The sequence below is a fragment of the Pinus tabuliformis genome, chromosome 3_1, assembly GCF_031772625.1.
Source record: "Pinus tabuliformis cultivar Carrire ecotype Pingquan chromosome 3_1, CPIR1, whole genome shotgun sequence".
Classification (NCBI taxonomy): domain Eukaryota; kingdom Viridiplantae; phylum Streptophyta; class Pinopsida; order Pinales; family Pinaceae; genus Pinus; species Pinus tabuliformis.
This window is the reverse complement of record NC_142301.1, coordinates 595,609,514-595,753,692: the sequence shown is the minus strand read 5'-3', so window position 1 is coordinate 595,753,692 and position 144,179 is coordinate 595,609,514.

The window sequence follows — 144,179 nt, the reverse complement described above, 5'->3', positions numbered from 1 at the left end:
GATTTCATTCGTTTTCTTCGAAGGAACAACTATTTCTTCTCTCGGGCTTGGGCTTTGTTCTTCATGGATTGTACCCTCACCCTGGCTTATCTCCATGTTTTCTGCTTGGAACACTTCTTCATTGTTCACATCCTACTGATCTGGTTTCTCAGGGGTGGAAACCTTGGTTTGATATGCTATTTCTCGGGTGGTTTCTGCTTCTACTTCTTCTTCATCATTCATTTCTTCGAATGCACTCTCACTGTGAGCAGAGTGTTCTTGTGATGGTCCTACTTCAATATCGAGGTTGAGTGGGCTGTGGGGCTGGATGTACTCACCCATGTTGGCCAAAATTTGGGCCAATTCGTCTTCTTGTAGAGGGTTTTGTAATGGGTTTTCACTGGGTTTCTCTACTTCCTCCCTTTCTTCTTCGCTGGAGTGTTTAGTTTCCTCTTCCGGTTCCTCTTCTGTATTTTCTTCTAATTCTTCTTCTTCTTCTTCATTGTCCCCTCCTTCAAGTCGTGGGGGTTGTTCATCCTCTGAGTCATATATCTCTAATGGCTGGCTACTATTTTCTTGGGGATTTCCAACATTCTTATGCTTCTCCCCAGTCTGGCAGACTGTCTGTGTTTCTGCGGTCTCATTGGTGTGCTATCGGTTCTTTTTCGTTTTGCGGCTAGTAAGGCCAATCCCCCATCTATTGAGAAAACCAATTCTTCCCAATTACTCTGCTGTTGAGCAAGACTGTAACTAACTATTAGCCAAATTAAGCCACGATGACTTACTACCATTTCTATATGTTGAGATTTTCTCATACTTCCAGCAGCATCATGCAATAAAGAATTTAAGTATGCGGGAAAATTCACAACACATTTTTGTTTTAATACAACTAACAGTTTGAGATGGCGTGGTCTTACCACGTCTTTTTTGCCATCGCAGGTGATGTAGCTTTGCACAATCTTGGCCAATTCTTCCCATGGTTCTCCCAGGGTTGCAGGTAGGACTCCTTTTCCTTTGATAGTAAGGCTCTATCCTTCTTCCCAGAAGATGGTTACAGTGTCTTGAAGTCTCACTTTTTTCTGGGTCCATACTGGTCCAATAGCTAGCAGTCTCGATACTTCAGCAATTATCGCATCTGTTACTGTTATTTGCCTCCCCCTCACCATGGAACGATCTTCCTGCAAATTCTGTAGAAATTCAATGGCTACCATCTCATTAGATTGCTGTAGTCAGTTAAGGTAGGCAATCCATCCTGCTCTCATTAAAATTTTGCGTGTAGCGTCAGAGATCATTAACGCCTTCGGTTCACTGCGTATTGATCTGCCTCCCATTTTGTTCAAGCTTAAAACACTGTTACTTTTTTACAGAGCAAAAACACAGAGATGATGATGGAACAACAAGCCATTCAAGCTTTAGCACACTGTTAATTAGAGAAAAAACATTGAAATGAATATGGAACAACGAGCTGTTCAAGCTTTAGCACACTGTTAAATTTTTACAGAGCAAAAACATAGAAACAATGATGGAATAGAAAGCTGTACATATTGGGAAATATCAATAATGTTAAACTTTCTATTCTCGAGTTTTGATGGAGTCATAGTACCTCCAAATAAGGAATTGACACGTATGCCAGTGTATTATGGAGGTCACCCACGCCCCCCTGAAATGTGATAGGCCGTCCTCGGCCGGCAAATAAAGGAGTAGCACGCTGGACTATAGTCGTACAATAAAATAAAGGAATGGTGTATATATCCATGACATGATTACAAAAATCAGTGGATTACTGAAATTGAGGATTAAGATGGAAATCGCAAATAGATATGGAAGTGTCGTGAAATGATGCAAAAAATAGAGGATAGGACAGCTGATGTAAGTAAAAGTTCTTATGCGGTCACTATCTACTTTAACTATTATGATTGATTTATAAATTATTTTCATGTATAAAAGGTTTGAAAGGGTTATATAACATAATCTCATTTGAAATCAATATAAAGATATAAGAAGAAGGGTTTATAATGACTATTGGTGTATGAAAAATATGACTTCAATACCATCAGCAGAGCTCTGTTGCCCATAGGTGTCCATAACCTTGACAGAGTTGCTTATTGCACCCTTGGAACCATAATCCTTTGTGTATGCCTAGGAAAGTGTTGTGCGATGTCAGAATGGAGGCCATTGTGCTGGCTTGGTAACCAGATGAATCACAATGCCATTCACCAGGAAGGAGTGAAAGGTGGGTAGGCCGGCTCGTGATGAGACCTCCTGTTCCAAGGACTTTTTTATTTTTCTGATATGCCTCTTGGATCATATCCCTGGTGTGGTGGCCATAGTGGGAATGCCACTTCACTTGCTTCCTTATGATCATGGTAGGCTAGCTCTTTATGAGACCCCCTATCTTTCATCTGACAAATCATGTTAGTAATCATATATATATATATATATATATATATATATATATATATATATATATATATATTTCTCTTCTTTTATATAGCACTTTCCTATTTATATATAGAGGGTGGCTCAACAATCCTTAAGAGTAAGGATGGTGGAAGAAGTCTGAACATCTCAATAGAAGAAAATATGCACTTATTCTTATTCAATAATAATGATCAAAGAGAATTATGAAGTTTTAAGAAAGAACCAACATGATAAAAATAATCAATCAAATTGGTTTTAGTGAAAATAAAGATAGAAAAGTGATATAAATAGTTGTGTCATTTTCTATTTTTTCTTTATCGATTCAAAGCAATTTCTCTAAAGATAAAGATTTTTCTTTGGTTTGCTGATTTCATTATCCTCTAGTTTTTGTATTCTTGCATAAATGTATATCTGTGCCTTAAATGAACCATAATTTACAAAAATCCTCTAAATTATGAAACACACACACACACACACAAAAACAAAAAAAATGCACTCAAAAAGTGTTATTCCTTAGATGGAACAACTACTGTTTCTTAAGAGGGACAACAAAAGAACATCTGCACGCAAAAACCATGGTTCCTTTAAGAGGAACAACAAGCAATAGAAAAATATACACTCGAAGCTGCTGTTCCTTAAGAGGAACAACAACTGTTCCTTAAGAGGAACAACAACTGTTCCTTAAGAGGAACAACAACTATTCCTTAAGAGGAACAACAGTTGTTCCTTAAACGAAACATCAAATAAAGTAAGCGTGAAATAAAATATTGCTCCTTTGTTGGAACAACCTAAGATCATCCAAAATCAAAACTGTTGTTCCCTCGGAAAGAACGACAGAAAAGGAAAAAATGCGAAGGAGGGCTGTTCCTTTAAAAGGAACGACAAAACAATATGGCGGAAGTGTTGTTTCTTCAGAAAGGAATGACAAAAATGCGGAAGTGTTGTTCCTTCGGAAAGGAACAACAAAAAAACAAAAGTGTTGTTCCTTCGGAAAGGAATAACAAAAAATGAAAGTGTTGTTCCTTCAGAAAGGAACAACAAAAATGCGAAAATGCCGTTCCTTCGGAAAGGAACAGCAGAAAAACGAAAGTGTTGTTCCTTCAGAAAGGAACAGCAAAAATGAAGAAATGTTGTTCCTTCGGAAAGGAATAGCAAAATGCGAAAGTGTTGTTCCTTCAGAAAGGAACAACAAAAAAACGAAAGTGCTGTTCTTTCGGAAAGGAACAACAAAAATGCGAAAATGTTGTTCTTTTGGAAAGGAACAACAGAAAAATGAAAGTGCTATTCCTTTGGAAAGGAACAACAAAAATGCAGAAGTGCTGTTCCTTTCCGAAGGAATAGCAAAAAAAATGAAAAAGTGTTGTTCCTTCGGAAAGGAACAGCAAAAATGTGGAAATGTTGTTCCTTTGGAACAACAAAATGTGAAAGCGCTGTTCCTTCAGAAAGAAACAACAAAAAGGTGGCAATGCTATTCCTTCGGAAAGGAACAACAAAATGAAAAAGTGTTGTTCCTTTGGAAAGGAACAGTAAAAAGACAGAAATGCTGTTCCTTCAGAAAGGAACAACAAAATGAAAAAGTGTTGTTCCTTCGGAAAGGAATAGAAAAAAGGAGGAAACGCTGTTCCTTCGGAAAGGAATAGCAAAATGCAAAAGTGTTGTTCCTTCGGAAAGGAATAGAAAAAAAGGCAGAAATGTTGATCCTTCGGAAAGGAACAACAAAATGCAAAAGTGTTGTTCCTTCGGAAAGGAACAACAAAAAGGCAGAAATGTTATTCCTTCAGAAAGGAACAGCAAAATGCAAAAAAAAAATGCAGAAATGGAAAAATCTGTACAAAAAGTAGTTTATACAAGCAGAAAAGAAAAACTTATGTATAAAATTTAAGAACAATGAAATTATTTAGTGAATCAATGCTGAGGAAGGATTATTTTCCTCAGCAAGAATCTGCATATCAGAATCTTTCCAGAGCTGTTGGTAAAAGGATTCCCAAGTAAGCGGTTTATGGTACAGTCGCACTCGATGGCCATTTACTTTAGAGGTATGTCCAGATCCGTCAATAGTAGTCCAAGTAATGGTGCCATTGTCATGCACTTTCTGGATTTCATACGGTCCAAGCCATCGAATCTGAAGTTTTCCCGGAAAATCTTGAAACCTGGAATCATATAGGAGTGCCTAATCTCCTTCGTGGAAGATTTTCTCTTTGATCAAGGCGTCGTGCCATTTTGCTCTCTGCTGTTGGATTAATGCAGTGTGTTGAAGAGCCGAGAGCATAATTTCATCTAGCTCGTTAATTTTCTATAATCTGTTAGTCTGGGCCTCATTTAAATCCACACTGATCTCCTGTGCTTTTCTTAATGTTTGTATTTCGAACTCTATTGGAAATATGGGTTCCTTTCCAAATACTAGCTGATATGGTGAATAACCGGTGGTGTTTCTCCACATTGTTCGGTATGCCCACAAGGCCTCCGGCAATCTTGAAGCCCAATCATGCCTGTGTGATGCAATGGTTTTTTTCAATATTGCCTCTATCACTTTATTCGTGCTCTCTACTTGGCCATTTTCCTATGGGTGATACGAAGTGGTAATTTTGTGCTGAATGTGATAATTTTTTAATGTTGCAGCGATTTTATTACCTACAAACTGTGGTCCTCCGTCCGTGATTATGTCCCTTCGGAGGCCATATCGTACAAATATTTGGAATAGGAAATGAATCACAGAGTCCTCTGTAGCTCTTGGATGTGCCTCTACTTCAACCCATTTGGTAACATACTCTGTTGCTACTAGAATATATGTTTTCTGATTTGATGATGGGTTGATCGGACCAACAAAATCAAGCACCCAACACTCAAATGGTTCGATTACTAACAGTGGGTTTAAAGGCATTTCATCAGACTATCCAGGGCATCCTGCTCTTTGGCAACTGTCACAGGCTTGAACACATTTCTTAGCATCTTTAAAGATTGTGGGCCAGTAATAACCTGTTTGCAAAACCTTGTGACCAATCCTTCGATCTGCAAAATGTCCTCCACATGGTCTGTCATGACAGGCTTTTAGAATGTCAAATATTTCATCTTCACGAACGCATATTTTGATGTGCATATCTGCCCCTTTATGAAATAGGTAGCCCCCAATCCAAGAAAATCGAGTACTACATTGCACAATCTGTTTTCATTAATTGGGGGTTAGATGCTTTGGTAATTTGCATACTGCTAAATAATTTGCAACATCAGCATACTAGGGTATTTTAACAGTAACAACAAACAAATGTTCATCTGGGAATTGATCTTCGATTACTGCTGCGTCTGCTGGCTTCGGCATTCGTGAGAGAAAGTCAGCTATGGGATTCTCTTTCCCAGGTCCATCTTTTATTGTGATGTCAAATTCCTGCAATAACAACAACCATCTTGTTACTCTAATGTTTGTAATAGGTTTATTTGCTAAGTATTTTATGGCAGAGTGATTTGTATATAAAACAATAGGATATCTAGTGATGTAATGCCTAAATTTATTTACAGCATGTATTATAGCTAAAAACTCTTTTTCAATATCAGTATAGTTTAGCTTAGCAGGAGACAAATTCTTGCTAATATGATAGATTGCATATGGTTTTTTGTCTTCTTCCTACCCAAGGACTGCTCCAATTGCTGTGTCTGAAGCATTTGATGAAATTTGAAATGGTAGGTCCCAATTTGGGCCTCTGAGCACTGGGGCTGTTGACACAAGCTTTTTCAGATCCTCAAAAGCACGGTCGCATTTATCTGTCCAAACAAAATCAACATTCTCTATCAGTGTGTATAGATGTGCATCTATTTGAGAAAAATGTTCTATGAATCTCCCATAATAACCAGAAAATCCTAGAAAACTGCGTACCTCTGTCTGTGTGGTAGGAGTAGGTATTAACAAAATTATTTGAATTTTGGCTGGATCTACTTGTATTCCAGTTTCTGAGATATAATGACCTAGGATGAGCTCTTTGGTCATCATCATATAGCACTTTTCATGGCTCAAGCAAAGCCTGGTGGTGATACATCGTTGCAACACCTTTTCCAATGTGTCTAATGCTGGCTCAAAATCATCTCCATATGGTGTGAAATCATCCATGTATACATCGAGCCCTTCATTTATTAAATCTGAAAAGATGTTGAGGATGGCCCTCCGAAATGTGGTAGGGGCATTGCATAGGCCAAAGGGTAGGACTCTATAAGCGAATGTTCCCTAAGGATAGGTAAAAGTAGTTTTGTCCTGGTCTTCAGGGGCAATCTAAATTTGATTGTATCCACTGAAGCCATCCAAGAAATAAAAGAATTTCTTTCCTGCTAATGTGTCTAATACCTGGTCAATGAATGGAAGGGGAAAGTGGTCTTTCTGTGTTGATTTGTTTAATTCTCTATAATCTCCACAAACCCTCCACTTTCCATTCTTCTTTGGCACCACTACTAGTGGAGAGACCCACTTACTATTAGAGATTGGATAAATAAAGTTTACATCCAAAAGTTTTTGTAATTCAGCTTTTACAATATCTTTCAAGTGAGGGTTGAGTCTCCATTGGGGTTGGCGAATGGGTCTAACATCTTTTTCTGTATAAATGTGGTGCGTACACAGTTGGGGATCAATTCCCTTCATGTCCGGATAATCCCATGCAAAAGCTTCCTTATATTTTCTTAGTAGTTGGATTAGCTTTTCTTCTTGTTCAGGAGTGAGGTTATTGTTAATGTTCAAGGTTTTTCCTGGCTCAATCTCTATAGTTTTGCTGTTTGAAATAGAGGTAGTGGGTATTGTTTGATCATGAGTGTCTTTGAGGGGATATTTTTCTAGTTCATTGTCAAATGCTGCCTCTATCATGTGACATTGTACATGGGATCTAGATTCAGCTTGGTTAATGAAGTTGTTAATAACATCATCCTTTGTTTGATCTTTAAAATCGAGGGCATCTTCTATGGGTAATAGGGACCTAATGTTTTCTGTGAGGTATGATACAGGTTGTTTGTTAGTTTTTATTATTGTTACACTTGGCTGGGCTAGATGGTATAGAGCTAGATTCTTGATATTAGCCCCTCTAGTTATAGTCATACTGCCTTGTCAGCAGCCAATGTAAGCATTAGCAGTCACAAGCCAAGGTCTACCTAAGATTAACGGGTGTCCATTGAGTCAGTTTTTGGGGTTGATTATCAGAAAGTCGGCAGGGTATTCCCAGGAATCAATGGATACCATTACATCGTGTAGTGTACCTTCTGGCCTAACTACTGATCGGTCAGCCAGTTCTAATAAGGTGGAGGTTGGTTCCACTAATGTAATGCCTAGTTTCTGGCAAGTGGTGGTTGTTAAAATATTAATTGCAGCCCCTAAATCAACTAGGGCATTTGAAAAGGTTTGTCCATTGATTTTCATCGTCACTATAGGATTCCCTGGGTCTTCATATTTGACAGGTGCTTCTCTTCCTGATAATAGATCAGATAGGGTGCCAACTACTTGGACTGTTGGCTTAGTTGTTATTCTCCTCTTTGGCTTCCTTATACATAGCTCTTTGATGGTTTTTGCATATATTGGGATATCTTGGATAGCTTGGAGGAGTGGGATTTTTATACACAAATTTCTTAATTCTCCCAGAATATAAAAGTCAAGATGTTCTATAGGGTTTGGTATGATTAATCGTTCTAGGAATGGGGGAGAAGATGTGGTTGCTTGGTCATGAGTTTTTTGTCAGACCACATCCTCTTCTTGTAATGGTTGTTCTACGGGTAACTGATTTTCAACTCAAGCATTTTTATCTCCCTCAGTTTCTATAATGTGCCCAGACCTTAATTGAAGGTTGTTGCACTCAGATTGGTTTCTAGTTTTGGTGTTTCGATTATTTGAACAGATTGAACTGGTCTATTATTTGGGTTCGGGTTGGGTTGGGTTGGGAGTTGCGGTTTTAAGTTGGATTGGGGGTTTTGTTGTAATGTATATGGCGCTGGCAGTGTAGGTTGAGGGAGTGGAATGGTTCCTGCTGGCTGATTCATCGGTCTTTGCCAGTTTGTCTGCCAGGCTTGACTCTGTGAAGTGGGAGGGGACCATTGCATTGGATATGCACTGTTTTCCCAATATGGTGAAGAGTAGGGAAAATTTGGCCAATTAGGTTGGCTTGTTTGATTTGGCCATGGTGGTGAAGGAAATGGTTGTTGTGACAAGTTTGAAAAGGGAGGCTGATTTTGCCACATTATATTATATTGCTGAGTATGATATTGCGGAGGTTGGAAAGAAGAAGATGGATCAGAGGGCATACCTGGTTGTCGTGGCTGCCATTGACGACGCTGATTAAGTAGGTACACCGGTTCTGATTCTTCTTCCGCTTCTTTGTATATTGCTTTCAAACCTGGGAGTGAGAGGCAATTCTCTGTGGAGTGATCTTTTGTACAGATAGCACAGACTTGAACTACATCTAGTGGGTACTCTTTGTGGCTATGTTTCTTTCTGCATCTAGGGCAGAATATTGCTAGATTTTGCTTTGCTTTTGCTTGTTTTTGTTTAGCTTGCATAATATTGAGCTACGTTGTCAGAGTCCCAATATATTAGTTTTGAAATTCTCCAGTAAATTCCCGATTTTTGTGTGGGTTACTCCTCCAACGGAGATCTTGCAGTCCCTTGTGAGCATGTCACGTTCTATTGGTTTTAGCCTTGTACTGCCTTGTGAACTCCTGATATATAAATCAATAATGTCAGTAAAATTTTCTTGATAAATGTCACCTTTTCCCATAATATTTAGTGTTTCAACCCATTGTTCCTTCATGCCTTTAATTAATGTCATTTTTAATACATTTTCAAGGGTAACGACGCATAAGGAGATCTCTGAAGATTATACTCAAAACATTCTACATATTCTTCTAGAGTCTCATTAGGTCTGGCTACCATCTGAATTAATTCATCCTTTAATTCTCTAGACCTACAATAATCCTGATATTTTTTCAGGAAAGCATCTTTCATCTAATCCCAGTTGTTTATGACACCTCCACCTAACCCCATAAACCATCGTAAAGCAGTCCCTTTTAGTGTGGAGGGAAATAATTTCAGTTTTTGGGGATCAGTGGTATAGTCGTATTGTTGGGTCCCTATAATACTAGTGATTACCCCATTACTATTGTAGTTGTACCCCTTATTAATATTGTTGTGCCCCTATTGTCCCCATATTGTTATTACTGTGCCCCATAGAATCCCTCTATTGTTATTTTTGTGGCTTTATATGATTATTGTTAGGTTGGATGGGTTATATTGTGACTCCTTAAACTCTTATATATAGAAAGGAGGTTTTGTCATTTGAATCATTGAAGAACTGTTCATTTATGTAATGTAAAGGAGGTTGCCCCCTCAAAGAGGCTGAATTTTAAGGCGTTGATCTATCTTTTCTATCTTTTTCTTGAACTGGTTTCATAACATTTGGTATCAGAGCTTTGGATTCTAGGGTTTCGCTGCTCCAAATAGGTCATTGTGGCATTTTTGCTATAACATTTTTTTTGGGACATTTCAAAAGCTAAAAGAAAAACCCACTTGAGAAGACATTGTGCTGAATCTTGGGTCCGAATTTCAGAGCTTTTAGCGCTATATTTGCGGAGATATGATCTAAGGAAATTGGCCTTTTTGCAGACTCTTGAATTACATTCCAAACAGGTGTCCTGGGGAAAATCGTCATAACTTTCTCTCTGAGCATAAGATTGAAATTTCGTAAGAAGGTACAGAAAGAGGACGGATTTTAGTTTCCAAGATCTTGGACAATCATTCCAGATCTCCAAAAAGTATTGGACAATCATTCCAAGGTATTTGAGACTCCGAAAGGTCTCCCACCTATTCGTGATCATGATCATGCTATTCATCTGATTCCAGGAAGTGTTCCTCCAAACATCAGGCTGTACAGATATCCCTATGCCCAAAACAGTGAAATTGAACATATGGTTGCAGAAATGCTAGATGCTGGTATAATTTAACCGAGTCAAATTTCTTTCTCTTCTCCATTAGTATTGGTGCACAAGAAGGATGGATCATGGTGCATATGTCCAGATTATAGGGAGCTCAACAAGCTCACTATTAAAGATAAGTTTCCCATTCCTATCATTGATGAATTACCGGATGAATTACATGGATCAATTTACTTCACCAAGTTGGATCTTCGTTCAGGATATCATCAAATCAGAATGAAGACTGAAGACATTCCGAAAACAACATTTAGAACTCATGAGGATCATTATGAATTTCTGGTCATGCCTTTTGGCCTTACCAATGCACCTTCAACATTTCAAGGTTTGATGAATTCAATTTTCAAACCATTCCTTAGAAAATTTGTGTAAGTATTTTTTGATGATATACTAATCTACAAAATGTCTTGGAAGGATCATGTTGAACATGTTGACAGGCTGCTACAACTATTGGAGGAGAAACAATTATATGCAAAAAGATCCAAATGTTTCTTTGGAGTACAAGAGGTGGAATATCTGGGTCACATTGTATCTCATGAAGGAGTTAAGGTAGACCCTAGCAAAATTAAAGCCATTAAGGAATGGAAAATACCCACATCCATAAAGCATCTGCAAGGATTTCTTGGGTTGACAGGGTATTATCGCAAGTTTGTTAAGAATTATGGGAGAATAGCAGCACCTCTAACAACATTATTGAAGAAAGATGCATTTTCATGGACTCTAGAAGCAACAAAGGCCTTCAAACATCTTAAAGAAGCAATGTGCCAAGCACTGGTTTTAGCTACACCGGACTTCACAAAAACCTTTATTGTGGAATGTGATGCTTCAGGAAATGGAATTGGTGTTGTTTTAATGCAAGATGAAAGACCCATTGCTTTTGAAAGTCGTCCAATCAAGGGAAAGTTTTTACACAAAGCTATTTATGAGAAGGAAATGTTGGCAATACTCCATGCACTTAAGAAATGGCGACCCTACCTAATGGGAAGACACTTCAAGGTAAAAATGGATCATGATAGCCTTAAATACTTTTTAGAACAAAGATTATCCTTTGAAGAGCACCAAAAATGGGTCACAAAGATGTTGGGTTATGACTTTGAAATCATCTACAAAAAAGGGAAGCAAAATGTGGTGGCAGATGCACTCTCAAGAAAGGATGAGGATGTCGAAGCATTGTGGTGCGCCATTTCCATTATCCAACTAGATTTGATAAAAGAAGCAAGGGAGGAATGGAAGAATGACGAAGAAGTGTGGGCACTTATTCGAAAGTTACAACAAGATTCCAATACGTTTTATACATTTAGCTGGCAAAATGATTCATTATGGTACAAAGATCGCTTATACCTCTGTAAGAATTCCTAGCTAAAACAAAAGATTCTTATGGAATTGCACACCTCCCCCTTAGGAGGGCACTCAGGATTTTTAAAAACTTACCACAGGGTTAAGAAGGAATTTTTTTGGGATGGCCTTAAATCAGATATTCAAAATTTTTTGGCGGAATGTTTGGTTTGCCAACAAAATAAAGTGGAAACAATTAAGACACCGGGTCTATTACAACCTTTATCCATTCCAAGCCAACGTTGGGAGGAGGTTTCAATGGATTTTATCACAAGTTTACCCAAGTCTGAGGGAAAGAGTGTCATCATGGTGGTAGTTGACAGACTTACCGAGTATGCACACTTTTGTGCATTATCACATCCATTTAAAGCCAGTACAATTTCTACTGAATTTATGGAAACAATTCAAAAGCTACATGGAAACCCAAAGATTATTGTAAGTGACAGAGATCCCATTTTCACTGGAAATTTTTGGACAAAATTATTTTCTTGTCTTGGTACTCAGTTAGCTCATAGCTCATCTTATCATCCTCAATCTCATGGGCAAATTGAGATAGTAAACAAATGTTTGGAAGGATATCTTCGTTGCTTTGTATCTGATAAACAGACACAATGGGTCAAATGGTTGCCTCTGGCTGAATGGTGGTATAACACTTCCTTCCATACAACAACAAAAATGACCCCATTTATGGCACTTTATGGGTATCAACCACCATCCATCACATCATATTTAAGAGAAAATTCTAAGGTTCAAGCAGTGGAACATCACATCGAACATCAACAACAAGTCCTCCAACTCTTAAAGGATAAACTCATGTTGGCACAGAATAGAATGAAACAACGGGAAAATCAGCATCGCAATGAAATAAGTTTTGATGTAGGTGATTGGGTATTCCTACGGCTACAACCATATAAGAAAACGTCCCTCAAGCAAGCTAAGAAGGATAATAAATTATCTCCAAAGTATTATGGTCTGTACAAGGTGTTGCAAAATATTGGTACTATGGCATACAAATTGGAGCTTCCTACAACTTCTCGATTGCACCCAGTTTTCCATGTTTCATGTTTAAAGAAGGTTATAGGTGACAAGCTCCCAGTTCAAACAATATTGCAAGAACTTGACGAGGAAGGAAAAATTATATTGGAACCGGAAGCAGTCACAAAAACAAGAACTCGACAGCTACGAAATTGATCAATTTCAGAGTATATTATCAAGTGGAAGAACTTATCTGCTGAAGATTTCACATGGGAGGATGAGAATTTTATACAGAAGCATCCAGAACTACTCAAGCGTTGAGGACAACAATTTTTTGAAGGAGATGGGCATGTTGGGTCCCTATAATACTAGTGATTACCCCATTACTATTGTAGTTGTACCCCTTATTAATATTGTTGTGCCCCTATTGTCCCCATATTGTTATTACTGTGCCCCATAGAATCCCTCTATTTTTATTTTTGTGGCTTTATATGATTATTATTAGGTTGGTCGGGTCATATTGTGACTCCTTAGACTCTTATATATAGAAAGGAAGTTTTGTCATTTGAATCATCGAAGAATTGTTCATTTATGTAATGTAAAGGAGGTTGCCCCCTCGAAGAGGCTGAATTTTAAGGCGTTGATCTATATTTTCTATCTTTTTCTTGAGCTGGTTTCATAACACGTACCCCCTAAATAATACATCGAATTCAAATAAAAATGCGTCTGGATCTTCCGATGTTAGGCCATCGAATGTAGGAATATGTTGGAGAGGAATGGCCTTCATAGGTGCATTAGCTGCAGTATCTACAATGGGATATTGCAGTGTGGAGGTTTGGTGTGTTTGCTGGTTCTAGGCCATTTGGTCAAATATGTGCCAATATCCTTTTGGTATTTCTAGGAGGGTATTCCTAGGTTGGATAAAAGGAGCGGGAATGGCCTTAACAAGAATGGCCTTAACAACACTTCCTTTGCTTGGGATGATGAGAGTTCCTTGCTGAACTAATGTCTGGGGGGATCTTAGCTCTTCAGGTTCTTTAGCTTTGTTCTGGATGATTTTGACAACACTTCCCTTATCTGGGCTGCTTAATGGTTGAACTATTCCAAGAGGAGATCTTGGTTCTTTAGTTTCCCCTGTTTCTCCTCTTCCTTCACAGAGATTACTAAGGTTCCCTTCTTGTAACGATTTTGGGCTAGAATTCTCAATTTCTTGAAAATCTTGCTCCTCTGTTTGGTTGTGCACCTCAGCAAAGGCTACAGATGGTGATTCTGTGGCCCGAACGGAACTAGTAGGTTGTCTAGAAGCAGCTTTTCTAGGTCCTACTGACAGCTGAGATTCTGCTTTTTTAAGGATTTCATCTATAAAGTTCGATTGGCCAAGGGTCACTGGTCCCTTAGCTTTATCAAGTTTGGGTAGTGGTTTAGGATTCTTTTCAGGCTTTTTCTGCTTAGTCATGCACACAAATCAAATACTTATTTCTACACAAAATAACAACAAATCTGCAGGAAAGTAGGTAGGGGAGCAGGGCTGTTACATGCTCTGTACACAGGTTCTTACCTTCCGTTTTTAAGACCCAACTCTCTCCTGGCAGGTACTTACACTACTCTCTTTTCAAAAGAAACAAATGGCTACACTCTCCTCGGCAACGGCGCCAAAATGTTGGTCGATAAAAAGTGTCTTTTAACCCGTATTTACCCTACATTAATTATCAATCCAAGTACGATTTTTTATCTCAAGAGTGTACTCAGTCTGAGGTGGTCACTTGTTCAAGAGTAATGTTTGTAGTATAGTGCTTACAAAAGTAAATAAATGCTGGAAACAAACTCTAATTGTAATGGCAAGGAACTTAAATGCTTTGTAACTAAATCATTCACTCAAGAAACTACAACAATCATCAGTTAAGGATGCAGTAATGATAACTCTTTCCCCTGTAAACTGATTAAAATAAAAATCAATCATAGACAATATCTTCAATCTGAGAACTTAGATAGCAGTAGTCAATGTTTGCTATAGTTGTAGATCTTTCTATCCACACCAAAGCAAATGCTGGAAATAACAATTCGATTAACAAAAAAGGAACAACAACTAATCTATTGAAAAGATCGGACAACAAAGCTTAATCTACAGGAATGAATTAAGTAGCAATCTTAACCGAAAGGAATTGAACAACAATCTTTAACTAATAAAGGAATTTAACAACAATCTGAGAAAGGAACAGTAAAACGAATTAAATCTATAGAAATGGGACAGTAAACTTAATTAAGTGTAAACACACAGTGACGATAGAATCAGTAATCTTATTCTAGCATAATGGACATTAATCACAGTTATAAAGGAACAACAATTGCAGTTATAATGGAACAATAATCAAATGAACAACAATCACAATTGTAAGTGAACCGTAGCTAAATGAACAACAATATCAATCCGTAAATGAACAACAATATCAATTCGTAAATGAACAGCAATAGCAAATGTAAATAAACAGCAGAATCTGAATTAGACAATGCAATATTGTTTTAGAAGGAACAACATAATATTTTTGGTTGTAAATAATAATCTTGCTATCTAATTACGATTTTGATATAACAGAGCAATTCAATGAAATGTTCAGAACAGAAGATTTCTGAGTGAAGCAAGTTAAGGAAATGCAAAGAAAATCAAACCACACATGATTGTAATTGTAAAATAATGATACAAGAAGCAAGTGATCCACTAGGGCCGGGCCCTTAGCTACCAGGGAAGCACTGCTGTGGTTACTTCAGGATCAGATAATGGAACAACAACTGAGTTATATATTAATCATAAATGGCAAAGTTTATAGCTATCACTCTTCAAAGAGAGTCAATGATCAAAGTTAAGAGTACAACAATAAGTTCTTCAAATTAACAATAATATGCCCCCTGGGCTACCAGCGCTGTCCCTTTTTATAATGGCCAGGCGAAAGTATAAAAAATACAGATAAGTCTTGAAGCAGCAATCCCTCAGGATTAAAGGATCCTGAGGGATTTTCCATATCTTTGATCTTCAGTTATCATTTTGTCTTCTTCTGCTGATACCGCGTTTCCTCTTCCTTTTCCTGGGTCATGTGCTCCAATATTGATCTCCTCGTCTGGATACGGATTCTTGTCAAAGGGACAAGAGTTGGTTATTCTTTGCCTCTTCCTCCTGAATAGTGATTTTCCATTTTCTTCACTTTCTGCATAGAAAAAGACAATAATTAGTCATTTTGCATCAATCACAAATCTCATTAGTTCTATCATAATTCTTTAACATATTACCATCTTAGAATGTAAAGAAGTTATGATTTAAAGGAAAAGATAAAGACATAAATGGTAAATACATACCTTTTCCAATCCTCAACAATTGTGAGCAAAGTAAAATTCACAAGAATGGGAGCCTAGTAGCCAATTCCTAGGGTAGGCTAAGGAGGTATGTTACAAATTGTATCAGAGCATAGGTTCAAACAATGAGGCCTGTGGACTCATCCACCTCCGTATACTTTCATTTATGGGCTTTGATTATAAAATTCCTATAGGAAAAATAACCCAAAATTTTTAAAGAGTGAAGCTTGAAATGTGGAACATGACTTCTTTTCATTAAGAGAAATTAGGATTCTTTGAGAATGAATCCAAATCTTAACATGGTTACTGAAGGGTCAATAATGTATATGTATATATATAGATATATATATATATATATAATTCACTTTATATATAACATGTTATTATTTCAATGAATACAGTCCTTATAAAATAAGGGTCTTAATTGTTAATTTATGGCATAATTGTGCATAGTGAATTATGCATGTTGGGAAATGAGGTTTGTTAAGGATGAATTGAAATATTAAAATGTTTTGATTAAGGAAATGAGGAAGTGCTGACATTCGTATCCACTCCATATAAAATATTATGATCGCATAAAGCTGCTTGAATTATTCCCCTTTCGAAACTAATATTTAAAAAAAAAAAAAATGAGGTTGTATTGACAGTAACAATGGGTAGAAAACCACTGCCTCTGACTCATGTAGAAAGTGAGGCTTGGAATCAATTGCTACCTAATCCGAGTTGTTGGCTGTTGGTTTTCTCCTCGTACATTTTGTAGAGGGAAAATTTCGGGCTCTACTACATCACACAATTTGGAATTCCCAAAGTCACGCCACTACCGATAAGGGGTACGTAGATCTGGGCAGATGGTTAATGAGGCAAAGGAAGGTTGTAAAAGAAACCATGAAAGTTCTTGGAAGTGTGAAGAAAAATTTGGAGGTATATAATATAATCGGTTCATGTTGGAATTGAGTTTACCTGATAAAAACAATACAAAACATGGCTTATCTCGACATGAGAGATGTAATTTCAGCAATCTAAGGACACTCTGCATCAATCTTCAGATCAATAAAAACTAGAAGTGACAACAAAGGGATTAGACTTAGAAATGTGGTTTCATTAATGCATTGATTAGATGAATTTGATAGTTGAATCATAATCCAATCACCTCAGTAACCTACGCATGGTCCAATAGGTTATGCAAAACCATAGATATGGCATTAAATTCAAAATGAAAAAAATCAGGAATCACCGTAAGATTGCTATTTCCTTTTGGGTAAGCTGCCTCTCTGTCTGCTGAACTATCAGTTGATGGTTGTTCTTATCACTCACTTGCATTCCATTGATGATGGTTATGCGCTAGCTCCCTAAAAGACAATAATGCCAGATGTTCATTACCCATATGGATTCGGGATAGGTTCGACCATATCCGCGGCTTGGGAAACATCTAGGAGAGCTCGACCTCATCCAATGATCCGAAGAGGTTCGATCCAAAAAGCCAACTTTCTATGCTACGGATATAGGGATGCTATTCAATGACACACTAGTAAAAGTAGTAACATGTCACTATGTGGAAGATATGGATATGACGAGGAGTTAGATTAATAGGATAAGCCTTACCAATGTGGAGGTGGTGGCTTCTATTCTAATTATTTTAGGAGGATGTGATGGAAAAATCTACAGGCTTTCGAGTAATGCCAACAATCGAATTAAGAAAAGACATATGATTCTTCATATCGAGCTCCTCCCTTGTGACCTAGCACCTGAGGTGTTGGTAATTGTCCCAGGAATGCTGCTTTTTATCCTCATGCATTGTAGAGAAAGCAACAAATTATTTTTCAATTAGAAGTTTTCACAAATAGAATGCACGTCGGTTTGGGTGTTTCTAGGCCCATGTTTTATGGGTAAAGAAACAATGCATGCCCAATTAAAGGAGTAAGGAAATCACGACTACTGTTTCCCTTCTAAATGATGCCCTTCGTGTTTTCATTATCAGAAATTGGAAGTGTGTGAGTTGGAAACAAGCCAAACAATACTGTTTCCCTGAGGGATCGAAGAAAAGCCATAGATCGTTATTTCCTTTATCAACTGTAAGTGCCTACCCATAAATCGCCATCAAGCGATAAACATAATCATGAGTAGGTGAAAGAGGATAATGTTTATCCCCACCTTCCACCGAGTGCTCTATCCTCCAAGGCATGAAGGCTACTCATAAATAAGTGAGAAAGCTCTGTCTCTGTAGATCTCATTGTTCTCTGCAGATAGCATGGGTGATGAACCTAATAGTGTTGATGGTGAATCATCATCAGTGTATGGATGCTGTGGGAGTAGATGTGCCACTGTTTCGCACTCCATAACTCTGCCCTCCCGAGTTCCTCTATATAGTTGTGTCTTGTCGTTGAAAGAGTCAACCGTGGTGAATGCAATTATTGCAGGACTTGGTCGATATGGATTCCAACGAGCATATAAGAAATTATTGGAATTGTGCTAACCGTAATGGGTAAATAAATAATGTTATGGAATTAATGATGTGGATTTCGATTTTCTTGTTTAACCATTGAATTATGCTGACATTTGTTGGTTGGTGTTTTCACAATCGAAAGGTCGAGGTAAGCTAGGATGGTAGGTGGGCTTTGTGGTGAAGCACCTCCATGCAAGCCTTCGCCCAAGGAAGGGATGGAAGGGTTCTGAGTGGCATCACTTATGAGAAACAGAAATAGTGCTTGCAGCAACACGATATCTAAAAATTCTATTTTAAGCTATAAATCAGACGTGGTCAATAAATTGGTTGACCTGGTTTTTGTTTTGATTGACCCGCGTATGGGTAGGACAACATTGCAACGCAAAAAAGGTGAGTTGAGATTTTAACTTCCGGTAACTGGGTTTCATATTTTTCCCCACTCAACATTTTTTTTGCTAGTATAAATTTGGATCCCTGCATTCTCAAGGGTAGTATGTCAGCTCTCCTTGACTGGTAGGAGTCCATATTAAAAATTTAATTAAAATGGTAAAAAATTTCCCTCTGAGAACAATTGAATTGTTGAAGAAATTGGAAGCATCACATTTTAACAAATCTATTAATGCTCTAGAGATTGTCATTGCACTATTGAAAAACATGTTACATCACAACAATTGGGTAAATGTGCTGTAGTCCTGGAAGATAATAAATACAAACCTTTATAGTCATATATTTGGTAAAAAAAAATCATAATTGTTGATATAGAGGACCAAGCTAAAAATGATTTGTTTTGTAAATTTCCAGGTGTATTTAAGTTCATTACTAATTACAGGGTCATAGAATTCATAATCGCCCACATACTTACAAGAGGGTACGATCGTCGTGTCTTGACCATAAGATGAAGCTGCATGCATCCTGCAGTGATGGCAAAAATTTTAATGCATAGGATGCATGTAGTTATGGAGTGTGATTAGAAGGAAGGTGTTATCGGGAAATCTTGTGTCTATGCAGAGCTACTAGCCCCACTAAGGCTGGTAGCTACCTTAGAAACAAACAAACTAAAACCACTTTCGTTTTCCTTTATGAAAAATAGATAAGAGGGGAATAAAGCAGACCAACCTCTGTCTTGCGCTTGGTTCCTTGCTTGATTCCTCTCCCTTCTGATAGATCTTTGCCACTCGCTTCCTCATCTACCCAGCTTCAAAGAGCACCTTTAGAACCAAAGCAGCATAACACTATCCAAGAACATAGATATATTATCATAAACAATATAGGACTAGATATATATTGACCACACAAATGCCTATATCATCAATCATACAAGAATGTGGAGGAAAAATTGAATAGCTTTATTAATAATCAAGAATAGCAAAGAGGATTACAACCAATTGTTCTGACCCAGCATCATCCTCTCAGCAAGAAAGCCCTTCTTCACCTCATGAAAAGCTTAGATCACCCAACACTATGATGTTGCACCAAGAAACCAGCAACACTTCCTTACAAGATACAAAATTCCCGCCTCTGGATCTCTGGGATGAGGGATCCATATATTGATGTTTGCAAGGGGGGTGAGTCAGCTTTTGAGATTTGATTAGTGTCCTCTCTCTGATAGTTCTTGATTCCACTTGGAGATTGATGATTTCTTACTCATCCTTGGGCGAATGCAGAGAGGCAAGTGTCAGAGGAGAAGTTTCTGGAAGATTCCATGATCCTCCACCTTGCAGATTGACCCTGCCATTTGTCCACTCTCGCCCATCGCACCCCATAGAAGGGATTTTCAAGATGCATTGCACCTCCCGTGTGTATTTAGGTGGGATGCAGTGCACTTTGACCATGGAGCAGGTTAGATGGTCCAAATTTGACCAGTTATGAGTAGTTTTTCATGGAGAACTTCTGGGAGAAGATGTAATCAGTTGACCTTGTTCTTTTAGAGGTCGAAACAACACTTTTAGGGACTTAAGAGCCCTTGGTTTATGGACATTTATGATCGGGGTTGCAGTGCCCAAAAATGTCTATAACAGTTGCCCCCTAAAGCATGAGGTCGTTAATCTGTTGATGTCGGGTGAAATACTTTATCATGAGGATCTGAAGTTTTTTCAAGCTGGAAGGTGACCTGTAATAAGATACAATACAATACATTATCTTCATAATATTTTCATGATCTAGCTGAGGCGGGCATTCCCACGCTCAGCTTTATAAATTCATTTTCATGTACATAAGACAGACAATCGTCTGAGTGTAGACTAATGATTCTGGTAGAGCCATCATCCATTAGGTTGGATGATTATCTGTGCAGTAATGATGTACATTTGATGTCTTTATTTTCCTGAATATATATCGCAGCCCGGATGGATGAAACTAGATCCGGGGTCTTCAATCTCGTTCAATCTTTATTCAAAGTACAAGTCGATCCATGTGAGAGATGTTCTGGAGTCGAACATGGAAAGACATCGCCTGATTACTAGCCAATGATGTAAGTTGTTAACAGGCGCGAGAGGAATCACCGATAATGATGATGACCCTCAAGGTACTACAGTACAATTTACATGGTGTGAATAAGGGACTTGGCATCGAACACCACGCAAAATCTTTCGGTCGAAGGCCATTGATGTAAACCTATCGCCGGAAGTGAGAAACTTGCCATTGAGGCATGCAAGTTTCAAAGTACTGAAAGGGTTGTTCCTAGATCGACTTCTTGGATAATGAGCTGATGTCGACAAGAAGTGATCCATCATAGGAGGGCCTTAGTGAATCCCACATCAATGACACAGAATGGAGCAAATGATTTTAATGGTGGTGAAAACAATCTGGTGATATAAGGTTCAGGGTGGCGGTCATGAAAGAATGGAGCGTAAATGTATTGCAGTGGATGAGACACAGGTGAATTCTCTGAGCGACTTCTCTTGAACATATCAGCGACACTGACATGATGGATTGGTAGCGTTAACCCCAAATATGGATGGTGTGATGGACCCATGGTGATATGACCAGTGAACGGAACAACCCAACTCGACTCGGATGCAGAGTGAAAGTGTCATGTTCAAGAGCGACTTGCTACCAATAGAGTTTCTTCAAGTTTTCTTCCCAATTTTTCCTCAGTCATTGCTGACCAGTACCTCTTTATTTTTGTCAAGCTTGAGGAGGATAATATATGCTTGTTCTATAATTTTCCCTTCGGGCAAACCCATCGCTATGTTTTAACAAGCCTAGCGATAGTGAAACTCGTTCTTGTCTGTATGGACAAGTTTGTCGCTATTCGGTTTTAACGAGTTTAACGACAAGGATAACTCGGTCCTTTTCAATTTTAGAGAGTCTGAAAAAGGGACGTAAAGAAAACTCCAATAATCCTTTTTCGTCATATAATCCCTTGAGTCCGAAAAAGTATAAAACAATACAAAAGGGATGAATTTTCGGTACTTTTAATGAGTCGAACAAAACAAGCGCTCGATCTTTTTGTGTAATGATCCCTCAAGTCCAAAAAGATTAAAATCTAAAGGAGGGATAGCACTTCCGGTCCCTTTAACGAGCTGGAGAGGCCAATTGCTCGGCAATCTTTTCATATTTTACGAGTCAGTTGAAAAGAGCTTAAAGGAGACTCGTTTTTTGAGGAATGAGTGATAAATTCGGGTAGCAGCTGATTCCAGGTAAGGTTTGGAATTTTCCAATCATGGCAGTGTCACAAGGATGGATAACAGGATCACTCTTCGCAGCTGTTCCTCAAAAGGGTAAACAATCAAATGGAGGTGAATGATCGGCCAATACAGAGTGGAGGTGATGATGAGAACATGACCAAGGCTTCAAAGGCTGATGATAATACATTCATGAAGGTTATTTACTGGAAAATGTTTCATTTTTTAATGAGCTTAAACTCTAGGGGAACATTTTCTCATTGCTTATGTTTATTTTTTAATGAGCTTGAATTCCGCGTTAAAACTGCTCGATGCGGGTTTATTTTTTAACGAGCTTTAACCCTGTGGTAACACTGCTCGTGACAAGTTTGCATTCCCCTAGCATAATGACGCAAATCGAGGTGCATGCCCCCCAAGCTTCATTGCATTCAAAACGATGGTTGGAATGAAGGTTTACCTCTGAGATCTTTGAAAGTCTCAACTTGGATTTTATGAGATCATAATCAAAGACTCGATTTGGAAAGGGAGTTGTTTCATTTTTTTAATGAGGTTGGCACAGTAAAAGAACTATCCTCATGACTCCTTGTTTCATTTTTTAACGAGGTCGACACGAGATAAGAACCATCCTCGGAATCCACCTTATTTACAGTATTTGATAGAAAATCAAAAACTGAAGGATGATTAAGGTTGCTGGAATAATCTTCGTGGTAATCCAGAAGATGGGAGCGATGGTGGTAATCTTCCCATGGTGCCTCTCCTATCATCATTGATTGAATGATTCTTTCGTATGTAGAATGTACATGCGACCAAGGATCTGAAGAGGTGCCATATTCCTTAGACCTATCTATCCAAACACTTGATGAGCGTTGATTTGGGTTTGCCCCCCAGGCCAAGAAAATTGATTGCTACAATATTTCTAAAATGGAGATGATCCATGCTGAAAAAATGTTTAGGAATCTTCCGAATCCATTAGATATAGAATATTTCATATTGCAGGTTTCCACTGTGGCCACTTCCTGCCAAATTACTCGGAGGCGGTGGGGCAAAAGTACCCATTAAGGCAGGGTCTTTTAGGATGCCTACTCCAATATTTTGAATCAAATGATTGCTTCCATGGATCATTGGAATGCTTCCCGTAACTTATGAACTGTTGGGGAGAAATGTTTGTTGGTCGACGATTGTAATTCCTCCTTGGAAGGGAAATGAAATCTTCCTGAAGTAGGTCGACACAACTGCGGCCATGGCATATATCCAGGGCCTTCCCAGTAGGATGTTGTAATCGAGGTTTCCGTCGATTACTTCAACATCAATTTCTATTGTTTTTCCCCCTAGTTCAACTTGCAAGTTACTTAAAATCCCGTATGGAGTATATGATCATCCATCAAATGATTTTAACATCGTTGACGATCGTGACAAGAGTGGTGAACCTAAATTTTTCCAGCAACTCATCGACATAATACATGTAGATGCCCCCTCATCAATAATTGTTCGATGAACAGTTTTGTTGAGGGCTTTCACTTGAATAAGGAAAACTAGTTGAGCTGGTAATTGAGGGTCATATCCTTTGTGATTAAAGGATACAAGATTGGAATCTGTTGGATCAATCCCACCTATTACTGATAATAGAGTCTGCTTTTGGGAGGGGCAATTTTGCGGTACCTCAAGTGTCGATATAGCGGACGGCGATTGGGCCAGGTCCTCTAATATATTTTAATTCTGTGCTACTTTGGCATGAGGATTAAATGTCGATTTGTGTACTACTCCCTTTGGCGGCTTTATCGTTAGCTCAGGAATGATCGGTGGCACAACTTCGATCGAAGTTGTTGTCAAACTACTAGGTTGATCTTTATCCTTGTTGTTTGACAGCTATGGATTCTGTGAAGCTGTAACAAGGGTCTTTTTCACCTCTAGTTATCTCACATTACAAGTCAATCCGGGAGCGTTTTGTTATTGTAAAGGACATCTTAATTTGAGGCTATTTGTCAGGATAATGCTTCGTAGTATAGATCTAAAGAATACAAGAGTAAACGGATGCTAATGCTAAATTACTTTTGCATAAAGAAATCACACACGCAGCAACTCCGTCGGTCGAGGGTATGGAATTAGTAACCTATCCCCCTAGAAACTGATGAAGGAGTATGGATCATGATCTGGGAGCATTATAGCGTCTGCTGTATCTCACAACAGTCTTGAACCTCCTCTCATGCCACTTCAATAAACGCAAGCGAAAGGAACAGCAATAAAACAGAATGAAACAGCAACTTCAGAAATGGAACAACAATAAAAGGAACGGCAGTAAATGGAACTAAGTCTCGCGAGGTCAACACTTCCAATCCTTGGCACACACTTACATACAAAAAGGAAAGCAATCATTTATACAGGTTTGCAGCTTAATCAAATGGAACAGCAAATTATTAAAGACAGGAAACGTCAATCATATGTACACGATCTGCAATAGTCACCAACAATCCATTAACCCCAATCACCTGTAGCTGAAATATTCTACTTATGAATTCTGTAATTGATGCAAACAATTCGGATCAACAGTATGCAAAGAATCCTGAAAGTATGATATGAACTTGTTACAGAGATTTATAACAGGAAAGCTACAGATGAATAAATATGAAACAACATGCAACCATAACAGATTATGAGAAACAAACCACACAAAGCAGAATTGTAATGGTACAATCAGCCAGTGTCCGTTGGAGCCGGGCCCAAAGCTTCCAATGGCGCACTGCCGTAAACTACTTCAGACGCACAGAGAAATTAACGCCAAGATATTATATTAACGCATCAATGAGAGTACAAAACTAGGTCTCAGAAAGACTCAATAGTCTGAGTTCAACTGACAATAAAATTCATGACAGAAAGTTAAAGATACCAAAAATAATCCCTAGTTTCCAATGCTACCCTCCTTTTATACAATTAACGGCGGAGTTCACCGGTCGACAAAACGATTGATCATAGCGATCCCTCAGGATCGAAGATCCTGAGGGATCCGCTAAACTGTTAACGCTTTCCTTTACTCGGCCTGTATTTCCGAACTGGCAGTCCTTCATCTCATTCCGGACTGATCTTCCTTGATTTACTCGACCTGGTCTGAACCTTATTTAGAATTGGAGGGACAGCCGTTATCTTCTCATCAAATCCTCGTTTTGCATTGCGCCTTCCTGCTTTTACCTTTTCCTGCGTAGAGAAGACAACTGTTAGTGATTGGATCATTTTAGACTCGTTCTCGTTGCATTTTCCCTACTTTATAATAAAGAAAAGATTACAACTATTGCTTAAAACATCACTAAATTATTTATTAAAACATACCTTCCCAATGCTCTACACACCCCCCGACTTACTCTGTTTCATGGCCTCATGAAAACGTTATAATTAACATGGAGAGCAGTAAGAGAATAGGCTGGAGAGGGTACTTCATGAGGGGGTCTGCAACCATGATAGGCAACCAGATTATCAAAGAAATAATGCAACTGATCTGCAGGCATATCATACAAGGCCTGGTACCCCGGTGCAGGGTGCCAGATAATTGGGCTACGGAACCGATATCCTAACCATGATGGTCCAGCTTGCAGAATGCACTGGCCATAAAAAGGCAATCGTTCAGCAGCTAGCTCAAAGTTCTCATATCTGAAGGGCTCCCTGAGCTGGATGCTTGGGGTCGAAATCCGATAACGTAATTTGGCAGCCTCTAAGGCGGAATTTTTAATAACCAGGAAGTATTCTAAGCTATTTCGGATCAACTCCTCATGCATGGGTCCTAGTAGTTTTATAACGCCAGGGTTTCTCATAAGGCTTTTATGTGATTGCCATAGGCGAACTGGATCTTGAGGCTCAGCCCTGACCCATAGATCTAGGCTGTGCTCCTGCCTCTGAAAGGCATTATAAGCCCTGAGCCATTTTAACTGGTTGACCCCGAATGAAACAAAGGCTTGCAGCTGTATATCCCCCACAAAGGGGCCAGGGTTTAGATCAGTTTCCTGCTCAAGCACCATATTGTGCAAATAAAATTCGCATAATAATCGTTGGACCTTAACCCCATAATGTTTGCAACAATCAATAAAATCATTAACAGTGTTAATCTGAATGGGGGCACCTGCCCTGACAACTTTTATTTTCAATCTTAAGTATCTTTCAAGGAGGAATAAATCATAATTCTTCGCGGGGGCCCTGCAAGTCAAAACATCATCATACAACGAACATACAGTGTCCAATTGTTTAATAACAGCATCTAGTCGACGTGTTACCTTAGCAACCTTTTCCTGTTCCTTCTGCCATCCTTCAAAAGCCTGACTCTCCGATTCACTCATGTTTCGCAGCTGCTGTTGCAGTTCTTCATGTTTTTCCAGAGGGATCCTTTGTTCCTCTAACTGCTCAGCCCTCTGCTGCAATTCTTCGTATTTTTCTCGAGGAATCCTCTGCTCAACTTCCTGCTGCAGCTCTTCATTTTTTTCTCGAGGAATCCTCTGCTCAACCTCCTGTTGCAGCTCCTCATATTTCTCTCGAGGGATCATTTGTTCCCGTAGCTGTTCAGCCTCTTGTTGGGCCTGTCTTATCTCGCGGCGCAAGGCCTTGGTTTTTGGATCCCTTTCCCATAATTCCCTGGAGGCAGGAAGTTTTGCCTGGACCTTTACATTTCGTCGCTTAATTTTCCCTGAAGGTGGTGTCTCAGTGTGAACTGCTCTATTTTCCCCTTCCTTCTTGACATGTATAAAGGGGTACGGTGGTCCCTCTGTAACTGGGATGTCGCCTTGTGGCTCAGTTTTAATTGGAACGGCAGTTGGTTCTAATGGGCTGTTTGGAATATCAGCCTGCTCCTCTATGTCAATAGGAACGACATTCTGGTGCTCTGTTCCAGATGGAACAACATTTTGTTCCTCAGTATTAATTGGAACAGCTGCAGTTTTGCTAGCAGAGTATCGACCTACTAGATGTCTATAGGTGCTCTGTCTTCCTCTCTGAGATGACCCAGCTGTATTTGTCCTTCTTTTTCTTCTCACAGTCCTCTTTATTCTCAAACTGGCTTTCAGACTCCGAATTTTCTGCCGAAGCTGGGCTATAATATTCAGCAATTTCTGCTGTTTTCTTCTCAATTTCTTAATTTCTTTTGCCTCGGCTGTGGGCACATGGGCGGCCCTCAGTTCTGCTCCTCTTTCATCGAGGGTTTCTTCTATCATTCGGGGAACGTCCTGTTCCCGACAAATATTTTCATCCCCCCCGCCATCAGTGGGTGGATTTCCTTCTGGTGTTTTGGGAACGGTTTGTTCCTGATTGGTATTCAGATTTTCTTTGTCAATGACAGGGGGGTTTTCTTCCCTTGCCATCCCATCATGCAATTCGTCACGCGTCTCTTCCTCAGAAGGTCCTTCGGGAGGCTCTGCCAGACTAGAGGGTGAAGGATAACCTCTAAGGCTGGCCAAGATGGTGGCCAGCTCTTCTTCCTCCACAGGGTTTTGTGGATGGCTACCCCCCAATTGTTCCATCTCCTTCTCCCGAATTGGCTGCTCAGTAGCTGCCTCTGGATAGCTGGTCTCGGCCGCAGAGTCGTCATCCCTATCTCCTTCTTCAGCTCCTACTTCATTCTCTGTTTGTTCTAGGTTTTCCCCAGGTATTTGTTCTGGCGCTGGAGGGTCCTCTATTATTTCAATCGACTGGCCTATGTTTGGCTGGATTTTTTCCAGCCTACCTCTTATCTTTGCCAACCGAACTGACTTTCTAGGCCTCCCGGGCTGTTCGGGTGTGCTGACCATCTGTTCCTCCACCTCCACCTTTCTGCGTTTTTCAACCTGTTCTTCTGTGCCAGAGGAATACCTTCGCTTTAAGGTAGCACGTCTTTTTGCGGCCAATTCCTTACGTTTTTCTGCATGTCTAGTTGCTTCAGGGGTGCATTTTTGTTTCCCTAGCTTTATGCGTTTCTTCGCTTGCTCGGTTGTGCCCGAGGGTTGCTTAGGTTTTGGCGATTCTCTGGGTTTTTTAGGTGTTTCGGAGGTGCTAGCGGGGTGCTTCGTCTTTGGGGATGGTGATGCTACTTCCCCTCCAATTGCTGTAATAAGTTCCCGCCAGCTAGTCTGCTGCCGAGCGAGACTGTATGTCACTATCAGGCGGATCAGCCCGTGGTGGCTAACCACTGCGTCTTCATGGTGTGCCTTTTTCAGGCTCCGAGAGGTATCATGCAACAATGAATTTAACAATGCAGGGAGATTCACAGCACATTTTCCTTTTAACACAGCTAAGAGCTTAAGGTGACGCGGCCTTACCACATCTTTTCGTCCTTCGCAGGTGATGTAGCTCTGTACTACCTTTGCCAGTTCGCTCCAAGGTTCTCCCAGTGTTGCCGGCAGCACTCCTTTTCCCTTCACTGTCAGCTCCTGCCCTTCATCTTGGAAGAGTTCTACGATCTTTTGCAGTCTTTCTTTCTTTGTCGTCCATATTGGACCTAAGTCTGGTAATCCGGTTACTTCCGCGATTATTTCCTTCGTGACTGCTATCTGCTTCCCACCTACCACTGAGTGTTCTTCCTGCAAATTCTGCAGGAATTCCATGGCCACTATTTCGTTTGATTTGCGCAGGCGGCCAAAATAAGTTAACCACCCTGCTTTTTCTAAGATCTTCCGAGCGGCTTCGGAGACTATGAGCTCGCTCGGCTCGCTTCTGATAGACTTTCCCCCCATGGTTCTGTTTCAGGGTCTAGATGGAACAGCAATGCAAAGAACGTAATTGCGGCAAAAAGAAAAGACACAGAGCATGCATGAATAATTGATCATAAATAACAACTTTTTCAAAAAAATAGCACTGTCATGCCGTTAACGCATATCGTACCTCCGTATCATATCATTTCCGAATGATGTGTTAACACGTGGCCGGCGGAGTAATGAAGTCACCTCCCCCCCGCGCGAAATGATAGGCTGCCTCAGCCGTCAAATAGAAGAAGGCGGTCATCCCATCACCGAGTCATAATGGAACAGCTTATAAAGTTTTGCCATGTTTCAGATTAGACAAAGAAATACCGAGATCGATGCGACAGATAGATCGCGTTGAACATAAGCCTTCGTGATGTGATGCAGAACATAAGGATAGGACGTCTAGCACTCATGGAAAGTCTGAGATTGTCATAGTCAATACCTTTGCCATAATTGGTAATGATAAATGTTCATGTGACGTATCCATTAAGGTGTAAGATATAATTATTATGAGGATAGAAAGAAATATTTAATAAGATCCAAATTGGTGTATATGTTTTGACTCCGATACCATTAACAGAGCTCTGCTGCCGACCGGTGTTTATAACCGTGGCAGAGTTGTTTATTTCACCCCGGAACCATAGTCCTTTGTGTAGTTTTGAAGAGCAATTCTTGTCAACATGCAGGCCATCATGCTGGCTTGGTAACCAGATAACCATGACGCCATTCACCAGAGAGGCGCGAAACGTGGGCAGGCTGGCTCGTGATGAGACCCCCTGTTCCAAGGTTTGTTTATATAATGAACCTGTTGGACCATATCCCTGGTGTGGTGGCCATGATGGGAATGCCACTTCGCTTCCAATCTTATGATCATAGTAGGCTGGTTCTTTAATGAAACCCCCTATCCTGCATTTGACAAATAATTTCTTTTTTCTGCTGTTGCTTTTTTTTTTTTGAGATGGACTTTTGCTCTTGTATAGTTACACATAAGGGTGGTTCAGCCCTCCTTAAGAGTGGGAATGGCGGAAGAAGTCTTGTTATCCCAATAGGAAAATATAAATTTTCTATTCTTATTTCCAAGTAATAATAAAGAAAATTGTAGGAACGTAACATGATGAAGTTTTCCAACAGGGCAGAGGAGGTGAGACTTATGGCTGAAAGAATGATGAGTGTATGGTTCCCTCCGTTGTTGCATCAATACTAGGGCTGTTATAGATAGCGATCTATGATGTACTGATCTTGATATATCATGCCTTTTATATTTGTTGCATAAATATATAGCTGCTACTTATGGCCTCGGGACAATGTTTTCTTCTTATAGAAAGGACGAGGGCATATTATTTCTTTCTTACAGGGGAGGGTGGGAGGGTTCTTTTGATGTAATGTCCTAAGATAACAAAAACACTTAAATGCTGCTTGCTAAAAAAAGAATTGAAAAAAACACACAAATGTTGCTCCTTCTAAAAAGGGATAAAAAAATTCAACAGTGTTGTTCCTTTTGAAAAGGAACAGCAAAAATTCAAAAGTGCTGTTCATTTTGGAAAGGAACAGCAAAAATTCAAAAAGTGTTGTTCCTTTTGGAAAGGAACAACAAAACTCAAGGGTGCCGTTCCTTTTGAAAAGGAACAACAAAACACACAAGTGTTGTTCCTTTTGAAAAGGAACAGCAAAACACGCAAGTGCTGTTCCTTTTGAAAAGGAACAGCAAAACACGCAAGTGCTGTTCCTTTTGAAAAGGAACAGCAAAACACACAAGCGCTGTTCCTTTTGAAAAGGAACAGCAAAACACACAAGCGCTGTTCCTTTTGAAAAGGAACAGCAAAACTCACAAGTGCTGTTCCTTTTGAAAAGGAACAGCAAAACTCACAAGTGCTGTTCCTTTTGAAAAGGAACAGCAAAACACACAAGTGCTGTTCCTTTTGAAAAGGAACAGCAAAACACACAAGTGCTGTTCCTTTTGAAAAGGAACAGCAAAACTCACAAGTGCTGTTCCTTTTGAAAAGGAACAGCAAAACACACACTCGCAACATATATACAAAATTTACAATCTTATATACAAAATGTGGTAATAAAGAATGAACTTCTTACCAATCTATAGGGGAGGAAGTTTTTGCTTCCTCTCCCATAATCTTGATGTTAGTATCTTGGCGTAACTGCTGGCAAAATGATTCCCGAGTGAGCGGTTTGCGATACAGACGAACTCGGTGGCCGTTTACCTTAAATGTATATCCAGATCCATCAATTGTAATCAAAGTAAGGGTCCCATTGTCATGGACTTTTTGAATCTCGTATGGTCCCAACCATCGAGTCTGAAGCTTCCCCGGGAAATCCTGAAATCTAGAATCATATAACAGAGCCCAGTCTCCTTCGTGAAATATCTTGTTTTTGATGAGCGCATCATGCCATTTGGCTCGCTGCTGCTGGATGAGTGCTGTATTCTGTAATGTAGCGAGCCTTGTTTCGTCCAACTCATTAATTTGCTGTAATCGATTTTTCTGTGCTTCACTTAAATCCAATCCGACTTCTTGGGCAGTTCGCAGGGTTTGGATCTCAAATTCTATAGGAAAAATGGGTTGCTTTCCAAACACTAAATGATATGGTGAATAGCCAGTGGTACTTCTCCATGTGGTTCGATAAGCCCACAGTGCCTCCGGTAGTCGGGCGGCCCAATCGCGGCAGTGTGAGGCAACAGTTTTTGTCAAAATTGACTCTATTATCTTATTACTGTTTTCGACTTGCCCATTTGCCTGCGGATGGTATGGGGTAGTAATTTTGTGATGGATGTGATGGTTATTGAGTGTTGCAGCTAATTTATGTCCCACAAATTGTGGTCCTCCATCTGTAACCACTTCCCTTGGGAGACCATAACGTACAAACAAATGGAACAAGAACTGAATTACCGACTCCTCTGTAGCTCTGGGTAATGCCTCCGCCTCAACCCATTTGGTAACATATTCAGTTGCCACCAAAATGTAGGTTTTTTGGTTTGATGGGGGGTTGATGGGTCCGACAAAGTCCAGAGCCCAGCGTTCGAAAGGTTCGATCACCAATTGAGGCCGCAAAGGCATTTCGTCTGCTGGGCCAGGTCGTCCTACACATTGACAACTATCACAGGCCTGGACAAATTTTTTTGCATCTTTGAAGATTGTAGGCCAGTAATATCCCGTTTGTAATACTTTGTGTGCTGTCCTTCGTTCAGCGAAATGTCCTCCACATGGCCCGTCATGGCAGGCTTTCAAGATATCAAAGATTTCGTCTTCTCGAATACATCTTCTGATTTCCATATCTGCGCCTGTGTGAAACAGATAGCCCCCAACCCACGAAAATCGATTTCTTTTCGCAACGATTTGTTTCCGTTCATTGGGAGTTAAATGTTTTGGAAGCTTACCTACTGCAAGATAATTAGCCACATCAGCGTACCAGGGAGTCTGAACAGCGACTGCAAATAAGTGTTCATCTGGGAATTGGTCCTCAACGTCTGCTGTTTCAACTGATTTTGGTATTCGTGAAAGAAAATCAGCTACAGGGTTCTCCTTCCCTGGTCGGTCTCTGATTGTAATGTCGAATTCCTGCAACAAGATCAACCACTTGGTTATTCTTCCATTTGTAACAGGCTTATTTGCTAAATACCTAATAGCAGAATGGTCTGTGTACAAAATAACGGGATAGCCTGTAATATAGTGTCTAAATTTATTAATAGCATGTATCACAGCTAAAAATTCTTTTTCGGTGACAGTGTAATTTAATTCAGCCGGAGCCAAATTTTTGCTGATGTAATAGATAGCGTATGGTCTTTTCTCTTCTTCTTGGCCCAACACTGCAACGATTGCTGTGTCTGAGGCGTCGGTTGAAATTTGGAATGGTAAGTTCCAATTAGGTCCTCTGAGAACTGGAGCTGTAGATAGCAACTTCTTTAATTCTGTGAAGGCTCGATCGCATTTTTCTATCCACACAAAATCAACATTTCCAGTTAATGCATGTAGAGGTGCGGCAATACGTGAGTAATGTTGTATAAATCGTCTATAATACCCAGAAAAACCAAGAAAACTGCGTACCTCTGTTTGATTAGTGGGGGTTGGGATAAGCATGAGTATTTGAATTTTAGCCGGGTCTACCTGAATGCCAGCTGCTGAGATGTAATGTCCCAGAATGAGTCCTTCTGTCATCATCATGTAACATTTTTCGTGACTCAAGCAAAGCCTGGTAGCGATGCAACGTTCTAGAACTTTTTCGAGAGTGTCCAAGGCTGGATCAAAGTCGTCTCCATATGGTGTAAAATCATCCATATAGACTTCCAATCCATCATTAATTAAATCTGCGAAGATGCTAAGAACAGCCCGTTGGAATGTGGCCGGAGCATTACATAATCCAAAGGGTAAGACTCGGTAGGCGAACGTTCCCCAGGGGCAAGTAAAGGTAGTCTTGTCCTGGTCTTCAGGGGCAATCTGAATCTGGTTATATCCGCTGAAGCCATCCAAGAAAGAAAAAAATTTCTTGCCTGCTAAGGTGTCCAATACCTGGTCTATGAAAGGGAGAGGGAAGTGATCTTTTTGTGTAGCTTTGTTTAATTCTCTGTAATCGACACAGATCCTCCATTTCCCGTTCTTTTTAGGTACGACCACAAGTGGGGAGACCCATTTGCTGTCAGAAATAGGATAAATAAAATTAACGTCTAATAATTTCTGCAGCTCATCTTTTACAACATCTTTTAAATGGGGATTGAGTCTTCTCTGTGGTTGGCGAACCGGTCTTGCATCTTTTTCGATATAGATACGGTGTGTACATAGCTGGGGATCAATCCCCTTCATATCGGGATAGTCCCAAGCAAATGCCTCCTGATACTTTCGTAGGAGCTGGATGAGTTTGGTCTCTTGCTCAGGTGTCAGATTAGCGTTAATGTTTAAAGTTTTGCCCGGTTCAATTTGTATTACTTTGCTGTTAGCAACAGAGGTTACAGGTATATTTGGGTCATTGTCATCTTTTAGAGGATCTTCCTCTAATTCGTTATCAAATGCCGCTTTTATCATAAAGCATTGTGTATACGATGTGGATTCTGTTTGATTAATGAATTTATTGATGGCATCATCTTCCGTTTGATCTTTAAAATCTAGCGCTTCCTGAACTGTTAATGGTGGTCTAATATTATCAGTAATATATGAGGCAGGGCGCAGATTGGTCAGCGATATATGAGGTGTGATGCTTGGCTGGGCTGGCAGGTACAAGATTAAATTTTTGATATCCGGTCCTCTGGTTATGGTCATGTTTCCCTGCCGGCATCCAATGTAGGCGTCAACAGTAGCGAGCCATGGTCTACCTAGAATTAGCGGATGTCCATCTAGTCGGGTTTTTGGATTAATCACCAGAAAATCGGTCGGGTATTCCCAAGAGTCCACTGAAACCATGACATCATACAAGGTGCCTTCTGGCCTTATTACTGATCGGTCAGCTAGTTCTAGTAAAGTGGAAGTAGGCTCTACCGATGTGATTCCAAGCTTCTGGCAGGTTGATGTTGTCAGGATGTTAATCGCAGCCCCTAGATCTACTAAAACGTTGGTCAGGGTCTGCCCACAGACTTGAACAGTGACAATTGGGTTTCCAGGATCCTCATATTTAATTGGTGTTTCTTTCCCTGATAAGAGGTCGGATAAGGTGCCGACTACCTGGACTCTAGGGTTAGGGGTTATATTTCTTTTTGTTTTTCTGCTACACAGGTCTTTTATGGTTTTTGCATATATGGGGATATCCTGTATAGCCTGAAGGAATGGAATTCTTATATACAAGTTTTGAAGTTCTCCCAGAATATCAAAATCCGGATATTGCATTTGTCTCGGAATGGCCAGTCGTTCTGGGAAAGGTGGAGAAGATGTAATTACTTGCTGATGAACCTGGTCTTTACTTACTTCTTCTTGTTGTGACGGCTGTTCTATCGGTAACTGGTTTTCAATATGAGCGGTTCTATGTCCCTCAGTTTCTATTATTCGCCCAGATCTCAACTGAAGATCATTGCACTCCTGCAGAGCAGATTCAATCTCGGAAGATTCTATAATTTGAAGAGATTGAACTGGTCGATTATTTGGGTTCGGGTTGGGTTGGGCTGGGAGCTGCGGTCTTAGGTTGGGCTGGGGATTTTGTTGCAAGGCTGGCAGAGTTGGTTGAGGGAGCGGAATTGATCCTGGTGTTTGATATGTCGATCTTGGCCAGTTGCTCTGCCAGGGTGAACTTTGCGAAGTGGAAGGGGTCCACTGCGGAGGATATGAATTATTTGGCCAATATTGCGGAGGATAAGGAAAGTTTGGCCAACCACCTTGGTTCATCCAAGGGTTCGGAGTAGGAAACATTTGAGGCGGCCAATTTGAAAACGGGTGCTGAGACTGATTTTGCCACATATTCTGTTGCTGAGCATTAAATTGCGGAGATTGAAAAGAAGAGGAGGGATCTTGAAACATACCAGGTTGCCTAGGTTGCCATTGACGACGCTGGTTAATAAAGTATGCTGATTCTGGTTCCTCTTCTACTTCTTTGTACACCGCCTTCAAACCAGGGAGCGAGGGACAGCTTTCAGTCAGATGGTCCTTGGTACAAATAGCACATATTTGAACTGTATCGAGCGGGCATTCTTTCTGGCTATGTTTCTTCCTGCACCGCGGGCAAAAAATTGCCAGATTCTGTTCCGCCTCTGCTTGCTTCTGTTTAGCCAGCACAATATCAAGCTGTGTAGTTAATGTCCCCATGATATCAGTTTTAAAATTCTCTAACAGATTTCCAAGTTCCACTCGTGATACTCCTTCTGTTGATGTTCGATTGTCTCTAGTGAAGCGATCATATTCTGCTGGTTTTATCCTTGTGCTGCCTCTTGAGCTCCTGATACACAGATCAATGATGTCAGCAAAATTTTCCTGATAAATGTCTCCTTTTCCCATAATATTCAGTGTTTCAATCCATTTCTCCTTCATACCTCTAATCAATGCAGTTTTCAACACGTTATCAGGCAGAGGTAACGATGCATATGGAGATCTCTGCAAGTTATATTGGAAACGTTCTACATATTCTTCTAAAGTTTCATTTGGTCTGGCTGACATTTGAAAGATTTCATCCTTTAGTTCTCTTGATCTACAGTAATCCTGATATTTTTCTAAGAAGGCCGCTTTCATTTCTTCCCAATTGTTTATGACTCCACCACCTAAACCCATGAACCATCTTAGAGCTGCTCCCTTCAAAGTAGAGGGAAACAGTTTTAGCTTCTGGGGATCAGTGGTGTAATCGTATCCCCTGCATAACACATCAAATTCGAATAGAAACGCATCAGGGTCTTCTGATGTGAGTCCATGAAACGTCGGGATATGTTGAAGCGGAATTGCCTTCATTGGTGCATTCGCAGCGGAATCTACTATGGGATATTGCAAAGTAGAGGTTTGGGTATTTGGCTGATTCTGTGCCATGGAATCAAATATATGCCAGTAATCTTCAGGAATTTCCAAGAGAGTATTCCTTGGTTGAGGAGGGGTAATCTTAGCAGGAACTGTTTTTACAGCACTCCCTTTATCAGGGATAATGATGGCCCCTACGGTCTGAGGTGAATGAATTCCCTCAACGAGGATTTTTGCAGCGCTTCCTTTATCTGGACTATTTAAAGGCTGGTTTGGTTCAATAGGAGATCTAGGTTCCTCGATTTCCCCTGTTTCTCCTTCTCCTTCGCAAAGGTTGCTAAAATTTCCTTCGTGCACTGGTCCAGGAGTTGAATTGTCAAATTCTTGAAAGTCCTGCTCCTCTGTCTGACTGTGCACCTCCGCAAAGGCTTCAGATGGTGATTCTGAGGCCTGAAGGGAACTAGCAGGTTGTTTAGAGTTTACTTTCCTATAACCTACTGATGGCGGAGATCCGGCTTTCTTGTAAATTTCGTCTATAAAGGTTTTTCGTCCAAGGGTCGCCGACCCCTTGGCTTTTTCGGTTTTGGATGGAGGCTTTTGATTCTTTTCTGGCTTTTTCTGCTTAGTCATGCACTCCAATTAAATTACTAAATCAATTCTGCTAGGAAAGCGGACGGTGGAGCAGGGCTTTTACATGCTCCGCACGCAGGTTCTTACCTTCCGTTTTTAAAATCCAGTTCTCCCCTAACAGATTCACACACTACCCTGTTAAAAAAACAAATGGCTATGCCCCTTCCCCGGCAACGGCGCCAAAATGTGAAGCTGTAACAAGGGTCTTTTTCACCTCTAGTTATCTCACATTACAAGTCAATCCGGGAGCATTTTGTTATTGTAAAGGACATCTTAATTTGAGGCTATTTGTCAGGATAATGCTTCGTAGTATAGATCTAAAGAATACAAGAGTAAACGGATGCTAATGCTAAATTACTTTTGCATAAAGAAATCACACACGCAGCAACTCCGTCGGTCGAGGGTATGGAATTAGTAACCTATCCCCCTAGAAACTGATGAAGGAGTATGGATCATGATCTGGGAGCATTATAGCGTCTGCTGTATCTCACAACAGTCTTGAACCTCCTCTCATGCCACTTCAATAAACGCAAGCGAAAGGAACAGCAATAAAACAGAACGAAACAACAACTTCAGAAATGGAACAGCAATAAAAGGAACGGCAGTAAATGGAACTAAGTCTCGCGAGGTCAACACTTCCAATCCTTGGCACACACTTACATACAAAAAGGAAAGCAATCATTTATACAGGTTTGCAGCTTAATCAAATGGAACAGCAAATTATTAAAGACAGGAAACGTCAATCATATGTACACGATCTGCAATAGTCACCAACAATCCATTAACCCCAATCACCTGTAGCTGAAATATTCTACTTATGAATTCTGTAATTGATGCAAACAATTCGGATCAACAGTATGCGAAGAATCCTGAAAGTATGATATGAACTTGTTACAGAGATTTATAACAGGAAAGCTACAGATGAATAAATATGAAACAACATGGAACCATAACAGATTATGAGAAACAAACCACACAAAGCAGAATTGTAATGGTACAATCAGCCAGTGTCCGTTGGAGCCGGGCCCAAAGCTTCCAATGGCGCACTGCCGTAAACTACTTCAGATGCACGGAGAAATTAACGCCAAGATATTATATTAACGCATCAATGAGAGTACAAAACTAGGTCTCAGAAAGACTCAATAGTCTGAGTTCAACTGACAATAAAATTCATGACAGAAAGTTAAAGATACCAAAAATAATCCCTAGTTTCCAATGCTACCCTCCTTTTATACAATTAACGGCGGAGTTCACCGGTCGACAAAACGATTGATCGTAGCGATCCCTCAGGATCGAAGATCCTGAGGGATCCGCTAAACTGTTAACGCTTTCCTTTACTCGGCCTGTATTTCCGAACTGGCAGTCCTTCATCTCATTCCGGACTGATCTTCCTTGATTTACTCGACCTAGTCTAAACCTTATTTAGAATTGGAGGGACAGCCGTTATCTTCTCATCAAATCCTCGTTTTGCATTGCGCCTTCCTGCTTTTACATTTTCCTGCGTAGAGAAGACAACTGTTAGTGATTGGATCATTTTAGACTCGTTCTCGTTGCATTTTCCCTACTTTATAATAAAGAAAAGATTACAACTATTGCTTAAAACATCACTAAATTATTTATTAAAACATACCTTCCCAATGCTCTACAGATTCCCATAATCTTTACTCCTTGCCGTTATCAAAGCATCATTTTGCTGTTTCGAAACCGACAACATAAGCAATTAGGATTGGGAAGCATTTTGATTAGCAACCAGTTTGGTTCCCGGGTTTGGAAATGGATTAGTTAATACCACTGAGGTTTTTGAACTCTTAAAGAGTTTCTTAACTTCAGCTTTATGTGGACAATCTCTCGTCCGATGATCCTCATCGCATATCTGACACCCCACAGGGGGTTTCCTTTGCCCATAAGGGTTTGCAGAAGGTTTTTCAGGAGATGACTCATCCTGCTTCTTTTTTCTCCCTTTCTTTTTCTTCTTGCCCCCTGGTTGCTTCAGTTGTTTGCCCTTGTCGGTTGACACGGCATTTACTTCCGAGGTAAGAAGTTCCTCATTTGCATTTTGACTAGAAATATTATGTCTTTTAGATGTAGCCTTTGTTGATTTCGTGTTTGTAGTACCAATCACGCCATCGCCAGCATGAGAGTCATTGTTTGATTTAGGAGCAGGAGGAACAGAAAATTCCGGTCTGGGAGCATCAGGGATTTTATTGTAGAGCGTGCCAGACTGAGTATAAATCAAGTCTAAATATTGCGCACGAGACATAACTTGCTCTTCAGTGACGACTCCTCCCTTTGCCACATTTTTTGTAATGGAAGGTAATAATGACTTAATAAACCATTCAGCTAAAAGCTGATTAGGAACATATGTTTTTACCATTCTACGACAACGTCGCCACTCATGAATATGATCAGATATGTGAGTGGCCGTCGTTTGCTTGAAATTGGTAAGAAGTTCTGTTCCTGTTTCGTACCTTATGGGTAACTGAAAATGGGTTAAAAAGGTTGTGGCTAGGGCACTGAAGTTTTCAAACGAAGCTCTAGGTAATTCGATATACCATTTTGCTGCCGGACCAGTTAACGTCCTCTGAAAAAGGTGAAGCCTAATCGAATCATCGTTTAGGGTGTTTGATGAACACCACAGATGAAAGGTCATCACATGATTTGACGGGTCTTCACCCGGATTTCCATTAAATTTAGGAATATCTGACGGAAGTTTATGCGGAATCACTAGCCACCAAGGGGCATAAGCAATTGGATCGTTCGTTAGCTGATTTAGATCTGGTAACTCTAAAGTTGCCACGAGGGATAACTGTTGATTCAGGTTTGGCGAAGCATACCCAGGATAAGATGGGATTGCCTGAGCAGTTGGTCTTTTCATACCAGCATAATGCATTTGATGCTCGTAACTTTGGTAAGGTTGATGGACATAACCATTGTATAATGGTTGATTTTGACCGTTTTGAATATACGGCTGCCAATTATTCACAAAGATTTGTTGCTCAGATCCTTGGTATACTTGTTGGAATTGCGGTTGTTGGTATTGCACTAGCCATGGTTGTGAAGCCATGTGCTGTTGTCCAATACTGGCCGTTTGACCAAGATGAGGGGTAATTGTACCTGTTTGGGCCTGTGTCATTCCACTTGTTGGCGATTGTGGTTGAGTTGCAAGGACAAGAGGTTGTTGCATTACAACCTGAGAAACCTGATGTTGGCATACAACAAGCAACGCTTGTACTTGCGACACCGTCACAATAGCGGCGTAGTTGGTATATTTGACATAGGTAAACATTGTTGCATTGAATATACAACTCTTGGTTGTTGAGGCAGTATTGGCACCCAACCGCTAGATGTAATTCCAGCATAACTTGAATTTTGTTGTGAACTCTCGTATGGTTGTCCTCCCGAAGGAGACAATGAAAGGGTATATTGCCCCCCATACGGCGGTAATCCGGTACTCAAAGGAATTGTTTGTCCTTGGGGACCGGACTGCCCAAATTGACATTGTGAAGGATCAATTTGTTGAGACTCAACATAAGAGTTCCAGATATTATTCCGGATGAACAAACAGGAACAGACCATACTGTCGAAATAGCCCCTGAGTGGGCCCCATCTAGCGATTGAGAGCTAGTTGGGATAGATGGTATGCCGGCGAACATTGTTGGAGTGATAGCAGGAAGTTCTGTCATGGCTGTGACGGATGACACAGTCCTAGATGTCGACGGTTGTTCAGACATTTCTAGTCTATCCAAAAGATTTCCTAGCGATTCTAGAGGAGCTTTCGATAATGGTAGATTAATTTCTGATGAAGAAGGATATAGGGTGATCCCAACTCCAAATTGCGATGGAGTACTAGATGGAGGATCCTCCACAATCTCTTCTATAGCAATCAGACCAGGTGGAAGAGGTAGACCGCCAGGTCCGTAAAATATTTCTGGTGCCGAAGAAGGTATAGAATCTGCAGCGACAGATGTTTGGGGAATAACACCTTCCAAATGAACTGTAGATGGAGCTGGTTCAGTAATACAAGTGTTTACCTTCACACTAGGATCAGTTCTATTGTCCTTTGGTGGCTGTTGAACTTCTTCTGTAAAGGCAGGGATACCAGAAACGTTTGGAGTAACCGGAGTCTCCGATGGTGTTGGAAAACTTTTTCTAACTTTACCAGGGGATTTGGAACTGGTTAAACAAGTTCGCTTTGTCCGTAACAGTTTTGATTCTGGAGACAAAGACGGTTGACTCGTAAGCCTCCGCGAACAACGGGGTTTCAATTGACTTTCTTCCACGATTGCGGATTACTCGATCAACTCAAAATAAAGGGGAAATATGTTTTCGAATTAAATGAATTTTAGACACTTTGACACAACTTGTTTTTTCAATTTTTAAGAGTCGAGAAAAAACAAAAGATGACTCTAGTCACATTCGATTTTTAATGAGCCTGAAGTGACAAGTGCTTAGATGGACCTTTTCCTTTAAGGAGTCTGAAAAGTAACGAAAGAGACTACTCTCGAAATCTAGACAGAGGGATTACCAAACCAATCACAAAACTGCAGAATACTTTTTATGGTACGGCAGTCAATCTTCCCAAATGTTGTGTTCAGTGCATTGTGATCGATAGGGCGGAAGACACGGCTTCCTATGGATAAAGGATAAAGCCTATTGTGGTCTCCCAATATATACTTGACGGTACGCGGGAGCACAAGTTTGTACTGGCACTTATCATCTCAAAGTGGAGGAATCACCCAACCAACAATGAAAACAACAGTTACCAGGCTTTACGACGCCTGAATACGTCTCTATCCTAGACTTCTAAATGTTGTGCGTTAGGTTCCAAAGCGTTTTTAGATTCATTAAATTTATTTTACAGTTGATATTGCTTAAGAAATTTGCCTTTCAGGTTCACCGCGTGATGTAGATGTACAATTCCTAAAATGCAATCTAAGATGATAAACAATCGTTTAATCTTCTTTTTGCAATGGAAATCCTAGCTACTAAGGAAGGAGAGATGATATTCTTTCAACATAGAGCAGAGAACACACACTATATGCATTGTCCTAAATCAAACCAACAAACAGTCTAAATGCAAATGCACATGCATGTATTTGTTTTCAACCTTCTTAATGTGTGAATGATAAAAAGAAAGCTAAGTGCAAATCTGAATTATTTTTCAAAGCAACATTACTAGCAAGTTTCTTTTCAAGACAAAATGAGGACAATGACGACACTTTGCGATTTGGAATTGAAAACTTTCTTTTGACACTTGAAAAACTACTAATTCAAATCAAATACAAGAGTAACAGTGTAATCGACTATCAAGAACAATCGGATTCTCTTCTATGACTGAAAACGACACTTGCGACACTTTCAAATCAAGAAACAATAGTTCAATTACGCTACTTCTTTGTAAAGAGAACTGAAAATGGATCACAATACATAAAAACATTTATAGTTCATTACACAATGGAGGTGGAATAATGGCAAGGAAGGGGGTTTCAACAGAGGCATACTGACTACAGATAGCAAAACTCCTGAATAGAGCTGAAAATAGTGAACACAGAAACCAAAATCTAGGAGCAGGAGAGGTCTAATCTGATCAGTGCACCTGTAACACAGGGAAAGTGGGATGTAGTGCACCTACTACACTCGGTAAGTGCGATGCATCCAGATTCCAAAGAAGAGATAGTGTGATGGTCCATGGACGAGACTTCAACTGGGTTCCGGGTCACAATTTGCAGCTCAGTTTAGGGATTTAGGCCGAGCAAGTGGTAATCAGTAAATCAATCATAGGGGTAGATCTAAGGAGGTTACTAGAGCCACCACAAGGGAAATTAGAGAGTTTATAAATCAATTATTCAGTTCATAAACAAAACGTAGAGATAGACTGAAGCAACGTTGATCTACTTTGCATTTGCATAGCAAATGCAGTTCAAAGGCTAGCTGGCTTGACTTCAGGCTCCGTCTGTAAGTTTATAAAGCAAAAAGATATAGACAAACAAACAATCTATTCACTCCCCAATGGAGTCGCCATTTTGTTATTGGGAAATCTAGTGTCTATGCAGAGCTGCTAGTCCCACTAAGGCTGGTAGCTACCTTAGAAACAAACAAACTAAAACCACTTTCGTTTTCCTTTATGAAAAATAGATAAGAGGGGAATAAAGGAGACCAACCTCTGTCTTGTGCTTGGTTCCTTGCTTGATTCCTCTCCCTTCTGATAGATCTTTGCCACTCGCTTCCTCGTCTACCCAGCTTCAAAGAGCACCTATAGAATCAAAGCAGCATAACACTATCCAAGAACATAGATCTATTATCATAAACAATATAGGACTAGATATATATTGACCACACAAATGCATATATCATCAATCATACAAGAATGTGGAGGAAAACTTGAATAGATTTATTAATAATCAAGAATAGCAAAGAGGATTACAACCAATTGTTCTAACCCAGCATCATCCTCTCAGCAAGAAAGCCCTTCTTCACCTCATGAAAAGCTTAGATCACCCAACACTATGATGTTGCACCAAGAAACCAACAGCACTTCCTTACAAGATACAAAATTCCCACCTCTGGATCTCTGGGATGAGGGATCCATATATATATGTTTGCAAGGGGGGTGAGTCAGCTTTTGAGATTTGATTAGTGTCCTCTGATAGTTCTTGATTCCACTTGGAGATTGATGATCTCTTACTCATCCATGGGTGAATGCAGAGAGGCAAGTGTCACAGGAGAAGTTTCTGGAAGATTCCATGATCCTCCACCTTGCAGATTGACCCTGCCATTTGTCCACTCTCGCCCATCGTACCCCATAGAAGGGCTTTTCAAGATGCATCGCACCTCCCGTGTGTATTTAGGTGGGATGCAGCGCACTTTGACCATGGAGCAGGTGAGATGGTCCAGTTCTGAGTAGTTTTTCATGGAGAACTTCTGGGAGAAGATGTAATCAGTTGACCTTGTTCTTTTAGAGATCAGAACAACACTTTTAGGGACTTAAGAGCCCTTGGTTTATGGACATTTATGATCTGGGTTGCAGTGCCCAAAAATGTCTATAACAGAATGCAAAAAACTTTGTATTAAAAGGAACCACTTGAAAATTTGTTTGGGTTCTTTTATGTTATCATTTATACTCTCAACCTTAAGAGATGTATTGTTTAGATGCCTCTATTTAATTATAGGTTGGTTGAATTGAGTGGTACGATCAGGGATAAACTAATGTCTGTTCAACCTGATGTGATTTTAATGGTTAACAATTCTCTTACCATGCTTGAATTTTTGCTGCTAAACATTCTTATGTTAAGAATTGGGACTTGTGCTAATGACCCTTCCTTTCACAAATTGCTATGAATTATTTAGCCGAGACTTGTACTCCATGAGATGGGTGTGTGCACTGCCATGTGGTGGCAGTAGAGGAATGTGAAGAATAACACAAAAAATTAACATATTTATTAATGTTAATAAGTTATTTTTTTATTGTGTCTCCTCATAGATGAGGAGTTTAATTTTTTTATCTATTATTATATAAGTTGTCAAAAATTAAGCTTTGAAAAGTGATGCTTACAAATATGCATAGCAAGATAGTTAAATAATTAATAATCATGGGAAATCATGATAAACATATTAATGCAGTATTAAGCTTGATAACGAGTAATGCATATAGGAGAAGAATATGATTACTTGAGGGTATATTAAATGTATGACATGCATGTAGGATTCATAGTGGGGGATGAAATGAGTTGCAGAACATGCCTTCATGCATGAAGGAATCACAATTCTCATAAACTATACTATGATAAAACCAGAAAGTAAATTTACCATGTATATTAGAGAATATGTGGCGTAATTGATTTCGGTCAAAGATTAAACTATGGTTATCTTAAAAATCATTAAATGAAAATTTAAGTGAGTATCCATAAGTGAGTATCCATATCTATATATATATATATATATATATATATATATATATATATATATATATATATTTACATATATATTTACATATATATTTACATATATATGTAAATATATATGTATATATATATGTATATATATATATATATATATATATATATATATATATATATATATATATATATATATATATATATATATATATATATATATATATATATATATATATATATGAGCAAAGTGGAATTAATCAAGTTTTTGGATAACTAACTTGCAAGGGGGAAGAGAGAATCCCTAGAAAAACTATATTGGAATGAAACAAAATTGATTATTCCAATAAGTAATTTTTAAAATAGTGATTGGTGGAGTTAATGATATGGTCATCATGTTATTTTAATAAAAACAAATTATGAATGGTACAATTGCTATGAAAGGACATGGCTAAATAAAATCCCACCTAATACCTGAAAGGATGATTATATAAAAGAGGAAATGTTAAACTCTAGTAAGGTAACTCACAAATAAAAAGAGGAAAAATATCAACTGGTTCATAAGTAAAAATCCAAAGGGAAATTATATACCTCATCAGAGGTTGGGGGTTAAATAAGTGGGTTCCACCCTAGAATAAGTTCCAAGGTATTATGCAATGGTAAAGGTTCCCATGAAATAGTGTTAAGATTGTAAAGGACATGTTATAGTATAAGACTATGTAATTGTGCAAATTGTCTTTCAATTTAATCCTTTGATTAATGCATCTATATACAATGCATTTTGGAATGTGATTTGTTCTTCGGTTGGAGGAAAGTGTTATTAAGGGGAACCTAACTTTAACAGGTTATTATATACCGTGACATATGCATCTTTCGTTGGATATGCATAGTTGGACCTATAAGTGTCCTTGAGTACAACAATATATAAACTATGGTAATTAATAAGAAGCACAAAATGTATGTTATGGACTGAACTAAGGCCAAAGTATGAAGAGAAAGCACACACATAATACAAACTATTGTATGCTGGAAGACTTCATACATTATAAATTGTATGACCTTTGATGAAATTATGTATCTTGGAAATGTCTTTTAAGTTAATATTGTTGTGCATATACCATCAAGGATGTAATTCACCTTGGTCATGGTCTTCCAAGGGGTGAAGAATTGTAATAAGACATTTTTCGAAGTACACATTATGTGATGAAACGAAACCTTAACCAGACATTATGCATAGTTAACTAAACATGCAATCTAAGTGGTTCAAGTTAAGTAAAGCAGTAACGTAACTTAGATATGAAAGAGGAATAAAGTACATATCAATTTATGAGATGAGATTGTGAAGTGTGTAGCTTGATGCATTTAGACCAATTACGAGCAGTCTGTTTTACACACTAGATTTAGAATATGACTTCGAATTCGTAGGAAAAGAAATTGGGTAAAGAAAAAAGGTTTTGTATAATTACCACTCATAATGATCTAAACACCTAATGTTAGCATTAAAATAACACATACATCAAGTAAGATAAGAGAGGATTACTGATCTCTTAGTCTTAAGGGTGATTTAATGTTAAAAGAAGATGTTAACATGTAAATACCCTAGGGTCACACCCTTGGATACAGAGTTGAAGGGTGTGAAGTTGTGAATATTATAACTTTCACTTATAACTCCTACATGGGAGTTGTATGCAGGTGCATACTGTTTAACCATAATGTTTAGACCTACATGAAACTTATCATAACCAACAAGGTGTTGGAAGAAAGAAATCATATGACATGATTATTTAAGTATGGAATAATTATTAAGAACTAACCAAATTTGTTCTGATGGGCATGAGACTTCAAATATCTATGATAGACTGAGTATCATAGTTAATAGTCTGCTTTATGATGTATTTCATTGTTGTTAAAACTTGGTACAGGTGATAGATTTAATCCCAAAACTAAAAGTTATGGGTATGATTGAGTTATAGTGTGCATGATGACTGTTATGATATTATTATAGTGTGCATGATGACTGTTATAGAAATGGAACAGGTCCATAAAAGTCCTTAGCAAGAAACTGAACACAGTTTGTTCTACTTACCAGAAATAGATGAAGGAATGTTTGGCATAATGCTAACATGGTTGAAAACATGTGGATAAGTGTATGTCATGCAGGTGATGCTATGGACATTGGTAGGATATGCAGTGGTACAGATTGTACTATGTACAAGCAGTACATATGGTACCAGTATGGATATATGTATGGCATGATTAAAACATGATATGTATAGATATGTGTGTAATACACCTTATGTGCAGGTATGCATGAAGACACTAGGTGGGTCTCTAGCAAGGCAACTTCCCTGGAGGTTGCACCGAAGAAGGAAGGATAAATAACAATGATTTAGTTGCAACTTGGCATACATGTGATTATGATTTTCATGAGTATATATGGTTATGATGGTTATGTGTGAGCTAACTTGATATGATATTTTTTGCATATGCTAGCTGCCTTGTTGTATGCAGAGAAACTGCAGGAAGCAAGTGTTCGATAAGAACACCAAGGCTTTGAAGAATGCAGGGGAGGAGACATGCATTCCTTCAAACATAATAAATTATGAGCAATATAATTCATTTCTAATTTAGCAGTGGATTCAGAGACAAACTACCTATGAACGAGGATGCAGTAATACACTAAGGATTGTGTAAAATTTAAGGGGGGGAGTATGTAATACCCCTCCCTTGTGTGTTAGACTATTGTGAACCTAAGATGAGGAAAGCTAGGTGTGATGTGTAAAATGAAAAGCAAATACATTATTAAATAATTAATAAATTGATCACTTGGAAAAGCGAGACACCAAGAGATCAGATTCTTGCCAAATCCCATTGAGGAATGAGATAGGAATAAATATTTCATGATAAAGCTTCTAGATGTGATTCTAGATAATTTGGATGGATTGGAGATAAATATCCATCAAGGAAAGCATAAAAGCTTTGCGGGAGATAAAGGCAAGCTTTTATGAGGAAAAGCCTTGCAGGAGATAAAGGCGAGCCTTTTCGAGAAAGGCCTAGGCAAATGGATAAAAATCCATAAAAGCAGGATGTCGCTAATGGAAACAATATCATGAAAGAGGGTATTAAATACCCATTACATAAATAAATTGTAGTCATTTGATTCATGACAAGAACCTCGGCTCAGGGAGAATCAAAGGTGATTCATGGCTAGGTGGTGGTGCTCCGCTCTCCAAGTGATGTTCACTCTTTCTTTTTGTTAGCACCTAAATCTGCCTTAGGTTGAAGGAAGGCAAAAATTAGGGTAACCACAAACCACGCTCAGTCTGGTAGCTAGCCCTACTAGAGCATGAGAGGGCTCTCTTCGAGTCACGCTCAGTGGATGGATAAGAAAAATGGTCTGAGATGACTTACAATGCAATATTTACCTTAGGCTAGTAATTGAAAAGGGATTTTGAAAACAATTTTATGAATGACCAAGCTTCTGGGATGTATATGGGACTGGCGCTCAGCAAAGAACAGAGAATTGAATATGAAGGCACAGATTATTCCCTGAGGCAAGGTAGGCGGAAAGCGCAGCAATTTCGGCTTAAGGTAACGCGGAATGGAAAGATTGCTGAAGAGAGTGAAAAGGGCATGGTTGCATGAATCCTTTTCAACAGAAGAGTAACACTGCACATGAAATTTTCCCACAGGCAGAGCAATATAAATTGAATTCTACCTAATCTCACTTAGAAAATTTCACTGAAATGAAACATGAAATGAATTATGAAACATAACAAGATACATATGGAACATAAGAACACATTTTATATACTCACAACCACAAGAATCTCATGAAACAGAGCCGCTGCCTTTCATTAATTCTCTGTCAAAAATATACAATGCAGAAACATAGTTTCTTTCCCACAGTCTCCCAGAAGTTACAAGCCAGCCAACCCTTTGCAAATAACTTGCATACAATATATAGAATGTGTGAGGAAGAGATAGAACGCCTAGGGGTTGGTAAGTTACTCAAATCATTACGAAAAGGAGATGGACAGTCAACCATCAGCTACAGGTGCAGCGCTCTCAAGCATGACATTTGGCTGGGGTGACCCTTTGCATTCTTTTGCCACTTGGATAGATGCCCATCTGGAGAGAAAACTTTTTGAATGCCGCCTTTGGTGCCAAAAAACCAAAGTGTAGATGACCGGGCCCACTTGGAGAAGTCGCGACCCGAAATTTCGTGAAACGGGAGAAAATTGGCAGTTTTTTCCCCTGTGCGCCGCGCCAAATTCTCTGTGCATCACGCCACTTTGAAGCCTATTTTGGGGCACTTTCAGGTCTCCAAAATGTGCCCAAGTAGGCTTGTTGGAAAGCCTGTCCTGTCTAATTTCTAACCCCACTAGAATTTCTCAATTTGGTGCTCATTTTCCCCTCCAAATATTCATTCTCCCAAGACTGATTTCTATGTGTCAAAAAAGTGGCAGAGAGGCCATTTTTGGGTGTTTTTTGACCTTTAAGAGACCCAGATCTTATCAAAATTTCTTGCCCGGACACCAGTAGTAGTATTTTTCAATGTTGAATCCAAATATGCAAGTCGTTCCTCGATTAGAGCCCTATAATTTTAGCGTTATGCCAGTGGCGCGGCGCACAAGGAGGAATTTCCTGTTTTGTGTCCAAAAAATTTGCCTATGACCAAAATTTGCCCAAATTTTTTGAAATTTGGGCTGGAGGTTCCCTATGAAGTGCTATGCTATACCAAGGAAGCCTCAGCCAAGATTCAAAGCCAATCTTGCTCCTTTGCCTCCTTTGCCTCCTTTGTCGCTTTGCTCAATTTTGACTTTAGGCTCCTGATTCTTGCTTTGGAACTCATGTTTCAGGCCTAGTAGTGGTGAGTCATGCGCCTCAGCATGTCTTTCTCCCTGTTTTCTTTATCCAACCACTGATCCAAGTGAATGTTCACTTTCTCTAGCACATACTCCTGGTCTTCGTCTCTTTGCTCCATAAGACGCCTTGTGCTGCCAGGATGTGTCGCCAGTTTTCCTTGATCATTTGCAACTCTATCTCAGCTAGCCGATCCTCAAGTTGCTTGTTCCTCTGCTCCAAATACTGCACGTTCCACTTGGCCCTTTCCAAGTCCAGGGATAAGCTCTCAATCACTGATTTCTACTCCTGAATGATCTCTCCCAGCTCAGCATTCGTAGGTTCTACGTCTGTCTCATCATCCTGGAGGAGAACAAACTTGGTCTCTTGCTCCCCTGATGGCCCTTCCTCCTGTACTGGCTCCTTGCCCTTACCCTGCTCCTGTGGCGCTGATGCGGAAGTGAGGCCCCTTCCACCCCGGGTGGAGATAACACTCGCTTTGCTGCTACAAACAACGGTCTACTGCCCTTCTAGTATGTGATGTATACTAGCATGGTGGTAGTCTCATGGTGCTCAAACTGATGTGAAGGACTTCCCATCTCATGCTCAAACTGATGTGAAGGTCCTCCCAGCTCATGTTCTGCCTCTGATATCACCGGTGGAGCGCTGAAGAAATCACGGGAGATGAAGTCCTCCCAAGCAATACCTTGTAATCCCAACTGATGGTCCACCAAAATCCGGATGAGAGCAAAATGATAGACACTGTTTAGCTGCTGTCGTGGGGTCTTGTGCTGCATGAAGTTTTTCATCTTCTCAATGTTGTTGCAGATGAAAAATGGGAGGCTCATCATCCGCACCCTAGTGAAGTGCATGAGCAAGCGGATGTGATAGGCATAAAGGCGAGAAAACCTCCCCTCGCAACTGAAATACTTCATGATCAATCTCATGAGTGGGGCATACTCATCCCTCAAAAATCTGAATGGAAAAACTCTAGTGAGCTGGCTCAAGCAGCTGTTTTTGATGTAAGGCTCATAGTGATGTCTCTCCACCTTCTTCTTCTTATGCCACTGTTCCCCAATGTTCGGTATTCCTGTTGCCACTGATATGGTTTCCGGTGTCAATGTGAAAGTGACCCCAGCCAGGACAGATTGACCTCCCTGTAGATGAAGTGCAAAAAGGCGGGCCAACTCATGATGGACTTTGACATTCGCCACCCTTTGACAAAATTCATAACATGCCAAGTGCTGGAAACAAGACATAGCAAGTGGGCATGCCTGCAGCTCAGTGAGGGCATTTGGCTCATCTCTAAGATGTCTACCGCTCCAGTGATGTCTCCTATGAGCCCTCTCTCCTGAAGATGTGTTGCTGTGGGTCCCCTCCTCATACTCTGATGAATTTTCTAATGCCATTATTGTTGTTTGTACCCTGAGTTTTATGCTGCCCTCTGAATCCAATGAAACTGATAGATGCTCTGAAAATCTGTCACCAAGGGGACAATAAAATAGGGAGTGTTAGGAGGGGGATGATGAAAAGGTGATAGGGGTTTAAAAGGAGAAATTTATCAGGGATTTGGGAGCGTTTGGGGTATAGTTTTGATGGGGTAGGGTTTGAGATATTTTGAGATGTAGGAATAAAGGGAACAAATGGATATGATTAGAGTGGAGCTAGGGTGATTATTCGGGGGAAACTGCTACAGGGGGATTGGCTGATAGAGGTAGGGTAGGAGCGTATTTTAGCAACAAAGTCACTGTAGAAAAACCCTAGCTTTCTTGACCTTCTTTATATCATCTTTGTTTTACTTTTAAATTTTTTTTCATTTGATTTCATGGTCGTCATAATAACATTCCCCTTCAATTTTTAATGCCAATGGTGAAGGTAGTTGGGCTACCTCTCCAACCTTGAGGGTCATTCACAAAAATTTTGGGCAATTTAGTGCATTTTTGGGCTTATAAGTCTATGCGCCACGCGCTCTACCCAGTGCGCCGCGCGCCAGGTATGCGCTGTGCCAGTGGCGAATTTGCACTGTGGCCGAGCTCCCAGTGCGCCACGCACCCTGAGTGCGCCGCGCCACCTTGTGTGTGCGCCGCACACTATAAACTCGCACAAATTTGCTTGAAAAACAGGGGAGAGGGTTTTAGTGGCAGTTTTGGGTGGTTTCCTTAGGAAACATTACGGAATGGAGGTGGGAATGATGAGGAGTGAGGGGACAAGGGGAGGGGAGCAGAACCTTGGTGCTTAACATCACATTTTGCAACCCCATTTCTTGTTTTTCTTGATGCTTTTTTCATGGTCGATCTTGTGCTTTTGGGGTACCATTTCAATATCTAATGCACACCAAATCATTGACAAATTTGAGAGAGGAGAGGTTTCAACAGGGCCTACCTCTTTATTTGCTATCCTTCACCGAGATTTGGGATGATTTGCACTTGTTTTTATGCCCTGGATGTGTGCGTCGCGCGCCAAGCCCAGTGCGCCGTGCGCTGGGTGTGCGTCGCACCCTTGAGAAAATTGAATGGTGGGCAGGCTGCGTGTGTGCCGCGCCCTCTGTGTGCGCCGCGCTCCCTGGTGTATGCGCCACGCTCCTTGAAAACCAGCTCTCCTTCACTCAAACCCTCACGATTTCGCTCTCTCACCTTTGTAATTTCTCTCCAAGCTTGCAAGAGCACAAATGGTTTTGCTTTGGGCAAAAACAAGTATATATAGGCTTGGGAGAGATGGGTTTGATTTTTTCTTCTTTGAAAACCCACTTTCTAATGTTTGTGTTTTGCACTTTTTCATTGACTTTAAAACACTCTGCTTTTCATTTTTTCTTTGAAATTTTGGCTCTCATGATGGGATTTTCGGCATTTCTTTGCAGGGACTGTGTGACTGGGAATTTGGCCATAGAAATCATGACAACATCTGAAAAGCAAACTTGTGCATTTTTGGAAAATTTTGTCATAAATGACCCTGCTTGACTTTTCCTTCAAAACAGAGTTTTGAAGAAGAGTCGATGTCTCTTCAGGTGATGATGAAGCTTTCTGAACCATAGCTGTGTAGGGCCTCCCTCTGACCTGCATGGCTTGTTCTGGACATGTTTTCAGAGACCAAACTGATGAATTCCTAGACCCAAACAATAAAAATGACTTTGTCCTGCAATAGGACCAGACCTTGACTATCATGAATTTTAGTGATTATGGACCAAGACCTGAACCAGCAGGGGCCAGAGATGAGGGAAAATGACTAGCATGACTTTCTCTATCAGATCGTGGCATGTCCCTAGCGAAATGCAACTGAGTGAATGGAGCGGGACACCTAGAATTGAAATGCATAAAGAGTTTTGATCTCTGACGGAGGGCTGATCAGACCGACTCTAACACTTTTGATCTAGTTGGTTCCATATGCGTGGGATGTTCTGTATGTTGGTTCTTCCCCTCGCTGTTATAATTTCAGTTAGTCTATTTTCTTGAGTTTCCTCGCCATGAGAAGGACATAATGGATTGCATGTGCCCATTATGCATGAATAGATTACCTGTGTTAATTGCTTTTATGGGATATTTTTATATGGATGCATGTGACATTAATGTAGCCCAAGTCAAATTTAGTAGATGAACGTAATATGGGGGTTGAGGCAATAATGCATATGTCGTCATCTGATGATGAACAAATATGCATGAAGTAGTAATTATATATATTTCTATTACATTGCTTGACATGAAGTAACTTAAGATTTAAATTACCTATGCTATGTATTTTTATTATTGGAATGTTTTTATCTACTAAGGCTTGTAGTACCTAAGATATATGTCAGTATTCCTTTGATTATGTTGTAGGAAATGGGACAATGATAACGGTAGTATATTGGTGCATGAGACATAGATGCATGCAGATCAATTATGATGTAATGCATTTAATTGTATAGTCTATAATGGTCAAATTATTTATTGCATGTGTACTCAATAAGGCTGGTTAGCCATTCTGCCTATTGTATAAGAGTTTTGACTATGTCTGTAGAACTGTGATCCTGATGCATGGCCAAGCTAATTGCAATAGACTTAAGTTAATTAATGTTGGCGGGGATAAACCAATGAATGTTATGGGTTGCATGCCATGAATAGTTATTTTTCACAATTTGTAATTTGTGCTTAATGATGAATCTAATGTGTAAGTTGTATAATGAGTCTAAAGGTCCCATCCTAGATCCGGAAAAACATACAAGGTGCATGCGGTACTACTCGTCCCGTACCTTGATATTGTTTAGCTGTTAAGAAAATGAGTAAAGTGACAGAAATAATACTTGTTCATGCAAGGGATAACAAAATATATCTTAAGATAGTGATTAAATCTTAACTTTAAGAAAAGTCAAATTCACAATGATGGGAGCCTAGTAGCCAATTCTCAGGGTAGGCTCAGGAGGTAAGTTACAGAGAATGATATTGCAGGTTGGCTGTTCAAAACCAATTCCATCTAGAAATTGATCCTCTTGAACATCAAAAGAGATATTTGAAACAGGTGAACAGAAAACATCACAATCTGGAGGATGAGAGGGACCAAAGGATGGAGGATGAGGAGATAACACTTCATCACGACTATCATACTCATAGGCCAAACCTACGCTAAAATTCTGAGTATGTGAGGTGGGAAAAGATGTTGGTAGATCAATGGATTAATTATCATCTTCTCCCACCTGAACCTATGGAACTAGAGTTGTTTTATGAGAAGGGGATGGATGGTCACTTGGAAAAGAAACCTCATTCATCACAGATTTAGAAGCTATAATACCAAGGTATGATGGGAGAGGTTCCAAATATACAAGCTCGTGTGGATTTTCTGAGATGTGAACAAGATATAGAAATCTACCTACCAAGAAAGACCAATCAACATCATCTTATGGAAATTCAAAGAAGAAATGAATAAAACGATCATGAAAATATTGAACATATTCACAAGTGTTATTCACAAATCCGAAATTTTCTTGCAAAAAATTTTATGATCATAGAAATCAAAAGCACACCACAAATCTATGAAAATTTGTTCGAAATAGTGTATGAATTCATTAGGCAATGTGTTACATTATTCTCGTATGCGCCCTTTGAATGTGAGAATGAACAACCTACAACCAACATCCTCACAATGATGTTGTGCTTTGTGAAAAAATCAAGAAATTTTGCAGTGTGCTCAAATAAGGTTGTTTCACCCTTGCCATTGAATTTCAAATTAGACAAGTCATCAATAATTCTCGCCGACACTTTCAGATCTGTGTGTCTAGAAAAACTTGTTGGGGTTATGATTTGGGGAGAAGTCATTAAATGTGTGAATAAATTCAAAACAGACTTCAAGGTCTTAGCTAATCATCTGGCCCTCCTTCTAGCACTAGAAATGTTGATGGTGTTTGACCCGCCAACATTCATGGGACCTCTCTTTGATATAAAGTCCCAACTAAACCTCACATTCCTTAGAGTAGGAGTCCTAGCAGTGGGTGGTAACCTTATGCCTTGACTGCAAAAATGCGCAGAGTGAAGTACGTAACGTTGGGTGAGAGAAAGTGTGTGACCCTATGGAAAGTCAAGTGCGACGCATGAATATTCCAACATATGAAGTGAAAGGGATGTGCGCCCCTTGGAATCCTGTAATAGTATGCAACTTGAAAGGAACACACGAGCATAATGACATCACAAGCTAAGATGTAGAATAGTCCACAAGTTAAAGTGTTGAATTAATACAACAACATGCAATTAGTAAGATTAATACAAATTCAAACAAAATAGTTTGTAAGCATAAGCATAAGTTAAATAACACACATTGCAAACACAATAAGAATAGTCCTACTATATTCACAACACATGCATGAAAGCATGTTGTCTTTGATTTTATTATAAGTGAAAGTTCCATTCAGACATACACCATTGACATAACACTAGCACTAATAGTGGAACATTAAATTTAGGAACACGTGCTCCTCCAAAGAAGTATACCCATTTTATGCTATGGAGAAGCCAAGGCTCTTCACAATACTCCCAAGATCGTTCTAAGACTAAGCCTAGCCAAAAGATTTGCTCCCAAAATCCCTTTACATGAGTTATGAGGTTCTATTTATAACAAGAGTGTTGGAAATAACACTGAGGGGGGGGTGAATCAGTATTATTAAATTCTTTTCAATATATCTTCCAGATTTATACTTTAATTTATTCTTCAGATATTGATCATTAATTTGTATGTCAGTACCATATAATAATGAGCAGGAACAAGAAAAACAGATAGTCAAACCAAAGAACACCAGGTATAAGGTGGAAACCCAATGTGGGTGAAAACCACTTGCTGCAATATGTCTCTATCTTCTTTCAATTAGAAACTTCTTTTACAATGATTTTGTACTGGTGCGGTCCTTTACCAGTACGCAGGCTGCAACCTGCTGAGAGCTACAACCTTCTCTCATTTTCCAGTCTCTCTTGGAAGGGAGCTACAACCCCTTTAGCTCTTGTACTAGCTGATCTACTAGTACGTAGGTGCTGACCTACTTCTTTTCTTCCAAGGACCTCGTTTCATTAATTTTCAAACTGGATCCATGAACATCAAATAATCATCAAGTACATGTGAATCAACCAATCTCCTTTTACAATCACACAATGAGTCAACCAATAACTTCTCAGAATGCAGTAACCAGAAAAGCAATACCAGTAATCTAAACCCAGAACTTTGCAGCACTAGATAAAAGGCAGCCAACAAATATTTCAAGAAAATTTCGCAACTTCACCAATGGAAACCTGCGAATATCCACAACTCTTCTGTGTCTAAACTGCGCAGATCCGCACCTAATCCTTCTTCTGCTCTGCATACCTCCGCACCTACTACTTCTGCTGCACTGCGTACCTCTGCACAGATCTGCACCTGCACTGTCTGCCTGATAGCGTACCTCCGCACCTGTTCCTTCTGTTCCTCTGCGTACCTCCGCATTGTGCCTTCTGTTGCGCTGCATACCTCCGCACCAGTGCCTTCTGCTGCGCTGCGTACCTCCGCAACTTCACCTTCTGCTGAGCTGCGTACCTCCACACCTATGTTGTGGATCACCTGCGGACCTCCGAATAGAGCCAATTTATCAGTCCTCCAATGTGCCACAGACTGTCAGATCCACAGATCTGATCACGCGCCAATGGGATCATGATAGATCCGCCTTACAATTTACAGTATTCACCTTGATTTAGATCTAGCGTTATCAAACCGATCACCCAAAATTTCAGATCTTAAGATATTCAATAAAAAAAAAGTGTCTAGCCAAATGATCTCCTTTCCTTTTTATAGGCAAGCCCATACTCAAAACAAGGGTCAAAACCATAGAGAACCGATACAAGGGACCCAAAACCGGGGTTCAATAATTTAGATGCTATACCACGTACCAAAACCATAGGATTATATACGTCAAACATGGACCATTCATAAGAGTTCTGACGTGCGTGCGCTTCTCTGCATTGAAGTGAGTGAAATTGAGGTCCGCACCTTTTGAACAGAGTACCTGTGGGTATGTCCGCACTTCTTGGTCGGGGTACCTGCGGGTCCGCAGCTTTTCTTAGGCTCACCTGCGGGTATCTCATTTTCTATGATTTTGAGAGCCTGAACAGAGATCTGCCTCTTGAGTGAGTTGCCATCAAGTACAACACCTGTGCCATAGCGCCAAACCTGAATCATAATGCCAACAATCTCCCCCTTTGGACTTGATGGCAACCCCAAGATCCTCAAGGTCATTCTCCCCCTTTGACATCAAGGGAAAAGGGTTATGCTCCCCCTGAGAACAGGCTGACGTCTCTGCTCTGCTGATCATGCTCCCCCTGACTATAGACTAGATCAGCAAAAGAAAAATTATTCAAGAAGAACCATAATCCACCATACACCATAAATGACCTTGACAAAAGAGATAGAGACATATTATCCGCAATATTCAGATCAGCATCCATGTTCTCCTTCTGTACTTTCTCCTCCAAGATATAATGCCAACAATGCATTATTAGAAGAATGTATGCTCCCCCTGAACCTATGCCATAAACCAGCAAATGTACATGTATACCCCATATGAAACTCACGTACAACCAACAATCTCTGAAACAGATGAGATTCAACAACAAGATGATGCATCCACTACCCCCATCTTTTGCCTGAGGTATTCAAAGGTCTCTCTAGGCAGTGGTTTGGTGAGTATATCAGCAACTTGTTCCTTAGGAGGAACATACTCCAACTTGACCTTTTGTTCAAGCACCTGTTCCCGAAGAAAATGATATTTGATAGGTATATGCTTGGTCTTTGAATGCATGACTGGGTTCTTTGAAATGCTGATAGCACTTGTATTATCACATAGGATGGAGATAGGTGGTGTACAAGTGATTTGAAAATCCTGCAAGGTCTGCATCATCCAAAGGAGTTGAGTGCAGCAAGATGCAGCAGCCACATATTCCGCTTCAGCTGTAGATAAAGCAATCGAACTCTGTTTCTTGCTGAACCAAGATACTAATCTGGAACCCATAAAGAATGCACCACCACTTGTGCTCTTCCTGTCATCCATGCTTCCGGCCCAATCTGCATCTGTATAAGCATGAAGTGTGAGATCTGTATCTCTAGGATACCATAAGCCATAGTTTTGAGTTCCTTGAAGGTACTTGAAGATTCTCTTAACTGCCTGAAGATGAGTTTCCTTGGGATTTGCTTGAAATCTTCCAACTACTCCCACTGCATGCATGATGTCTGCTCGGGTACCTGTCAAATAAAGTAGACTTCCAATCATGGATCTATAGGTTGGTTGATGCACTGCTGCTGATTCATCATTTCCACTGAGGCTGCATCCTGTAACCATAGGGGTACATACTGGTTTTGAATCTTCCATGCCATACTTCTTCAAAATCTACTTGAGGTACTTGGTTTGAGACAAAAAGATACCGCCTTCATTTTGTTGGCTTTGTAGACCAAGAAAATATGTCAGCTCTCCAAGTAATGACATTTCAAATTCTTTCTACATCACCAAGGCAAAGTTTTGACTCATAGTTTCTTCATTGCTACCAAAGATAATATCATCTACATACACAACAAGTATTAGCAATTTGTCATTTTCAATTTTTATATAAAGATTGCTATTTGCTGATCCCTTTGAAAAGCCTTGTTGATGAAGATATTTGTCCAAACGATAGTACCAAGCCCTTGGAGCTTGCTTAAGACCATAAAGAGCCTTTTTTAGTCTGCATACAAGATTTGGATCATTCCCAAGAATGAAACCATCTGGTTGGTCAATGTACACCTCTTCTTCTAAGTCTCCATTCAGAAAGGCTGATTTCATGTCCATTTGAAATACTTTGAACTTCTGAAAGCTTGAGAGAGCAAGGAACATTCGGATGGCCTCAAGTATAGCAACGGGAGAAAAAGTTTCTTTAAAGTCTATTCCTTCTTGTTGAGCATACCCTTTACAAACAAGTCTGGCCTTGTTTCTAATTACTTCCCATTTTCATTCAACTTATTTTCGAAGATCCATTTTGTCCCTATGACATTCTTATCTTTTGGTCTAGGAACCAACTCCCAAGTGTTGTTCTTTTCGATCTGCTCAAGTTCTTCATCCATTTCCTTGACCCAGCATTCATCTTTGCATGCCTCTCTTGCATTTTGTGGTTCAGTGGAGGAGAGTAATTCCAAATAGCTTGAAGCTTCTGCAATTGTTCTTCTTGTTTGTACGCCTGCCTCCTTTTGCCCCAAGATTTGAGATTCTAGATGATTCTTTTGAACATACCTGGATGGAGTCTTCTCTTCTATCCTTATCTGTTCCTCTAGTGCCTCTTGAGGTTCTTCTCCATCATCAGTCTGATTTGAAGGATGATCTTCATCCTCTTCGATATTTTCATAATTTACTTGCCTAGGAATGTATCCTTCTTCACCAACCACTACATCAATGCTGTCAACTATTCTTCCAAGTCTTTTGTTGTAACACTTATATGCCTTGCTGTGAGGAGAATAACCAAGGAGAATCCCTTCATCTGCTCTAGGTTCAAACTTGCCAAGATGTTCATCATTATTCTTAATATAACATTTGCTTCCAAAGATTTTGAAATGTTTTACCGAAGGAGTCTCACCATACCAGAGCTCATGAGGAGTTTGAGTGATGTTCACCCAGACATTTGTTTTGTTGAGAATAAGGACCGCAGCAAATGCAGCTTCACCCCAGAAGGTTGCGGGAGTTCCAGATTCGTCAAGCATAGCACGAGCCATTTGTTGAACCATTCTGTTCATCCTTTCCACTACTCCATTTTGCTTAGGAGTCCTAGCTGTAGAGAATTCCCTTCTTATTTCATGTTCTTCACAAAAATCGAAAAATTCATTTGAGGTGAACTCCCCACCTCTATCAGACCTGAGGCACTTAATTTTGTGATATGATTCGTTTTCAACCAAGGCTTTGAAAGATTTGAATTTTTCGAAGGCTTCATCTTTGTGCTTCATAAATCCTATCCAAACCATCCTGGAGAAGTCATCAATGAATAATATAAAGTATTCTTCTCCTCGAGGTGACCTTTTCCTAGATGGACCACATACATCTGTATGGACTAGTTCAAGAGGCTTGCTAGCTGATCCTTCCTTCTCAGGGAAGTTAGTTCTAGTTTGCTTACCAAACTGACATGATTTGCATATTGTATTGTATGGAATTCTGATGTCTGGAAGACCACGAACTGCCTGGTATTTGCATGCTTTCCTTATCTGTGAAAAGCTTAGATGCCCCAACCTCCGGTGCCATAACCAGTGTTCATCATTCTTGCTCAAATAGCATTGTTGTTGTCCTTCTTCAAATATGTATAAATTATTTGGAGTTCTTATGCCTTTGATGAATGTTTTTCCTGTATCAAGATCATGAACACTAATGAGCCACAAATTTGGTAACATTTTGGGCTCATTTGGCCTAACTACCCTTGCTCAATCCTTCATTTTTCATAACTTATGCATCATTTTTTAGTATGTTTATGTCATTTGTACGAATAAGGGCAGTCACTATTCCTAGGTGGCTAACACGTGCTCATTTCAGGTTTTTTGACACATGTTGGAGCAAAACCGAGCAGATAAGGGCTAGGAGACAGCCAAGATGGGGTTGAGGATTCGTAGGAGGGTTGTCCATGGCATTAAATAGCCTTCCTCGGGATATTCACCCCCAACTCCGAGCTCCAAAAGCCACCACAACCGGATCTAGAAGGCAGCCAAACAGATTTTGTGGAAGCAGCTGTTCACTCCCAGTTTGGTCAGCCAAGTCCCATAGATTTAGGAGGCCAGCTTGGGGCCTCGTGATGTATAAATGACAAGGCTTCAGCCTTCGAAAAGGACTTTTGAAAAACTGTTGCACATTCTGCACTACGAGCTACCAGCTCTGTTTTTGTTCTTTTGTAGCCATCATTGTCATACCTCTTGACTTATGATTATTATTTTTTAATGAGAAGCAGTCAGATTTGATCTCAGCTCTGAGTTTCTAAAGGAGCCATAGCTCTCGGGGTTGGGCCCAACCTGAGAGCCTAGGGCCTCCTTCTTTTGTATTGATATCTTTCCTTTCAGCAATATGGTTTTCTTTACATGCATTTGAAACGCAGTTTGTTGAGTTAGATTTCGTGGTGTGGTTAAGTAGGTCATTGTTAGAAGATAGAGTTGCTTCAGATGTCTAGAATAGAGTAAAGAGATTAAAATTGATAAGAGTTCCAGAAAAGGGTTGCCTGCACTCTCATTTTCACCTATTTCTAGGGGCTGGAATTGCAGACAGTGCTACCCAACCAAAACATTAGTTTGCGTACTCATGCAATCTTTGGTGCAATGATTTCATTTGTAAAAGTTATCCATGTGCTCAGACCTCTTGGAATGTTTCTTTGCTTCAGTACCATACATGGTTCTCTTTAGAAATAACGTTGTTGTTCATTGGTTTCATTAAACAATTAGGATAGATTAGTAATATTTTGATTATGTGCAGGACGTGGCTGATTTGGTTCAGTTTACACTGTGCAGTTCAACTCCATCACTCTCTCATCCATCTAAGCTTCGTCCAGGCCAACTGCTCATCTCCAAATTAGACCCCTCGTCTCACAACTACTCTACTGCCCACGTCATCCTACCTTTTTGGCCTTCCATTCCCTCTGCCCTCTTTAAGACAAACTAGTTTTCCACACCCTCTCATCACCTCATCTCTCTGTCACTAAGTCATTAAAAACCCCTCTCCTACCTCCCTACCCATCCATGCAGCCTCTTCCACTCACCCATCATCCAAAATCCAGTCGTAGAACATCCTATAGGAATTGCTGAACATCCTGTAGAAATTCTGAAACATCCTGTAGAACCCCTGCAGACTTCCTGTAGAAGCTCATAAACGCGGTCTCTTGGCAGCCAAACTTTTTGAAACTCTCTGGGAGGATGTTAGGGACTCCTTAGACCCTCTCTGAGCCTTCTCGACCTCTTCCAAGCATTTCTCCTCCGTGATCCGCCTTTGCACAGTAAAAAGCCAGTTACAAGTACATGCATGATAATACTAAATAACTTATTCAAAAATACAAAAAGATGTTTTCTTCAGGTAGAAGTAGTCTAGACACATGCATCTCACCTTCATAGAAGTAATGGCATCTCTTTCAGTAGTTTGCATTCCCATCTTTGCATCAGTAGGACTAGCTGGTAGAATTAGGGTTTGCTAGGGTTTGCGTTTCTTGTTGGCTTTCAGTTCCTTCCTGCAAGTAGATTAGCTTCCTTTGAGTTAGCTTTCGTCCATCAGTTAAAAAGCTTCTTCTAAGAGCTCATAGAAGTTGGCTTGAGCCCCTAGCGGACTTGTGCCAGCTGACCAAGTGATAGCTGCGGCAAGAGCTAGTACTTGTGCATACAGCATCGTCGCTTCCAAGTTTGTTACGAACTACCGGGTTGATAAAATTAAAGAAGGAAGCTCCAGGAGTTGTAGCATTATTGCTACAATACTGGAGCCCACCATCTTTTTGGCACCGTTGCCGGGGAAGCGTCAGAGTATTGGTGATTGTTGCTTTTCTTCTATTTTCGTACTCTCGCCTTCTGCTAAGTAGTTTATTTCATTTCCATTCTGCAATTTCCTTTCCACAAAAGTAGCATAGACATTTCCTGCTTTCATAGATTAACATTTCAATTCCGCAATTTCATTTCTGCAAGCGTAGATTAGCATTTCAATTCTGCAATTTCATTTGAGCAAAATAGATTAGTTCTTTTATGCTTTCATTTCAATTCCGCATTTCCATTTCAGCAAGATAGTTAGTTGCAGTTCAATCTGTTTTAGTTTTGCAGGTACCAGAAACAAGAACAAAAGCAATCAAAAGTCTTTCCATTTCATGCCTCGTAGAAATCGAGATAAAACAGGAAATTCTTACCCAACACCGCCACCATGTCACTGAGTCACCCTTCTCTCTTCTTTGGTGACAGTGATCCAGAAGAACCTATAGGAGAGCCTCCTGAGATATACGAAGATCCTATAACAGAAGAAGAGTTAGAGAACACTCCATCTGAAGCCATGGCTGACAATAGGGGAGAAGATGAGAGAATAGAAGGTGCCTTCCCCATCCGAGAGACCAATGGAGACATGAAAATGAAGAACATAAGCCCCTCCGCTTTACCTCACTTCCATGGACTGACTACTGAAGACCCTGATACCTTCCTGTTTGAGTTTTCCGTCCTTTGTCGAACCTATGACTATACCGAAGATGAGCAAAAACTGAAACTCTTCCCCTCTACCCTTAAGGATGCAGCATTACGCTGGTTCATGGGCTTACCTGGGAACAGTATCACCACTTGGGCCCAGATGCAGCAAGCTTTCAATACCAAATACCGGGACTACTGTAGGTCCAAGGAAGCCAAGGGAGAAATCTTTCGGATGTCCATGGGGAATGATGAGTCCTTAGAAGATTACGAGGAAAGGTTCCAACTTAGTTATAAACGGGCCAGGTGCACACTTGACCCTAAATCTCTCAAGTTGGTCTTGCTTTGAGGAGTCCCTGAAGACCTCTTAGATACCCTTCACATGCTAGCTAGAGGAGATATTTACCAACTACCTTATGAGGATATAAAGACTGTGTTTAGAAACCACTCCAGGGCAGCCCGGAAAAGAGGTAGAGGAAACCTCCTCTCAGCTAGTATTCCTTTCTCCAAACATGAGTTTGCAAATCAATTAGAGGACCTCAAGAGTGAGGTGAGACAGACCATTTCCATGCAACTTGATACATTCCGAATCCAGCAGAAGAAAGAGAAAGCTGAGAGGGGTTTGGCTATCTTCTGCCCTAGGTGTACAAGGAAGCACCCTAAGAACGAGTGCCCATTACATTTGGTTGAGGTACGTTTTGTTTGTGAGGAGGACCACCCCACAAACCAATGTCCAACCTTGCCTAGGCTTAAAGCCATGTACCAAGGGACAGAAGCGCCCACTGAACCTCTCTATTTCCTCAACCAAAGGAGGCCACATGGACCTAGACCTTACCAACAGGGGATGCAAGGGACACCCCAAGCTTATTATAGCCCCAACCAATCTGCTCCTATGCCTTCCTAGGGTCCCCCTACTCATCCTTCCTGGTCTGTGCCTCCCCCATGGTCTTACCCGCCTCAGTACCATACTCAGCCCACTACTCATTCGTTTCACTCACATGCCCAACCACAGCCTCAATGGAATGCACCTCAACCGGGGTGGAGGCCCCAGTACAATAATCCTCCCGCCATTTTGCCTCCACCACCAGCTCAACCACAACCATTACCTCCTGCTCCTCCAAGGCAACCCCAAATGCCTGCTCAACCGAACCCGAACCCCAACAACCGACAGGCCCAGCAGGTATATACTGGGGAAACATCATGCCCTACCTATGCTGTGGAGATCCAGGAGATCAACCTGCGATTTGGAAAGACTCTTCCGGATCGCCAACCTCCTCCCCCAGAGGACGAGGAAGATAAACAGGAAAGTGAACCAAAAGCCATTCCACCCTTTCCTGAGAGACTAACGGCCACCACGCAACCCAACCCAGAGGAGGATGAGCTTCTGGGAGAACTCAAACAGTTGTGTGTGAGAATACCACTTCTCCAAGCCATCAAAGATGTATCGATATGTTAACACCCAGGTTGTTCCCTATGACTCCCAAGGGAATACGGCCGGGGTAACCACTAACCAATCTTTGGATCACAGTTTCTAGCCAAACTGTGATCAGAGAGGGCTCTCTCTTTATGATTTGTCTCTGTTATGATGGTGTTTTAGGCTAGCTATTATGCTCAGGTTTTGGTTTATGTTTTTTGGTTGAAGGATCTCTTTCAGGTCTTATGATATAGTGTTTAGATAGTGAAATACCATTGGGCAATGGAGTCTGGAGTAATGAAGTGATTTGATATGCTGGTTTGATGGTGCTCGTACTGCAGGGCCTATTGTGTATTTTAAACAGACAATATTAACTTAAATGATGATGTATGTCAACCAACAGAAAGCAATTAAGAATTTTCTATTAAGTTGGTGAGGTGAAGGTGAGCACAACGCACAGGAGCAAAACTTGAATTCCTGTGACAAAGGCCACTGTGAAAGGTGTATTCTGAAAGTGCAGCAATTAAGAATTACACTTATCTAGATTAAACCTGAAGAAAACATTCATAAACAACACAGATTGAACTCAGGGTATTCAGTGAATAAATCCTGAAAGTTATTCTTTCTCTTTGTTGCTTAGTATTGGAAATCAGATAACATATATGGGTTCTTAACAAAATAACTAATTGACAAAGAGAGTTACAGAGACTTATTGTATGATGAAATACACAGGAATCTAGCAGTTATCAACGGACACCAGAACGCATTCAGCACTTCAGAAATCCGAGAAATTCCATCGCTTTCTTATTAAACTTCTGAAAGTATTACAGCATAAGAATTTCTTAAGGAGAAATCAACAACAACCCTCATCTCTAGTGCGAGGGCTCTATAAATACAAAACATCTTTACAAAATATCAAGGCGTTGAGTCATCTGAGAAATAACTCTTTCACCAACTTTGTCATTACAGCAGAGTAAAAGTTAATGTTTCCTTTAATACAACATAAATGCTCTTGCATTTGTCAGAAGATATTTTAGCTTTGGGAATCCAACGAGTCGGTTGGAGTGATCCGCATCAATGCTGAAGAAGGCGTTTTGGAGCTGTTCCGCTGTCTTTTCTCGGCTTGGACACCTGTAGCTTTTCCTTTTGCTGTGCTGGCTATGGGCTTTGCTGAGTTGGCTCAGCTTTCGTCTTAAATGCCTGCTGACTGAAATAAACTGTCCTGTGCATGACAATTCAGTTTTTCTGTAACCAAAATTTAGTGGATGGCCTGCTGTTCATAAAATCATTTGAATTGCCTTGACCCACCAGTCCTGTGGAGGCAATTGATGCCTGAGAATGGCCTCCATTGTTTCCTCTGCCTCTGTGTATTTGAAGAAATTGGGAGCTGTATCAAACAAGTGTGTGATTTCATTCATTATAAAAAATAGATTTTCTATTTTACTGTAGAAAACCTGTCCTGTAATTGGCCCTGTATCTTCTAAAGTGCTGACCTTCTCATTGATCTGAGTTGAAGCAAAAGCATTCACTCTTTTGGCATATTGTTCATGGGTGAATAGCTTCCCTCCGCTGTTCAGTAAGCTAGGGAGTCCTCTGTTCTGCAATACCTGAAATCTCTCCATGAACCTGTTTACCTCAGTGTGCATATCCTGAGCTCTTCTGTCCAATGTTTGCACCAAATTTCTCAAAGTAAGCACCCTCTTGATCATTTGAATAGTCTCAGTTCTGTTTGTGATTCCAATGGTAGCTAACTGAGAACTTGTCCTATTATTGAGTACATTGATCATTCTGGTGGCCACTTCAGGCATATTGCTTAATGCAGCTCTTGCTCTATGGACCTCCTTTTGTGCTTTTGGGATGAGCTCTAATTGCTCATGGATTGTCTCAATGTATTGCCATTGATCTGTAATAGATTGGCCAATATTGGCCCATATCATTGCTCTGACTTCAGATACAATCTTATCCAATCTGAGCTCTTTTTCCAGCTCTTTGATCCTGTCATTAAGGGCCTTGATCTCCCTGCCCTTTTCTGCCACTTCTCTTTTTGATTTATCATGTCTTTCATTGACCTTGGCCAGCTTTTCTCTGGTTTCATGCAGCTCTGTCATCTGAGCTTCCAAGATTTGTATTTCATTCTTTAATTTCTGCATATCTAGGCTTTGTGCCTGTTCTGTATTTGTTGGTGCTGCTGAAGTGGATGTAGCTGTTTGTTCAGTTTGTTGAGGTGGAGGCACAGTGGTAGGAGTAGTGTCCTCAAGATTGATGACCGGGGGAGGCTGAGAGGTCTGGCCCTCTTCCCTTTGCTTTAGTGCTGCTTGCAGTGCCGCTTGTGCAGCCTCAGACTCTCCTAGTTTCTCTTGGGCCTGCAGAAGTTGTTTATAAATAGAAATCAATAAATCTGTGGTGTCCTTCTCCTGTCTTTGTTTGGCTACCTCATCTGTCTGAGGGTGCATGGTGGCTGGGAGTTTGATTTTCTTCCTCATGGCGGCCAAGTCAGCATCCCTTAACTTCAAGAGTTCCTGTATCCCTGACAGATCTTTGGGATCATGCCCAATTTCAATGATTATGTCTTCCAGGGACCTTATTCTGTTGTCCTTTGCCTGGGATGATGCCTTCTCCAATTCTAGTTGAGAGGCTGTGGCATTGAGACTGCTTTTTAGCTTATAATTTTCCAATGTTTCATCTGCTAATGAGGCATACACCATCTCGCCAGTTTGCTTATGCAACTCAATTTTGTCCATTGGGTGTATGTCTTTGGCCATGACCTCCAGGTTGGTCCTGAGGTAGTCTGAGGCAGATTGAGGGTACAGTGATGTGGGCATAAAATGACTCATGATCATTTTGCCTTCACCTATATCAAAGGCTGACATAAGTCTTTGCTGATTAGTAGGAGCCATGTTTAGTAGGTGATTGTATAGCCGTATTTTGATAGGATCATTCCTCGTTTTGATGTCTATAAATTGCTGTTTGATGCTGACTTGTCCCTCTTTTTGTTGGCTGGAGGAGCTGACCTCCCCTCCCATAGTCCTGTCCTGTTCCTGCTGGAAGGAACTTGCTGAAGCTTCTCTGCTGGGTGGGCCCATTCCCAATGCTTGTCTTATTGCTATGTCTTCCTCTGAGAAATCATTTAATCTTTGTCTCTTTTCTCCTTGGTCGATAGATGAAGTGAGGGGAGTTTCTCTATCCCTTTTTCTGCTTAAGTCCTCCTTTTGGGGAGTTTGGAGGACCGAGGTATCAACTGTAGTTTCAGGCCTAGGAGGTACTCTTTGTTGAGCTTGTTGCTCGGTGGTTGTTGGAGTATCAACCATTCTTTCCTGCTGTAAGGGCTGCTGTCTTCCATGTTGCCCTTCTCCTTGCTGCAGATCTTGTTGCTGTTGTTGCTCTGCCTGCTGCTGTTCTTCTTTGTCTGTCTGCTCTTGAGTCACTGGAGGTGACTGCTTCTTCTCTTGATGTGTCTGCTCTGTCTCCATCTCCTTTTCTTTGCCTCTGCTGGATATATTCTCAGTGGCCTTGGTAGTTTGTTGCTTGGCAGTTGAGGAGGATTCAGCTGCTCCCGTTTGTGTGGTTGGAAGTGTGAATACCTGTGGACAAAGCTCAAGGTCAGCCAACTTCTTTAGATTCCTTAGTGCCCTCTTGTTCAGCTCTTCTTGTGACAAGGGCTCTTCTAAGGTCCCTCTCCTCCATTTGTCTTGGTTTGCATATTTTTCAATGTGAGGGATGCTATGGTGATCATAGGCAGATAGCTTATATTTGAGCCTCCTCGTGGATATGAAATGATTAGGGTCATAGGGTACCCATACGAAACTGGTTTGCAGGCCAAGGGCCTCAAGCATTCTCTCTGCTTCCCTCCATCCTTGCTCCCTCTCATTATAGATAATATGGCCAAGTTGGCTTTTGACCTTCAACTGTGCCTTTTTGCCTTTTCCTGAAAAATGAAGCACATCAACTCTGCCAAATTGTCTAAAGTACTCTAGGGCAAATAGCCTCATAGGCACATGCTTCGGTAATTTGAAAGGAGGTAGATCACACCCATATATCCTGATGACAGTGTGGTTTTGGTAGAAGTACCAGTCCCCAATGCTATAAGATTTGGACAGCTGAAGAATTCTCTGCATGTCATCAGTGAGTCTCGGAGGAGGTGAGCTCATCAGCATTGCCATAGTTGGATGGATGAACAGATCCATGAATTCACAGTAAGTATATGGAGACTCAGGTCTAATGTGGAAGACAGATGACCAGTAGACCACTGATCTGGGATTGCCTTGGGCATTCATTCTTTTGATTGAAAAGTGAAACTTCTCATGTTGATGGTACAAGATCAAATGGTAAATGTAGGAGGTGTATCTGAACATCCTATCTCTCCTTAAATTCATCAATTGCTCATGAATCATATCTGATATGTAGGTGGCATAGTCATAACAGATTGGTGACTTGCCAGGAGCAAACATAAGCATCAATACCAGCACAGTTGCATCAATATGCTCAATTGAACTATACCCCAAGATGGGAGAAATCATATCTGCAAGGTCTCTGCCCAGCTCATTGAGGTATACATGAAGAATTGGAGGGCCCATCACAATGTTAGTTTTGATGTATAATTGATTAAATTTGACAATTTGAGCATCTGTGAGTTTATCCCCTTGTTTTATCAGGTTTACCAGTGATAAAGGAACCAACTTCTTCTGAGGGTTGAAGCAAAGCATGTCTCTGATTGCTTGAGGGGTAACATAGAAAAGTACTGCACCAGATGGGTCAATAACAGCTCTCTGAGAAACATCATATTGTTCAGCACAGAGGTGGATTAGTTCAGGGAATTGGTTGACCTGAGGGAGCTTAAAAATAGGGAGGAAAGAGTCCCATAAGCCCAATACATCTGTCCCATTTTCATGCTTGGCCTTCAACTCATTCAACAGATGAATGTGGAACTTGCTGCTCATAAGCTTTTCTTCTGAAATTTGGTAATCCATATCTGCCAGGGCTTGCCATTTCAAGTCCTTTTGAGGAGCATTCAGAGGTTGAACATTTAGCACTACAGGTGTCTCCATTGCACAGGAGGATTTTGAATCAAGTGTAAAGTGATTTTGTTTTGAGCAGGACAGTACAGGGGAATGCCTCTGTACCAGGGAGGTTAGATTATCAGGAACAGAGAGGGATTCTAGAAAATAGCAGTTGAAATACTATTTATGGCAACTAGGACCAATGTTTGGCTTTTCCTTGTCTCTCTCAATGGTGAAATTTGGTTTAAATGAGCCTGCCGCGATTGCGCAGACAGAACTTAGTTTTTCAACAGAATGTAGGTAGAACAAAGCTCGGCTAGTGGTTTTCGAGGTGGTAGTTGGAAATTGGAAGCTCTGCAGAGGAATCCACTGGTGAATTTATAAGTTTTAACGTCTTTTAAGCTTTCAGAGTGATTTATAGAGAATTGCAGGCGCACGGAGGATAAATGATGAAGAATACCTGGTAAAACATTGAGCAGAGGTCGTATATGCAGGCTGGACTCATACGCTGGAGGTCTCCTGGTCGATTTAGCAGGTTGACAGTAAGCTCGGACGTGAACCGCATGTAGCAGAGAGAATGAAGAATGAATGAAAAGAACGTAAAAAATGCGATTTTTGGCCATAATATAGACCTTTAGCAATTTGGCGCCTTTTTGCGATGACGTCAGCATGACGTCATTGGTGGGGTCAAGGTCGGATGACGTCATGCTGACGTCATTGGGTGACGTGGCGAGCTCTGATTGGTCCACGGGGATGGTGAGGTGGCAGGACAGATCGGCCAATGGCTGGAGCAAAAGGTGACGTGACGGCATAGGTGGCGGTGACGTAAGGCGATGGGGAGCTGACGCGGCGAGGACGCAATGCAAGCAGAATGGGGAAACCGGAAACCGGCAGCGGTTTCGTATCGCACCGCTTACGGTACGGTGGCGGTAAGTATCAGTTGTACCTCCGACGCGCTGTGGCAAGGGCGCGTGGCAGCGGAGTGACGTACCCAAAATACGGCAGTCGGAAGATATCGCCCGGACAGAGGATCTGCTCCGATATGGATGCTGACCGTCGGATCTGGAGGGCCCGATCCAACGGCCATCGGGGAGGTGACATGACCAGTGTATACGGCAGCGGGCGGAGGCATAAATACGTGTTTTGAATGATTTTTCCAATGTATTTCAAAAATCAAATTACATGCGCAAACTTTGGTTAGGGAATAGAAAGTGGGTTTTTCGGGAATTTTGGCAGTTTCAAAGGGTTTTCATGGGTAAAAGGGTTTTTATAAGGTTTCTCTTGGCAAATAATGGTTTGGTGATTGGAATGACTTGAGGAAAGGGAGGGTAGATGAGTTGTAGGTTCATCCAAGTGGCCAGATGCCACTTTGATCCCTGATATAGGACTTATTGGCTATATTGCCAAGGGGAGGGGTATTTATATAATGCTTGGGGTTTATACACCATGGTGTTAGTACTAATAGGGGAAAGGTAATATAGGGGATTTACATAGTAGAATTAGAGTTAATATGGATGAGAGGGTAAGTGGAGGGGAAACCATTAAGTTTATGTGAAACAAACTTGGTTTTAAGAGTAGATCAAAATGAAAAGATTTTTAGACAAGAAATGTGGCTTCTAAAGATTAAGAACCACCATGAAACCATAGTCTCTTCCATGAATCTCAGCTGATGAGGGGATGTTAGAAATGAAATTGGAGGGGAATGAGGGAACTTAGTCATGCTTCCTGCTGCAATTTGATGAAGAAGAACACCTTTGTCAATTAATTGACTTTGCTTTGATGCACACAGTTACCATCTCTGCAATGGTAGGGATAACCTTTCTGCAACCCCAACTACTTACCCAGCTACTTACCTAGCATTTTTATTTCTTCTTGGAGGGTGCACTTGGACTTGCAGACCCTTACTTGCCTTTTCTTTTCTTTGGCTTTTTCTTTTGCTTTTTCTATCTACTTCTACCCTTATCTCTTCCAAGGTCCCAGATTAAGCTGTTGGGAGCCTTTTCTTCTCTACCTGAACTAGTTGTTTGCCAAGATTAAGCAGTTTGGACAGACTCCTTTCTCTATTTTATAACTGAAAATTGAAAACATGGCATGATCCAGATTAAACTGTTGGATCATCCACCAAAATTGAAACAAGGTCATCAACATTGAAACACTTTACACACCTTTTGTTCTCTAGGAAATATGTGACCTTTGAGTCATCAAAGCAGAACAAATTTGGGCCTTCCATAGCCAATCATGAAATATGAAACCTATTGGTATAGGTATCTAACACGATATACAACAAACTGGTTAAGGAAAAGTGTTTCAGACACCCAGGCAGGCGAAAAAGAGACGCTTCAACCATCAATGTCATAGGACAACTGTCTGATCTTATGTTGGGGCAAGTAATCTGCCCAAAGTATTTGGATCCTGGGAGTCCTGTAGTTGATGTCCACATCAATGGCACCATCATACCACACACATTGATTGATCTGGGGGCTACCATTAATGTGATGACCAGAGATGCCATGCTCAAAATCAACCTTCAGGGTTCCTTGAGAAAGACCTCGACAGTCCTGCAACTAGCAGATCGCTCCACCGTGACTCCCGAAGGGATTGTAGAGGATGTCTTGGTCTCTGTTGACTCTTGGGAGTACCCTGCAGACTTCTTGGTTCTGCAACCAAAGGCAAAGCTTACTAGATACCCCCTTATTTTGGGAAGGCCTTGGTTAGCCACTGCAGATGTTTACATAAGCTGTCGTGCAGGAAACATGACCATCAAAAATGGTCATATGTCCAAGCAGCTAGTCCTGTACCCTCCTGCCCAACCCTTATTAGAGCATGACTTACCACTTTGGTTGGAGAAAGGAGAAGAGGATGAGGTGTACTCAGCACCCTTGTGCACCCTAGACACCACTAGGGGAGGCCCCCCAACCGAGGATGATTTGATTGAGACCTTGATTCAGAATCTACCTCCCAGTGCATTGTCCTTAGAGGAATTGGTGGAGGATGCCCAAGCCAGCACCTTAGTGGACCTTTGTGTGACCAACCCAGTCGCTCCCAGAGTCAAAAATGTGGAGTTCGGCCCCGAGAGAACGTTAAAGATTAGCTCCTCCCTATCTCCTTCCCAGGAAAAGGAGCTGTGTAGTCTGTTGGCCAGTCACCTAGATGCTTTTGCTTGGAGCTATAAGGAGCTGAAAGGAGTCCATCCTTCGGTCTGTACCCATCACATCTACATCAAAGAATATTGTAAACCGGTTAGGCAACCCCAAAGGAGAATGAATCTAGCCCTTAAGGACATTGTCAAGGAAGAATTGCAAAAACTGTTGGATGCCGGATTCATTTACCCCATCTCGGATAGCGAATGGGTGTCCCCTCTGGTGTTGGTTCCCAAGAAAAACGGGAAGTGGAGAATCTGTGTGGACTACCGAGAACTGAACAAAGCCACCAAGAAAGACCACTTTCCTCTACCCTTCATAGATCAAGTGTTGGATGGACTAGCAGGAAAGAATTTTTTCTCTTTCCTAGATGGGTTTAGCGGGTATAACCAGATCCAAATAAGCCCGGAAGACCAAGATAAGACCACCTTCACTTGTCCTTGGGGTACCTTTCCTTACCGAGTTCTTCCCTTTGGACTATGCAATGCTCCTCCCACCTTCCAGAGAGCCGTCTTGAGCATCTTTTCTGAGCTGGTCCATGATTCGGTGGAAATCTATATGGATGACTTCACTCCTTATGGGTCCAACTTCTAGGAAGCATTGTCCAATCTGGGAAAATTCCTAACCAAGTGCATTGAGATGAACCTGTCCCTTAGTCCTGAAAAGTGTGAATTCTTGATGACTGAAGGGACTGTGCTAGGACATACCATTTCTCGCCAAGGGTTACAGGTGGATCCTAACAAAATTACTCTCATCAAGAAGGTTCCACCTCCTTAGAAGGTAAGAGATGTTCGAAGTTCTTAGGTTTAGCAGGGTATTATAGGAGATGCATTAAAGACTTCAGTAAGCTAGCCTCGCCATTGTTTAGCCTCTTGGCAAAAGATGTTGAGTTTAAATGGACTGACGATTGTCAGAAGGCTCTGAATGAATTAAAGGATAAGTTGGTGTCTGCCCCAATCTTGAGAGGTCCAAATTGGGCCCTACCTTTCCACATCCACACTGATGCCTCGAACAAAGCCATAGGGGCAGCCTTAGGACAAGTTAAACAAAAACTTCCATACGCCATATACTTTGTCAACAAAAACTTATCCAAGGCAGAACTGAATTATACTGTAACTGAGAAAGAATTCTTGGTTGTGGTCCATGCACTGAACAAGTTCCGACATTATATCACTGGCTATCAAACATTTGTACATACTAATCATGCTGCAATTAGATATTTAATGAATAAACTAGATGTGAATGCTCGTATTATTAGATGGTTACTTTTGTTGCAGCAGTTTGATTTGACTATCGTTGACAAACCAGGTAAAGAAAATGTTGTTGCTGACTTTTTGTCTAGATTGGATTTACCTGCAGGTGAGGATGGAACAGTGGATGACTAGATGCCAGATGAACATCTGTTTGCTATCTCAGTACTCTCTCCATGGTTTGCTGATATAGCAAACTACCTTGTCTCAGCACAGTTCCCTCCGCACCTATCCTCAAGGGAGAAGAGCAGGATCGTAAGGAAGAGTGCCTCATTCACTTGGATCGGGGGCAACCTGTTCAAGCTTGGCCCCGATCAGATCTTAAGGCGTTGTGTAAGGGAGGAGGAAGTCTTTGATATCCTCCTAACCTGTCATGACGGGCCTTGTGGAGGACATTTTGCAGCCAAAAGGACTGCCTTCAAAATCCTACAGGCAGGCTACTATTGGCCCATGCTTCATCAAGATGTCATAAGGTATATCAGCCAATGTGACCGATGCCAAAGGATGGGGAAACCGACTCCAAGGGACGAAATGCCTCTCCAACCTCAAGTGACTCTTGAGCCATTTGAGAAGTGGGGTATGGATTTTGTGGGTCCAATCAATCCTCCTTCGAGGCAAAGGTCTTACATCATTGTGTGCATAGACTACCTGACAAAGTGGGCAGAAACCAAGGCAATCAAAGCAGCGACAGAAGAAAAGGTGGCCGAGTTCTTAAGAGAAAACATCTTCTACAAATTTTGCTACCCAAGAGAGCTAGTCACCGATCAAGGAAGCCAGTTCACCTCCAACTTAATTGAAGACCTACTCGCTCATCACAAAATCAAGCATAGGACTTCCACCCCCTATCATCCTCAAGCAAATGGGCAGGTGGAAGTCACCAATAGAGCATTGGAAGGGATCTTGACTAAGGTGGTGAGCAGCAGTAGAAAAGATTGGGCAGATCACCTGGTTGAGGCCACGTGGGCTTACAACACCACTTGGAAGACCACAACCGGCTTCACACCTTATGAGCTGGTCTATGGGAAGAGAGATTTGTTGTCAATTGAGTTCGAGTACAACACCTTGAGGATGGCAGCTCAGCTGGACCTGGATCTCAGCCATGCCCAACAAGAAAGGTTATTGCAGCTGAATGGATTGGACGAGCACCGAATGCAGGCCCTTCTCTACTCAGAAGTGGTTCAACTTCAGAGGAAGGTATGGCATGACCAACACCTCAATGAGAAGCAATTTCAGCCAGGAGATTGGGCGCTGTTGTATGATTCCAGGCATAAGGATTTCAAGGGGAAGCTGAGAACCAGATGGCTGGGACCATATGCAGTGGAAAAATGTAATGACAATGGGTCTGTTCTTATTCGGACCATTGATGAGAAGGCCATCCCCATGCCCGTCAATGGGCATCGACTAAAGATCTACAAAAAACCTCTTTCAAGGCAAGAATTCATCAAAACTGTGGAAAAATCAGTGCTGGTCATAGAGAAGGGTTCTGCCTCTGTTTTGGGCATACTCTGAACTCTCAAACAAAAAAAAAAAAAAAAATGTATATAATAAAGATCCTTGGGTGAAAACCTTTCTGAGGCTCCCAAGGTAGATGGTAGGGGTGAAAACCTCATTGAGGCATCCCTGCTGTCTTTCTGAAAATGTTTGAAAAAAAAAAAAAAAAAAAGACCCTTGGGTGAAAACCTCTCTGAGGCGCTCGAGGCAGATGGTAAGGGTGAAAACCTCATGGAGGCGCCCCTGCTGTCTTACGAAAAAAAAAAGAAAAAATGAACAAAGAAACAGGGAAAACAGGTTCAAGATTTGACAATTCATGCAGCTTGCAGGTATTCCATGCAGGAAAAGAGGTCCCTCAACTCAAGGACAAGGGTCCCTACTATGCTACCAGGTGACCTCACCAGCGCTCCCTCCAGAAACACTCATCTCTTCCAAGGTCTGGGCATGATTTGATCACAGTTTAGCCTTCTACAGGAAGCTACAGGACTTTCTACAGGAAGTTCTGTATTTCTACAGAAAACTTCCTATAGAATCTTTGGACGGCCTAGGACCGACTGTGTGGGAGGATTCGAAGCCGAGGTCCAATACGGAGGCATGCAAGCCAATGTTTTTCTCCATCACCCACTGCTGTCGCCTCCTTCTACCACCCATGTTTCCATGCAATGGAAATACCTGCACAGTCAAATCAGAACGTTGAATTCTCAGAAGAAGCAATTCTCAAATGGAATAAAGGATGCAGAGACCCCATGCGCTACTTACCAAAGCCATCCGAGGACCCTACGACCGTGACCATGATGCCACCGTCTCCACCGTTTCGGCATTCACCCGAGGAGGAGAAACGGCTACAGGATATCCTACAGGAATCCTGTAGCAGTTCATCCAGCTAGAGCGTACACCATGAAGACACCTGCAACACATAGAGCGGGCACATGCACCATCCGCAGCCAGGTAACAAGTCTCGTAACCAGCAGCAGTCGGCAAGAAGGAACCCCCGTGCCTGTGCATGAAGCAGCAGTAAGCGGATCCGTCACCCTCGTCCTGAAGCCTAAAAATAACGTCGCGGCCGCACAGGTAAGTGCCTCACCCTTTTTCGTCAAATTACATGAACAATGCTCTAAAATGTTTGCGAGTATGAAAATGAATGGGTTGAGCCAGTCGGGTAGCCATTCAACTGGCCACCACGACCAGTCTGATGGTCTCGTCAGATTCGGAAAGTGTTGGTTGTGTCAAGCAAGACAGGAAATGGACACGTGGGAAGCGTCCAGTCGGGGAGAAGCGGCGATCTAACAGAAATGGCAGCGGTAGATATGCAGGGAATGATGCGGTGGTCAAGTAGACTTACAGTGGGACGATAATAGGTGACGTCGTCCAATGGTCTGGCAGGGACAGCTCACCCCCGCGCCACGAGTTCCGCAGGGATTCAAATCCACGGCTAGATCGTGTATGGCACTCCACTCATTTATCATCAACCGCTTTGCAGTCGAGTAAGCGTCCGAAATTCCCTGAAGCCTGTTACTCCGAGTCCTCGGCTTGTTCAAACGTCTGGTGGTTGCACAGAAGGCCTAGAACCACTGACGCGCTCTCCAGAACCAGTGCGCGACTTCTACAGGAAGCTCACCGCCACGGAGGAAATCAATGTATTCACGTCAAAGGTGGCGAATTGGAAGAGGTAAGCCTGAACCTGGTCCTCCCATGCAATTGGTTTGAAGGGTGGCGAAGTCAACGTCCTAAAAAAGTAGAACTATAGTCTGCGCATAAATTTGCAAGCGTCGTCTTCCTTCTGCATGAGAATTGTCGTCGAAGTGTATATGCAGGGTTTTCTACAGGATTTGGTTCGTAATTGAGCCCCTGTCAAGGCTCACCTGTAGATAGCCGAGAATTCACGAACTGTGTGCTTGACAGAGGCGTAATTCTGCGCTCTCTCTAAGGAAATCCCAAAGGCTCATCTTTTGATACGCACCAGCCACCTCCGGCTAACACAACAAACTTTCACCATGCCGGGTGGGTTCATTAGGAAGGAACCGACAGACTCAAAGAAGCTACGGGAAAGCCCTGAGGTGGTAGACCTATTTTCTCGTGCACGATGGATGTCGTTCTGCGACAAGCTGCAAGGTTACGATGACGAGGTGGCAGAGGAATTCCTGTGAGCTTTGAAGCCAAAGTAAAAAACGCTAGCCGTTGTCAATTTCAGGGGTTTGAATCTCAGACTCACCCCACAGTTCATCAGCAGAGTCACTAATCTCCCAATGGGGGTACTGTGGGATAAGGAGGAGAGGAAACTAGGCCAGAAGGCTAAAAAGGAGTTCTTTCTGCCGGAGGAGGAATTCTCAGAGGATAAGAACGGGGTTCGCAGAGCTAGCCTACAGCCACTCTGGAGTGAGGTCAGCCTCCAAATTATGAAATATATCACGTACGAAGGACGATTCAGCATCGTATATGGGTACCATTTCTGGCTGCTCACAGAACTTAGGCACCAAATGGACCTACCTGCAGAAAACAAGCTAAGTATTCCTTACTTCCTCCTGCAGTCCATGACTGAATATGCCACCAAATTACGAGAGGGCACGCCAGACCAGGTAGCCCATCATGGGTTCATTAAGCTCCTCGTGGAGGATGCACTCCACACATACACCGTCCCTCTCTCGTGGGAAGCCTTTCGAAATTTGACTAAGGATGGCGACATCAAAATGTTGGCCGAGGAGCTCACCTCCTCCAGCAGCGAGGAGAAGGAACCAATACAAACAGAGAAGAAAGGAAAAGGCCAAGAAACCATGGCCAAAGCACCAAAGAAAGAACAAAAGGGGAAACAAAAGAAACACTAGGTTGCCGAAATAGAGGATGACAAACCCACATTAACACCCAGGGAGAAAAGGTTATAGAGTAGGGTGGAAAGGACTGAACAAGTCCACGTCAGTGAAGGCACCTCGAAAGCAGCCTCAGCAAAGTCAAAAGACAAAGCACCCTCAGCCAAACAGGCTAAAACGGTGCCACCTGTTTCTACAGGAAAGTCAAAAACGACTTCTACAGGAAGCCAGAAATCAGCCGCTACAGGGCTTTCTACAGGAAGTCCTGAGAAAGCAAAACCAAAGGAGAAGACAGCCGAAATCCTTGCAAGGGAGGTAGCAGCCGTGCTGGCCACCCTTAGTACCCCTCCCAAGCCGAAGGAAAAACGAAAGAGGGAGATCCCTCTGTATTTCAAAGCCAGGAGAAGTGTGAGAATCAAAACAGGCAGGCCCCAACCTCCATCCAGCAGCCCAATTACCATAGAAGACACCCCTACCTCGCCAAGGGAGAGGTCCCCCTCAAAAATATCAGTCACTTATGAGCGGGGAAGCCCGAAGACAACTGCTTGGAAGGAGAGAATGGACAGGTTGGCTTCAAAAACCCCGCTACAGGATGTTGAGGCCGTTCTACAGGAAACATTGGCCAGGCTCAAGGAGACCAAAAGAATGGAGGGAGAGGCAGCCACATCACCACTTAGGGAAGACGGAGTAGAGCCACCAAGGGAGGAAGAGGTAGAGCATATTCCGGAACCTAGTCCCCAGCCAAGCTTGAGCTCGTATTATAACTTTTTGGAGGCTGGAAAAATTATTCCATAGAAATTCACAGTGCCGCTTTTCTTTGCGTTGGAGGAAGAAAGAGTGACAACCCACACGTGGGTGAAGATAGCTAAATCAAAAGGAGTGGAAGATATAGGCCCCTTGGAGGAACAACTCAAAGAGGCACGAAGAGAATTAGCTATGGCCAAACACGTGGGAAATTTCTAGCGGGTATTCCTACAGGAAGAGAATGAGAAACTCAAACTGCAGCTACAAGAACAGAGGAAAGAAAGGGGCACATCATCAGGAGGATACTACTTCAGAAGCCTGGGATGTGAGAGTGGCAGTGAAAGCAATGAAGGACGAGGAGCTGGATTAGTTGCTCAGGGATGAGCAATCATTTTAGCTGGGGGGTGATGATGAGCCCCAAATTTGGTAACATTTTGGGCTCATTTGGCCTAACTACCCTTGCTCAATCCTTCATTTTTCATAACTTATGCATCATTTTTTAGTATGTTTATGTCATTTGTACGAATAATGGCAGTGACTATTCCTAGGTGGCTAACACGTGCTCATTTCAGGTTTTTTGACACATGTTGGAGCAAAACCGAGCAGATAAGGGCTAGGAGATAGCCAAGATGGGGTTGAGGATTCGTAGGAGGGTTGTCCACGGCATTAAATAGCCTTCCTCGGGATCTTCACCCCCAACTCCGAGCTCCAAAAGCCACCACAACCGGATCTAGAAGGCAGCCAAACAGATTTTGTGGAAGCAGCTGTTCACTCCCAGTTTGGTTAGCCAAGTCCCATAGATTTAGGAGGCCAGCTTGGGACCTCGTGATGTATAAATGATAAGGCTTCAGCCTTCGAAAAGGACTTTTGAAAAACTGTTGCACATTCTGCACTACGAGCTGCCAGCTCTGTTTTTTCTCTTTTGTAGCCATCATTGGCATACCTCTTGACTTATGATTATTATTTTTTAATGAGAAGCAGTCAGATTTGATCTCAGCTCTGAGTTTCTAAAGGAGCCATACCTCTCAGGGTTGGGCCCAACCTGAGAGCCTAGGGCCTCCTTCTTTTGTATTGATATCTTTCCTTTCAGCAATATGGTTTTCTTTACATGCATTTGAAACGCAGTTTGTTGAGTTAGATTTCGTGGTGTGGTTAAGTAGGTCATTGTTAGAAGATAGAGTTGCTTCAGATGTCTAGAATAGAGTAAAGAGATTAGAATTGATAAGAGTTCCAGAAAAGGGTTGCCTGCACTCTCATTTTCACCTCTTTCTATGGGCTGGAATTGCAGACAGTGCTACCCAACAAAAACATTAGTTTGCGTACTCATGCAATCTTTGGTGCAATGATTTCATTTGTAAAAGTTATCCATGTGCTCAGACCTCTTGGAATGTTTCTTTGCTTCAGTACCATACATGGTTCTCTTTAGAAATAACGTTGTTGTTCATTGGTTTCATTAAACAGTTAGGATAGATTAGTAATATTTTGATTATGTGCAGGACGTGGATGATTTGGTTCAGTTTACACTGTGCAGTGCAACTCCATCACTCTCTCGTCCATCTAAGCTTCGTCCAGGCCAACTGCTCATCTCCAAATTAGACCCCTCGTCTCACAACTACTCTACTGCCCACGTCATCCTACCTTTTTGGCCTTCCATTCCCTCTGCCCTCTTTAAGACAAACTAGTTTTCCACACCCTCTCATCACCTCATCTCTCTGTCACTAAGTCATTACAAACCCCTCTCCTACCTCCCTACCCATCCATGCAGCCTCTTCCACTCACCCATCATCCAAAATCCAATCGTAGAACATCCTGTAGGAATTGCTGAACATCCTGTAGAAATTCTAAAACATCCTGTAGAACCCCTGCAGACTTCCTGTAGAAGCTCATAAACGCAGTCTCTTGGCAGCCAAACTTTGTGAAACTCTCTGGGAGGATGTTAGGGACTCCTTAGACCCTCTCTGAGCCTTCCCGACCTCTTCCAAGCATTTCTCCTCCGTGATCCGCCTCTGCACAGTAAAAAGCCAGTTACAAGCACATGCATGATAATACTAAATAACTTATTCAAAAATACAAAAAGATGTTTTCTTCAGGTAGAAGTAGTCTAGACACATGCATCTCACCTTCATAGAAGTAATGGCATCTCTTTCAGCAGTTTGCATTCCCATCTTTGCATCAGTAGGACTAGCTGGTAGAATTAGGGTTTGCTAGGGTTTGCGTTTCTTGTTGGCTTTCAATTCCTTCCTGCAAGTAGATTAGCTTCCTTTGAGTTAGCTTTCGTCCATCAGTTAAAAAGCTTCTTCTAAGAGCTCATAGAAGTTGGCTTGAGCCCCTAGCTGACTTGTGCCAGCTGACCAAGTGACAGCTGCAGCAAGAGCTAGTACTTGTGCATACAGCACCGTCGCTTCCAAGTTTGTTACGAACTACCGGGTTGATAAAATTAAAGAAGGAAGCTCCAGGAGTTGTAGCATTATTGCTACAATACTAGAGCCCACCAAACACTACATCCATTTGATCGAAATATTACCTCAGTTCCTTGATCGCACATCTGACTGACACTCAGTAGATTATGCTTCAAGCCATCAACATACAAAACATTTCCACCCTTGACTTTCTCTTTCAACTGAACAGTGCCTTTTCCTTTTATGACTGCAGGGGTATCATTTCCAAAAGAAACTTTCTTTCCTTTTTCTAAAGCACTATATGATTGGATTTTTTCTTTATCACCTGTCATATGCTTCGAACATCCACTATCGATGTACCATTGATTTTCCTATCCTTCTGCATATAAAGCTATCCCACATCTTTCTGGTTGCGGTTCCTTCATTCTCCATGTTCTGGCATTTGAGGTTTGTTCCTTCTGAGTTGTCTTCCGAAACCTGCTCTTGCATTCAGACTCTTCATGACCAAAGTTATTACAAATAGAACATTCAATTTCACTTTCAAGGGTGGAAAAGTTGTTATAGGTCCTTTTCGTGATTCCAGTCATACTTCTTTGTTTTTGAGCTTCTCTAGTCATGATTGTCTTATAGGCAACACATTGAGCTGCTTTGTGACGAAAGTTATGGTAAGAGAAACATTGGCCATTGAAGAAACTCCTGCGATTATCAAATCTATCACCCAACCGATTGTAGTTTCTACTGACATCCATTCTTGAGGCAAATTGGGAAGATTTTACCTGAGGCTGGTTGTAGCTTCTGTTTGTCCTTAAGGTAGATTGCCCCCGATTTTCTTGATAGTATTTGTTCGTTCTTGAGGTAAACTGTCCCTGATTTACCTGATGATTTCTATTAGGCCTTTGCTCACTCCTCCTTGCTGCATCAAGATAACTTTTGGAGGTGGATGCTTTAGATGCTTCTCCATTATATCCCAGACCTGTCTTGATTAGTGGAGAATGCTGCACATTGATAATCTCATCCAGAGTTTCAGATCCTTTAACAAATTTAAGATTAAGAGCTTTTGTTTTCTCAATCTCTTTTCTAAGACTAACAATTTCACATTCCAATTTTTCGTGATGTTTTTCCCTTTCAGCCAGTTGACATTGCAGAGAATCAATAATCACATTTTTCTCTTCTAAACAAATTTTGAGATTAGAAATCTCTTCATAAATACCTTCTTCATCTACAACGTCCATGTAATCATCATCTTCAAAAGCCATTAAAAGTTTATAATTATTACTTCGCTCATCTTCGTCACTATTTGAAAGTCCATCACTATCTTCATGAGTGTAATAGCTTTTCTTATTTGCACTCTGTTTCTTGTTCCATCTAACAGGTTCCTTGCCCTTGTCAATCTTATCCTTATGAGGACATTTGGCAGCATAGTGACCGACTCTTCCACAAGCAAAGCATTTGAAAGGTAACTTACCTCAGAATCATCCAGCACCCCGTTGAAGGTTTTTGACAAAATTTGATTCTTCTTCTTCTTCTGACACGTGTCCTGACTCATAGTAATCTCCTTTGCCTGAAGCCTTGAAGGCAGCTTCTCTCCTGTCTGATGGTCCTCCTTTCCTCATTTCACAAGCAGTCAGAATTCCATGCAGCTGTGACATGGTAAGGTTTCATAGATTCTCTTTTCTTCTATTGCAGAAACTTTATATTCAAACCTAGGGGACAAAGATCTTAGAACCTTTTCAACCACAACAGCCTCTTTTATTTCTTCACCCAAATTTTTCATACAATTAACAATCTCATCTACACGAAGGAAATAGTTAGCCACACTTTCATCGTTGTGCATTCTGAGATTTTCATACTGAATTCTGAGGGTTTGAAGTTTTGCTCATTTTACCTGATCATCTCCTTCATAGTTCAGAACAATCTTGTCCCATATTTCTGTTGCGCATTTATACTGCATAACCTTCACGAATTCTGATTGAGAAAGACATCCTAATAGAGTATTGACAGCCTTTGCATTTGTTTCATATTTCTTCTTCTCACCTGGATCTGTAGGAGTGGCTGATGGAAAAGTCTACCCTGTATCTATGATATCCCAGACTTCTGTACCAAGAGATTGAAGATAGGCAGTAACTCTTACCTTCCAATACACGAAGTTTGTCCCATCAAAAATTGGTGGCCTAATAGATGCTTCTCTCTCGTAGTTGCTCATGATGATGGATCTTCCTTCAAGCGATCAAGCTTCTTCAGAAGGACCTGCTTTGATACCAATTGTTGGAAATAATACTGAGAGGGGGGGTGAATCAGTATTATTAAATTCTTTTCAATATATCTTCCAGATTTATACTTTAATTTATTCTTCAGATATTGATCATTAATTTGTATGTCAGTACCATATAATAATGAGCAAGAACAAGAAAAACAGATAGTCACACCAAAGAACACCAGATATAAGGTGGAAACCCAATGTGGGTGAAAACCACCTGTTGCAATATGTCTCTATCTTCTTTCAATTAGAAACTTCTTTTACAATGATTTTGTACTGGTGCAGTCCTTTACCAGTACGCAGGCTGCAACCTGCTGAGAGCTACAACCCTCTCTTGTTTTCCAGTCTCTCCTGGAAGGGAGCTACAACCCCCTTAGCTCTTGTACTAGCTGATCTACTAGTACGTAGGTGCTGACCTACTTCTTTTCTTCCAAGGACCTCGTTTCATTAATTTTCAGACTGGATCCATGAACATCAAATAATCATCAAGTACATGTGAATCAACCAATCTCCTTTTACAATCACACAATGAGTCAACCAATAACTTCTCAGAATGTAGTAACCAGAAAAGCAATACCAGTAATCTAAACCCAGAACTCTGCAGCACTAGATAAAAGACATCCAACAAATATTTCAAGAAAATTCCGCAACTTCAGAAATGGAAACCTGTGAATATCCGCAGCTCTTCTGTGTCTAAACTGCGCAAATCCACACCTGATCCTTCTTCTGCTCTGCGTACCTCCGCACCTACTACCTCTGCTGCACTGCGTACCTCTGCGTAGATCTGCACCTGCACTGTCTACCTGACACTGTACCTCCGCACCTGGTCCTTTTGTTCCTCTACGTACCTCTGCACTGTGTCTTCTGATGCGCTACGTAGCTCTGCACCAACGCCTTCTGTTGCGCTGCGTAGCTCCGCACCTTCACCTTCTGCTGAGCTGTGTACCTCCGCACCTGCGCTGTGGATCGCCTGCGGACCTCCGAATAGAGCCAATTTATCAGTCCTCCAATGTGCCACAGACTGTCAAATCCAGAGATCTGATCATGCGCCAATGAGATCACGATAGATCGACCTTACAATTTACAGTATTCACCTTGATTTAGACCTAGCGTTATCAAACCAATCACCCAAAATTTCAGATCGTAAGATATTCAATAAAAAAAAAGCGTCTAGCCAAATGATCTCCTTTCCTTTTTATAGGCAAGCCCATACTCAAACCAAGGGTCAAAAGCATAGAGAACCGATACAAGGGACCCAAAACCGGGGTTCAATAATTTAGATGCTATACCATGTACCAAAACCATAGGATTATATACGTCAGACACGGACCATTCATAAGAGTTCCCACGTGCACGTGCTTCTCTACATTGAAGTGAGTGAAATTGAAGTCCGCACCTTTTGAACAGAGTACCTGCGGGTATGTCCGCACTTCTTGGTCGGGGTACCTGCGGGTCCGCAGTTTTTCTTAGGCTCACTTGCGGGTATCTCATTTTCTATGATTTTGAGAGCCTGAACAGAGATCTGCCTCTTGAGTGAGTTGCCATCAAGTACACCACCTGTGCCATAGCGCCAAACCTGAATCATAATGCCAACAAAGAGGGGGTGAATCTTCAACTCCTCTTTGTGACCTTTGGACTACCCTCATGACTCTGCAACTTTTTTAGAAAATGACTCATTACATTACATCATGACTCTTCATATTCCAATATTGACACTTAGAATTTCACTTACAACATAATTACAAATAATATTACCATTTACACTTGTACCCATATAAGAAAAAATAGGGTAGAGACAACTTGATAGCCTCACAATACACAACACTATGATGCTTGAGTTTGGGCGAACTCTAGCTCAACAACCTCCACTTGTTGCTTCTCGATCACATATTGGTGCCAATCTCGGTACTACATGATGATGTATCGAAACTGCATGATGATGTCTCGCTTGAAGTAAACTCTAGCCTCCATGGAATCTGAGTACAATGCCTTCGAACATGTTTCAAGTTATTTCTGAAGCATGAGCTACATTGTTATGATTTGGATAGGACCACCAATGTAATTGTACATGTTCTCTCTATTCATCTATAAATCTTCATTGGTGGAAATCTATTTGAGCTGCTCCAAGTACTCTTTGATCTCCTATCTAACTTGGTTCCTAGGCTTAGATTTGGTGAGTGAACCGACAAATGGTATCTTGTGTGTTTTTACCAAGACATCCAAATTACTGAACAACCATACATATGAGGCCTAAATGCTACCAATAAATGAGGCAAGCTCAAAATCTGAACTCTCGCTTTCTCAAGCTCCACCTGTGGCTTCATTTTCTTCACTAAGGCAAGTGATGCCTCTTTCAATCACATTGTCCATTATTGAACATAGGTGATGGAAACTTGTAGATTCTTGATATTTTTAAAAAACCTCTACTCTAGTGATGTAGGGCATGAAAACAGACAAATACTTTATGTATGGTCACAAACTCCTCATAGAGATTTTGCATGGTTTCTCCAAGTTTTGATACTTCAACAAGTATCGCTGCTATCATCTCCTTCAAGAAAACCTGTGCAAAAACTGCACTCTGTGCTGCTGTGCATATTTGTTCTACCTCTTTATAGACATCCTACAACTTATGTGCCAATCTCTCATTATCGGTCATCAAATACTGAATGTTTGATCTTTTTTCTCCTACAAATGCCAAGTTGTCTTCGATAATGGAATTTAGATGCTTCTTGGTGTCGCCACTATCACCCTTTCTCTAACGAATGCAAGTGATGCGTGATCATCTGGAAAGTGATTTCTCCGTGCTTGTAAAATCCTCTTTTTCAACTCATTGAATGAAATATTGTACACATCCATTACCAAATCATCATCAAGGAGAACAATATCCCCTTCCTCACACAGGGTTGGCTCTACTACTAGAGGTGGTGGGGACTAAGTGGTCACCTATGGTGTCCTCATCATTAGATCAACATCTTCATTCCATGTCTCCTATTCCATATCCATGTCTGTCATTTAAATTAAGTGCTTAATCTACTAAGAAAGCTTTCGATCCTGCATTTTTTCACTTTCCTCCTTAGCTGCTGGTTGGTTATGTTCCTACTTTTCAACTGTATTAGTGTTGTTTCTTTTGTTATTGTGTCCTTCATTTGTTCTTCCTCCTAATTCTTCTTCTCTTTTTTTTCTCTCCTCCTAAACAAGTGTTCTTCCTTCAATCTCTGTTCTTCTTCCTGCAACCTCAGTTCTACTTCCTATAACCTCTTCTTTTCTCTCTTCCTTCATTACGCTCTTCGTATCCTCTGCTTCATATTTTCTTCTACTGCTAAATATACTTTCATTAGAATAGAATATGCTTTCATCTTGCAACTTTGTTCTCCCTCTAGGCTATCATAAATCTTCCTCTTCCCCTTGTCCTACCTAGGATCACTTCCTTCTGCTTTTGTTTCCTCAGGAATTGTTGTCGTTTGTGGAGTAGCCTATGAAGTGCTAAACTGATTGGCTCACAGAGTCTGTAGGCATTATAGAAATTCCTCCAAGGTTCCTCCTCTAGCTAATGAAATGCCTTGCTGATCCACTAAAAGTAAATTTTATTACACTGGTCTCTACAAATACCACGGGGATCATACAAATTAAAGTCTCGAGTACCAAATTAAAACCTGACTACCTCCTTTCCCTTAGTATCCACGACTTTCAAGTTATTTATCTCATATAATCCAATTTGCAAAGGAAGAGTGGGCCATGGTTCTTTCTTCTTCCCATGCAAATTTGTTGACAACCCTATGGCGAGATGATATGACACTTCTTGCATGACAAGCTTGTCAGTGGCATACCTTGGTAAAACATGCGAAGGCTTCTCTCCACCAAACACTCTAAGGAAGTTGCCACCCGGTGAGGCATACAAATCTGCGATGTTTGTTATCGCCTCCATTTCTGCTCACGACATGAAAAGTGGATCCTCTTCAAATATAAGCTTGTAAAGCGGGATGATGAAGTGGTTAGTTAGTTGTTCCAGTACTCCTCAATGACTGCAATCTGAAAGAAAAAACTTGCAAAAAATATGCATGAAATATTCTCATGGTTTCCATGTCCAGTTCATGCCAAGAAACTCATGTTGTGCATAGATTGCATCCAGTAAATATGTAGACATATACAACCTTGCTTTCTCACCATTGGGAGGACTCTGAGCTTGTGCTACATGGGCTCTTAATTGTTGAGCCAACATATATTACCAGCTGAACGGCTTTCGCTTGTTCACAACTTGGTTCAACAAGACTTTCCACCCTTCAAGAAAGGTCTCCATGCTCTACTGACCATGGATCCTGCAAGCTAAGATAACCAATACCTGGTAGGCCTTCCTAAGGGACTTTGTCTTGTATAAATGGGTGGGTTTCTGTCGAAAATTTGATGGCTCTTTCACCCAGCCTTTAACAACGGGTTTTGTGTTCACATAACTGTTGGTGGAATAGAAGATTGAGTCCATGAGCTTCAATGGATTGAGAAAGTGCTACATGCACTGATAATCTTCTACCCAAAAGGTGGCAATCTTATGTCCACTGGCGCTGCTCATTTTCATGTTCTTCTCATGAATGTGTGAGGCTATCCATCTGATGACATCTGCACATGGGAAGGTTGGATATCTTCATGCAAGCTTGGGTAGTCCTGATTACTGGATACTTAGATACACCTGCCAATCCTCTAGATCTACCTCAAGGCCCTTTGTTGAAAGATATTCATTAACTTTCTCCCATGTTAGTGTTGACCCTTTTTTATAAACAACTGAGTGTCTGCATATGCTAGAAAGTCTACTGATGTTTGCTCAACTGCTTCCCTAGTAATGCTTTGAGTGGTCTCTTTTGAAGCATCTCTCTTTAGTGCCATGGTAACAATGGCTACTTGAGAGAAGTTCTTGAAAAGTGTGGCACCCGTTGGAACAAAAGGACACTCATGGAAAATAAACATTAGCTTTAGAAAATATACCTTCAAAGCATGATTAAGTAGCAAGCCGAGCAACTAGAGAGAAGGATTGCACAACTTTTATCAACAAGGGAGACTGGCTAACTATGGGAACTGTGCACTGTGCAGTCCCTATAGCAATGATGAAGCTTGAGGCTTGGGGTTGTGCAATACATAGTCCCAGCATAGGTAGAGACTAGGAGAGACTGTGCATTGTGTAGTCTCAGTGGACAAGGTAACAGGTTGAGCCTGGGAGCTGTTTAGTGCGCAGTTGGGCCAACCTGTACTATGTAGTGCGTAGCTCCAAAGGCCAAGGTTATGGCTTACGCATTAGGATTGTGTAGTGCCCAATTGGGCAAGATAAGATATGGCCAAAGAAAGTGCAGATCTGCACGGTGGAAGTGTAAAAAATGAGTCGAAGTGAGTGATGATGTTAGCTTGAGTGTAAAACTAACTAAGTATGAGTAAATCAATGTAGATCAAGTGTAGTAATTAATAAAACAAAAGGAAAATCAAGTATGTGAGGAGAGTCACTGCAACGACGACCATCAGTACAAAAACTCGAAAATCGATGCAACACTTGTGAAAGGAAAACAAAAACTTAAAAAACACTTCAACAAGTTAAAGCAATTTGAAATGCTGACAACTATAAAGAGAAATAAGTAAAAAAACACTCACACAAACAAAACAACAAAAAGCGATAGAAAAAGTGGCAAAAGATGACAAAGGCGAAACTCACTTGGAAAAGAGACAATGACTATACCAAAGGTTCCTTGATCTCCTAGATAATTCTAGAGCTCTAAGATCAAATGTGAAAATGAGCTCTAGAGGCATCGATTAAATAGATTTGATTGAATTAGGGTTTATGATGCGCACGCCTAAAATCTAGGGAAAAGTGACACTTGGTAGAAGTTTCTAAAAATAATGAAAGTTCCTCCTTTAGGATACTAATAATATATCCCTATTTTTAGGGATTTCTTTGATTCTTTTAGCTTTTCTCTTTTTGATTTTTTCTGGAGAAACTTGCCATGCACACTTCCAAGAAAGAGTGAGTAATTCTGGGGAGCTGGGAAACTTTCCAGCTCAGTGCATTCCATAGTTTCTGAGCTCATTGAGGGACTGCATAGTTTCTAGGATTAGTGTTGGGTTTCCTTCCATGGCTGCATATTTTATGAGCTCAAGGATGAATTCCAATCAAAACTGCACAATTCCCATCATCAAGGTTGCTTTCCCTCAAGAATTGCGCAATTTCTAGAGGCAAGCCCAAAACTGCTATGAAACCAAGTCGAGAGATCAACTTGTGAGTTAGAAAGATCAACTAAGTGTGGAAACAAACCATGACAAGCACAAATGAAAAAGACAAGTCTCAATCTAACCATGAGTACCCGAATCAGTGCAAGATTAGCTCCTGTGGATAAGAAGGAAGGCTCCAAAATAAAAGCATAGGAAAAATTTTGGAGGGTGGTTGTAGCCGTTACAATAGGAATATATAATAATCTTCCTCATTTTGAGGATACTAAAGAAAGGTTTATTTAAATTCAATTCCATTAAATATTCCACAAAAACTAGGTGAAAATCAAGATTTCGAAGCACTCATGCAACAAAGACCTGGGTTCTCTTCTTTTGAACTTATGTCATGATAAGGTTGAGGAGATCCTCCCACTCAAGAAAATAATCCTATACATCTCTACTTTGAATTTTGTTAGTATATATGTACGAATAAAGTTCCTTTTATGTTGATTAATGGTTTAGTTGTTAATCATCATCTCTTGGTTTTCATAAATAAAGATAAATTTTAAAGAACTCATATGATCACAACCTTCATGTTTTCTCTTTTTTTATATGTTAGCTATTATGAGAATTTTTAGGTCTAAAATGGGCCTCCAAAAGAAAATAATAAAATAACAGTTAAAATAATAAAATTAGAGTTATGAATTTTTAAAGAAAAAGAAAGAAAACTACTTTTTTATTGTATTTTTGGCTTATCTCCTTATAGGTTTACTCGAATATCAAGTGTAGACATCATTTGGATGTGTAAATAAATTCCACATCAATGAGTACCCACTTAGCATAGTTTTGAGTAGACCCATATAAAAAATAATTGAAAATACATGAAAAAATATGTTGAATCATATGATCATAGAATTCATGTTTTTCTGTTTTTTTGTCTGCTAGCCATTAGGGGATTTTTGAGGTTAAAAAGGGCCTCTTGAGGATAATATTAAAATAATAAACTAAAATTTATGATTTTTTAAAGAGAATGAAAGAAAACTATTTTTTTATTATTATATTTTTGGCTTATCTCCTTATAGGTTTACTCAAAGGTCAAGTGTACACATTCGTTGGATATGTGTCCCTACCTCAAGGTGTTTCATGGCTTATTGGATAAGTGACCCTCAAAATAATTAAACAATTACTAAATTCACCTACTCGACTAGAAAATTTATGAGTTCTTGTTTTTTTAGAGGTCACACATAAAGGTGCGAAAAGTGTTTTTGGAGATTTTTTTTTTTGACATTTTATACATTTTTATGTACAAGGTATTGTTGATGTATTTTCAAATCACACATCAACTAAATGATCTTGTTTCATATTTTAACCTATATCCCTCTATATGAAGACTAAATTTTGAATTCTTGAAAGTGATGGATAACCTTCACTTGTTTGATCATGAAGGCCCAACAAGTCCTTAATAATTTAGTAAATTTAAATGTTGAATTTCTTCCTCGCACAAGGCCAATGGGGATGGTTTCTCCTTTTAAAAGGATATTGGAAAAGAAGGAAATATTTTTTGGTCATCCTCTGACTAAATAATCTTATGTGTTAGCTTCATCCAACACTTTATGAAATAAATATAGAGGTCATATGCCTGAGACATTATCAATTTTGTCCAAGGACCCACATAGTTAACTTAGTCACATCCACATCATTATATCTTCCTCAATTATCCATTTTATTCTTTTTCTTCATTTTTCATCCATTTTTTTCTTATCATTACTAGCTTTATTATCCATTTTCCCATCCATTTCTTGAATTTTGACTAAGTAATTATTTTTATGTGGGATTACTCTTTCTCCTACTCCTCTCATCATTTATCAATTTTTTACTTATTCATTTTAACCATTTTAATTTATCCCTTTATTATTCATGCGGGTTGTTTCACCCACTTATTTGACACATACCTACACTTACCCATTTTTCTATACGTAGGCGACAGACTCTATTTTTCTTCAATTCATCCCACGCCATCATAACTTCCTTATACTCAACCAATTAACTTCTAACCCTATTTAGTGTTCCATGGTTCTTTCTACTTCATACACAAATAATATGAGATAAATACGGTGGGTTTATAAACCAAATGCCAAGATTTATGTGGAACAAATCAACAACTATTGAGTCACTAACTTCCAAAAGCCATAACTTTTGTTCTAAATGTCCAAATTAGGAAAACAAGAACTCGTTGGAAATCTATTTGTGTGAAGAATTACATGAACATGATTTCCATGGCTAAAATGTCATCAATCATACAAAAAATCAATTTTATAGTCATGATCATTTATGACTTGGAAATAAATTACTTTTTACTAAAAGTGATTGATTTAAGGGAAGGTTCAAATCTTTAAAGTGGGAACCGCTTTAAGGTACAAATATTATATTTACCAAATAGATTTAACTCACTTAGCACAAGGGGGAATTCCCTAACTATAAAGTAGTTCCAAGAAGTTGAAGAAATGATTTTTTATAAAAAAATATAAGAAAAAACTCAAAAGAGAGAGATACCCCTTCTACCATAGTAAGTAAACTTGCCTCATAATTGAGTTTCTGATGTAATCATTTTAGTAGCCAATCATCCAACCTTTAATTTCTAACTATTTTCATCTTTCTCTTCTCAGTATTTTCATTTACATGATCCGTCAAAGTCCAATTTAATCCATTTTGGATAAATGAATTATTTTTTAAACATTGAACTCTTTACTAAATATTGTATTTGAGGTCCCATAAAGAGCTTTAACGAATTAATAGCTAGTGTGATCTTCTTACTTTGAGTTTTAAGCTTAAGTTTCCAAGTGTATAACTTTTTTCCATCCTTATGAGTTTAATGATAATATCTTGTTAATTTCTCTATAAATATGGTATGTTTCTTTTCGTCTTGTCAGTGACATGGTGCTTATAGTGTGTTTTACTTACCATTGTTAACACTATTTCCATGAGAAGAGTCTTCTTAATTTTTACATGCAAATTTTGTAAATCAAATCTTTTGTAGACATTTCCCTTTTGTTTTTGTGAATGAGATGGTGTGCTTTACAAGTAAATATGTTATATTATAACTTTATTGGAATACCTTTTTAGGCATGTTATTTAGCATCTGCCACAACATTCATTCGAAGAAAGGAGAAGAATTTTCCATCAATCAAGAGAGGAGTACCATCTCTATCAAATTGAGGAGAGACTTTCTTGTTTGTCACAAGATTTTCTCTCAATGTTGACCATTTTCCTTTAAGAGGGAGAGTGATTATGAAGTAACAACATTGTTTTAAAATAGTAATGTTTTAAGTGCTTTCCTAGTTTGTCTACTTGTTTTTGTCTCAAATGTTGCTTTTTTTTAATTGTTTTCAACTTTATCTATTTTTTATTTTATTTTATTTTTTGGGTTAAGATTACGAATTAATTAGGTTCTCTTGAAAATAAGATAAAAAATAAATCGACTCTAAATCTAAAAATAACATTACTTGAATTTTTATTATTAATTGATTTTTTAAATAAGTTACATTAAAAAAATTAAATTGAAAGAAAATTGTAAATAATTTTATTTTAAAAAGAAATCAATTAAATAAAACATCTTCTCATTTAGGATTAAAAAAAAAAACAAAAAAAAAAACTTAAAAAAAATAATATCATTTTTTTACACACAAACTTAATAATAATAATAAATAATTTTAATAATTTAAAAAAATAATAATTAATAAATTTAAAAATTAAGACTTTTTAAAACTTTTATTATATGTGTGTCTATGGAGTTTTTGATAGACAGTGATCGGGTGCTCTTGATAGACAGTGATCCGGTGCTCCGTTAAGTCATTCTTTGATGTGGAATCATTGGTTCAATTCCCCACCCTAATCAAAAATATAATCTTGCCAAGCTTATATATATATATATATATAATTAATTTTAAAAATCTAATAAATAACCAAATAAATAAATTAAATAAACAATTAAAATCATAATCAACGTATAATTAAAAGATGTTGATTTTTTTTTATGGATACTTTTAAAAAAAAATTATTCTATTTTAGAGTGTGAGTTATAGGTTTTAATTTGTAATTGATTTTAGGATTTAATTGTAATGGTATTGTCTAAATTTTTATATATAATTTTAATTTAAAAAAAAATAATAATAAATAAATAAATAGATAATTAGCTTAATTAAATTAATATTATTAATATTTAAAGTTTTTTATAATCATTATAATTGGTTTTTATTTTAAAATTTGAATTTATAAAGAATCTGAATTTTAAGTTAATAATTTTTATTTTAAAATTGTAATTTTTATTAAATTAATATTTTTTATCCTAGTTAAAAACTCTTTACATTTTACGATTATTTATAACATTCAGACCTTTTATATAATTTTATAAGTATATGTGATATTTTTATTTTATTAATAAAATAATTATGATTTTTTTAAACCTTTTTTTTTTTTTTTTTAACGAAGTCGGGTACTTATCTATTATAAAAGCCTGAGTTACAGAGATCTATTACATTGTAGAAGAGAGATTTTTAAGCTGAGGAGCAAAAGAGGGTTCGCAGACCCATATTCCTCCATACTTCTCTTGTTTAATCTAAAAGCAAAATGAAGACGGCTATAATGCCTTACAAAGGAACCTCCTAACCATCTAAATTTACAATGCATCTGTTAAGGGAAATGTTGGGTGACAGAATCCTCCTGGTTCCTGGCGCTTGCCTTGATTGAAGCTTCAACCTGGTAACTCTGGGTGAGGGAGCGGATGTGGTCCATGGCCGCCTCCAGGTGGCTGCAACGTTCTTTCAACCCTTCGATCTCATTCTTTCTTTTGTCCAGTTTCTTGCACTTTGAGTTCCTATCTGAATGGTAATTATCTTGCAGCTCTTTAAGCTGCTTGGTTAGTCGATTGATCATAATTGTATGGGCCTTGCACATGGTGCAGTCCCTGTTGTTGAAGATATTGTCCAGAGGATTGGCTGGATGAGCTTGGTCAGCGGGTTGATTCTGATGATCGGCCATATTAGCAAACAGAGGACTGGGATTCGAAGGAAGAGAAGTCCCAAGAGGAGCGAGGAGCTGGTGAATAGAGAGAGGGAAAGTGGTGTCACAGTGGTTCTGTCTCAGGCGAGAGGAGAGCGAAGGAATCAGAGTGATGAGGGTAGACTGTGAAAGGATATCCGGAGCTTTCCTGCCAACCAGAAGCAAAAATATCAGAAGATGTAAAACAAGTAAACTTAATACAGCAGTTACCAGGAGCGCTCTGCTGATCTTTGAGTCCCGGTGAGTGATGATGCCTTTAGCAAGGTGTCTTCTGCTTATGAAAATGCAGTGGAGGTGCAGAGCATTGCCCGGAGCTGTGACCACAGTTACCAGGAGCTCGTTGATGACCTTTGAGTCCCGATGAGTGGCTCTGCCTTCAGCAAGGTGTCTTCGACTGGTGAAAATGACGAGGAGGTGCAGATCATTGCCCGAAGCTGTGCAAATACAAGAACCCTGTCTGCGATTTATAATGCCATAAAGAGTCCTTCCGATCTCGAGTAGAGTCTGAGCAGATCTAATCTCGTGAGAGGGAAGATCTGAAGATTTGATATGGTTGCTATTAAGGGGCGTGCTGAGAGGATGGGCGCGGCCTTCATTTCTGAGAATGTCTGCGCTGGTCAGATGGAGGATCTCGATGTGATAAAACACAATGATGGTAAACAGATCATGAGGGTGATTGGATTTTCGATGGAGCCGGGTAGTGCAGTAGGGGGAGGGCTGGATGAGAAGGGGTTTGTACTTGCTTTGACTGAGATTCTTGGGAGGGGCAGCGGGAGAGGCCCGCTTATGGGATGTCTTTCTCGTAAACCATTTCATTTTCCTTGACTTGACCCGCTTGCCTTTCAGTGGCCTTGTTTGCTTGTGCATCTGCTTCCACATTGTTTGCTCGCAGGATGTGCTTAAAGGTGGCTCCTCCAATAGTTTTGATATTGTCCATTATCCTTCCTTTGATGTTGTTTAAGGCTGCTTGATTGAACTCTTTCCCTGTGATCATTGCTGCAATGATGATGGCAGAGTCGCCAACGATCAGAAGGTTTCTTATGCCCAGGTTCCTGGCTATGGATGTCCCCAGAAGGAGGCTGTATGCCTCTCCCTTATTGTTTGTCATGATGCCCAGACCCCATTCAAACGTGACTAAGTTTCTCCCTTGCTCATCTTTGATAACTCCACCTGCTCCCGCTTGACCTAGGTTGTTCTTTGATGCACCGTCAAAGAAGAGGGTGGGTCTATTTTGCTTTTGGATCCAGTTTTTAACTTCTTCCTTCGTCCCTCTCAGTTTCCAATCCGTATGCCTGCTTCCTTTGTTTACTATTTTTTGAGTGCTTCTGTCACATTTGAATTTGTTAGACCACTCTTTTATTTTTGCATCTGTCGGTTCCAGTTCCTCCTGGGCTATACCGTTTGCCTCTATGGACTCCGAGATGAGGGCCATCGTTTTGGCTAGGACACTGGAGATACTAGGCTTTTTGTTCTTGAAAATGCATTTATTCCTGGCAATCCATATCTGCCAGCAGAGGTTGGCGGGGATGTTGTTCCAAATCCTTTTGGCTATGCCCTTGCACTTACCAGATTGAGGGAAGCTGTTTCCCCATTGTTTCTGGAAGAGAGTGATCTGGGTGGGAAGGTCCCTGATGTTGAGAGGGCTGATGATGAGCTTCCAGCATACTCTTGCGAAGGGGCAGGCCATGAAAAGATGGTTACTGCTTTCCTCTTCCTCCCTGCACATGCAGCAAATTGAAGGGCCTTGAATGCCCTTCTTCCTGAGGTTTTCAGCAGTCAGGATTTTGCCATGTAGAAGGGTCCAGTTAAAGCACTTAACCTTTGGCAGACATTCGGTTCTCCAAGTTGCTTTGTAAAATGGCCAATTGTTTAGAGCTGAGGCATTTTGCAGAACTTTGTATCCCTCTTTAACCGTATAGCTACCACCATTAGGGTCCCAAACGAATTTGTCTTCCATCATTCGGTTTGTTGGGGCTGAGCCTATCAGCGAAGTCTTGAGCTCGGCCCAGAGGTTCTTGAGGATCTCAGGGAGGGGGAGTGGTCTCCAACCTGACCAGCAGTTCTGATCCCAGAGAGAGATATCGTGCAAGGTTTTGAGCTTTGCCTCGTCCATCCACCTTTGAAGGGGCCTATATTTGATGAGCGTTGCCCTTGCCTCCATGCCCATTATCCTATCTTCCCATATATTAATATCTTTGCCATTACCCGGGGCTCTTGAAATGCAAGATTTGAAGTGAGGGAGAGTCTTTTTAATCAGCTTCCAAACAGGAGTACACGGTCTTTCAGTGATATTTTCTGATGGGATGTTGCTATTGACCCCGTTTAAGTACTTCCTCTTGATGACCTCTGTCCACCAGGTCCCTCTCTCATTGAGGATTCTCCAAACCAGTTTGTAGCCCATTGCCATGTTTGCTAGCTTTGGTATTCTGATGCCAAGTCCTCCTTTTTCTGGGGGGAGAATGACTTTGTCCCACTTAACAAGACTGAACTTTTTTGTGTCCTGCTTCCCTCCTTTCCATAGGAAACCTCTGATAATCAGCTCCATGTGTTTGTGGATGCCTACCGGGGCAAGAGTAGTAGCAAATTGGTAGATTGGGAGGGCTGAGAGTATGGCCTTTATGAGGATGATTCTGCCTGCCAGGTTAAGCCAATACACTCCCCAGCTCTGGAGTTTCCCTCTCAATTTCTCAATTAGTTTTGACCAGATCTCGGCTTTGATTGTTTCTTTGGCCAAAGGTAGTCCTAGATAAGTGAAGTGGGACCAGTTCCCTTGGGCAGGGATTTCCATGATTGTGGAAATTCTCTGGGTGATGTTTCTTGGGACATTCCAAGTGTAGATCATACACTTGTTGTTGTTTAGTTTACCTCCGGAGGCTTGGAGGAAGAGATCCAATGCTTTCTTGAACCTTCGAGCCATTATCCTGGAAGCACCCCCTATTAGCAGAGTGTCATCTGCGAATAGGGAGTGATTAATTCCCTTAGAACCTCAGACTATATCCACCCCTGTTATTTCTTTGATTTTTCGCTTGTTTTCCAAATGTAAGCTGAGGGTTTCAGCCATAATAATGTAGAGAAAGGGTGACAATGGGCACCCCTGCCTTAGGCCTCTGGAACTCTTGAAGGCGTTGCATGGCCTTCCGTTGATGAGGGGTGTTGTCCAATTGTGGGAAATGCATTCCATAATCCTGCTAGTAAAGTGCTCTGAGATGCCAAATTTCATAAGGACTGCCTGGAGGAATGCATGGTTAACCCGATCAAAGGCGTTTGCCATATCCAATTTGATGATCATGCCCTTCTCCTTCCTGGATATGCTGCTGTGTATTGCCTCCTGGATGAGGATGACATTATCTGTAATATGTCTCCCAGGGACAAAGCCACCCTGGTTTTCGGATATGAGGGAGGGAAGGACCTTTTTAAGCCTGTTCGCCAGGATCTTAGTGATGATTTTGTACGAGACGTTACACAAGGAAATAGGGCGGAATCTGTCAAAAGATTGGGGGCTAGGGTCTTTGGGGATAAGGGCTAGATGAGATGACTTGATACTGCTACCCAGCTTACATTTTGCAAAAAAAATTTTTGCCATTCTGACATAATCCTTCTTGATGGTTTCCCAATGGGTTCTATAAAAGGTCACTGTAAAGCCATCGGGGCCAGGAGCCTTGTCCAATGGCATGCTGTAGATGGACTTTTCTATCTCCTCCGTTGTGATTTCCTTATCTAGATCTTTGTTTTGAGCCTCTGTGATTTTGCTCTCAATTATGTTTAGGAATTCCGGTTTTTCCATGTAATGAGGGTCAGCAGTTAGAAGAGTTTGAAAATGCCGAGACGCTGCTTCCTTAATCTCACCTTGTTCTGTTAGAACTCTGCCCTCAACTGATATTTTCCCTATGTTGTTCCCTGCTCTCCTCATTTTGATGCTATTATGAAAAAAAGAGGTGTTTTTATCACCTGATTTGAGCCAGAGGCACCTCGATTTTTGCCGTTTCTCTTCTTCTTCCACTCGATTCTACTTGTACAGCTCCATGTACAGATCATTTTCTTTCCTTATGTCGTCCTCTGTGTCTTGGCTTTTCTCTTTTTCTTGATTCCACTCTGCTAATTTCCTTTGGAGATCGGTTTTCCTTTTCTCTGCCTCTGTTGCATAGTTCTTCGCCCATTGCTTGATGGCTATTCGTAGAAGTTTTATCTTTGTTTCCCATACATAGTGCGGGGATCCTTTGATTTCAGTTGCCCAGGTGTCCCTCACCAAGTTCCTGAAAACCTCGCTGCTGTCCCAGGTTTTCCCTTTTAATCAGATTCAGGGCTACAGGTTTATGGTCTGAGATAAAACCTTGTATTATTGAACTTTGTATCCTTGAGAAGTTTATCACGATTCTTTGCTGGACTAGTATCCGATCTAGCCTCTCTTTGATGTTGTTTTTACTGGTTCTCTTGTTTGACCAAGTGAATCGCCCGTTCTGAGGTGGGATGTCAACAAGACTGTGCTCTTGAATGATTTTTTCTAAAGCTTCCCTTGAGGGGTCTGCGAAGAAATTTCCTCCCATTTTTTCATCCGCATTCCTTATTAAATTCAAGTCTCCTCCTAGGAAGATGTTTCTGCCCTAAGCATTCATTAGATCAGAAGTGATTGAATCCCAACAAGCTGCTTTTTCTCTGAAGTGGGGAGGGGCGTAAACGTTGTATATGGTGTATTCCTCAGTCCTGGAGACGTTTTGCATATCTGTTCTTAGCCACCACCTGTTCTGCCTGCTTTCCATGAGTTTCCATTTGTTTTTGTCCCATATTGTTCCAATTCCTCCTGAGGCCCCTGATGCACTCAGTGCCATTCCTTCGTAGCTTCTGCTTCTTTTCACACTGTTCTGGAATTCTTGTTCAGTTATTTTGGTCTCTTGAAGTAGTAGAAAGTCTGGGTGTTCCAATTTGAGAAGGTCGCGGACTGCATTAGTTTTTAGGGAGGAGCCCATCCCCCTACAGTTCCAAGAGACCAGATTCATCATTTACTATATTTGTTATGTGTTCCTCCTTTCTCCTTCATCTTCTCCCCGCTTCCTTTGGGTTTGTCTAAGTATGTATCCATTGGCTGTTGGGTCCCTGTTGCCATTTCTTTTGCTGCATTCTCATCCCTGATCTCTTTATTTGATTTCCTTCCGACTTTCCTGGGTGGATCGGTGGATGTGATAATTTCCTTCGTCTTGTTCCTTGTTAGGATTCTTTCGACCGTTGGGGGAGGGGAGGACGGAGGGGGAGAGGGAGGGGCTGTTCTGGGGCCTCTCGGTGAGGGGGGGGGGGATGGAGGGTCTTCTATTGATAGAGATTCGAAAGGGTTAGTGGAAGGGGGGGGGGGGAAGAGCCAGATCCGGAGCGGTGAGAGGGAGGGGTTGGGGTTTCAGATGAGGGCTTTGCGGAGGTTCCAGGAGGGGGATTTGTTTTCTTCTTCTTAACTTTTTCCCATACTTCTTCAGGGGTTTCATCATTGTTTTCAGAGTTTATAGGTTTGTTCTTGGTACATCTATTAGCAAAATGCCCGTATTCATGACATACCTTACACTTGAACGGCAGCTGTTTGTAGTCCACTTGCTGAATGTGCGTCCACTGGTCGACCTTGAGTTTGATCGCTTCTGGTAGTCCTTTCCCCAAATCCACTTCTACGCATATCCGGGCACATGCGTGCATGTTTTCTCTTGGCTCCGATCTGTCGATGTATTTCCCTACTGCGTTGCCTATAGCTTTCACCGATTCGTCTCCCCAGCAATGGAGAGGTAGATGAGGAAGACGGACCTAGACCGGGACAGCGCTGGGAACGTCCATCTCGGGGTCAAAGTCTAGAGTCCATCTGTTGAGGTAGAGTCCTCTGGTGTCCATGAAGTATGGGCCGTTCCTGAATATGAGATTGCGATCTTCCATCGTTTCGAAAAGGAAGGTGAAGAAACCCCTCCCGCAGAATCTTATTGCTATCTTCCCTTGGACCATCGAATTCCAGTTCCTTTCAACCCAGCGTTGGACTGTGCGGGGAGAGGGCCATAATCCCGTGAACTGACCTACCAAGCCCCGATCTACCAGAGCGACGGCTGCTCTCCTCGGAAGGGCAGGAGGGAGCGAAACTTCTGGGATTTCATCAAGCTTCTTAATAAACTTTGAGGCTGTAGGGCGAGCTTTCTCATTGGTATTCTCTTGGATGAGAGAGGCGAAAGACTTCTCCAGATCCTCCTGATCATGGGATGGGGGATCCATAGCAGGGAAGGTCAGAAGCGCAGGGGGCGCTCCCGTGAAAAGCAGAGGGAGGGAAGGGCCGCAGGCCCCCAAAGGAAGCGGGCAGAAGGCCCCAGGGTGACAGGGAGGGCAAGCAGAGGGGGAGAGCAGCCCAGCAGCAGCGCTGCCAGGCGCAGGCGCTCAGAGGGACAAGCTACGCAGCAGCAGAGGCCTCGGGGAGCAGAGCGCGCATGAGGAAGTCTATGATTTTTTTAAATCTTATTACTAAAAAATAATTAATTTTATTTTTTTAATCAAAATGTTTACTATGGTGAGATTGTTCCTTAATCATAACAATTAGACTCTGAGTATGAAATGTATGTTCCTAAAGTAAACTTTTATATTTTTGGGGACAAAATTAAATTATGTTTAAATTTGAATATCAAATTAAACATTATAATTTCTTTATTACATTTATATTAATAAAATTGTTTTTGATATATATAATTATTTTCATTTTAATTATTAAAATAGTTCCAAGAAGATGAAGAAAGTATTTTTTATAAAATAATATAAGAAAAAAAATCAGAAGAGAGATACCCCTTCTACCATAGTAAGTAAATTGGCTTCATAATTGAGTTTCTGATGTATTCGTTTTAGTAGCCAATCATCTAACCTTTAATTTCTAACTATTTTCGTCTTTCTCTTCTCAATATTTTCATTTACATGGTCCATTAATGTCAAATTTAATCCGGATAAATGCATTATTTTTTTAAACATTGAAATATTTTTTTAAATATTGTATTTGAGGTTCTATAAATAACTTTAAGGAATTAATAGCTAGTGTGAATAAGATGGTGTGCTTACAAATAAATATGCTATATGATAACTTTATTGGAATACTTTTTTTAGACATTTTATTCTCTTTTGTTTTTGTGAATAAGATGGTGTGCTTACAAATAAATATGCTATATGATAACTTTATTGGAATACTTTTTTAGGTATGTTATTTCTGCCACCACATTCATTCGAAAAAAGAGAAGAATCTTCCATCAATCAAGAGAGAAAAACAGAAAAGAATATTCCATCAATGAAAAGAGGGGTACCATATCTATCAAAAAGAAGAGAGACTTTTTTGTTTTCCACACATATATATGATATTTTTATTTTATTAATAAAATAATTATAATCGTTTTTAGATCTTATTTCCAAAAAAATTAATTTTAATTTTTTAATCAAAATATTTACTATAATTAGATTATTCCTTAATCATAACAATCAGACTTTGAGTATGAAACGTAAGTTCCCAAAACTTTTATATTGGTTGGGGGACAATTAAATTATGTTTAAATTTTTAATATAAAATTAAACATTATAATTTATTTATTATATTTATATTGATAAAATTGTTTTTATATATATAATTATTTTCATTTTAATGATTTTATAACACTTTCCTATGTATAATATAAATATTTGGAATATAATAATTTATATTGATTTATGATTTGAATTATGTCTAATTTCTTATTAAAGTTTTTAAAAATATGAAAGGAATTTTCATTTGATGCTGAAACTTTACATTAATATACTTAATTTCTTCAATTTTTTTATATAATTCTTAATTAAAAATATCATATATATATATATTATTACTTTTTTTATTTAATTTATTAATATAATTTTAATAGTGTAGAAATTTAGTTGAAGTGTAAATATCTTTGTTACTTGGTGTAGAAATTAAACTGAAATGTGAATATCTTATTTAATAAGATAATTAAAAATTATAATCAATTCAATATTATATTGATAAATTTATTTTTAAGATGTTTAATTATTTTCAATTCAATGATTTTCTCCCTCTATCTAGTTCTAGCTAATCTGTTCATGGAAGACTTTCAATCCAAAGTGTTAACTTTAGCTCAATTTATATCTAAACTTTGGAAGAGGTATGTAGATGATACCTTCCTCATCTGGTCCCATTGGCATGAAAAGTTAGATCTTTATTTTTCAACATCTTAACAATCAATCTAACTTGAAGAGGTATGTAGATGATACCTTCATCATTTGGTCCCATTAGCATGAAAAGTTAGATCTTTATTTTTCAACATCTTAACAATCAATCTAACTTGATCAATTCTACAATGGATTCGGAAGTCAATGGTAGCTTTCATTTCCTTGAACTTCTTATGTCTAAGAGATATGATCATTCTTTCTCTCACCTGTTCTTTCATAAGAAGATTCAAATGGAACAATATCTTCATCTCGGTTTCCTTCATTATCCTACTAAAAAATTAGGCATTCTCAACATATTAGCTACTTGTGCTTTAAGGGTTTCTCATGAAAGTCACCTGGATAATAAGAAACCCCATCTCCTTAAAGTGTTCAAGAATAATTCCTATAATAAGCACCAAGGTCTCAAGGGTTTATTGAAGGAGAAAAACGCTTCAAGGATAAGGAAAAAGCCTAAGGATCTAGTTACCATTGTTCAACTTCTCTTTATCTAGGGTACCACTAGTAAGATTTCTAAGATCCTAAAGAAGCATAAGATCTCTTCTACCTCTAGGATATTGAATGCCATTTGCGGCTCCCTAATATCTTCCAAGGACTCAGTGGACCCTAAAAAAATGAAAGGATTTGATACAATCTCATGTTCTTGTAGGATCCCCTATATTGGAGAATTTGGTCGCTCCATAAAACAAAGGATTTAGGAGCATACAATTGACATCAAACATTATAGGACTTGGTCCTCAGCTTTGGCTAAACATGCTGAGAAGACAAAACACATATGTATATAAGACTATCACGCCATTGCTGTAATTGATCAATTCCATCACCAGAAATTCAGGGAGGCCATCAAAATTGAGAGAAGGTCATGTTATTCTTATGATTCTTATTTATTCTCTCCCATGAAATTTTTAATATTAAAATATTTTGTTACATTAAAAATAGTAAATTAATACTTTAAATTAACAAATTAGAAATAACAATGACTAAAGAAATTAATGGCATCCATAATTAAACATAACTTTATATAAAGATATAAAGTAATGGAAAGTAAGAAAAATGATTTACCTTTTAGCATGAGGAAGAAATTAATTTCTTCACTACTTGATATGGAGATGAATAATTAATTTATTTTTTAGTACAATGAAAAAATGAAATTTCTTTCTACTTCATGTGGAGATACACAAAATAATATTATTAATATTAGAGGACTTGTGATTCATTTTACATTTAGTTTACATGTGATATTTAAAACAAATATATATTAATAACAAAAAATATTTCATTGTCAACATTAAGTAAAATATTTCAATGTCGATATTGAATAACATAATTTTAAAGGGGAAAATTATGTACATGAGGGAGATGTTGTCACCTAACATTACTTTAATAAAATTTAATGAATAAAGAAATAAGAAAGCAAGTCACATCACCAACTCCCGCCTCTTGAATTTTGGTGTTTGGAATTGATTTGCAAGAGTGTGAATTTTGGTGTTTGGAATTGATTTGCAAGAGTCTCACCCGTGTCTCATAATATTGAATAACTCAATTTTGAAAAACACATATATACAATACCATTTAGTTTAATAACAAATTATTGCTCCAAAAGCAAAAACTATGTGTTTTTCAAAATTAAGTTATTCAATATTAGTAGACACATATTTATTAACTTTTTTAAAAATAACCTAAGGTTGCGTGACAACATCTCCATCATGTACTAAGTTGTAGAGCATCTCCAATGAGTTACACATCATGTAATATCAATAATACTATTATCTTTCATCTCCACATTAAATAGGGAAGAAATTGCATTTCTTTATGGTACTAAAGATAAATTAATTACTCATCTTCATATTAAATAGTGAAGAAATTACGTTTCTTCCTCACACTAAAAAATAAATTATTTTTTTACTCTCCCTTACTTTAATAAGAAATATTATTTAATATAATAAGTGATATAAATTAATTAATAATTATTTTTAAACTTAATATAAAAATAAATTGTTATTTTATAATTTTAATAAAAATAAAAATAATAACCATCAAATAACATAAACAAATAACCCAAAACGCCGGCAGAAACGTTATGAGTATGAATTAATGATATGAATGAAAATGAATAAATACACTATTGTCTTATCCCACATCCATAAAGAGTACAGTACCGCGAAATAAACTATTTCTCTAATAGTTGATTAAAGGGACAATTAACAGAACTGTTTAATTTGACCTACAGATTCAATCTCCTCCCGGGGCACAAATCACATCAAAATAATTTGACAATATGTTTCATATATTGTTTTGTGTAAATATGCCCAACGACTTGAATTTCTTGTACTATACTAAAGTCTCATACGTCAGAAAACGGGACATCTCCTCCCAGATTGTAGGCAAGTCACGTTAAGTTGTCCCATAAAAGTATAAAATCCTAACCAAAATGCTAACAAGATTATAATCCTGAGCCACTGACCCATTTAAGATGTGCATTAAAGTATAAAATCCTAACCAGATTATGATCCTGAACCACTGACCCATTTACCAGACTTCAGTGGGTCATCCAGCCTCATCTAGTTTTCTGGTCCTCGAAGCATGGAAGGTCATGATTTGGATGTTCTCGGTATTCCAGACACTACCTGGAAGACACTATCAAGGAGTTAAATAAGCAATATTATTATATTGAAAGAAACAAAGTTAAATAGTAGTATTGTTAGTTGATCAATAAGTGAAGGAGTTATATGTTTATGGGGAAGCATAATTTAATAGTAACTGACATAAATGGAAGTTACTAAAAAATCTCATAATAAGACCTCAACTAATCACTTTACAGATAAATAAATTTAAATAATAATAAAAATAACAATAATTCAATTTTTATTGTTAAATTATAGATAATAAACTAATAAACAATTAAAGCAAACACTTTACAGATAAATAAATTTAAATAATAATAAAAAATAACAATAATTGAATTTTCATTGTTAAATTATAGATAACAAACTAATAAACAAATAAAGCAAAATTGAATACGTAGGTATAATAAATTATATGGCATATACAAACTTAATTAAATCATTAAAAGTTGGAAAAAGATTAAGAATAGTGATTGAAATATAGTGTGAATGAGCATCAACCAACTTAATAAAAAAAACTACTTTTATCATAATTAAAAGATAACTAAGCAAAGAACAAAGGGCTAATCGTTTCATTAGGCACTAATTTTACCTACTTAGAATGAAGGAAATTGGAAAAATGTTTTATGAAATTATTTCAAGGATTGATAAATTTATTGTTAAAATTGGTAATGAATTTTTAAATATCGAAATTAAGTGATATTTCCCAAATAAATTAAAGGTTTAGAAAAAATAAAAATATATAATTAAATATGTTTAAAAAAATGTAGAACATATCTTAAAAGTAGTAGTTAAGAATATTGTTACACATTAATTTTGGATATTTTGGAACATAGTTGACAAACTGCTAAATTAGTTGAGAATGTCACTAGAGAATTAAATGATTCTTATCATGGCGATTTTGTCTAAAGGGGTGTAATTTGGAAGCCTATATCATTGCTACCCATCCCATGACTTGTATTGTTAGATAGGGACACAATAGAGAACATCACTGCTAGTACATATGGACATTTTAATGGAGTAGAAAACATAAATATTAATAAATGTGGAACACATGGGATACTATTTATCACATAAGATCATAAGGTCTAGTTTGAATTTAAATTAGGGTAAGGGATTGCAACAATTTTCTAGAAGTTTCATAAGGGTTATCTTTCCAATGTGTCATATATGTTACTACAATATAAATGATGAAATAGAGAAACGACTTTGCATCTATATCTTATAGATTTAAAAGAAATACCAACAACTTACATAAGCAATATTATTTTTGTTGAAGAAAGTGAAGTTATATGGTATTAATGTTGGTTGATAAATAGGTAGCAGCATAAATAATATGTTGGCAGGTTCTTCTTGTCAATGATGTCAACTAATGTCAAGTTCAGAGGGAGCCTATCGATTTTATTAGCAATGTGCTAATATTATGAAACCATTGATGTCTTGGTTGCTTATTGAGTGTTCGTAGTTTGGTGTGTTTGTTGATTGTTAGATGTGTAGCTTAATTGTTTATATTTGAAGGTATTTTGTATAAAGTAAATTTTACAAAAATACATGAAACATGATCGGTTGGATAGTCCTTTTGAAGAGCTTTCCAATGATTTATGGCAATTAGGCCAAATCCCAATGATTTATGGCACTTAGGCTAATCATGGCTCCAACATGGGTCCCCCATTGCACCAACAACAAAGTTGAAAAAGGCTTAGGAGGGGGCGTGAAGGCTACAAAGCGGTGGAGTGATAGGTCATTGGTCCTAGCCCCTAATCACAAGGAGTTTGGTTAAATCACCCATGCATTTTTTGGATCAATCAATCCATTAAACATGCAAATAGTAGCAACAAACGACAAGCGGCGAGCGACGGGCGATGTGGTGGCAAGGCCCCCAGTAATATCTCCTAGTCATAGGGTGCTTGGCCTAAGCACCAAAGGGCTTATCTGACTACTTGGTCTAAATGATGTTTTCACAACCTAGTTTACTCAAAGGTTTTTTTATTTTATTTTTCCATGGCAACACCATGATGTCCATTTGTTTGTTTGATGCCTCTTATAAATCCACTAATGAACATTAATATTGTGGGAATTAATACAAATAGTTTAATCCTTATTTAACAGCAATACTCAACTGTGTACTCAAATTTATTTAGCTGTTAGCAATGAGGGTTGAGTCCCCTCATTGACTTGATCCCCTATCTAATCCCTGTACCTCTACTCGATTTTAATTATGTTTTTTTATATTTATATTTATATATGGGATACATTGGCATGGTTTACAAGGTGTTCTTGGATTTCATTTACAATTATGTGCGAACTTTGAGGTGCCACATCCTCGCAGGGCAGCTGGCCTCCATGTAATGGGTCAGAGGTGGGGAATGGTGAACGATTGAGATGGTTTCATTCAATCAAAGGGTGTAGATCTCGTTTGGTAACCCTAATTCTCCTCATAGGGTTTATCCCTTCCATCTAGTTCTTTGTCGAATTTTATGTCCTCTTAGAAGACTCATATGCTCATAGCGCTGCCAAGGAAGATAGTTATGTGTTAGTTGTGGTGAATCACTTCTTGACTCCAGCGATGCGTGGCAACATTTTCCTCTTGCAACTCGGCGCCACTTAGGCAAGTTTAATCTAGAGACTTATTCTTTCCTGCCTTGTGTTACCATTCTTGGTTTGTAGATGTAATTTTAATCATCTTCTTTGTGTCCACTCTCTGTAGAAGCTCCTGGAGGCTATGGAGTTGAGGTATGAAAATCGTCAAACAACTTACTTGTCACAGGAAGTTCGTGTTTTATTGTGTCTCCACAGATTGCAGCCCACCAATATTGGGTAAGTTTCTATCCTCTATTCTTGTCTCTGTTTCTTTTTCTTTTCCTCACATTTCATATAAATTATCCATCATTGTTGTGTGTCCTTACTATAGCAGTGTCATTCATTCCCTCCTCCTCACTGGTTACCCTTGCTTTTGGTGATATCGGGAAGGAAACCAAATTTTGGGAGAGATTCTTTAACTGGTCGAAAGAACCTTAGTGCGTAGTGGCATAGTGGAAAGTCTAAGCTAGTCCGGTTCATTTTTTTCATTATAAATGGGTGTAACATTCCTCTATACCCTTGAAAACTTATGGATTTCCTTTGTTTTGTCGAATCCCTCTTGGTGCTACTAGATTTTAGATGGTGCGCTCGCAGTAAGGAATATCTTGGCTTCTATCCCTCTTACATATATTAAAATCGATATATATATATATATATATATATATATATATATATATATATATATCCCTCCCATGAGGTTAATAACTTCTATAAAATGTTATTCTTAATGATCTCGTCCCCAGGGTAAGGACTCTAATAGGTGTACCCTTCTCTAATTGGTTTTATAGGAAATTGGCTTTGGGAACCAAGACACAACAATAGGCACTAGACCCATCTTCCACCACTAAACATTCTTGTGGCTTTACAGGTTGGTGCTCATTTTGTTGTTCACCAACCCCTGTTGCATACTTTTCTACCATAATGCTTGGGTTTAAACCCTATTCTACCTATGGTTATAGGGGAAATCCTACTGGTTCCATTCGCTCCAGAGGACCCTTATGTTTTTTAAGAGGGAGAAAATATTTCACAAATGTATAATGTACTTTGGTACCGATGTATATGTGCTAGTTATAAAATTGTATATTCTATTTTCCATCTAATTGTTTGCTTGTATGGCCTCAAAACTGAATTGTTTCCTCTCTCATTTGATTAAATGGAATTTTAATAAGAAAGGATTTATCACAGTAACTATTTCCATGTATATAACTCGACATTTTGTTTTTCGTTTAACTGTTGGGTTTAATAGAAAATGATATATCTTTGTTCTTTCCATATGCTGAATTGGAAAATACTTAAGTCTTTTTGGATGCATTCCTTAGTTTAATCTATGTTCATGTTACAAATGATAATTATGGTCATTTACCTGAATTACATGAATAATTAGAGTATATTACCACTCGTCTAGCCTCTTTGGTTTACTGTAGCCATGTGTTTATTTTTCACTGGTGCATATATTGTTCGCATGTCCAAATGAAGTTTATTAAAATCCTTGATTTCTAATAGTAAGCTAGAACCAGTGATGTATGGTTCAACTTTTATAAATTTAGGCTATTCACTATTATTCTATTTCTTTCCAATGTCGTTTCTACTGCGTTATAACGATATGGCACTCAATTATTTATTGGGTCTACTTGGGTTGTCCCAAGACATCAATATGTAATGAAAAATCTTCCAAAGAATCCTTTCATCCCCAAGATATTTCTACCAGGGACGCTCTGAGAATTTGGGCCTATGAATTAAACTTTACTTATTCTATTTTTTTTCTAGAACATGGATAAAGTTTTCATGCTCTAATAACAGTACAAGAACTTTCCAATAACTTCCATCTCCTAAACTAAAGTATACTACAACAGATCGCTAAAGTTTATTTTCGTTTGATTTATATTTATCTGTAGCCTAGTTTAAGTTAACTCACTCTACGATGTTTAACTATTCGTTAACCACATATGATGGATTTTGTTAGTTTTTATACATATTGAACTTGTCACACCGGGTATGGTGGTTGTCAGTACTGTCTAGCGAGGGTTTCAAATAGAACCAATCTTCACGAGTTTCCAGCATTGGCTCTATTGTTTTTCTAAGCGTTAACATAATTATTATAACTAACTATCCATCCCTCTAATTCTATCAATGTGCCTGCATGGGCTTCTACCTTTCTTGAAATCCACCCCTTAAAAAAACCAAGACTCCATGACCTTACATGATCAATTTTCCTAACTACAAATTTTGACTTACATGTGGTTTTACTAAAGTTCTTTTATTTTCATTCTTTTTAGTGCTTACCCCAATAATTTTCTACATACCACAACCCTATATTTTACAGATAAGAGAGGATATAATTTTGATACCAACATTTCTTCATTATAAATAATAATTCTAGCTTTAGACCATTTACTCGCTCCATTTAAGGTTGTTATATATAGTCAACTCATAAAATGAAAAAATACTTCTAATGAGTATTAATCTAATGGAAGATAAGGTATACGAATGAATAGACATCAACAATCAATCTTTGCATCCATTCAATTTCTCTACTAATATAAACTCACTAATCATGTATCAAATGATTTTCACGAAAAGTATGTTACACAAGCCAACCATGCAATCATAATTTCGAATGAATAATCTAACCATAGTTTTTGTTGGAAAAAAATTTGGGAAAGTCACATTTTCCACCCAATCATGCATTGAATCCACTAGTTCCCCCCGAGCTAAGATGTGCTTTCTAATGGAATCCACAACCCCTTTGATCCCTTGATTATGTATATTTATACGTTTTATTCCCTTGCAGTTTTTTTTAGTGGCATTCCGTTTTGTGGGTCTACCAACCCACTTGCCTAAGCAATTTTTTTTTCTTTCTTTAAAGCCCATTTTTTTTTGCCGCATTGCTTTATTCTACCCCCTACTTAGTGTTTTTCTCCAACGAAGTGATTTAACGGATCTTTTTCTCCTATCCCATTAAATCTTATATGGGAGTCCCACTTATGGCAGATTTATCTTAATCTCATTCCTCAATGAGACTTTTGTTGGGTGCATGTTATCTTCGTTGCGTCAGGCGTAGCGAGGGGGTGGTATCCCCCTTACATGGGGTCTGGGGCATCGCCTCAGGAAAATTTTTTTGGACCCCATATTAGGTGGGCAGACCTACCTATGGTTTTGTGCATGGGTTTTGCACATGGTTTTGGGCATGATGGTTTCTGGCTATGGTATTTTGTAGATCCTGTCAAGGGACTATGATTATGTTCTAATCCAGGGTGGATTGGGGTCTATGAATTCTTTGACATGTATGTTGGGTTGTGTTATATTCTTTCCACAACTAGCCCACGTAGTTAACCGGGGGGTTAGAGGGGGGTTGGAGCCCCCCCCTTTGTTGCGCCGATTGCATAGTGGGGGGGTCACAGGGGGCTTGAGGGGTGTGGGTAGCCCCCCTCTATTGGGTCCAGGGCAGCGCCCCAGAAAATTTTGGTTTTCGACCCTATATTAGGTTGGGCGGACCTACCTATGGTTTTGGCATGATTTTTGCACATGGTTTTGGACGTGATGGTTTTCGATCCATGGTATTGGATGCTTCGACATGTATAAATATGTATTGTAACATTGAAAGGAACATAATGAAAAATCAAGCTGGTAGTCCCGGTTTTGGGATCCAGGGGAAAATCTCTGTATATATGTGTTTTATGTGTTATGCTCTCGCATTGTTTATTTTCTGTGTTTAAGAATTCTTATGCAGGTAATTTCTGTATGGGGTTAAAACCTACATTTGGTATCAGAGTTGTTTTGGCTTCAAGGGGACGCCTTTGTTGTTGAGGGGTTTCACTCAGGCCTGTGGTAGACCCTATTCAGTGGGAGATCTGTGGGATCGATTCTAGTGGTGAAAGAAGATGGTGAGCAGTGGAAAGATAGAGATCGAGAAATTTAATGGTCAGAGTTTTGAGTTTTGGAAACTCAAGATGGAGGATCTATTGGTGGATAAAGATCAGTGGATCACAATAGATCTGGGTACTAAACCAACAGGAGTGTTTGATGAAGAATGGAAGAAGTTGGATTGGAAGGAAAAGAGCACAATACAATTGTGTGTCTCAGATTCAGTATTGTTGAATGTATCAAGAGAAGCTACGACAAAGGCTTTGTGGGACAAGTTAGGGACTTTGTACCAATCTAAGTCTCTGGTGAATAAACTGTTCCTATGGAAAAAGCTATATAACTTGAGGATAAAATATGGATACTCGGTGACAGAGCATCTGAATGCATTTAATATTGTGGTAAGTTAGTTATTGTTTGTTTATATTAAAATTTCAGATGAAGATAAGTGCATTAGTTTGTTGTGTTCTCTACCAGATTCATGGGATAGTCTGATTATTGCAATAGGTAGCAATGTAACTGCCTTTCAATTTGATGAAATAGTCTCATCCTTGCTCATGGAGGAGATGAGACGGAAAAATATGGAGAGCTAGAATGGTGATGCCTTGTCTATACGAGGACAGTCCCTAAACAGAAACAAAAATAAGTCATCAAGTGGGAGATCTAAATCTAGAGGGAGATCTAAATCTCCAGGAAAACCTGTAAAGGTGGTGTGCTGGAAATGCGGAAAGGAAAGGCACTACAAAAGGGACTATAAATCTAAAGCTCCTGACAAAGGAAAGGGACTTGATGATTTTCCTTCTGCAGAGGCAAGAACCACCTCAAATGAAGGTAGGGATGTGTACTTGGCTTCTTCAAGTACACATGTAGATCATGAGGCATGGTTGATTGACTCAGGTGCATTCTTTCACTTCACTCCCCATAGAGAGTGGTTCTGCGAGTGTGAGAAATACGATGGTGGTGATGTCTTCTTAAGGGATGATAGAAAGGCCAGAATCATTGGTCGCAGAAAAGTAAAGTTGAAGTTGCATGGTGGAAGGGTTAGAACACTTTTGGGTGTTCTACATATTCCTGCATTGGTCATAAATCTGATTTCTGTAAGCAAGCTGGATGATGTAGGTGTAAAAACAGTGTTCGAGAAGGATACATGCAAAATGGTTCAGGGAGCACTAGTGTTGATGTAGGGAGTTTGGATTGGAACTCTGTACAAGATGCAAGCTATCACTGTTATTGATGGGTGCAACAGTTCTATGGTTCCTGAAAGTGGAGCAGAAAATCTAGTGGTCTCTGGAGAGAAGACCATGTTGTGGCATCAAAGGCTTGGACATATTGGAGAGAAGGGCCTTCGAATACTTCATGGTAAAGGTATGGTAGAAGGTGTGAGTAATAGCTCTATGGATTTTGATTTCTATGAAAATTGTGTATACGGGAAGTAGAATCCGGTGAGTTTCCCCTCTGGTGATAAGAGAGCAAAACATATATTAGAACTTGTGCACAGTGATGTGTTTGGACCTGTGGAGGTTCCATCACTAGGTATGTTTGTGTACTATGTATCATTTACAGATGAATTCTCAAGGAATACATGGATATATTTCCTTAAGAAGAAATCTTAAGTCTTTGACAGGTTTAAAGAATTTAAGGCTCCAGTGGAAAACTAGACAGAGAAGAAGATAAAGATGTCGAGGACAGATAACGGTGGAGAGTTTTGCAGCAAGGAATTTGAAGAATTCTGTAAGAAGTGTGGTATAGCACGGAAGAAGACTACTCCATACACACCTGAGCAAAATGGAGTTGCAGAAAGAATGAACAAGATGTTGACGGAAAGGGAAAGAAGCATGCTTAGTGGTGTCGGGTTAGGATAGGAATTTTGGGCAGAGGCGGTGGAGACAACATGTTACCTGGTCAACAGATCACCTTCATTAGCATTGGAGGATAAGACTCCATAAGAGCTATGGATTGGTAAGAAACCCTCTCTTTCACATCTGAGGGTATTTGGATGTGATGCATATGTACATGTTCCAAAAGAGAAAAGAACCAAGTTGGATAGTAAATCTGAAAAGTGCATCTTTATTGGGTATAAGGATGGTGTAAAGGGTTATAAGCTTCGGAACCCAGTAACAAGGAAGGTTGTGTACAGTCGAGATGTGGTGTTTAGAGAAGTGAAAGATGTTATTAAACATAAAGTCCAACCAAAGGAACCTGAGAAGATATAGTTTGAGCTTAAGGGGGAAGAATCAGACTCCACAGCAGAGAAGGAATCAAAAGATGAAGAGCCACAAACTCTGGGTGTGAGAATATCAGTTCGAGAAAGAAGGCAGCCGGAAAGGTATAGTCCATATGCTTTCTGTTCAAATTTTTCTTTATTTGTTACTGATGATGATCCCAGAACTCTGAAGGAAGCAGTAGATTTAGAGGATGGAAAACTCTGGAAAGAGGCCATGGTTGATGAAATGGCATCTTTGCACAAAAATGAGGCTTGGGATCTGGTGGAGTTACCGGTTGGAAGGAAACTGATTGGCAGCAAATGGGTGTTCAAGAAGAAGACAAATGTAGAAGCAAAGGTGGAGAAATACAAAGCTCGGTTGGTAGCAAAAGGTTATTCCCAGGTGCCGAGAATTGATTTTGGTGATATTTTTTCTCCTGTTGCCAAGGTAGCTTCTATTAGATTACTTTTATTTGTTGCTGCTTCTTTTGATTTTGAGGTAGAACAGATGGATGTGAAGACAACATTTCTTCATAGGGATCTAGAAGAGGAGATCTACATGAAGCAACCTGAAGGTTTTGCGGTGAAGGGTAAGAATGAAATGGTATGCAAGTTAAAGAAGTCTCTGTATGGGTTAAAAAAGTCACCAAGGATGTGGTATCAGAACTTTGATACATTTATATGGGGACTTGGATTCACGAGAAGCAAAACAGATCATTGTGTGTATTTTAAATTAATTGGTGACCGTGTTATTTATTTGGTCTTGTATGTGGATGATATGTTGCTGGTTGGAAATGACAAAGAAATTATCTAGGATTTGAAGACCCAATTGTCCTCCAAATTCGACATGAAAGATCTTGGTGCTGCAAACTATATTTTGGGCATGGAAATTAAAAGAGACCGGGCAAAGAGGAAGCTCTGGTTAAACTAGAGGAAGTATGTCGAGACAATATTGCAGAGGTTTAATATGCGGGATATTAAACTGATGAAGGTTCCTATTCCTGTAGGTGTGAGGTTATTTGTTGAACAGTGTCAGAAGACACAAGAAGAGGAGGAGGACATGTCCCATGTTCCATATGCAAGTGCAGTCAGTAGTCTTATGTATGCAATGGTTTGTACTAGACCAGACATTGCTCATGCAGTGGGACTATTGAGCAGGTTTATGTCAAAACCAGGGAAGGAGCATTGAACAACAATGAAGTGGGTTTTCAGGTATTTGCATGGCACTAGTGATTATGGTTTGTGCTACCAAGGAAGACTAGGATTGGATAGAGTGTTGGATATTCATGGCTTTGTTGATGCAGATTGGGCTGGAGATCTAGATCATATAAGATCTACAAGTGGGTATGTGTTTAACCTATTTGGAGGTGCAGTCAGTTGGATGAGTAAGAAACAATCTATAGTGGCACTATCAACTACAGAGGCAGAATACATGGCAGCCACTCATGCAAGCAAGGAAGAAGTTTGGTTGCAGAGATTATGTTCAAGTATGGGGTTAGTACAGGAAGCTATAAGGATAGATTGTGACAGCCATAGTTTAATTTTCTTGGCAAAGAAACCTGCATATCGTTCAAAGACAAAGCACATTGATGTTCAATATCACTTTGTGAGGGATATGATAGAAGACAAAAAGGTGTTGTTGGTAAAGGTGGACACTTTGAAGAATATTGCGGATGAATTGATAAAATCTATGAGCTTTGAGAAGTTCTCTTGGTGTAGAGAAACAATGGGCATTGCAAGGCTCAATAAATGACTGATCTCTCTTGTGGCCCCTTGTGGGAAGAAAACAACAAGTGGGAGAATGTTGGGTTGTGTTATATTCTTTCCACAACTAACCCACGTAGTTAACTGGGGGGTTAGAGGGGGGTGGAGCCCCCCCCTTTGTTGCACCGATTGCATAGCTGGGGGGTCATAGGGGGTTGGAGGGGTGTAGGTAGGCCCCCTCTATGGGGTCTAGGGTAGCGCCCCTGAAAATTTTGGTTTTGGACCCTATATTAGGTTGGGAAGACCTACCTATGGTTTTGTGCATGATTTTCGCACATGGTTTTGGACGTGATGGTTTTCGGTCCATGGTATTGGATGCTTCGACATGTATAAATATGTATTGTAACATTGAAAGGAAAATAATGAAAAATCAAGTTGGTAGTCCTACTTTTGGGATCTGGGGGAAAATCTCTGTGTATATGTTTTTATGTGTTATGCTCTCGCATTGTTTATTTTCTATGTTTAAGAATTCGTATGCAGGTAATTTTTGTAACAGGTTAAAACCTACAATGTATATATATGTATTGTAACATTGAAAGGAACATAATGAAAAATAAATCTGGTAGTCTAGGTTTTCAGATCCAGGGGAAATCTTTGTCTATTTGTTTTATATTCTCATCATTGCTTATTTTCTGTTTTTAGAATTCATCTGCAGATAATTTCTATACAGGGTTAAAACCTACATTTGGTATTAGAGTTCTTTCAGCTTCAAGGGGATGCCTTTGTTTCTAAGGGGTTATTCTAAGGCCTGGAGATCTAAGGGATCAATTCTTGCAGTGAAAGATGATTGCGAGAAGTGGAAAGATAGAGATTGAGAAATTTAATGGTCATAGTTATGAGTTGTGGAAACTCAAGATGGAGGATTTGCTGGAGGATAAAGATTAGTAGATCACTGTAGATCCATGTACTAAACCAAAAACAATGTCAGGTGAAGACTAGGAAAAGTTAGATCGAAAAACAAAGAGCAAAATATAGTTACGTATCTCAGGTTCATTATTATTGAATTTATCAGGGGAAGCTAAGCGAAGGCTTTGTGGGACAAGTTAGGGACTTTGTACCGATTTAAGTCTCTGGTGAACAAATTGTTCCTACAGGTAAAAATGTATAACTTGAGGATGAAGGATGGAGACTCGGTGACAGAGCATCTGAATGCCTTTAATATTGTGGTAAGCCATTTGTTATATGTTCATATTAAAATTTCAGATGAAGATAAGTGCATTAGTTTTTTGTGTTCTCTACTAGATTCATGGGATAGTCTGGGTGTTGCAATAGGTAGCAATAGAACTACCTTGAAGTTTGATGAAATTGACTTATCCTTGCTGTCGAAGGAGATGAGATGCGAAAATATGGAGGGCCACAATGGATATTTCTTGTCTATATGAGGACGATCCCAAAACAGAAACAAAAATAAGTCCTCCAGTGGGAGATCTAAATCTAGAGCGAAATCTAAATCTCCAGGAAAGCATGTAAAGGTGTGCTAGAAATGTGGAAAGGAAGGGAAATTAAAAAAGGATTGTAAATCTAAATCTCCTAAGAAAGGAAAGGGCTCTGATGATGCTCCTTCTGTAGAGGTGAAAACAACCTCAGATGAAGGTGGGGATGTGTATTTGGCTTATTCTTCAAGCGCACATGTAGATCATGAGGCATGGTTGATTGACTCGGGTGCATCCTTTCACTTCACTCCCCATAGAGAGTGGTTCTGCGAGTATGATAAATATGATTGTGGTGATGTCTTCTTATGGGATGAAAAGAAGGCTACAATTGTCATATGTGGAAAAGTAAAGCTGAAAATGCAAGGTGGAAGGATTAGAACACTTTCGGGTGTTTTTTATATTCCTTCATTAGCCAGAAATATGATTTTTGTAAGAAAGATGGATGATGCAGGTGTAAAAACAGTGTTCGAGAAATATACTTGCAAGATGGTTCGGGGAGCACTGGTATTGATGCAAGGAGTTTATATTGGAAATTTGTACAAGCTTTTCCATAGTATTGTTATAGATGGGTGCAACAATTATGTGGTTTCTGAAAGTGGAGTAGAAAATCTAGTGGTCTCTAGAGAAATTACCACGTTATGGCATCAAAGGATTGGACATATTAGAGAAAAGGTTCTTTGAATACTTCATGGTAATGGTATGGTAGAAGGTATGTATATTTTCTCTCTAGATTTTAATTTTGGGAACATTGTGTATATGGGAAGCAGAATCAAGTGAGTTTCCCCCTGGTGCTAAGAGGGTGAAAGGGATATTACAACTTGTGCATAGTGATGTGTTTGGACCTATGTCAGTTCCATCACTGGGTAAGTTCGTGTAATATGTATAATTTATTGATGACTTCTTAAGGAATACATGGATATATTTCCTCAGGAATAAATATGAAGTCTTTGATAGGATTAAAGAATTTAAGGCTCTCATGGAAAACTAGAGAGAGAAGAAGATAAAGGTGTTGAGGACAAATAATGGTCGAGAGTTCTGCAAGAAGGAATTTGAAGAGTTCTGTAAGAAGTATGGTATATCACGACATAAGACTACTCCATACACACCTCAAAAAAATGGAGTTGCAGAAAGAATGAACAGAACATTAATGGAAAAATCAGGAAGCATACTCAGTAGTGCTAGGTCAGGACAAGAATTCTAAGTAGAGGTGATGGAGACTACATGTTACCTGGTTAATAGATCACCTTCATTAGCATTGGAGGATAACACTCCACATGAGGTATGGACTAGTAAGAAACTCTCTCTTTCACATATGAGTGTATTTGACTATGATGCATATGTACATGTTCCAAAGGACAAAAGAACCAAGTTGGATAGTAAATCTGAAAGGTGCATCTTTATTGGGTATAAGGATGGTTTAAACAATTATAATATTTGGAACCTAGAAACAAGGAAGGTTGTGTATAATCAAGATGTGGTGTTTAGAGAGGTGAAAGATGTTATTAAACATGAAATCCTACCAATGGAACTTAAGAAGATAGAGTTTGAGCTAAATGAGGAAGAATCAGACTCTATAGCAGAATAGGAATCAGACGATGATGATCCACAAACTCCAGCTATGAGAGTATTAGTTCGAGAAAGTAGGTAGCCAGAAAGGTATATTCCATCTTCTTTCTAGTCAATCTTTTCTTTATCTATTACTAATGATGATCCTAGAACTGTAAGGGAGGCAGTAGATTCCAAGAATGGAAAACTCTCGAAAGAGGCCATGGTTGATGAAATGGCATCTTTGGACAAAAATAAGGCTTGGCATCTCATTGAGTTGTTGGCTGGAAGGAAACCCATTGGAAGAAACTGGGTGTTTAAGAAGAAGATGAATGGAGAAGCTAAGGTGGAGAAATGCAAAGCTCGATTGGTAGCAAAAGACTATTCCTAAACGCTGAGAATTGATTTTGGTGATATTTTTTCTCCTTTTTCCAAGATAGCTTCTATTAAATTACTTTTATCTGTTGTTGCTTCTTTTGATTTTGAGGTAGAACAGATGGATGCGAAGACACCATTTCTTCACGGGGATATGGAAGAAGAGATCTACATGAAGTAGCCTGAAGAATTTGTGGTGAAGGGAAAGAAAGAACTGGTATGTAGGTTTAAAAAGTCTTTGTGTGGGTTAAAACACTCACCAAGGATGTGGTATCAGAAATTTGATACATATATATATATATATATATATATATATATATATATAGATATATGTGGACATAGCTTCACTAGAAGCAAAGCAGATCACTGTGTTTCTTTTAAATTAATTTGTGGTCATGTTATTTATCTGGTCTTATATGTGGATGATATGTTGTCGATTGGAAATGAGAAATAAATTATCGAGGATTTGAAGACCCAATTGTCCTCAAAATTCAACATGAAGGATCTTGGTGCTGCAAACTATATTTTGGGCATGGAAATTAAAAAAGACCAAGAAAAGAGGAAGATCTGGTTAAACCAAAGGAAGTATGTGAGATAATACTGTAGAGGTTTAATATCCGTGATAGTAAACTAGTGAAGGTTCCTATTCTTGTAGGTGTACAGTTATCTATTGAATAGTGTCCTAAGACACAAGAAGAGGAAGAGGGTATGTCCCATGTTCTATACACAAGTGCAGTTGCTAGCCTTATGTATGCAATGGTTTATACTAGATCATACATTACAGATGCAGTGGGAGTATTGAGCAGTTTTATGCCAAAACCAGGGAAGGAGCATTGGACAACAGTGATGCGGGGTTTTAGGTATTTACGTGGCACTAGTGATTATGGTTTGTGCTACCAAGGAAGACCGGGATTGGACAAATATTTGGATATTCATGACTTTGTTGATGCAGACTGGGTTGGAGATCTGGATGAAAGAAGATCTACAAGTGGGTATGTGTTTAACCTATTTGGAGGTGTATTCATTTGGATGAGAAAGAGACAGTCTATAGTGGCACTTTCAACTAGAGAGGCAGAATACATGGCATCCACTCATGCAAGAAAATAAGCATTTTGGTTGCAGAGATTGTGTTAAAGTATGGGTTAGTACAGAAATCTATAAGGATAGTCTGTGACAACCAAAGTGTAATTTTCTTGGCAAAGAACCCTGCTTATCATACACAGACAAAGCACATTGATGTTCAGTATCACTTTGTGAGGGATATGGTTGATGATAAAAAGGTGTTGCTGGTAAAGGTGGACACTTAAAACAATGTTGTAGATGCATTGACGAAGTTTGTGAGCACTGAGAATTTTTCTTGCTATAGAGAAAAAATGGAAATTGTAGGGTTGGACCAATGACTAAGCTCTCTTGTGACCCCCTATGTGGAAAATAAAACAACAAGTGAGAGAATGTTGGGTGTGTGTTATACTATTTCCATGACTAGTCACATGCATAGGGGGTCACAAGGGGGCGGGAGCTTCCCCTGTTCGTTGCATTGGACGCAACAAGGGGGTCATCGGGGGGGGGCATCCCCCCCTGTTAGGGGATTTCATGGGGGCAATAGCCCCCCTGCATGGGGTTAGGGCAACGCTCTGGGTAAAAGACTTTAGACCCTATATTAGGTGGGCGGACCTCCCTATGGTTTGTGCATGGGTTTTGCACATGGTTTTGGGCATGAGGGTTTTTTTCCCATGGTATCTTCCAGATTTGGTCAAGGGAACTATGGTTATGTTCTAATGCAAGGTTAATGGGATGGGTTTATGAATGCTTCAACATGTATATATATGTATTGTAACAATGAAAGGAACATAATGAAAAATAAATCTGGTAGTCTCAGTTTTTGGATCTAGGGTAAATATCTGTGTGTTTTTTTTATATTCTCATCATTGTTTATTTTCTGTTTTTAGAATTCATCTGCAGGTAATTTCTATACAGGGTTAAAACCTACAACTTTTTCCACTTTTTTGGCAACAATATCTTAACTCTAGTGTCTCTTTCCCAAGTAGTTCCAACACTTTATTTATTAATAAAATTTACTTATTACATCATAACCACTTTATTGTTCATTAACCAATTTATGGCCTTTCCTCCCTCAACTAATCATAATTCAATCTAAGCAAACAAAAGAATTATTACAGAAGCAGTGGGGTATTACATCTTCCACCACTTTTTATTTGCACCATCCTCGGTGTTCATTTTTCAATTTCTTCCCTTTGAAACAGTGTTGGATATGTTTGTTGCATCTCATCCTCCCACTCCCATGTGCCCTCTTCGGGGGTAAAGTGTTTCCACTATACTTTAACGCGAATGATGATACAGTTCTGGAGAAAGATATCTTTCCCATCTAATATACAGAGTGAATCTTCCAAGAAGTCTCCTTCTAGTTCCATCTGTATCAAATTCTAATCTATTAGGTGAGAATTATCATGTACATATTTATTTAGCAAAGAAACATGAAAAACATTGTGCACCTTAATATGACTGAGCAGTGCAAGTTGATAAGCCACTAGCCCACCTCTGTCCAAAATCTCAAAAGGCGTACAAAATCTTGGTGCCAGTTTTGTACAGTCTGGTTGTCAAGGTACTTTTCCTTGGTTTCACCCTTAAGTAAACATGATCTCCAATATTAAAGTCCTTGTGTTTTATTTTCCTATCTGCATAGATCTTCTTCCTATCTTGGGCAGTTTTTATGTTCTTTCTAATCCTGTGTACCACCTGCTCCATTTCGTGCAAATTGCCTGGTCCTAATATCAATCTATCTTTCGGATGACTCCAACTGAGAGGTGTATGGAATTTTCTACCATACATGGCTTCAAAACTACTCATTTTTATTGAAGCTTGGTAACTATTGTTATAAGAAAATTCTTCGAAGTAAAGAAAATCTTGCTGCTTGGTGGGTCTGTCCATTACGTACATTCTTAGCATGTCCTCCAAAATTTGGTTAGTTCTCTTTGTTTCACCATTTTTTAAAAGTTAATATGTTGTACTGAAATTTAGTTGAGTTCCCATACCCCGAAACAAATTTTTCCAGAACTTGGAGGTAAATTTAGCATCCCTATTTGACACTACCAACTTTGGCACCCCATGTAGTCGAAAAACATCTTTCATGAAAATATTAGCAATTTGTGTTGTCCCATAGGTGGTTTGTATAGGTATGAAGTTCACGGCTATACTTAAGGTGTCTAATACCACCATAATGGAATCTTGATGTCTTTTGGTCCTTGGTAATCTTGTGATGAAGTCCAAGGATATCAATTCCCATTTCCATACTGGGATAGGCAGTGGATTTAAAAATTTATGGGGTGTTGGTGTTACACCTCAACCTGTTGACATTGTAAGCATTTGATAAATATTCTGCCACTTCTTTTTTCATGCCTGGAGAAAATATTCTTTTTCTTAATGTAGTTATCATCTTTTGATAACCAACGTGTCTTGCATATGGTTTCTTATGATATTCATCTAATATAAAATGTTTTAAAGAACTCACATTGGGGACATAATGGTAACCTGGGTGCAGGTGTAATGGACAATCGTTCAAATCTAGAAATGATTTGTGCAAGTTCAGGGGGAATTTCTTCTTGGACTTCCTTTGGAGTATCAGTCATCTACCTCCAAACTTGGCTATTCTACTAATGTAGCAGACTTGCTTAATTTTAGCCACAATGATAAGTGCTTCACAGGTCCTCTAAGCATCGCACATCGCAAATCACATTTTCTTAAGGCCAAGGTTCACTCACTCATGAAATATTGCAATGCGAAACTAATCGACGATCCTCCACCATATGATCAAGGAACACTTGATCCAACAATCAGCAGTGATATCGCACGAGGATCTTGCACGACGTTTACCTGCCCTTATAGAGTCAATAAGGAATATAAGTCCTCGATCTATAAAAGTTCGGGTCTGGTTTTGAAATTAACGTCATAACATTATGACCCGATATCCATTGGATATAAGAGGCCATCAAATCTACAGCTCGCGGGACTTCAACTAGCACACGGATAAAAAACGGCTCAACCCCGCAGTTGAATGTGAACTAAAAGTTTGAAAATGAGATCAACAGCTAGGAGTGAGTGCGGGGCTTCAACCACAATCAAGAAATCCATACACTCTTACGCCCACAATTGCTGATCATCCAGATCTTTTACTCCGTCATTGTTCTTCCGCCAGATTTAGTTTTACTCTTTGTAAATCAAAGCTTATCTAATTAAAGCTATGAAATTGAAACACAATCAATTTAACTTAATACACATCGAAAGAGAGATTAAACGCAATCACACCAGTTTATACAAAACTCTAAATTTTCAGGCCAAACTAAAAATTCAATAATACACAAAGATACTTTGGAGGGATACAACACCTCCGGGATTGACCAATTATACACAAAAATACATAGAGATATAATTTCTGTAACTTAATCTTATATGGCCAAAACAAGCCAAATCAGTCAAAATCCCCTTACAATCATTCAGAACTTACATAAATACCATTTCATTCTAACAATCAGATCCTTAATCACTAGATCGAATCTGCCTAATCTTAAACAATATCTAATCTAGTTGATATTCTCCTCGAGAATCTCAACTGAATCTAAACTGCATGAATTAATTACAAAATCACTCAATCCCTAAATCCTAGCTCAAATCCTATCTAGAAAACTTGTAAATTGACAGCTAAAGGATCCCACTCCTTTGCTTGTAAACTTTTTTTGTATTTTTGGAATAAATTCAAAGCCTTTTGTCTTCAAGCCTCATGCTCCTACATCAAACTCCTGAGGAAAAAATTCTTCATGGGCTCTTGTCCATGAGCTCTTCTACAGAACTGCCCAACTTCTGTAGCATGGCATCTGTCATCCAAATAGCTTCAACAATTGGTTGATCCTTCCATTTGACCAAATACTGAAAATACTCCTATCCTCTTGTCTTCTTCAACAATTTCTTGTCCAAAATCTTCTCTGGCTTCAATTCCTTTGCTAGAGGGAACTGCTTTACCCAATAAATCTCTTGTTCTTCTTGATCCTCTGCTGTGTTATCTGCATTTTCACTTTCATACCTATACAAATCAGCAACATTGAAAATTGGAGATATTCCAATATCAGGGGGTAATTCAATTTCATATGCATTTGCAGAAAATTTCCTCAAGACTTTGCATGATCCAATTTTCTTAAACTTTAGCTTATTATACTCCATTTTTGGAAATCTTTCTTTCCTTAGATGCGCTAAAACCAAATCTCCAACCTCAAAATTAACTTCTCTTTTCTTCAAATCTGCTCTGCTCTTGTATTTTATGTTGCTATCTTGTAGTTGTTGTTTTACTTTTTCATGTATTGCTTGAACTTCTGTAGCAAAATCTTCTCCTTTAGCACTTCTCCTTTCCCCTTTTCTAAAGTCTCTCAATTCAGACACTCCTCTTAGGTGCATTCCATAGATTATATGGAATGGACCCTGCCCTGTACTTCTGTTACGAGAATCATTATATGAATATTTTGTCTGTGCCAATACTTGATCCCACTGTTTTGGATGTTCACCTGCAAGACTTCTCAAAAGACTACCTAGGCTTCTATTTACATCTTCAGTCTGTCCATCAGTCTGAGGATGATAAGCAGAACTGAAACTCAGTTTAGTTCCAAGTTTCTTCCACAATGTCCTCCAGAAATGTCTAACAAATCTGGTATCTCTGTCTGAAACAGTGCTCTTAGTTAACCCATGTAATCTTACAGTCTCCTTAAAGAACATATTAGCAATGTGAGTAGCATCACTGGTTTTATAACATGGATTAAAATGTGCCATTTTTGAAAATCTGTCAACTACTACATAAATTGAATCATTTCCTCTTTGAGTTTTTGGTAAACCCAAAAAGAAGTCCATACTTACCATATCCCAAGGCCTATCTAGAATAGGTAATGGAACATACAAACCCGTGTTTTGACTCCTTCCCTTTTCATACTGACAGACTTTACAATTTCTCACATACTTTTCCACTTCAAACCTCATTTTTGGCCAGAAATAAAACCTGTTCAATTGTTCATAAGTCTTGTCTGCACCAAAATGCCCTCCAAGTCCTCCACTATGTTTCTCCTTGATCAAATTCTCCCTCATAGAACAACTTGGTATGCACAGTTGATTTATTTTAAACAACAGTCCCTCTTGCAGGAAATAATCCAGCCACTTGCTTCTGTCTAACAAAACAAGATTTCTACAAGCTTCAAATGCCTCTTTAAAATCTAGATCTTTCTCATATAACTCTTTAAGAAAATCAAAACCCAACACTTGAATTTGACTTTCTTGAACAAAAATTATTTTTCTACTTAAGGCATCTGCTACTTTGTTTGATTGACCAGTTATATGTTTTAATACAAAATTAAAACTTTGCAGGTATTCTACCCATTTTGCATGCTTCTGGTTAAGCTTTGGTTGTTGCATAATGTACTGTAATGCATGGTTATATGAATATAGTATGAACTCCTTGGACATCAAGTAATGTCTCCACTTCTTCAAAGACTGCACCATTGCATAAAATTCCTTGTCATAAGCAGAATATTTCTTCTTTACCTCATTTAGATTTTCACTAAAATAAGCTACAGGCCTGTCCTCCTGACTCAAAACAGCTCCAATGGCTTCTCCACTGGCATCACACTTCACTTGAAAAGGTTTATTAAAATCAAGCAAAATAAAAATAGGTTTCTTAGTAATCTTTCTCTTCAATAGTTGGTAGTCATTTTTTGCTTCAGAAGTCTGTTTAAATGGTTGTCTGTCCATCTTTATTGTGTCAATAATTGAAGCATTAATCTTACTAAAATTCCTTATGAATTTCCTATAAAAACTAGCAAGATCGTGAAAACTTCTTACCTCAAAGACACTTTTTAGTGAAGGCCACTCCATGATAGCCTTGATCTTCTCTGGATCCATCTTTAACCCTTCAACAGAAACAACAAAGCCCAAATACACCAACTCATCCTTCATGAATGAAAATTTATTTAAATTTAACAATAACTTTTCTTTTTGTAGCCTCTGTAAGACATAATTCAGATGTCTCACATGTTCCTCCTTAGATCTGCTGTAAACTAATATATCATCCAGATATACTATTACAAATTTACCAATAAATTCCTTTAGAACTTCATTCGTAAGTCTCATAAATGTACCAGGAGCATTGGATAACCCAAAAGGCATTACCATCCATTCATACAATCCTTTATTGGTCTTAAAATCAGTTTTCCACTCATCTCCCTCTCTAATTCTGATTTGATGATAACCAATTTTTAAATCTAACTTTGTAAAATATCTAACTCCACTCAAACAATCCATCAAATATTTGATTCTAGGTAAAGGAAATTTGTACCTAATTGTTATCTTATTGATTTATCTCGAATCAATGCACATTCTCCGGCCTCCATCTTTCTTTGGGCTCAACACTGTTGGCACTGCACAAGGACTCAAACTCTCTCTAACCAGTCCTTTGTCTAATAGTTCTTGAACCTGTTTCCTGGTCTCTTCATTCTCTGTGGGAGTCATCTTGTAAGCTGCTTTATTATGTATATTTTCTCCTGGAATCAAATCTATGTGATGACTGCTTTTTATAATGGGTGGTGACTCATTAGGCAAATCATCTACAATGATATCACAATAACTATCCAGCATCTCTTGAATTTCAATTAGTAAATTAGAAACTTTTGTGGAAGGAATTATTACCTTGGGTTTTCAAACCAACGCAAAAATTACCTCATCTTCTTCCATCTGCTGCAAGTACTCCTTTCCACTCAGCAAAGGGTCTTTAGATCAGGTTTCTTTGATGTATCCTCTTCTTCTATTGGCAGCAATGTATGATTGACACCATCTTTGTTAAATTTGTATGTGTTCTTCTTTCCATCATGCATAGCTCCTCTGTCATACTGCCAAGGTCTACCCAACAATATATGACACACATCCATAGGCATCACATCGCACATAATTTTGTCTCTATATTTACCCAACTGCAACTCCACTTCACATTGCTCATTCACTACCAACTGATATCCCTTTTGAAGCCATGACACCTTCTAAGTTGTTGGATGTGTCTTTGTTTTCAATTTCAACTTCTCCACCGCTTCTGTGGAGACCAAATTATCTGTACTACCACTATCTATTATCATCCGACAACACTTCCCTTGAACCTTACACATAGTCTTGAACAAGGTTTTCCTCTGTGCTAGTTCAACAATTTCCTTAGCTGGTTTTAACAAAATTTTGTTGACTACCAAAGATTCCCCTTTCTCTGGTACATTCTCTTCGTCTATTACCTTTGCTGCTTCCTCTTCAATTTTTGCAACAATTGCATTCCTCTGATTCGTTCCTATATTTTCTGGGCAATCATAAGCTATGTGTCCCAACTTGTTACATTTGTAACATCTAACTTCTCTTCCTCTACCTCTGCCTCCTCTTCCTCTGGAAAAACTCCCTTTGCCACTTGCATCGCCTCCTATGGGTGAATGCTAACTTGAGTTGCTACTAGCTCCATCTCTAGGTGTTTTAGATCTTCCTCTACCACCTTGACTTCCCCTTCCTCGTAAAGTACCTCTATTTCTAGCAGACTACTTCCTCATGAGTTTTTCTTCAACCTTCAGTACCATCTGATAAGCCTCTTCTATTGTTTAAGGAGACAACACACTTATCTCATCTTGGATGTCCATTCTAAGACCATTCACATATCTTGCAACCTTATCATTTGTATCTTGGATTTGTCCTGCTCTTATACTCACTTTGTAGATTCAATTCCTTTGTGTATTCCTTTACTGCCAAAGACCTCTGTCTAAGATTCTGCATTTTTCTAAATAATGTTTGCTGATAATCACTTGGCAGAAACTTACTTTTCAGTTTTTCCACCATCCTGTTCCAATTCTTAATTAGTTCTTTGCCAAGTCTTCTTCTTTCTGTCTGCACTCCATCCCACCAAAGTGCTACATGTCCTCTCAGTTTTGTGACAACAAACTTCACCTTCTTTCCTTCATCTGTTTCTTCATAATCAAAGAATTTCTCCATGTCTTTTATCCATTCTATCAATTCCTCAGGGCTTAATCTTCCTGTGTAGATTGAAACTTCAAGTCTAGGCTTGGATGTGGATCTCAATATTGACTTAAAGAATATCATTTCAGGAGTTACATCTACAGGTTCTTCTTCTGTAGCTTTAGCTTCAGGTTCACTGACATCCCCAGCATCTGCATCTCTTTCCATTTCTATTGCTTCCAATCTATCTTGCATCTGTTGCATAGCTTCAAACACTTTAGCATTTGCAACTAGTCGTCCTATTCTTTGACCACCACCTCTTCCTCCAACTCTGAAAGCCATGTTGGATTTCTTTTTCTGATCCTTGAGATCATGTTCAGTGTCAATAGGCTGCTCTGATACCACAAATGGAGGCTTGGGTGTAGGTGTAATGGAAAATCGTTCAAATCCGGAAACAATTTGTGCAAGTTCAGGTGGAATTTCTTCTTGGACTTCCTTTGGAGTATCAGTCATCTACCTCCAAACTTGGCTATTTTTCTAAATTAGCAGAACTGCTTAATTTTAGCCGCAATGATAAGTTCTTTACAAGTCCTCTAAGCATTGCACATCACAAATCATATTTTCTTAAGGCCAAGGTTCATTCACTCATGAAATATTGCGATGCAAAACTAATCGGCAATCCTCCACCATTTGATCAAGGCACACTTGATCCAATGGTAAGTAGTGATATCGCACGGGGATCTTGAGCGGCGTTTACGTGCCATTACGGAGCTGATAAGGAATATAAGTCCTCGTTCTATAAAAGTTTGAGTTCAGTTTTGAAATTAATGTCCAATCACTTTATGACCCAATATCCATTTGATATAAGAGGCCATCAAATCTACAGCTCACGGGAGTTCAACTAGCACCCAAATTAAAATGGCTCAATCCCCGCAGCTAACTATGACCTAAAATTTTGAAAATGAGATTGACGTCTAGGAGTGAGTGCGGGGCTTCAACCACGATCAAGAAATCTGTACACACTTACCCCCACAGTTGCTGATCATCCACGTCTTTTACTCTATCATTCTTCTTCCACTAGATTTAGTTCTACTCTTTGTAAATCGAAGCTTAGCTAATTAAAACTCTGCGATTGAAGCATAGTCAATTTAACTTAATACACAGTGAAAGAGAGATTAAATGCGATCACACCAATTTATACAGAAATCTAAATTTTTAGGCCAAACTGAAAATTCAATAATACACAAAGATACTTTGGAGGGATACCACACCTCCGGGATTGACCAATTATACACAAAAATGCATAGAGATATAATTTCTGTAACTTAATCTTATATGGCCAAAACAAGCCAAATCAATCAAAATCCCATTACAATCATTCAAAACTTACATAAATACCATTTCTTTCTAACAATCAGATCCTTAATCACTGGATCGAATCTGCCTAATCTTAAACAATATCTAATCTGGTTGAAATTCTCCTCAAGAATATCAACTGAATCTAAACTGCAGGGATTAATTACAAAATCACTCAATCCCTAAATCCTAGCTCAAATCCTATCTAGAAAACTTGTAAATTGATAGCTAAAGGATCCCACTACTTTGGTTGTAAACTTTTTTTGTATTTTTGGAATAAGTTCGAAGCCTTTTGTCTTCAAGCCTCATGCTCCTGCATCACATACAATTTGTTTATGTAAATTAATAATTTTTTAGAGTTTTCTACATTACCTGGAAATTATTTTTGCCACATTTTTTATTGAATTTCGAGGTATATATGGTCTTTTGGAATGGCATTTTTATTTTTCTCTACAAAATTTGTTCCAATATTGATAACTGATACCCCAGTACAACATGTGCATGTCATATTAATGCATCTACAATTTTATTTTCCTTGCCCTTTATGCATTTAATGTCAAACTCGAATTCACTAAGAAAATTTGGCCACCTAGACTACCTAGCATTGAGATTTGGTTCGTTGAAAAAATATTTTAGGTTGATATGATCTATTACCAAAGTAATTGTTTTTCCTAATAGGTAATTCCACCACATTTTTAAAGCATTTTTTACAACAACCAACTCTAGATCATACGTCACATAATTCTTTTCATGTGTTTTCATTTTCCTAGAATCATAGGCCACTACCGCATTTTCTTGCATTAAAAATTCCCCTAATCCTCCCAAGTAAGCATCAAAATAGGGGCCAACGTAGGTAAGTGTTTCAATTTATCAAAAATTTCTTGACATAGGGTTTTCCAGTCAAATTTTATTCCCTTATTATGTAAATATGTAATAGGGTAAACTAGTTTAGAGAATCCTTCTATAAATCTTCAGTAATATCCGGTGATTCCCGTGAATGAGAAGACACTGACACATCCTTAGGTATGGGCCAATTCAAAATAGCCCTAATCTTCTTAAGATCAACAGGCAATCCCTCCTTTGAAATAATGTGACCCAAATATTGTATTCTATCCTTATAAAACTCACATTTTCTAAGTTTAGCATATAGCTTATTTTCCCTTAAGTTTTTCAGTACTAATCTCAGATGCTCCCTGTGTTCTTCTTCATTCTTGGAACAAACCAAAATGTCATCTATAAATACCAATACAAATTTATCAAGGTACCTATTAAGGACATTGTTCATTAGGCACAAAAAGGTTGTTGGTGCATTAGTAAGATGAAATGGTAACATTACAAATTCGTAGTGACCATACCTAGTCCGAAAAGATGTTTTATGAATATCTACGTCCTTTATTCTCAATTGGTGGTACCTAGTTCTTAAATCAATTTTTGAAAATATAGTTGCCCCCCTAACTTGATCGAAAAAATCATTAATGTAGGGAATTTAGTATTTATTTTTAAAGGTTAACTTGTTTAATTATCGATAATTGATGCACATTCTAAATGTGTCATATTTCTCTTTGACAAACAATACCAGAGCCCCCCTCGGTGATACACTAGGCCTAATATAAACCATATCTAGTAGTTCTTGTAACTGCATTTTCAGCTCTAACAAATTAGGTGCACTCATCTTGTAAGGAGCTTTAGATATTGGGGTTTCCCCTAGAGCCAAATAAATGGAAAATATATATCTATGTGGGGAGGTAAACCCATAATTTCCTCTATAAAAACATCTAAAAATTCTTTAATAACTAGCAAAGTCTTTAATTTTTGCACATATGTTTGTTGTTCCTTTGTTTCCACATGAATCATAAACATCTCGCACCCTTTTCGTGCTTTCTTTTTCAATTGCAATGTTGAAATCTATCTGACTAATATGGGTTTAGGTATGCCTCTAATTAACTGATTTTTTACATTTGAGCTCTCACAGCTCTCTGTTTTCTCTAAGAAATTTCTAACAACGCCATGTTTTTCCAACCAATACATGTTTATTAATACATCACATTATCCTAAGGGGAGTAGATTCAGATTTAATTCTATGGGATAGTCATTTAAATTGATATGACATTGTCTCACTTGGCTAGTGACCCTCCTTTTCATTACAGTTGTGTTGACGGTACTGGACCTACCAACATGTAAGGGGATCTCCCTGGTAAGAAGTCCCAATTAGACCTCAGACCATTTGGTGTAGGAGTCCCAACATTGGGTCATACGGTAATGCCTTGACCGCGATTTCACACAGAGGCAAGTAAGATAACTTTGTTGGTAGCAAGGGTGTGACATATGCAATGAGCCAGGGAAGGTGCATGAGAGGTTCTAACAGACAGGGGTTGAGATGAGTGCACCCCTTGGAAACTTGTGATAGCACATAGTTAAGAAGGGAGCACATGAGCAAAGATGCATCACAACATGGAAGGAAAGTTAGATAGAAATCCAAAGTGATGGTTAAACCAACAAAAAATTTCAGAAAGATTCATACATACATACAAAAAATTGCTATACATGTATGCGTAAGTAAACAAATACATATATCATTTAGAGTAAACAAATAGCTAAAATATAATACAGCATATGCATGAATTGTGATGGCTCTTGTTATATAAATAAGTGTAAGTTCTAGTCATACAATACATCCATGTTCGACCACTATTTCTGATAGCGGAACGTTACATCCCCAACTGCCCGCTCCTCCAAAGAGATGTACTAGCTCTGCGCAATGGAGAAGCCAAGGTACGTTACAATACTATCGAAGATCTCTCTAAGATAGTCCTATCAGAAGCTTCGCTGACCCAAAGCCTTTACAATGAGTTATGAGGTTCTATTTATAGAAAAGGGTGGGGTGACCCTTGACATTCCCCTTTGTGATTGTTCATCTACCCTCATGACACTTCATCTACTCTATGACTGTTACATCCAACTATCGACACTTGAACTTCCACTTGACAAGACATTACATTATAATGCACATGTGCCCATGTGAGACAAAATGGCTTGAGAAAGCCATGCAAGAAATCGCTAACGCTCGGTCTGTTGTGATGAGACCAACTCTTTGACATGCTTGTGATGGTGAAGGTGGTGAGCTGATGCCAAGCCTGGTTGTCCATGATGGTGTGCATGTGCACCATGGTGAAATCTTGTTGAAACAAACTCTTTCCTTCATTGCATCCTAGTGCATTGGTGTGGCTCCTCCATCCAACTCGTCTGCTAACATGCACATGGTCTTCTTGGGTGTGGTCGAACTGGAAACACACTGATGCAAAGTGTCCATGTTGATCTTCCACTGTGTGCTGGTGGTCATGCACATCAACTGTCAACTGCATGTTCAACTCCAGTTTGACTTACTTCTTGTCTTTTCCTCAGTGAGTGTGCCAAATGGGTTAGATCGCATGCGTACACACAATGACATGTATATTTCCAAATTCCCTTGCATGCGATCAACAACACTTCTCACCATGTGTGCTCCGTGCTAGCTGCTGTGATGGATCTATAACTTGTAACGATGCAGTTTCATCCAAAGTGCATGTTCTGCCCGCTGTTGTAACTGTTCCTACTGCAACTCATTCTCTCGTCTATGAAGCTCCTGTTCTTCCTTGAGTTGTTGCTTTAGCACATGCAACTCCTTCTCTATTTGGTTCTTTGTCTTTGTGCAATATTCATGTCGCGTCGTCACCTCATAGCCCGAGTCTCCAGAGTTGCTTTCATCACAAGTGGATCTGCCTAAGCTTGCAACTTTGTTCTGCCTCCGTGTTGTCAACAACCTTCCTCTTGTGTTTGTTGCATTCGGTGTGCTACCTTCAGCTGTTGTTCATGGTGCTGCTTGCAATGACGTTGCTGCCATCATACCTTGATGTCCTTATCTATGAACAAATTGATGTCTTCGTGGGTAGGAAAGTTCATAGACACTTGATCGACTGCATCCCCAAGTGTGCTCTAAACGGTGTCTTCGACTCTGTTCTCTTGGAAACCATTGTACCTGTGCTACTGCGAGGCAGACGAACACCTGCGATACTTGGAGACATGAAAACACTCATGGAAAGAAATATGTCAGTCAAAAATGAAAACGAACTTGAGAACTGACTTGCAACATACATGTATGACTGATCATGAAGGTCACGTAATTTCTGTTGGGAGGTTGGGAGACTGACTGCCAAATCTGCGCAAGGCATAGTTCAGGCTGTCAGGGGGCTGACTAATTGCTGGAACTACACAATGCACAGTCCAACTTGGCTTGCTAAGGACTGAAACTATGAAATATGCAATTTCAGTCAGAAGTGACATGCAACCAACAAACTTCATTCCTCAGTTTCTCGGGCCAGCGGGACATTGCCTTCAAGAATTGTGCAATGTAAGCCTGGAGGTTAGTGCCTGGCTAGTGTTGAGCGATAAAAGGTGTCTTTTAACCCCGATTTATCCTACATTAATTATCAATCCAGGCATGATTTTTTTTATCTCAAGAGTGTACTCAGTCTAAGGCGGTCACTTGTTCAAGAGTAATGTTTGCAGTATAGTGCTTCCAAAAGTAAATGAATGATGCAAACGAAATCTAATTGTAATGGCAAGAAAATTAAATGTTCTTTAACTAAATCGTTTATTTAGCAGCCATTAGTCGTGGATTCAGTAATGATAACTCTTTCCCCTGTAAACTGATGTAAAAGAAAATCAATCACAGACAAGACCTCCAATCTGAGAACTTAGACAACAGTAGTCAATGTTCGTTACAGTTGTAGATCTTTCTATCAACACTAAAGTAAATACTGGAAATAACAATTCAATTAGCAGAAAAGGAACAACAACTAAATATATTGAAAAGGTTGAACACCAAGGCTTAATGTACATAAATGAATTGAGCAGCAATCTTAACTGAAATGAATTGAACAACAACTTTAACTAATAAAGGAACAACAAACCTAATTAAGTGTAAACACACAACTACTATAGAGTAATTGAATCATTAATCTTATTCTAGCATAATGGACATTAACCACAGGTATAAAGGAATGACAATTGCAGTTATAATTGAACGGTAGTTAAATGAACATCAATCGCAATTGTAAGTGAACCATAGTTAAATGAGCAGCAATCGCAACCGTAAATGAACAGCAGAATCCGAATTAGACAGTGCAATATTGTTTCAGAATGAGCAACATGACATTTTAAGTTGTGAATAATAATCTTGCTATCCAATTATGATTTCGATAGAACAGAGAAATTTAGTGGAATGTTCAGAAACAGAAGATTATCGAATAAAGCGAGTTAAGTAAATGAAATCAAACCACACACAACTGTAATTGTAAAATAGTGATACAAGAAGTAAGTGGATCCATTAGGGCCGAGCCCTTAGCCACCACAGAAGCACTGATGCATTTACTCCAGGATCAGATAATGGAATGACAATGGAGTTATATATTAATCATATATGGCAGAGTTACAGCTATCACTCTTCAAAGAGAGTCGATGATAAAAGTTGAGATTACAACAGTAAGTTCTACAAATTGATAATAATATCCACCCCTTGGGCTACCAGTGCTGTCCCTTTTTATAATGGCCAGGCGGAAGTATCAAGAGTACAGATAAGTCTTGAAGCAGTGATCCCTCAGGATCAAAGGATCCTGAGGGATTCGCTATATCTTTGATCTCCAGTTTATCGTTTTGTCTTCTTGCGCTGATGCCCGTTTTCTCTTCCTTTTCCTGGACCATGCGCTCCGATCTTGATCTCCTTGTCTGGATACGGCTTCCTATCGAAGGGACAATAGTTTCTTCTACTTTATCTCTTCCTCTCGAATAGTGATTTTCTATTTCCTTCACTTCCAATATAGAAAAAGACAATAATTAGTTATTTTGTATCAATCACAAATCTTCTTAATTCTATCATAATTCTTTAACATATTACCATCTTAGACTGTAAAGAAGTTATGATTCAAAGGAAAAGATAAAGAAATAAATGGTAAATACATACCTTTTCCAACACTCAACACACCCCCCTGCTTACCCTTTTTCATGCCCTCATGAAAACCATGTAATTTACATGCAAGGCAGTTAGGGAATAGGCTGGAGAGGGATTTTCATGAAGTGGTCTAAAACCATGATGTGTAGCTAAAACTTCAAAAATGTGCCCTGTCTGGCCTTCAGGCAATTCATATAGGGCCTTATACCCTGCTGCAGGATACTAGATAATTGGACTTCGAAACCTACAACCTAGCCAATATGGGCCTTCTCTCAAGATGAGGTTACTATAGGTAACCAGGCGTTCAACAACTAACTTAAAATTTTCGTAATTGAATGGCTCTCTGTCCTGAACATTCCGATTGGAAGTCTTCCATTAGAGTTTAGATGCTACTATGGAAAGGTCTTTGATGGATAAGAATTATTCTACCCCTTGCTGGAAAACTACTCTGTGAATGGGTCCTAATGTCTGGATCACACCCTTCTTTCTCAGTAAGCTTCTATGCTTATCCCACAGTTGTAATGGGTTTTTCAGTTCACCCCTTACCCAAAGGTCTAACCTGTTCTCTTGTCTCTGAAAGGTATTATGGGCTTTAAGCCACTTTATCTGGTTAATAGCAAAAGAGATGAATGCCTAAAGCTGGATATCACCCACAAAAGGATTGTGATTCTTTTCCGTTTCATCATTCAACACAAAATTATGAAAATAAAACTCACATAGCAATCGCTGGACTTTCACCCCATAATGTTTACATCAGTTTATAAAATCATCAATAGTTTTTAACTCTATAGGCACCCCTGCCTTGATAGCCTTAATTTTTAACTGTAAATACCTTTCCTAAAAAACAAAGCATAATTTTTGGCAGGTGCCCTACATGCTAGAACATCAGTATATAGAGAACAGAGAGTATCCATTTGACTCATAACTGTGTCTAGTCTATTGGTTACCTTTTTAACTTTTTGCTCTACTGTTACAGGGAAAAGTGTCTACACAGAACTGCTTATCCCACTAAGGTGTGGTAGCTACCTTAGAAACAAACAAAGTAAAGCTACTTTCGTTCTTCCTTTATGAAATATAGATGAGAGAAGAACAAAGAAGACCAACCTCTGTCTTGTGCTAATCTCCTAGTTCGATTCCTCTCTCTCTTGATAGTCTTTCACTACTTGCTCCCCTGTACGCCCAGCTTCACAGAGTACCTGTAGGATCACAGTAGCATAACACTATACAAGAACATGGATCTATAATCATAAACAATCTAGGATCAGATGTAAATTGACCATACAAATGCATAAAACATAAATGACACAAGAGTATGGAGGAAAACTTGAATAGCTTTTATTGATAACCTAGAAAGAGCCAAGGGAGTTACAACCAGTTGTTCTGACCCAGCATCATCCTCTTAGCAAGTAAGCCCTTCTTCACCTCATACAAAGCTTAGATCACCCAACACTATGATGTTGTCTCAAGAAACCAACAGCAATTCCTTACAAGATGCAAAATTCCAGCCTCTGGATCTCTGGGATGAGGGATCCATATATAGATATCTGTAAGGGAGATGAGTCAGCTTGTGATTTGATTAGTGTCTTCCCTCTGATAGTTCTTGCTTCCACTTGGAGATTGATGATCTCTTACTCATCCTTGGTCGAATTTAGAGAGGCAAGTGTCACAGGAGAAGTTTCTAGAAGATTCCATGCCTCTCCACCTCGTAGATTGACACTGCCATTTGTCACTTCTCGCCCATCGCACCCCATAGAAGGGCTTTTTGAAATGCAACGCACCCACACAGTGTACTTAGGTGAGATGCAACGCATTTTGCCTATGGAGCAGCTGAAATGATCCTGTTTTGACCAGTTTTGAGCAGTTTTTCATGGAGAACTTCTGGGAGAAGCTATAATCAGTTGACCTTGTTCCTTTAGGGGTTAGAACAACACTTTTAGGGACTTAGGAGCCCTTGGTTTATGGAAATTTCATGCTTGGGGTTGCAGTGCCCAAAAATGTCTATAACAGTTGCCCCCTAAAGCATGAGGTCGTTAATCTTTTGATGTCGGGTGAAATGCTTTATTATGAGGATTCGAAGTTCTTTCAAGCTGGGAGGAGACCTGTAATAAGATACAATACAATACATTATCTTCATAATATTTTCATGATCTAGCTGAGGTGAGCATTCCCATGCTCAGCTTTATAAATTCATTTTCATGTACATAGGACAGACAATCGTCTGAGTGTAGACTGATGATTCTGGTAGAGTCATCATCCCTTTGATTGGATGATTATCTGTACAGCAATAATGTACATTTGATGTCTTTATTTCCCTGAATATATATCGCAGCCCGGATGGATGAAACTAGATCTGGGGTCTTCAATCTCGTTTGATCTTCACTAAAAGTACAAGTCGATCCATGTGAGAGATGTTCTGGAGTCAAACATGGAAAGACATCGCCTGATTACCAGCCAATGATGTAAGGTGTTAACAGACGCGAGATGAATCACTGATAATGATAATGACCCTCAAGGTACTGCAGTACAATTCACGTGGTGTGAATAAAGAACTTGGCGTCGAACACCACGCAAAATATTTCGGTCGAAGGTCATTGATGTAAACCTGTTGCCGGAAGTGAGAAACTTGCCATTGAGGCATGCAAGCTTCAAAGTACTGAACGGGGTGTTCCTAGATCAACTTCTTGGATAATGAGCTGATGTCGACAAGAAGCGATCCGTCATAGGATGGCCTTAATGAATCCCACATCAATGACATGGAACGGAGCAAATGATTTTAATGGAGGTGAAAACGATCTGATGACATAAGGTTCAGGGTGGCGGTCATGAAAGAATGGAGTGTAAATGTATTGTAGCGGGTGAGACACAGGTGAATTCTCTGAATGACTTCTCTTGAACATATCGGCGACACTGACATGATGGATTGGTAGAATTAACCCCAAATGTGGATGGTGTGATGGAACCATGGCGATGTGACCGGTGAATGAAACAACCCAACCCGACTTGGATGCGGAGTGAAAGTGTCATGTTCAAGAGCGACTTGCTACCAACAAAGTTTCTTCAAGTTTTCTTCCCAATTTTTCCCCAGTCATTGCTGACCAGTACCTCTTTATTTTTGTCAAGCTTGAGGAGGATAACATATGCTTGTTCTATAATTTGCCCTTCGGGCAAACCCATCGCTATGTTTTAACGAGCCTAGCGATAGTGAAACTCGTTCTTGTCTGCTATGGACAAGTTTGTCGCTATTAAGTTTTAACGAGTTTAACGACAAAGATAACTCGGTCCTTTTCAATTTTAGAGAGTCTGAAAAGGGACGTAAAGGAAACTCCAAAATTCCTTTTTCGTCATCTAATCCCTTAAGTCTGAAAAAGTATAAAACAATATAGAAGGGATGAATTTTCGATACTTTTAACGAGCCAAACAAAACAAGCACTCGATCTTTTTGTGTAATAATCCCTCAGGTCCAAAAAGATTAAAATCTAAAGGAGGGATAGCACTTCCGGTCCCCTTAACGAGCTGGAGAGGCCAATGGCTCGGCAATCTTTTCATATTTTACGAGTCAGTTGAAAAGAGCTTAAAGGAGACTCGTCTTTTGAGGAATGAGTGATAAACTTGGGTAGCAGCTGATTCCAGGTAAGGTTTGGAATTTTCCAATCACGACAGTGTTACAAGGATGGCTAGTGGGATCACTCTTCGCAGCTGCTCCTCAAAAGGGGTAAACAATCAAATGGAGGTGAATGATCGGCCAATACAGAGTGGAGGTGATGATGAGAACACGACCAAGGCTTTAAAGGCTGAAGTACTACATTCACGATGGTTATTTACTGGGAAATAGTTCATTTTTTAATGAGCTTAAATGCGGGGAGAAACATTTGCTCATGACTTATGTTTATTTTTTAACGATCTTGAACTATGTGCTAAAACTGCTCGATTAATCCAGTCGTATAATAAGAATGTCCCATTTAAAAACGACAATTTTTAGAGTTTTGCCCCACATCCTTTCTTTATGCAAGTTAGAAAACGACCAATCCTACGAGTTTAAAGGGTTAGAGGACCTACAAATTTAAAAAAAAAAAATAGTCGCTCTTCGCTTGCATGCCAAAAGGTTTGCATGCCCCCAGGTATAAAACAGAGTTTCAAGGTCACCTTTCAAATCTCCAACAAAACATTTGTTTTATCAGGAAAGGTCTACCTCTTTCAGGTTACCAAAGATTGTTCTATTCACAGCGCAAACAAAACACTTCTTCAGCGATGTCTACCGAAATAGACAAAGGTGAGACAATCCACTCACATAACTTTGACGAGAGAATCTTATTCCAGTCTAACCCCCTCTTCCAATCACGGGTGGGAGTACAGTCCAGTCATATATCTCTCGCGGAAACCTACCCTATACCCGAAGTTTTCCTGCCGAAGCAGACCAGGGTGCATGCCCCCTGGGTTTCAGTCATGTCCCCGAATCACTCGTGCTCATCAGGTGGATGGACTGGAGATTGATGAGACATTCCTTGTGTGAAAAGACCATTCAGGGATGGCATATGACTATTTGCTCTGTGTGATCTGGGAAATGAAAGCTGGTCTACGAGCTTGACCATTCTTCCTTCGTGCGGAAAACACATTACTCTAAAGAGTGATGAGACAATGGCTCCCATGCAATAAATATAGTCTCGTCCAAGGAGTAGATTATAATCCAGGGGTCCTTGAACTACCATTACGTTCATGTGAACGGTTTTCCCTCTCAATGTTATGGGCACATTGGGAAGGATCCCTAACGGTCGAATGGTTCCTTTGTTAAAGCATGTTAGATTTCTCATCTCAGGCAAAAGCGATGGCGAACCAAGCGCTTTCCAAGCAGTCGAGGAAAGGATACTCACAGAAGCCCCTTCATCTATGATGGTACCAGCCATAACCATTCTATATATTTGAGCAATGATTCGGAATGGTACACTAGCCGGTAAGCGGGGTCTGCCTAGTTGATTCCAGTCGAAGGAAACAACTAGGTTGCTTGGAGGTGGGACCGAATAGACGGCCGGGTACGACTCTGACGAACTTCCTTCCTGCGGTAAAGGAATGGGTAAATTGCCCCCATGTTCATCAGAGTCTGTGCTTACGAAAAGAATTTGGACGGTGTCACCCTTATTCTCTTCTGTGACTGTATCATCTGAAGATGGAACCTCTGAAGGCAAGACCGGGTCAACTGCCACCTCGACCTTTTGACTTTCATCTGGTATGGGTTCAAATGGTTTGTCTTCAATGATAGATGCTTCAGCTGACCACCTGGGCGGGTCAGCCAGATTCTCAACTAGTGACGGACTTGGCAAGAGTTTTTTATATCCAGGAGGAAGTCGTAACGGTGAAACCGGACGATCGTCCAAAACTCTTTTAGCTTCGTCTAAGAAGGGACAATGGTGGACGGCATGATCGCCTTCGCACAGTTTACAAGAAAATCTATATTTTCTTTTTTGTCCTGGGGCTTCACTTTCACTAGTCAACGGTGTGTTTTCAACATGATCATCAGAGGTTGACGACACCGGGTTGTGCAAACGAGGAGACCAGTCCCTTAAGATCGGAGGGATGTAGGGACAATCTCTATGATAGTGGTCTCCTTTGCAAATGGCACGTGGCGATTTAGGCCTGGTCGGTGCAGTGTGTGGATTTTCGCTAGACGATGCTTGGTTGCCCCCTTTCACTTTTGGCTCCTTCTTCTTCTTCTCTTTCTTCTTCTTTTCCTTCTTCTTCTCATGTACTTGATTTTTTGCTTTACCAACCCCATCAAGCGAAGAGGAAGGAGGAGAGGAAGAATTGGAGGAAGTAGAAGGTTGGTGGGTAACTCTGGATTCGTCTAGTTGCTGACTCAATTGTTCAGGAATTGCGGTGTTCTGAACGACAGAGGTTGAGAAGAGCCATACGGGCAAGCCGATTGTCAATCCTGGAAGCGACAATGTGGCCATATGGGGTGCACCAACATCTCCCCAAGAGGAGAAGGGACTAGGATTTCCTCCAAGGGGAATTCCTTGGTTGGTGGATTCCATTTTCTCAACCTAAGATCAACGTAGGAAAGGGTGATGATTATTCCGTTTAAAATAAATTTTAGACGCTTTGACACAACTTGTTTTTTCAATTTTAAAGAGTCGAGAAAAAACAAAAGATGACTCTAGTCGCCTTCGATTTTTAATGAGCCTGAAGTGACAAGTGCTCAGATGGACCTTTTCCGTTAAGGAGTCTGAAAAGGAACGAAAGGGACTGCTCTGGAAATCTAGGTAGAGGGATTACCAAACCAATCGCAAAACTGCAGAATACTTTTTACGGTACGGCAGTCAATCTTCCCGAATGTTGTGTTCAGTGCATTGCGATCGATAGGGCGGTAGACACGGCTTCCTATGGATAAAGGATTAAGCCTATTGTGGTCTCCCAAAATATACTCGACGGTACGTGGGAGCACAAGTCCGTACTGGCACTTATCATCTCAAAGTGGAGGAATCACCCAACCATCAGTGAGAACAACAATTACCAGGCTTTACGACACCGGAATACGTCTCTAGCCTAGACTTCTAGATGTTGTGCGTTAGGTTCCAAAGCGTTGTTAGATTCATTAAATTTATTTTATAGTTGATCTTGCTTAAGAAATTTGCCTTTCAGGTTCACCGCGAGATGTAGATGTACAATTCCTAAAATGCAATCTAAGATGATAAACAGTCTTTTATCTTCTTTGTGCAATGAAAATCCTAGCTACTAAGGAAAGAGAGACAATATTCTTTCACAAAGAGCAAAGAGCACACACTAAATGCACTGTCCTAAATCAAACCAATCAAACAGTCTAAATGCAAATGCACATGCATGTATTTATTTTCGGCTTTCTTAGTATGTGAATGATAAAAAGAAAGCTAATGCGCAAATCTGAATTACTTTCCAAGCGACAATTACTAACAAGTTTCTTTTCAAAATAAAAAATGGAGACAATCACAACACTTTACGATTTGGAAATGAATACTTGCTTTCGACACTAGAAAAACTACAAATTCAGACCAAATACAATAGTAACAGGGTAATCGACTATCAATAGCAACCAAACTCTTTCCTATGACTGAAAACGACACTTGCGACACTTTCAAATCAAGGGACGACAGTACAATTACGTTACTTTTTGCAAAGGAGAACTGAAAATGACTCAACAAATACACAAAAACATTTACAGTTCTTTTGCACAATGGAGGCAGAATAACAGCAAGGAAAAGGGGTTTCAAACAGAGATATACTGATTACAGGCAGCAAAATTCATGAATAGAACTGAAAAGAATGAATCACAGAAACCAAAACTGAACAATGCCTAGTCTGATCAGCGCACCTGTAACACAATGAACTTGAAATGCAGCGCACCTACTACACTCGGGAAGTGCGCTGAATTTCAGATTCACAGAACAGAACCTGCGCTGGGCCAGAGACGAGACTTTGCTTGGGTTCCGGGTCACAGTTTGCAGTTCAGTTCATGGGTTTTGGCTGAGCAAATGGTAATCAGTAATGCAACAATCAGGGGTAGATCTAAGGAGGTTCTAAGAGCTACCACGAGGGCAATTAGAGAGTTTGTGAATCAGTTGTTTAAGTCATAAACAAATCCCGGAGATTGACTGAAGCGGCATTTATCTACTTTGCATTTGCATAGCAAATGCAGTTCGAAAGCTACCTGGCTCGACTTCAGGCTCCGTCTGTAAGTTTATAAAATAAACAACAAGGAAGATAAACAAACAACCTAATTCGTCCCCAGTGGAGTCGCCATTTTGTTACAGGGAAAAGTGTCTACACAGAACTGCTTATCCCACTAAGGTGTGGTAGCTACCTTAGAAACAAACAAAGTAAAGCTACTTTCGTTCTTCCTTTATGAAATATATATGAGAGAAGAACAAAGAAGACCAACCTCTATCTTGCGCTAATCTCCTAGTTCGATTCCTCTCTCTCTTGATAGTCTTTCGCTACTTGCTCCCTTGTACGCCCAGCTTCACAGAGTACCTGTAGGATCACAGTAGCATAACACTATACAAGAACATGGATCTATAATCATAAACAATCTAGGATCAGATGTAAATTAACCATACAAATGCATAAAACATAAATGACACAAGCGTATGGAGGAAAACTTGAATAGCTTTTATTGATAACCAAGAAAGAGCCAAGGGAGTTACAACCAGTTGTTCTGACCCAGCATCATCCTCTTAGCAAGTAAGCCCTTCTTCACCTCATACAAAGCTTAGATCACCCAACACTATGATGTTGTCTCAAGAAACCAACAACAATTCCTTACAAGATGCAAAATTCTAGCCTCTGGATCTCTGGGATGAGGGATCCATATATAGATATCTGTAAGGGAGATGAGTCAGCTTGTGATTTGATTAGTGTCT